This window comes from Prionailurus bengalensis, chromosome E2, assembly GCF_016509475.1.
Source record: "Prionailurus bengalensis isolate Pbe53 chromosome E2, Fcat_Pben_1.1_paternal_pri, whole genome shotgun sequence".
NCBI classification, from domain to species: Eukaryota; Metazoa; Chordata; class Mammalia; order Carnivora; family Felidae; genus Prionailurus; species Prionailurus bengalensis.
In genome coordinates, this window is record NC_057352.1 from 10,325,516 (window position 1) to 10,464,271 (window position 138,756).

Sequence of the window (138,756 nt, forward strand, 5' to 3'; positions counted from 1 at the left end):
CGGTCTCCTGACCCTCAGTGCCCGCCTCTGGGGGAGAGAAGGGGCAGTCAGCGGAGGGAACAGTTTCCCCCACCCTCTACCCGTCTAGTTCCGTCTCTGATCCCAACTGAGCCTAGCTTCAGTCGCCCTGCGCTAAATGGTTTATGGGCCTCGGACTCCCTTTAATCCTCGCAGGGGGCCCCACAAACTGCATGCACCCCGGCAGAACCCTGTTTACAATCGAGGAAGCTATCTGGTACAGCGAGATCACAGTCACTTGGCCAGCAAAGGGCCCAGAGACGAAGACGGGAAACGCCTGGACACCCTGCCCTCGCCGACCGTCCTAAACTCTGTCCTCTCAGACTCCAGCCTCCCCCACTCCCGCCCAGTCCCCCACGGACCTAAACTAGCCCCAAGAGTGCCCGCCCTCTTGCCCCTGCCCCCCTTTGCCCTTGCCCACCTGAGTTCTAACCAGATCTTCCTTCGCTCTGCCCCCCAAACTCTAATGTCACACCTGGGGAGGTCCCTGGTTCCCAACCCGGCTCGCACTGATGGAGGTGGTTGGGCCCAACATTCTAACGGGAAATGCATTTCGATTCTGATTTCCTCTACTCGCTTAGAACCTCCCCCCCCCCATTCTTACTTTCGACCTATTTAAATTCCTCCCATCCAAGTACTAACCAGGCCCGACCCTGCTTAGCTTGCCCGATCAGATGAGATAGGGCGCGCTCAGCTTGGTCTGGCTGAAGACGACCTATTTAAATTCCTAATCCTGCCCTCAGCCCTACCCCTTGGGGCTAGTCCCACCCCATCATATTTAGACTTTATCCCCCAACCCCTGGGGTCAGCCTCTAAATCCTAATCCCACCCTCCCTCCCCTCCCCCACCATTCTTCCAAGCGCTAGGCCCCAGAGGGCCTCCATTTAGCTCCACCCCCTTGACCTGGGCTCCAATCTCACCCAATCCCAAGCGTTGTAGCCTCACCCCTCCCTCCCCCCATCCGCGGCTTCCCCGCACACCCAGCTCCACTCTATCCTCTCCCCAAGCCCTCCCCTCAGCCCCAGGGGGAGAAAAAGAGGAAGAAGGCCATCTTCTGGGGCCCCGTCCACTCCCCCACCTGAAGCTGCCTCAGACCCTTCCTCTTCAGCTTTCTGGGTTCCTGGGAGGCAGGGCCCACTCTCGAGGGAGGCAGGGGCTGGCTGGTCACCTCCTGGGGAAGGGGGGAGGCCCAGTCAAGCCCCTACCCCTCCATATTTCCCCCCACCGTGAGAGAGAAGGCCCTGGGGGAGTGGGAGGGGGTGTTCAAGGACACACCTGGGGAATATCATTCGAGGACGTGAACTCTTTATTGGGGAGGGGCCTCTGTGGCCCACAGCACGGGCAGGATCTGGGGGGGGGGGGGAGGCATTCCAGAGACAGGCATGGACCGTCCTCCCTACCCATTGGGGTGGCGGGTACACGGGGTCCCAGTGAAGGGGGCGGGGGAACCCAGCCCCCCACAGTTCCCCGCCTGCCAGTGCACCCCTCCAGCACACACAAGCAGCCAGCTTCATGCATTTCCAAATGGCCAGGCCTCACCCGGAGAGAGGGAGAGGGCATCAGCGTTGGGGGAAGTATTCAGCTCCGCCTCTTCACCCCAGTCAGACACGGGCTGGTGGCCCCCAAGGGGCGAGAAGGGGCTAGAAGGCGTGGCAGGGGCCGGGGGAAGTGGCAGGGGCTCCTCTGGCCTGGAAGGCTCTTTGTCAGCCTGCTCACCGGTGGGGCTTCCGGTGGGCGCAGCCTCTTGGGGTTGGTGGTCTTGGGCTGGTTCTTCTTCCTCCTCGATGGCCTCTTCCTCCTCCTCCCCCTCCTCCTCCTCCTCCTCCTCCTCGATCTCCTCCTCCTCCTCACTCACATCTTCCCACTCCTCATCCTCCCCCTCGTCCTCCTCCCCGTCATCCTCAGGAGGCCGGTGGGCAGGAGGAGCTGGGGTCTCCAGCGGCTGCGGGGAGCACAGGGCAGGTCGGGGGAGCGGGCGTGGACCCGGAGCACCCCCACCCCCCTACCCGGAGAGGACAGCCTGCCTCACCTGCACGGGCGTCTCCTCGGGTGGAGGGGGCTGTGGGGCCTCAGGGGCTGGGGATGCTGCCTCCTTCGTCTCCCAGCGGTCGTCATGGTCACTGGAGGGGACCAAGGAGAGGGGTGAGGCCCAGGCGGATGGGAAGGGGCTTCCCACCTCCAGATCCTCTCCGGAGAAGAGCTGCAAAATTCAACTCCGGGCGAGAGGGGGTTGTAGGTTTGTGGGTGAGGACCCAGCATGCTGGAGCACTAAGGAGGAAACGGCGGGTCTGTGTCCCCAGGTTATCAGGCACAGATAGATGGGGGGGGGGGGGCAGGTGGCAGAAAAGAAGAGGGGGGACGAGGAGAGGGTGGGGGTAGAGCAGAGACGGAGGCCCCAACTCCCCAGAAGCAAGAGCCTGACCCACAAGAGAGACACACGTACCCGAGAACAGACAGGGACGAGACGGCAAAGACAAAGCCACACATACACATGTCAGGACAGCCAGGTCTAGAGCCACACGGCCCTGCTGCAAGTGGGGGGGGCCTGCACACGCCAGGGGAAGGGGTGCCCCCACCTGTAGGCACGAGGGGCTGCCTTGGTCTGGGATCGGCTACCCTTCTTCCTCCTGCGGCTGACCTCCGCTTTGTGCTGGGACAGGAACTCCCTGAAAGTGGGGGGCTTGGGGGGCCGAGCCCAGGCCTGATCATCTGCAACAGAAGCCGGGAGGGGTCAGGGATGGGGGGGGGCAGGCCACAAACTAACCCCCTCGCCCGGCCCACCCAGCGGCCCCACCCCACCCAAGGACACCCGCTCACCATAGCGATGGGATGGTTCGAGGGCAGCGGCTGGGCCATCCTTGAACCTGGGGAGAAGAGAGAAGAGGGTGAGCAGGCAGCTTAACAGAAAGAAAAAATTCAGTATTTGACCCCCAAAACAAAAACTTCGAAAGCCCATAATCCCCAGCTTCCAGTCAGGCCTCGCTTGCTAGCACTCCTACGACACCGCGCTCCTGCCTCAGGGCCTTTGCACCCACTGCTCCTGGGGACACCTCCCCAGGCCATTCGGCGGCCGGCACCCTCACCTCCTCCAGGCTTCCGCTCAGACCCTCCTAAACCCCGGTCTAAAATAATCACGTATTATTACACGCGCATCACCCAAGTCTAAAAGAAGGGTCTCCATCCTTCTCCACGCTCCGTTGTTCCTCATGAGCTGCCGCTGGGATCTATTCAGTGTCCACCTTTCCAACTAGAATCTAGGTCCCTTGAAGGCAGAAGCGGTTTTGTTCACTGTCGTGTCCCCATCCCCTAGAATCCCCACCAGCCTTCGTGACACAGAGGAGGGACTCAATCCACGTTTGCTGCCGAAATCAACGTACCCACGCGCTAACGAGACGCGCTGCGTGCTGCTTCGGGGGCTCGAGGAAGAACAATTACGTTCTCGTTCCCAACCCGGAGAACATCCCGCTAGAAGCCCGGCTCCCCGCACCTTAGAAGGATCCTCCACAACATCTGTGCAGAGACCTCCTCACGCTTGCACCGGTTGGGCTCACGACCCACAGAGAAATGCTCGGACCACCCAGGCACACAGCCAACACCCTCTTTCTTCAGCCCGTGCCAGAGACAAAAGCGACAGGCGTGGGAACTTGCAAAGCAGCAAAGGGCGCAGGATGGCATGGAAAACTAGAGCTGCGGGGGCGCCAGGGTGGCTCAGTCGGTTAAGCATCCGACTTCAGCCCAGGTCGTGGCCTCGCGATTCGTGGGTTCGAGCTCCGCATCGGGCTCCGTGCTGACAGCTCAGAGCCTGGGGCCTGCTTCGGATTCTGTGTCTCCCTCTCTCTGTTCCTCCCCCGCTCACCCTCACTCTCTCTCTCTCTCTCAAAAATAAAGATTAAATAAATAAATAACATTAAAAACTTAAGTTGTTTTTTTTTTAATTTTTTTTTTCAACGTTTATTTATTTTTGGGACAGAGAGCGACAGAGCATGAACGGGGGAGGGGCAGAGAGAGAGGGAGACACAGAATCGGAAACAGGCTCCAGGCTCTGAGCCATCAGCCCAGAGCCCGACGCGGGGCTCGAACTCACGGACCGCAAGATCGTGACCTGGCTGAAGTCGGACGCTTAACCGACTGCGCCACCCAGGCGCCCCTAAAAACTTAAGTTTTTAATAGCAGTCTTTAGACTGCTATTGGCTAGCTCTCTGGTATGGAAGTTGGTCTTCTGGTCCGGGACACAAGGGTATAGCTTTGCTTTAAGTTGGGCTAACTGGATGTTTCCGGGGCCCTCAAAGAGCACGGAGTCACATAAGGATACCAGTGCCGCCCGGATAAGGGGCTGGGTTGGTGGGGGACAGGCTGGTGAGGGAGGGGGGTGCGAAGGTCGAATCACTGTTAGCAGTTTCTCATGCCCTCCCCGTGCAGCATTTCCATCCGTGCCCTTGGCCGCGAGGCCGTGGCACCATCTACTAGGGCAGCTTAATCTCTGGCCCCAGCGATGCTGGGTCTGCTGCTACCAGAACGGAAGTGCCTGCTCTCCCCTCCTGCTCATCTGCCAATGCCGTGACCAGCACCTCTCTGGAGAGCTGCTCCCTTCAGCTTGAACCCCAGCACGAACCCCCATGGAGCAGAACGGAGTTCCACCCGCATGGAGAAGCCAAGCCCAGCCGGACCCCGCGGCCTACGGGGCCCGGCGTGGATCAGCCGAACCCAGCTGACCCGCAGACACGAGAAAGTGGTTTGACGTGCCGGGGATTTAGTGACGGTGACCTCGAACCCGACACACGGGGCGGGGCGCCAGAAGGCGACGGAGGCGTTAAGCCAGGGGTCAAGGTCGAGGGGCCAGAGAGGACACTCACATCCCATCCGTCTTCTCGGCATCCCACTCCCGCCGCCACTGGCCGGTGGGCTTGCGGTGTCTCTGCAGCCGCTCCTGGTCGATCTTCTCCCTCTCCTGCTTCCAGCGCAGGTACTCCGATCGCTCCCGGCCCGTCATGGACAGCGTCATGTCGCCAGCGCCAGCCAGGCCGGCCCGGCGGCCCTGTCCCGCCCCGCAGACGGGCAGTCAGGGCCCCGAGCCACCGGCCAGCCCGCCCCCGACTCTCCCCCAGGCCTGCTATGCTCAAGGTCACACGAGGAGGTGACAGGGCAGAGATGCGAACGCGGTCTGCTCGTGTGGCGCCTCCTCAGAGGCCATCCCAGCTCTCTCCCCAAGCGGCACCCCGTCTCCACCCTCCACGCCCCCTCCCTGCTGCATTTTACATCGGACGCTGGCTCACGCCTTACTATATGCTCGCTCGCCTTACTATATGCTCGCTCGGTTAAGTAGCTCCCACCAGAATCAACCTCTTTAGGGCGGGGGCTTGGCCTTAAGACTCAGCTCCAGGGCGCCTGAGCGGCTCAGTCCTTAAGCACCTGACTTCAGCTCAGGTCAGGATTTCGCAGGCAGTGAGTTCGAGTCCCACATCGGGTGAGCACGAGCCCCACTTCATGGGAGCCCTGCTTCTCTCTCTCTCTCTCTTTCTGCCACTTGCTCACTTGCTCCCTCTCTCTCCAAAAAAAAAAAAAAAAAGAAAAAAAAAACAAAAACAAAAAACAAAGACTCAGCCCCAGCACCCAAGGCCGTGCCCAGCACCCAGTGGGTCCCGGTAAACGTTCCTGACGATATCGAGAGAGGACGGGGCCGAGCACACCGGAGAGCCAGGAGGGGAGGGCGCTGCGGTGCCCACAAGGCAACGGACCATCGGCTTGGGGCTCAGAGACCGGGCGCGGAGGCTGGCCCTCCCTGCCCTGCTGTCTCGGTCAGGCCCGCGCAAACGTACACCGCAGGAAGGACGGCGGCCAGGCCAGGGCGCCCCAGCACCCGGCACCCACCTGCCGCTCCTGCTCCAGGCCGCAGCGCACCCGCTCGAAGTCGGGTCCCCCCCAGTTGCGCCCGTGCCGGCGGCTGCCCTCCCGGCGGTCCCGCTCAGGCTCCTCCAGGGGCCCGCCGCGTCGCCGGGGGTCGTCCAGGAAGTTCCGCACCGGGTTGGGCTCCAGCACGCCTTCCTGCGGGCCCAGGGAGTGGGGGACGGGGTTGGCGGGCTCACGGGGGGCGGGGGGTGGCAGAGGGCCGCGCCGCGGGGACGCCCGGGGCACTGACCCGCTGGTTGCGCTCATACTCCGCAATCTTCTCCATCTCCTCGTTCATCTTCTCGATGTTCTGCCGGCGCCGCTCCTCCCACTCCTAGGGGGTAAGAACACGGACACGGAAACACCGGGCCGTCAGGGAGACCCGCACAAGCCCACTGCTCGCTGGCACCCGGGCAGGAGGGGAGCCGCCGCCGGCCGGAGACTCCCTCCTTAGACAGGCCTGCTCTCAAAGGCCTGGGCCGGCATCTGGGACTTCGGCTCCCAGCAGGTTCTCCGTCAACGGCTAACTGAGAAAGGGGGCTCAGGGTGCCTCGACTCTCTGTGCAAACGACAGGTGTGCCCGGAACGCCGGCTTTCCTTCCGAGGTCTGGGATTTGGGTAGGCGCAAGGCAGAGGGGCCCCACCCGACCAGAGCCCGGTAAAAACCTTGGGCTCTTGTTCTCTAGGGAGTCCCCGGAAGACAGCCCGTCGTGTGGGTTGTCACGACTCGGCGCTGGAGGACCCCCTCCCGTGTGACTCGGCCGGACGAGAACGCTTGGGGGCCTGCACCTGGCTCCCTCCAGACTCCGTCCCGCGTGCCTTGTCCCTCTGGTTTTGTTCTGTGCCCTTGCACCGTAATAAATCTTACCCGTCAAGCTCCCTGGGGAAACGCTAAACCTGGGGAAGGAGCCGGGGACCCCAACACACCCTGGCTGCCACAGAACTAATGACAGCAGTAACAGCAATTACTTGGCAGATGGCGAGGTGACCCCCCACAATCCCTTCTCCCCTTCTTCCCAACGGCCTGCTGTTCACAGAACGTTCACAGTAACCTTTAAATCTGATTCTAGGACTCCCCCAAGAAGCTCCCACAGGGAAGGGAGCTGCCCAAGGAGAGGGAACTCATCGAACCAAGTCGAGCCCAAGTCCATGGTGCGCTGAGTCACTCTGCCCCGCAGCCCCCCGGCCTGCTAACCTCCGCATCGGAGCGGCAGAGCAGTCTCAGTAAGAACATCACTGCTCCCCACAAACAGATCCAGGGAGCGAGACAGACAGAAAAAGAGAGCCAAGGAGAGGGCGTGCACTGGAGAGAAGGAGCCAGAGAGAGGACAGAGATGGGGCAAGACACGGCGGGTGGCAAGGGTGCACCAGACACAGAGCAAAACAAGGGGAGATAAAAACACAGGGAGAGGACGCGCGACACCGGTCAGGGGTGGGGGAGGGAGGAGAGAGAGAACGAGTCGACGGAGAAGGGGCGGAAGAAGACAGATGCAGAAAGCCGGTCCGTTTGCGGGCAGGACCGAGGCGAACGAGACGGGAAGCGCATCAGCCAGAGGACGCCAGCCCATCCCGGGCCCCCACCTTGGATTTGCGGTCGGCAGTTGAGGCATCTCCGGCCCCAGACAGATGAGGGGACCCCCGGCCCCGGCCCCTCCGGCTGCGGCCCCCAGCTCCTCCTCGAGGCTGCTCCCCAGAACTGTCCTCCCAGTGACGGGCCACCCGGCCCACGCCTGCCCGGCCTCCCTGCTGGGGGAGGGGCCGGCCTCCCTTGCTGGCCCCCGGGGGCCGCGGGGTCCCAGGAGACCTCCGAGAGGGACCCAAGTTCTTCTCCTGTAAGAGGGAAGGGAGAAAAAGTGCAGTCACTCAGATGAGGAGACGGGGACCCCCAAGCCCAGAGGGCAGCTGTGGGAGCAGAGGCCGCCCACAGGGCTGGGGCGGCTGGGGCGGCTGGGGTGGCCGGGGCGGCCGGGGCAGCTGGGGCGGAGAGGGGCGCTCTCCGGCCTCAGGTCTCAACTCTCATCGCCCGTCCCCCAGCCCAATGAGTCGCCCAGCTCGGTGTGGAGCTCACCACCTCAAAGGCCACATTCTCCTTCTCCACCGAGCGGCCCTTCCGGGGCGCTGTCACCGCTACTCCCTCGAGTTCAGCTTTTTTACGGTCCTCCTCGATCTCCTAGGAGCAAACGTCAGCGGGAGGAGGTCGGCGGTCTTGGCACCAGCGGTATTCCCCCAGCCGCCATGAACTTCCCCCAAGACTGGCCCCCACCTAGGCCTCTCTCCTGAGCTCCAGGCAAGGAAGCTGATCGCTTCGGCATCTTCCCCTAATCCGCACGACACTATTCCCGTGCTCAGAACCCCCCTGCAGTACCCAGCTCTGGGCAAGAGCCACAACCTACGGGGCCCTACAGGGTCTGGCCGCGTTACCATCCTGACCTCATCTGCCACCCTCCCTCCCTCCCTCTCCCCCTCGCTCACTCTGCCCTCCTCAACGTTCCTAGAACACACCAGGCTCAACCCTGCCTCAGGGCCTTTGCACCAGCTGTTCCCTCTGCCCCCAGAGAGCCCTCAGCCTCTCGCCTCCTTCAGGTTTCCGCTCCTGAAATGTCCCCTCCTCAGAGAGGCCTTCCCTGACCCACTAACAGAAACCACCTCCCATGCCATTCTCCTGCCCCTTCTCCTGCTCAACTACCTGGCATCATGCGTATCTGGGTTATTGTCTGCTTTCCCCTCTGCAACCGAATCGGCCTGAGGACAGGGGTACCTGTCTGTTTTGTCCACTGATGCACCCCCCCAGCCTAGAACGCTTCGTGACACACAACAGAAATTCAATATGCTTTTGTTTTTTAAGTGAATGAATGCATGAAATATGAATAAATGAAACCCACCCCTCCTCCTAAGTCCCTCCTCAGGAATAACCCCACCACCTACTCTGTCACTTCTGGCAAGGACCTGGACCTCATCCTGGCCCCTCCTTCCACCTCCCCTCCCCTCCCCCCACCACTGCCTGTCACAGAGTCCTCCCCACAGCCCTGTCCCTCCTCTCCCCGCGGAGGTCCCTGCCTCAGCTTCCTCCTGGGCCTCTGGCCTCCGGTATCACCTCCTCCCGCTCAACAGCACACAGCAGCCAAAGAGCTCTTCCTAAAAAGCTATTCTGACCTGACCCCACTCCTGCTCAAAACCCTCCAAGGTTCCCCAGTGCCCTCGAGAAAACGTACAAATTCTCAGCGTGGCGTGACCCCTGCTGACCTCCCTGGGTCGATATCCCTCCACTGACCTTCCCACATGAAGTTTCAGATTTCTTTTTTTTTCCCTAAAGTTTATTTATTTGGGGGGGGGGGGGCGCGTGGGGAAGAAGCGAGCAGGGGGAGGGACAGAGAGAGAGAGAATCCCAAGCAGTCTCCACACTGTCAGCACAGAGCCCCAACAGCGGGGCAGGGGGGCTCAAACCCATGAACCATGAGATCACGACCTGAGCCGAAGCAGGATGTTTAACCAACTGAGCCACCCAGGCGCCCCCTAAGTTTCAAGTTTCTGCACAAACTAATCCCTCCACTTAAAACATGCTCGCTTCTTCTCTTCGGCTAGCTTACTCACCCTTCAGGTATCAGAATCCTTTCCTCTGGGAAGCCCTCCCTAATATCCTCCAGACTGGGTGAAGACCCCACTCTGGGCTCTCACAGACCCGTGAACTACCCAGCCCAGCCCACTCTGGGTCATCACTGCCTAAAGAAAGGTCTGTGCCCCTACTTGATGGTGAACTCCAGAAGGACAGGCCCAGGGCTGTCTCGGTCACAGCTATGTCCCTGACAACATTCAGCTCAGAGCCTGGCAGTAAAGACCTTGGTGGGTGTTCGTGAATGAATGACGGATGGATGGAATGAAGGAAGGAATGGCCGGCTAAGGCCTTTGGCTTTGATCCTGAGAGTGATGGGAAGCCATGAAAAGGTTTTAAGGAAGGGAGAGGTGAGGGAAACTCACTGCGGGGAGGAGAGGGGATGGGGTCTCCCAGGGCGGGGCTAGGGCACCTGGTAGCGCCGTATGAGGGCTTCGTTCTTTCGCCGAAGAGCTTCGATCCTCTTGTCCAACTCGGCATCTTTCTCCTCTTTCGATTTCAGATCCAGTGTGGCTGACTAAGAAGGAGAGACAGCTGAGAGACAGCAAGGGAAACCTACACCCATCCCAGTGCATTCGATCCAGGGTCTGAGTCGTGGGTCCCCTCCTCCCAAGCTCCCTGCCCCAAAGCTCAGATTCCAGAGACTCCCCACTTTCCATCTCACCATTCCACTGGCTAGCTGGGGCCAGGGTCCCGGCAAACTTCCCCTGCAGAATCCGGACACAGCACCAGGGCTTCCTGAGGACAGAGGGAACGGAGCACTAAGGCCAATGACTCCCCAGTCTGCTTCCACCTCTCCTATACTGGGGGCTCCTCTCAAACACACATGCGCATTAACAACACCTGCACCCCGAGGAGATTCTAGCCCTCATTTCCACTCTGTCTTAAAGGGCTAGCCTGCCCCTTACCTGCACAAATTTGGACTCCGCCACCTCCCACGGTTTGTGCCCACCCACTTGCTTCTTAGACACTAGAGTCACACCCACCTTGGGAAAAGTTCTGGCCCCACCCCACCGCTTAAGGAAACAGCCAACAATGCTCCCTTCCAAAGGAAGATTCCAATCCAGCCTCCACACCCCAGTGCTGGGAGTTTTAACCCAGACCTCCATCTCCAGAGAGCTTTAGATACATCCTCTCACCCCCCAAGCAGTACAAGAAAATTCTAGGCCCACCTTCCTGCGTCCATTCTGGTGCTGCTCCATCCCTGTGAACACTCTAAATCCACCTCTCTCCCAGGGACGTGTCAGAATCGTCCCATAACCCCACAGTCAAAACAAGCCCGATCTCCACGCCTATAGGCTGCCCTGACCCTGGGAGAACATTTTAAGCCCACGCCTCCAGCTTCCCGAGAAAGGTGCCGCTGTCTCCCCAACACCCCGCCAGATTCCAAAAACAAGCCTGGTACCCAATGGCGAGGTTTCCCGTACCTGGTTCAACCTCCCCAGTGTATACTTCCCCGCCCGGCGCAGACAGAACTTCCCGGCCCGCGCGCGGCTTTCCGGGGGTGGGGGGGGGGAAGCTCCAGCCTCAAACTGCTCCCGAAGGCCACGGCCACGGCCCCGCCCCCCTCCAGGACTAACTTTCTGGCCCCGCCCCACCCGCTAGGCCTCAGACCCCGCCCGCCCGCGCGTCGTTAATCCGGCCCAGCTTCTGACTTTCCCAGCCAACCCTCTGACCCCACCCCCCCGGATCCCCGGGCAACAACCTGAACCCGCCCCCTGCTTCTCGCGTTATTACATGGGCCCCGCCCACGGCCCTCCAGCCAACACCCTGGCCCCGCCTCCGACTCGCCCGGCCAACCTCCCGGTCACGCCCCCTGCTTCCCAGCCCGGCCTCGTCGCTTCGAAACACGGTCCCGCCCCCTACGCCCTCAGTCAGGGTTCTGGCTCCCGGGCCGGCTCGCGTGCCAACGCTCGGACGGCACCCCTGGGTCCCGCAAAACTTTCCGGTTGCACTCCCATCATTCCCCGCCAGCACCCTGGCCACGGCCCCCGCCACCCACAACTTTTTGGTCCCGCCCCGCCTTCGCGTCAGCCTCTGGATCCGCTCCTGACTTGCGGGCCGATGATCCGGACCCGCGGGAAGCTCAGGCAAAACTTTCTGGCCCCGCCCCCAGCACGTTCGGCCCGCGTCCCGGTCCCGCCCCCTAGCTCTCCCGGCAATATTTTGGCTCCGCCCCCGGCCCGGGCACAACTTTTCAGCCCCACCCTCTTCTACCCACCCACGCCCCGGCCCCGCCCACAGCTCGGCCCGCTCGGGTCCGGCCCACCCGCCGACGTCCCGCCCCGCCAGCGCCCCTCAAGCTTTCCATGTGGGCGTCCAGTCCCCGCCCCCCGCAGAGTACTCTGACCCCGCCTCCGCGGGCGGCTCGCTGCCGCGCCTGCCCCCGCTCCCGTTCCCCCCACGTGGGGCGCCAGGCCCCGCCCTCTCCGGGCGTGCTCCCGGCCCCCTCCTCCGGTCACCTGTCCCGGAGACCCCGCGGCGTCGGCGACTCCGACTCCGTCGGCCTCCGCGTCCGCAGCTCCCGGGCCGCGCGCGTCACTTCCGGTCCGCACCACGTGAAGAGGGGAACGAAAGAGGATCATTTCCGGTCCTGCCGTCCCGTTTCCGGGAGTCTTAAAGGCGCCGCACCCCCCCACCCCCCCACCCCACCCCCCTCCGTGGGTGGAAGCGGGAGTGTGTCTAGGTGGTACGCAAGGGTGTTCTGGAAGCTTTACTCAACTTCGTTGGGCCTAGATGACCTTCTTCCAGGGAAAGGAGACACCGTCCTCTCTCTGGTCTCTACCTGCTGCCTCTTTTCTGGTTCCAGTAAATAGGTACTAGGCTATAATTCCTGGAAGCCTGACCCACCAGGCTTGTGCTGGGTGGGTGGGGAATCCCTCACCCTCCTGCCAAGGAAACCTTAGAGTTTCCATCTTTCTTTCATTCTCTAAATTTGCATTGAGTGCCAGGGCCAGAGGGTGGGGGGAAGGGGGTGTGCTTGGGGAGGGGAGGACTCCGGCGTGAACAAGGCAGACCCCATCCCTTCCCTCATGAGGGAAGGCACCAGTAAATGTGAGATACCACAAACAGAAGCGTGGGAGGTTCCTTGCAGAGGGGCAGGAGGAGAGGGCTTAGGGTGAGGGTGAGGGGGGGGGGGGGTCCAGGCAGAGAACACACAGCCTGTGCAGAGGCCCTGTGGTGAGTGAGCTTAGCGCCTTCCAGGAACTGCAAGACGCTCACTGAGAGATCCGGATGTGGCTGCAGACTCCAGGAGGTTCCATGCCTTAACCAAAACGCCAACGTGATAAACCTATCATTACACGTCATACAAAATTTGACCATTGAAGTGGGCAGACCGGATCCCCTGAGGTCACTGGTAATTTTATTTTGTGATTTAAACTGTGGAAAGTGGAAGTACCTGCGAATCCCTTGCCCCTTATAAGGTTACAGTTAACAGCCCTTCAGAGACCTTCTCTACACATACAACTGAGTTCTCTTACAGCGCCCCAAATACCTGCCAAACCTACCGCACGACTGCTTTGCTTCTTCATTCAGATGTCACCTGCACTTAGGGGCCTGCGTTGAAACCGCCTGTTTGAAAGTTGCAAAACTCCCCATCCCTTTCAATGTTTCCGCTTTATTTTTCCATTTTATTGTTCGCCCTCTAAACTACCAAATGTTGGGGCGCCTGGGTGGCTCAGTCGGTTAAGCGTCTGACTTCGGCTCAGGTCATGATCTCACAGTTCGTGGGTTCAAGCCCCGCATCAGGCTCTGTGCCTGCTTCAGATTCTGTGTCTCCCTCTCTCTCCGCTCCTCCCCTGCTCTCTCTCTCTCTGTCTCTCTCAAAAATGAATAAACATTAAAAAATAATAATAAATAAATAATCAAATGTTTTACTTACTTATCTTGTTCTCTGTCCCCTCCACTGTGTTGTCTGTTGTCATACCTTGCTGTGTCCCCAGTGCCTCCGACAGGCAATGTACTGCCACGGTACAGCCTGACGCGGGGCTTGATCCCAAGACCCTGGGATCGTGACCTGAGCTGAAATCGAGAGTCGGACGCTCAACCAACTGAGCCACCGATTCTGTGGCTGTATATCTTCGTTTCCACAATGGAGAGTTGACAGCCTTTAAAACTGCTGTGTGATATTCCATCCTGGAGATGGACCATAATTTGCCCCACTTGGTCTCATGGACGGTTGAGTTGTTTCCAATTTGGGGAGATCGCCAATAGTGCCGCATTGAACTTCCTGAGGCACACGTCTTTGTGAGTACTTGACCTTGCTCAAAAAGGACTCCTAATGTCATGATTAAGACCACGGACTCTGGGGGCGCCTGGGTGGCTCAGTCATTTAAGCGTCCAACTCTTGATCTTGGCTCCGGTTGTGATCTCACAGTTCGTGAGTTTGAGCCCCACATCGGGCTTTGAGCTGACAGCACGGAGCCTGCTTGGGATTCTCTCTCTCTCTCTCTCTCTCTCTCTCTCTCCCTCTCTGTCTGCCTCAGAATAAATAAGTAACCATGAAAAAATAAGATAAAAGACTACTGACTCTGAAGCCAGAAGGCTTGGGTTTGAATCTTGGCTCTGTCATTTACCAACTGTGTGACCTTGAGCTTGTGCAGAACTTGTCTGGAATGTAGCCTCATCTGCGACGCAGGTATCCTAGCACCTCCCTACTAGGCTTCTGGTGCAGAATTGAACGGATTAATGAATTAATACACCAAGTGCTCGGCACAAGACCTAAAATAGTTAAGTTCTCCATGTATGGAGACCATTATTACAGCTTCTACAAAGACAAATTCCTCGATCGAAAGTTCATTCCCATTATCACGTTGCAGTAAAAGCAACCCAAGGCGGAAGCAGGTTGCTTAGGGCCTGAAGTCCATACAAAGCTGGAAGCCCTTTTACATCAGAGAATGAAAAGTGGGTAAGTCAAAGGCACCTCCCGGGGTGTGGGCCGGAGCCCCCGGCTCCGTTGGCCGAGGCATCGAGAGGCTTGCACGTCATCTCCCTGACAGTAAAACCATCTCTGGAGGTAGCAGCTCAGCAAAGAGGCTGTGCCAACTCCCACTCCCTCAAGCAAGCCCAGGGCGTGCGTTTCCCCGCAGCCTCACTGACGCTGCGTTTTATCACTTCTTGATCTTTGCCACCCCGATGACCAAAGGGTGGTGTCATGGTGCGGGGTGGGGCTGCCTCTCCCTGGCTGAGAAGCGAAGCTTTTTCGTACCCGCATATACGCGCGTATGTATAGACCCATCGCTTGTGGGGGTGGAGAGAAAGAGGGATACTGGAAAAGCGCTATGAGATTCTGTCTTTGCTTGGATCTCTGTAATAACGTTAGAAAAGTGAAACTTGAAAGCGAGCCCTTCTCTGAATGTCTGTCAGAGGTCAGAAGATAAGATTCAGAGGGAGCTGGACCCCGAGAGTCCCTCTTTGGGGCACTGAGCATTTTCACCCGGAACTCTGGGCAACTCAAGGGGGTCGCCATTATCGCTCTGAGCTGTCAGCACAGAGCCCGACATGGGGCTCAAACCCACGAACCGTGAGATCATGACCTGAGCTGAAGTCGGCCGCTTCACCGACTGAGCCACCCAAGTGTCCCCGACAGTTGTGATGTCCCTGCCCCTCCCAGTCAGCCCAGGAAGTGAGCCCATAGCGCTGGCCCTCAGTCACCCAGCTACCCAGAAGCCAACCTGGGATTTGAACTCAGGGCTGCCTGACCACAGGGATGCCAGGTGCAGAGCAGGTAAGATCGTGGCCTCTGGAGCCAGGCCGGCTGACTGCAGATCCCAGATCTGCCGCCTGAGCTGTGGGACCCTGGGGGCGTTACTTAACACCTCTGAGCTTTTGGGTCCCCATCTGTAACATAATAACAGTGCCTGTACCCCACCGGGCTACTGGAAGGTGCGGTAGGCTGAGCACTGGCTCCCAGAGATGTCAGCACCCTGATTCCTGGGACCTGTGAATATTCGTTTATGTGGCACAAGGGACTTGGCAGATGTGATTAAGAATCTTGAGATGGGGCGATGGTCCTGGAATCTTGGGGGGGGGGGCTCACCGCAATCCCAAGGGTCCTTATAAGAGGAAGCAAAGGGAGATTTGACACAGAAGACAGGGTGACATGGGGGCGCCTGGGTGGCTCAGTCAGTTGAGCATCGACTCCAGCTCAGGTCACGATCTTGCGGTTCGTGGGTTTGAGCTCCACATCAGGCTCTGTGCCGACGGCTCGGCGGAGCCCGGAGCCTGCTTCGGATTCTGTGTCTCCCTCTCTCTCTGCCCCTCCCCTGCTCTCTCTCTCTCTCTCTCTCTCTCTCGAAAATAAATAAACATTTTTAAAAAATACAGCTGGGGAAAAAAGCTTCAAAAGGCCAGGGGACTGCTTGTCCCCTGGAACCTCCCCAGGGAATGTGGCCCCCAGCCAACATCCTGATCTGGGCCCAAAGAAATTGATTCTGTGTCTCTGCCCGCCCCCCCCCCCCCCCAGAGGTGCAGGTGAATGAATGCCTGTTGTTTGATCTCAGCCAGAGGCACTTACCCAGCAGGTGCACTTAACCGTGACTCTTACCATCACCTGAGCGCCCCCTCCCTCCGGCCGAATAACACCAGCCCGTGGCCTCTGGAGACACGTCACAGACGTTTGCTCGCTTATTGGTTAAAGGGATGCTCTCCTTCCAATTGTGTCACGGGCCTCAAAGGTCTGGTTCACGCCCATTTCACAGACAGGAAAACGTGCTCCAGCTGGCCACGCGCTGTGCGACCGAAAACAGCAGGAGGGTATTCTCGACCCTTCTGGTAGGCCAGAAGTCTGAAAGCAAGGTGTGGGCAGGGTTCTTCGTTCTGGGGGCTCTGGGGGGAGACTGGAACGCACCAACCACCAGAGATCATGACCCGAGTCGGACGCTTAACTGACGGAACCGCCCAGGCGCCCCGCCCTTGTTGATTTCTGAACACAACATAGCACAATTTTCCCTTGAAAAGAGTGGTGGAGATCCTGGCGATTTTCAGTATCTATTAAGACCACGCAAATAACCCTTTGGGCTTACCGGCAAAAGAACGGCCCAGATGAAAAGGGCCAACAAGGTCACAGGCCTAGTGAGGATGCGCGGCAGCCGGGACTGACGCCCACTGCTGGAGGGGACACAAAACGCCCCAACTGCTATGGATTAAGTTCTACGACGGGCCGAGACACACACACATACCCTGTGAGCCATCAAATGCACTGCGGGACATTTACCCAACAAATGCGTGCACGTGCTCACCAAACGTGTCGTGGGCAAGAACGGCCGTGGCAGCTTCGACACAATCGCCCCGCTTATGCGCTGATTTGTGTCCCCTCCCCAATTCGTGTGTCAGAGTCCCTACCCCCCCAGCACCTCAGAATGTAAGCTAATTTGGACATAAGCCTTTAACAGAGGCAGTTAAGTGAAAAGGAGGTCATTAAGGTGGGCCCTAATCTCCTATGACTGGTGTCCTCATAAGAAGAGCTTAGGGGCGCCTGGATGGCTCAGTCGGTTAGGTATCCGACTTCGGCTCAGGTCACAATCTCGCGGTTCGTGGGTTCGAGCCCCGGGGTCGGGCTCTGTGCTGACAGCTCAGAGCCCGGAGCCTGCTTCGGATTCTGTGTCTCCCTCTCTCTCTGCCCTTCCCCACCTCAAAAATAAATAAATGAACTTAAAGGAAGAGGAGATTAATATCTATGCACAGAGGGAAGAAGCCCACGTATGGACACAGGGAAGGCAGCCATTCCACAAGCCAAGGAGAGAGGCTTCAGAAGAAACCAACCCTGGGACACCTTGAGGTAGGACTTCTCGCCTCCAGAACTAGGAGAAGATAAAATGGGGGGGGGGGTTGTTTTTCATTTTTTTGAATGTTTTCTTTATTTTTGAGAGAGTGCGAGTGGGGGAGGGGCAGTGAGAGGGAGACAGAGGATCCGCAGCGGGGTCTGCGCTGACCTCAGCCAGCCAGACTTGGGCCTCGAACTCACCAACCGTCAGATCATGACCTGAGTCGCAGTCGGACGCGCAACCGACTGAGCCACCCAGGCGCCCCCTAAAGTTTTGTCGTGTAAGGCACCTGGCCTGGGCTACTTTGTGGTGGCCGCCCCGAGCAGACTCAGACACCAGAATGTTCTTCAGCGGTACAATGGGTGCTCTCGCTGGGGTGCCTTTGCACGCGGAAATGCCACACGGCAGTGAACATGAACGTTCTCTTACCGGCGCACCAGCACGTGCGTGCATCCCGCAAACGTTACGCTGAGCGACAAAAGCCAGACAGACGCAAAGGAGCACATACGGTTTGATTCTATTTGCATGAAGTTCTAGAACAGGCACAACTAAATCTCTGTTGGTAGAGTTGAGGATAATGATTGCCCGGGAGAGAGTCAGTAGAAGGGGGTCCCCAGGGGGTCCTGGTAGGAGGCGGGGGACCTGTAATGTTTGGTTTCTCCCCCCAGGGCTTCGGCACTCGGGGTTCGTGGGTTTTACAAAAGGAGGTACGTCGTGCCTTCGTGTCCACAACGTTTCCAAGGATTTTGAGGGGCGCCTGGGTGGCTCGGCGGGTTAAGCGTCAGGTCTCGGCTCGGGTCACGATCTCACGGTTAGGAAGTCCGAGCCCCGCATCCGGGGGTCTCCGCTGTCAGGGCTGAGCCCGCTTTGGATGCTCTGCCCCTCCTCAGCTCGTTCTCTCACTCCCTCTTTCTGAAAATAAACGAATAGACGTAAAAAAAAAAAATTGTGTGTGTGGTTTTTTTTTTTTTGCAAATACAATTTGGAAACTCAAAAAATACCCGTAAAAAATACCTTGTGGTTGTATGTGAAACGGAGTTAAGTTCACGCGTTAGTCCGTCATTATCAGGCTACGAGAAGCTCTGGTGGGAAATTTGGCCGCCGAGCGGGCCCACGTTCGCCCTGGCCACCAGGGGGCGGCCTGGCGCCCTTCTGGCCGCCTGAGATGCGGCTCGAGCATTCATTCGACGAACCCGTCCTTGCCCTGTGCCAATCTACGCTGGGCCTGGCCTCGTTGTCGTCTGCGGATCTGTGAAATGGAGATTGGAACGTACAGCTGTGCCGGAAGGCTGTCCCTGTCGCCATGGAGCTCACTTTCTCCAAGAGGAAACAGACCATAAATAGCTAAACAAAAGGATGTTCAAAGGAGGGCTGCGGTGCAAGATAAGGCTGCTCCCAGGGGACAGAGATGGTCCGGGAGGGCTTCTCTGAGCAGAGCCTAGAGGGAAACGTGGGGGACAAGCCAGATGACTGTGGGGGCGTCCCAGGTGGAGGAAAGAAATATGGGGACCCCACTCACCGGCTGAAAGGTGGAAAGGGAGACTGGGGTAGACAGCCAGACACAATAGGAGGCAAAGAGCCACACATCTTCTAAGGCAAAGCCCTTCGGGGCTGAGCTACAGACCAGATGAACTCGTTTGACCCTGGGGAGACGCAGGGAGGCGATCGGCAGGTCCTGCCTGGAGGAGGTGGCCCGAGACTCAAAGCGTGGAGGGCCCTCCGGACGACTGAATGAATATTTGTTGTCTCATGATCGTTTTAAAGGCCCAACTGGCTTGCCGACTGCTGTATCCCCAACCCAGAAAGAGGATCCGTGCTGACACTGACATTTTTTTTCAGTTTTTATTTTAATGCCAGTGAGTTAACACTCATTGTCTACATGGCGGCCTCCCTTTTGTTCCGTGAATTATCTCCTAAACCCATCCCAAAGCCTCGGCTCCCACAGTACTCTTCGACCCTCCACTTTACAAAGCAGGACACCAAAGCCCGGAGATGCTGTGAGCTGCCCGAGGTCACACGTCCGGCCGGGATTTGAACCCACGGGGATCTTTCTGACTCCCAGAGCTCTCTCCACCACCTCTATCATAAATCTATTATAATTATGAGTATTGCCCTAGGCAAGGTACTTAACGTTTCTGTGCCTCAGTTTCCCACGTGGAAAATGGTGCTTGTGGACAGCATGTTGTAAGGATTCAGCAAGGTAAGTGAGGTGCTGGGGCGCCTGCGCGGCTCAGTCGGTTGAGCGTCCCGCTTTCGATTTCGGCCCAGGCCGTGATCTCACGGTTCACGAGATCGAGCCCCACGTCGGGCTGTGCGCTGACAACGCAGAACCTGCTTGGGGATTCTCTCCCTTCCCCTCTCTCTCTCTCCCCTCCACGGCTCTCTCGCTCGCTCGCTCTCTCAAAATAAATTTAAAAAAAAATTTAGAAATAATAAAGTGCCGAGAACAGCGCTGTACCTTTTTGCCATTATCCGTTGAATCCACCAACAGTATTGAGCAAATTATGTAGGCTCGACTTGCAAACTACGGTACAGAGATCTGACTAAATCCAGAATCCTGCCCCATCTCCTGCCTCTCAGGATTGTCATAAGGATTGAATGAGGTCAGGCACACGGTAGGTACATAGCATGGGGCAACAGCCATTAATTATCGTTATTTCTTTTTTATTATTATTATTTTAATGCTTTTATTTATTTTTGCGACACAGAGAGACAGAGCATGAGCAGGGGAGGGGCAGAGAGAGAGGGAGACACAGAATCTGAAACAGGCTCCGGGCTCAGCATAGAGCCCGATGCGGGGCTCGAACTGACGGACCGCGAGATCATGACCTGAGCCGAAGTCGGACGCTTAACCCACTGAGCCACCCAGGCGCTCCAATTATCGTTATTTCTTTCAGCCCCTTTCTTTATCCTTCCAGCTGCTCAGGCCCAAACCTGGAGTTTCCCCAAACTCCCCTCTCTCCCTCACACCCCCACCCAATGCCTCAGCCCCCTCCCGCGCCTCCCCCTTCAATCTGACCCCACAGCCACCGTCCCACCCAGAGTTTATCACGGGAGCCTCCTCGCCGGGCTCCCCTGCTGTCTGCTCACAGCCTGTTTCCCACTTGACCGCCAGAGGGCGCCTGTTAGAACTAACTCGGCTCGCCTCCCTGGGCTCAGAGCCCTCCGGGGGGCTCCCACCCCATCAGAGGAAAAGCTAAAGTCTTCATCCGGATTCAACCCCCACTCAGACCTCACCTCCCACCCCTCTCCCCTTTTTCGCTCACTCCTAGACCTTCCAGCTTCATAGTACCTTCTCACCATCCAGGATGCGCCCACTCTGGCCTCAGGATCTTTGCACCTGCACTTCCCTCTGTCCCGGCATTCCTTGCGCCCCCCCCCCCCCCACCGCCCCCTTCCTTCGGGCCTTTGCTGAACTGGCTTTCTCAAGAAGACCTTCCTTGGTCACCTTAGTGAATAAAACCATCCTCAACACTCTTGAGCCCTCTTGACTGCTTCCTTTTTTTACTCCAAGACTCACTTTGTATTGTTTATGTTCTTCATTGTCTGTATCCACCCCCCACCCCCCCATCCAGAGTGTCAGCCTCATGAGGACAGGGATTTTTGTCTGTTCTGTTCATTGTTGTATCCCCGGTGCCTACAACCGTGCCTGGCACAGAAGAGGCCCTCGGTAAAGCTTTGCCGAATAAATGAATGAATGAATGAATGACCACAGTCATCGTGGTGGTTACAAGCATTCCCTGCTTTCCCCACGTAAGCCCGCAAAGAGCTCCGTTCACCAGCTATGTGACCTTAAGCGGCCGACCTCAGTTCTCTGGCCTCAGTTTACCCGTTGTCAACGGGATTGAAAATAGCCTCTACCCCTTGGGGTCGTCGTGAAGATTAAATGGGTTCGTAGCTGCAGCGTTCGGAAACCGGTGACACGGTTGGTTAGCAAAGGTGGACGGTGCGGGGCGCCTGCGCTTCCGCATTTTGCCGCTCGGGGGCAGCAGGCGCCCGAAGGATTGGCCCGCTCGGCCCGCGCGCGGGGAAAAGGAGCGGGGGCCACTCCAGCGGAGGAAGCTGATGAAATCCCAGCCAACTCGCAGTGAGCTCATCTCGCCCGGGCGCCTCCGGAAGCCACGGGGCCGCCTGGCCTCCGCCTGGCCCGAGCGATAAAGCCCCGGTGCTGAACCAGGGCGGGAAGTCCTTCCTGAAGTCTGCCCTGAGTGGGGCCTGCTGCCAGAAGCCTGGGCCTGCGGGGACGGGGGCGACGATGAAAGTAGCGAGTAGCCCCCTCGCTGTCTGCGCAGAATGAAAAGTGGGTTTTGAGCACGGCTGTGGGAGTGAGAGAGACAGGGGAGGGGGGGGAGGGAGGGAGAGACAGAGACAAGAGGCGGGAGAGATAGGGGAAGCGGAGACAAAGACGGGGAGACTGAGGCAGAGGAAGGGGACACAGAGACGGAGAGGAGGGACAGCTCGGCCAAGTCAGACGGAGGGACGGAGCCGCAGAGAGACAGAGATAGGAAGGGAGAGATGGGGGAGACAGAGACGGGGAGACAGACACTGGAAGAGACAGAGAGGGGATGTGGGAGACGGAGACGGAGAAAGCGACGGCAGGGACTCAGAGGTAGGGAGAGAGAGACATGGGAAAGCCAGAGGCCTAGCGAGTGGCAGAGATGCGGGCGGCGGAGGCACAGAGACCGAGGGGAGGGAGTTGGCGTCAAGGGGACCGAGCTGCAGACTGCGGTGGGCGAGCCGGCGGGGCGACTCGGGGCCGGGGTCGCCCGCGGGGGCGGGGCCTGCGCGCGCGGGGCGGCGGGGGCGGGCCCCTCCTCCCCACCCCCCCATCCCCGGGGTGGCGGCGGCGGCGGCGGCGGCGGCGGCGCGGCCGAGTTACCGAGTTACCAAGTTACCGCAGGATTCGCGAGCTTCTCACTGGCGAGGCCGCAGCCAATCAGAAAGCAGCGCCGCTGTTCTCGGGCAGGAGGCCCGGAGACGCGCGCACCTTCCCCCGACACCCAGCGAAGCGCGCTGACACACAATCACAGCAGCTCACACACACACACGCGCGCTGTCCCAGGGACGCGCAGCCTCGCCGCCCCCCCCCCCACGCACCATCCCAGTGACACGCACACCGACACACACACGCACCAGGAACGCGCCGAGACGCACGGCATCACACGGGCAGCAGACCCGGCCCCAGGACGCACAGCACTGCCCGGACCCACAATCACAACGACACACAGCATTGGCCTCACACCCACGACCACGTCGCCCAGACACATGCCATCCCCGTGACTGAGTCCCTAGAACACACGATGTCAGTGACACGCGCACACGATCGCAGCGACGCCCTCATGATCCCGCAGCCGATTTATCCCACGGACACACAATCACACAACACTGCCGAGACACAGCCGTGTATACAGTCCCGTGGACGCACAACATCGCTCCGACAACACAACCGCAAGGACACACGTAATCATCGCAGTGACACCCAGAGGTGCACACTCTCAGGGCCAGGTAGGGCCACAGACACACAACATTTCAGGCATAATGACAGTGTCGCACACAGGGTGCCACCCCACGCGGCACTGTCCAGACACACACGGGAACAGTAACGCGCATGCACGCCTTGCCCTCCACACAGAGCAAAGCCCAGTGGCACACGCTGTCCCAGGGGCACAACATGCCCAGCACGCTACCCCAGTGACACCGATGCATCCGCTAACACGCGGGCGCAGTGACACAGCCCTTTCACAAGCATGTCCGCTAACACGCACACAACCCCAATGTCACACGGACACACGCCATCTCAGTCCTGCGCACGAGCACATTGCACCAAACGACACATGGACCGCAACAACGCAGATACACCCGTCACACCCGTACACAGCACGCCAGGACGTCCTGTGGTAGCACACTGACCCACAGCCACAGCACCCAGTGGGACACACGCAGCGCGCTAACCACCAGCATCGTCTGATGGACACCCACAACCGACCGACACGTGACAGCGCGCCCACAGCCACACACACCCACGCGAGGCACCCAGACACAGCCACCATCCTCCTAGGTCAACCCCTTGACCCACAGCCCGCTGACCCCGCGGACCTCCAGAGAACCCTCCAGCACACAGACACGGTCACACAAACACTGCCCCCATCCCTGCCCTTGCCCCAGTGTGATGTGTGCAGTGTGGGATGCTGGAGGGGGCGGGTGTGCTGAGTGGGTTTGTGTGTGTGTGTGTGTGTGTGTGTGTGTGTGTGTGTGTGTGCGTGTGTGCGCGCGCTTATGCCTCCCGCTCCCGGCCTTTCCTGGGGGGGCGGGGCCATGCGGCAGCCGCTGTTACCGGGTAAACTTCCCCGCCCCCCCCCCCCAGCGCGGCCATTAGTCAACCCCCCCCAGGATGATGTCATCGCCTCATTCTGGAGGCTGAGTAATCCTCGACTCCGCCCCCCCCCCCCCTCCAGGTACCGGGGTAGGGGCAGGCCGCACCTGGGCTCACCAGGGTCTGGAGCTAGGTGCTCTGCTCCGTGGGTCTCTCCGGGGTGGGGACTGAGGAATCTCAGCCTCTCTGGAGTGGCCTGGGGACTCACATCAGGGTCCCTTGAAGCCGGAGGCTCCCAGCCCTGGATCCCTGGTGGCCAACTAAAGGCACTGGAAGGCTGGAACTTCCAGACCTGGGGGCCAGGGCACTGGGAAGAGGCCCCCTGCAACGCTGTGAGGTCCTGGGTCACCTGGGCAGGTGTTTGGGAGGAAGGTGTCTGAGACACTTGGGGCTTAGACTCCCGGGTCATTGGCATTGTGAGGCCTGGTACCCTGGTGTGGGGGAGGGGGGCTGGGGGGGGGGTGAGTGCCAGGGAGTACAGAGGGCAGCTGTGGGGTCAGATGTCTGGGTCTTGGGAGATGACCAAGCTGGACCCTGGGGGAAAAGGACTCAGAGGGGAGGGAAACGATTGGTCTGCACCCTGGGTCTGAGCTGGTGGTCATCTGGATGAGTTAGACACCTGAGGGTCTGGTGCCTGTTGGGGGGAGGGGTCTTCCAGTACCACTACGGAAGCCCCGGAGGCCCAGGGGCTCTAAGGCATCTCAGGGCCTGAGGTCCAAAGGCCTGAGTCCCTGTTTGGGAGGGGAGCTGGGATGCTGTGTCCTAACTTTCACAGCATCAGGCAGGCCTGGAGTCCCCTTTCGGGGGCACCCTCAGCCCTTGTTTCCTGGGGCTAGGAAACTAACATCCCCTGGGGTGAAGGGGCTCATATCTTTGATGTCACCGAGGGCATGGGCATGCCTGGGTCCTTTGGAGAGGGCGGAGGTGGTGGTGGTGGGGGGCACTCCTGTCTTTACGGGATCAGGACGCTGGGTCCTTTTCGGAGGAACAGGGAATCCTCAGCTTCAAGATGCCTGACTCCGGTTTGGGGGGTGGGTGGCGGAGGACAAACAGCCCCTGCCTTCGTGGGGTCAGGGCGCCCAGGTCTCCTCTGGGAGGGGAACGCGTGGTCCCTGTTTTCACAAGGCCAACTCCTGCGTACCTTCCCGGCGGGGTGGAGGGACGGGATGCGCGGCCCCTGTTTCCAGCCCATCCCGCGTGCCCATCCTCGCCCGAGAGTGCGGGGCGGGGTGGAGGGGGAGGGGATGGGACGGTGCCCAGCCCGGGCCTCACCCCAGCCCGGCCGCAGGCTTGCAGGCCGTGCGCCCAGCAGCTCCCCGGGGCCCGGCTCCCCGCCCCCCGCGCCGAGGGCTCCCCCGGATCCGGGCGGGCGGGCGCGGCGGCGGCCAATGAGCTCGCTCGCCGTCTCCGGGAGCCGGGCCGGCTCTGCCCGCCTGGCATTGGGCACGCGGTGGGCAGCGGCGGGCGGGGCCTGGGGGGTCCTCGCGCCTGGTTGGGCCAGGCTTGTTGCTGGGTAACGGGGCGGCGAGTTTCCCCTGGCAACGGCGGCGGGTACCGCTCACTGGCTGGCCGGGAAGGAGGGGGGGCGCGGGCGCAGGCAGGCCCCGCAGACCCCAGCAACAGCGCGCGGCCCCCGCCCCGCCGCGGAGCGGTAACCTTCACACGCGCCGGCCGCTCGGACCCTGCGGACACCGGCGCCCCCGCCCAGCCCCCACCCGGCTCCGGTCCAGCCTCCGGGCCTGGGAGGCCGGCTGCACCCGGGAACCCAGGAGGCCCCCCCCTCCTCCCCACCGTGGAAGGCCAGGACTCAGCCCCTGCAGTGAAAAGTTAAGTCCTTCCCAACTCCCTCTCCCCTAGCTGAGAAATCTACTTACCCAGCACGGCATACAAGATCCTGGGGAAGGTAGTGGGTCTGCAGTAAACCAGCGGGGCCATTTATTTTATCTATTTTCTTTAACCAGTATTTCCCACGGAAGCGACCACGGCGGGGGCTGGGGGGGGGGGAGCCCCGTCTAAGTGCGCTACAAACAGAAACCCATGCAATGCCCACATTGCATTTTGGGTCCCATGGTGACCCTCTTTGCACAGAGGAGGAATCAGAGAGAGGAAGCTACTTTCTCAAGGTCATCATTTGAACCCAGGCGGCCCGACTCCAGAGTCTGGGGGCTTTATCACTTCACTGTGCTGAATGTCCCTTCGAGAGGCCTTCTTATGCGCAGCTTTTTTTTTTTTTTAATCGTTTTTATTTTTTAAGTAATCTCTATGCCCAACGGTGAGGCTCGAACTCAGGCCCCCGGGGACCGAGAGTCACCTGCTCTACCCACGGAGCCAGCCAGATGTCCTGAGGCATTCATATTCAAGATGAGAAACCGTGCAGGTCAAGCAAAGCACATCAGTGGCTGGCCTGTGGACCACTGGTCTGAGACCCCTGCCCCAACCTGAGAGTCTTAGCTTGAGATCCTTGTTTGGGATTCTCAGAGTCAATGGACTCCCACACTGGCAGTATTAATGATGGGTCACATGTATCATTCATCACCCACTAGGCCCCAGAGCTTTATTTTTTTTTTTATTTTTATTTTCTTACATTTATTTATTTTTGAGAGAGAGAGAGACAGAGCACAAGTGGGGGGAGGGGCAGAGAGAGAGAAAGAGACACACAGAATCTGAAGCAGGTTCCAGGCTCTGAGCTGACGGCACAGAGCCCGACGCGGGGCTCGAACTCACAGACTGTGAGATCATGTCCTGAGCCGAAGTCGGACGCTTAACCGACTGAGACACCCAGGCGCCACCCCCCCCCTTTTTTTTTTTCTTTTTCTTTTGGCCTTCTTACTCTTCAAAATCCTATGAGGCGGGGGCCTGTGCTGTCCCAACTCAAAGATGAGGAAATTGAGGCTCAGAGACCAGACCACAGGCCCAGGGCCACACTGCTAACAGGTGGGCAGAGCCGGGGATCCTAACTCAGGCCTCCATTCTCTTTGGTGAGCTCTGCAAATAAGCTCGGTGGGGAGGAGCCACAGCTTTGGGGATCCTGACTGATTTCCCTGAGCCAGCGGCTCTCAGACAGGGGTGATTGTGCCTCCCAGGCGATATTTGGCAATATTTGAAAACATCTGGTGATTGTCACAAAGGGTGGGGTGCTCTAGCGTCTAGTGGGTAGGGGTCAGGGAGGTCGCTGAGGGCCCTACAAATCACGTGACAGCCTCCATGATAAGGAATCCTATTTGGCCCCAGAGAGGAGGTGGAGAAACCCTGGTCGTGCCAAGCCTGTCCCCTGTCGACCACCCCACCCCTGAGCCCTCTCATGTTCTCTCCTTCTGATCCCTCCCTCAGTCTCTGACTTTCTCCACTTCCCTGAGCTGAGTCTTCCTGTCTCTCTCTGTCAGTATCTCTCTCCGTCTGTATCTCTGTTTCTCTATCAGAGGTGTGGGTGACTCCTCCCATCTTAAGAGACCCTTGTCCCTCCCCCACACTCCACCCCCCCCCCAAAAAAAAATAGACCCTTGTCTCCTATCCAGGGGAGCAGGGACCAGAGGCAGGATTGGAAGGAGGCCCAGAATGCTCTTCCAGGAATTTAGAAGACAGAGTCCCTTGGTCCCTCAGGAGACCAGGTAGAGGTGGAGGTGGGTGTGGCCTTCTCCTTCCCTGGGCCCCTAGGATAGGGGGCTCTCAAAAAGGCAGCCCTCCGAGCCAGTCACAAACTTTAGTTTTCTTTGCCCACGCAGTTTGTTATGCCTCTAGAAGGAAAACACCTGCTCCACTTAGCCACAGTCCTCACTACTCCCTGTTGCCTTACACTGGAGGCACTTCTCTCACTTATCTAACAATGGCTCTTGAGGTTGAGACCCCTGGTCCGGGGTGATAGGATGCCAGCATTTGGGACAGGATCTGGACTAGACAATGGGAAGGATCTTAACAGGTGACCATGTTGATGGCCTGGTAAACTCTTGGCTCACACCTCTCTCCCCACCAATCGTCACACTCGGTTTTTTTGTTTTGTTTTGTTTTGTTTTCTAACATTCCAACACATCTGGCTTCCTGGTGTCCAGTCTTAGATGAGGCAGCTGGAGGGGACAGATCTGTAAGTAAGGATAGACTGTGAGCTAGCCCAGGGCTGGGTTTGCCAGGCACAGTGCAAACACGGACAATAATTAGTATTACTAGTGATAAGAGCTAACATTTATGAGGTGCTCACTATGTGTCAGACGCTGCACTCACTTGACTCCCATGCATGATCTCATTTCATAAAGGTCTAAAGCAGCGTTTCTCAAACACCTTTAAACTTGGTTTATGGTCAGAAACACACACTCTTTGTGACCTGGTATGTATTCCGGATGTATAAAGAAATTTTTCACAAAGCAACATTTTCCTTTGACTTCACGATAGTTTTATTTATTTATTTATTTTTTTCAACGTTTATTTATTTTTGGGACAGAGAGAGACAGAGCATGAACGGGGGAGGGGCAGAGAGAGAGGGAGACACAGAATCGGAAACAGTCTCCAGGCTCTGAGCCATCAGCCCTGAGCCTGACGCGGGGCTTGAACTCACGGAGCGCGAGATCGTGACCTGGCTGAAGTCGGACGCTTAACCGACTGCGCCACCCAGGCACCCCATTCATGATAGTTTTAAATGATATTCTTTTTCTTTTCTTTCTTTCTTTTTTTTTTTTTTTTTAAGTCTGGTCATGAGCCACTCAAGTCACAAGTCAAGGGATTGGCTATAAAGGGGCACCAGGGGAGTATTTGGGGTGATAGAAATGTTCCGGAACTTGGGGTGCCTGGGCGGCTCAGTGGGTTAAACATCCGACTCTTGGTTTGGTCATGATCTGACAGTTTGTGAGTTCGAACCCCCAGCATTGGGCTCTGCGCTGATGTGTAGAGCCCGCTTGGGATTCTCTCTCTCTTCCTCTCTCTCCGCCCCTCCTCTACTCGTGCTCTCTCTCCTCTCTCAAAATAAATAAACTTTAAAAAATGGAAAAAAAGAAATGTTCTGAATCTTGATTGCGGTGGTGCACGCACATTTACACAGAGCATGCATTAGTCACAACTCACCAAACCTTACACCTAAACGAGTGAAGTTAATTACATATAAATACAGCTCAATAAAGTTCAGTAAAAACAAGACCCACAAAAGTGATTTCACAATCCATGGTTTGCTCATGATCCACAGTTTGAAAAACACTGGAAGGGAGAAAGAAAAGGGAAACGAATGAAGGAAGGAAGGGAAGGAAGGCTGAATTAGTCCCCAGTATTTATTTATTTAGTGAGTAAGCTCTACACCCAATGTGGGGCCTGAATTCATGATCTGGAGCTTAAGAGTTGCTTGCCCTTCGGACTGAGCCAGCCAGGCACCCCCCCCCCCCAACTCCCCAATATCTCAAGTCAGGAGATTTCACAGGAGATGTGCATTTCCTGTTTCTCTTGGGAAATGGAGGGACCTGGCCCCCGGGGGAACCACATTTGAGAACCTGGAGAAGCCCACCTTTGCTCCGGTCTGGCATCCTTCTCAGTCAGCCCAGTGCTGGGCACTCAGAGGCCACTGGCCCTGAGTGGGGGGGACATAGAGGGAACTGAAGGTGTACAGGAGACCGAGCTCCGGAGCCCTTGGCGGGAGGCGGGGGGGGGGGGGGGGGGGCGGGGAAGGATAGAGGGTCACCAAGTCCAAGAGAGGGCAAGAATGACAAAGAGAAACTGAGAAAGGGAAGTGAAAGCCAGAAGGCAGGGGTGTACCTCAGTGCAGGGGCTGCCCGGGCATGTCCCCGTCAGGTGCCTGGGGCTTCCTTCTTCCCTGGGTGCCCCGTCAGATTTGTGGCAAGTGTGGCTAGGTGTGCATGCTCCAGAGTGTGTCCTGTCAGTGGGCCAGTTACCGGGAACCTTTTACAGGTGTGACTTTGTGACCGTATCGGGGGTCAATTTTTGTTGATGTCTAACTCGATCTGTGTCTGTGAAAGTCCATTTCTGACAGTTTTAACGTGCCAGCTGTGAATTGGTGTGGGCGTGTTTGCGTGTGTCCCTGTAGGAGTGGGAGTGTCACCTAGATCGCGCTGTGTGTCCAGGTGTCCCTGTGACAGGTGTGTGTGTGTATGTCCCGCTGCGCCTATCAGGAAGCGTGCGTGTGTCCTGAGAAGCTCTCAGCCTGTGAGTGTGTGTGTGTGTTGTGGGTGCCTGTTCCGTGGGGACGTCTGTGAACACAGTTTGTGGGTCTGGATGCGCTCATCAGTGCGGGTGCTTGTGCAACACACCCCCCGCCATGGTGTCGGTCTGCGTGTGCCTGTGACCCTCTCGTCCAGCCGGACTATGCGTTTGTGCCTGGGTGCGGGAGTGTGTGTGCCCCGGTGTGGGAGTCTGCACATCCACGCCCCCGCCCGGGGTGTGCGTCTGTGCGTGGCCGTGTGCCTGCGAGTCGGCGTGTCCCCGTGGCCCTGTCAGCACGTGACTTTGTGTACCCCGGAGCGCCAGTCGGTCAGCCTGCGTACACGTCTCCGGGCGCGTGTGTCTGTGGGTCTCAGTCAGTGTGTCAGTGTGTCAGCGTGGGTGTCCGGCTGTCCCGCTGTCTGGGCGGGGCCCCCGTCCGCGCGCCTCGGTCCCCCTCTCCCCGGGGCCAGGCACTGCCCCGCCCCCGGCTGCAGGGAAACCCCCGCGCGGAGGTAGGGGGCGCGGCGCGCGCCTGCAAGTCCCGACTTGTCCGCGGCGGGCGGGCGGGCGGGCGGGGCCGTGGCGTCACGCGGGGGCGGGGCGTGGGACCCGCCGGGCGGGGGCGGGGGCGGGGCGGGGCGGGGCGGGGCGGCAGCCGAGCGGGCCGGGGATCCGCCGGGCGGCCTGAGACGCGGCGCGAGCCACATGCGAGCGGGCGCCCGGCGGCGGCGGCGGCAGCAAAATCGGCAGCGGCGGCCACGACGCGGACGCGCCTGCAGCCGGAGCAGGAGCAGCGGCAGCCACAGCCACAGCAGCCGCCACTGCAGTTAGAGCAGCAGTAGCAGCGGCCGCAGCAGCAGCAGCAGCAGCAGCAGCAGCCGTCGCAGCGAGCGGCGCTCGGCGGGCGCGCCCTCTTGAAGGAAGCCGCCCGCCCCCCCATCGCCGCCCCCTCCGGCGTGTTCATGCCCCCGGGGTGAGTGTGCGCACCCCGAGTCCTCGCTGGCCGCGATGGGCCAGGCCGGGTGGGCTCCCTGGAGGAGGTGGCAGGAGTGCGCTGGGAGAGCAGTGGGGGCGCGCTGCATCCCCACAGCGTGCCTCCCTCTCTCCCCGCCCTCCACCCCACCAGCGACCCTGGGCTGGGGTCGCTGGGCGGGAGGCGCTAAGGGTCCGGGAGCGCAGGTGCCTCAGCGGTCTGGCGGGTTTGTTTACAAACAATGGGGTGCGGGCTCGGCAGCGCCCCCTGGCGGCCAGTGCGGGCCCGGGGAAGTGAGTCGACCCCGACTGCCCCGGCCCCCGCAGTCCGGGAGGGGCGGGCGGGGGGGGGGGGGCCCGGCTTGTCGGGGCGGCCACACCCCAGGCGCGCGCCCGCTGGGGGCGGCGACAGGGGGCGGCACGCGGGCCGTGGAGTCTGCGGCTCCTACGGGCGGGGGCTGCGCCCCAGCAACAGCCGGTTATTGGCCCCGCGCTCGCCTGGCGGGCGGGGCGGGCGCACGTGGCGGCGGCGGGGTGGGGGGGGGTGCTGTGACAGCTGAGGGGGGAGTCTGGGCCCGCCGTGGGAGCGCGCGTGTGCGGGGTTGTGGATCTGCAGGTGTCTCGCCTGGGTGTGTGCGTGTGCCTGTCTCCGAGTTTGTGCTGGGGTCTGCTGGGAGTGGCGGTGCCAGTCCAGGGGAGTGTTGGGGCTGTGGCCCGTCGCCGTGGGCGCTGGAGTCCCCGTGTGCATTCATGTATGCGAGGCTCTGTCTGTGTGTGCCCTGCCGGAGGGGTGGGTGTTGTTTATGTGTGCTGTACCTGGGGTGGGGGGGGTCTCGGTGAGAGTTGTGTGTGTGCGCGCGCGCGCTGTGTGGGGGTGACTCCGTGGGTCTGTGTCGCCTGCGCGTGCCACGGCGGGTGGACGGAGTGTTTGTGTGCTGCGAGAGTGAGCTGTGTTTGTGGCTCCGTCTGTGTGTGGCTTGCCCCATGTGCTGGGCTTGCGTCCACGGTGTGGACTGTCTGTGACTGTGTGTGTGTGCATCTCCAGGGCATGTGTCTCAGCTAAGCGTTTGTGACGGTGCGCGTGCTGAATGCGACGTCTGTGTGCTGTCCAGGCGCGTGTGTGAGTTCTCTCGGTGTCTGTGTTCTGTCCAGGTGCGTGTGCGCGCGCGCGCGCGCGCGCGCGCGCGCTGGGTCTGAGGGGCTTCTCTCTGTGATCGGCTGGCTCATGTGTGTCATGTGGGCTGCGTGTGTAGTGTTTATGTCGGTCACGTGAGACCAGTGTTTTCTGTGGGTGCTTTAGGTGTGCGTTGCCAGGGCTGTGTGGGATTAGAGTTAGCCGCGGTGTGTGCGTGTGTGTCCGGGGCTGACAGTTGGCGGAGGAGGGTGAGTTGATGTCTGCTCGCCTGCATCCGTGGGTCGTGGCCGTGGCCCGGCGTGTGTGGTGACGCATCTGGGTCCGGTGACCTGTGCCTGTGGGGGCCCGACGTACATGGGTCCTGGGGGCCGAGAGTTGGTGACAAGGGGGCGTGTTTCGGTCCTGTTGGTCTGCATGTGGCCGTGGATGTGTTTCATGTTGATGGGCGCGTAGGTCTTACCTCTTGGGTGTGCGGGGGGGAGGGGCGTGTGTGTTTGCAAAGTCTGGCAGTGCCTATTCAGTGTGTTTCCGTGTTTGCGATGGCTGCGTTGCGTGTGTGTGTCCACGGGCATATCAACAGTGGGTCAGCATGTGAGATTCTGGCGGTGTGTGTGTGTGTGTGTGTGTGTGTGTACACGGGGATGGAGGGGACGGGTCGCGCCAGCCAGTATGCGTTGTGTGTCTACGCCTTCGGACGGTCTGAGTGTCTGTATGTCCACGTTGTGGCCACCGTGGGCGCGTCCCGCACTGGGTAGCAGTGTCGGAGACTGGAACCATCTCGGTGTTTCTGTGCAAGTGGGAGATGAGGGGGGAGGAGGTCAGGCTGGCCAGTCCTGAGTGAGTCCTTATCTGTGTGCCGTGGGCCTTTCGCACCCATCCGTGGTCTCTTCCATTTGGGTCCTGCATGAGTCCCTGTGTGTGCCCATCACTGTGTTCCGGAAGTTAGCCCCACCAGGCCATGTCCCCCCCCCCCTCCCCCCCGGACTCCCAGGCTGGGTGAGTTTGTGTTGTGAGGCTGTCAGCTCTCATACACACACACACACACACACACACACACACACACCTGACAGACCCCTCCATCTGGGTCCCGCGTGAGCCCTTGGACTTGCTGTGCCTCCATCCTGTACCTCCTTGTCCCTCATGTGTGCCCATCACCATGTGCGGGGGAGGCTGTCCCCACCGGCCAGGTGCCCTGCATCAGATCCTCGGTGGGTGTGTGTCTTGTGGGGCCATCACGCACACTTACAGTCCCCCATCCGGGGCCCTGTGTTCTGTGGGAGCCATCCTTGGGCTTCCCTGCCCCCCCAAGTGTGCTGATGGCCGCGTGCAGGAGAGGGGGTGTCCCGTGTCCCCCAGGTAGGGTGTGTGTATTGTGGGGCCCTGGTGCCCTCTGCACTTCCCCGCTGACCGCACCCCTCTCCCCCTGTCCTGCAGGCCCCAGGGAGCGCCATGGCCCGAGCACGCCAGGAGGGCAGCTCCCCGGAGCCCGTAGAGGGCCTGGCCCGCGACGGCCCGCGCCCTTTTCCCCTCAGCCGCCTGGTGCCCTCGGCCGTGTCCTGCGGCCTCTGCGAGCCCGGCCTGCCCGCCGCCCCCGCCGCCCCCGCCCTGCTGCCCGCCGCCTACCTCTGCGCCCCCACCGCCCCGCCCGCCGTCACCGCCGCCCTGGGGGGCCCCCGCTGGCCTGGGGGTCCCCGCAGCCGGCCCCGAGGTCCGCGCCCCGACGGTGAGTGCCGCCCCACAACTGGCGCCCCGGGATGCTGGGAGCCGGGAAACAGACACTGAGGGACTGGAGAAGTGGGAGCGAGTGGGGGGAGGCGGCGAGCCGGCCGGGCCACAGGGAGGGTGTGGCCAGTGTGGTCTTTGTGTTGCAAGAAGCAGGAAGAAGGAGTGGGAGGCTGGGGGTGGGGGGGGGGGAAGGGGGGAGGCCGAGTGGGAAGTCCCTCCTGGAATCTGACTGCAGTCCCCGAGTTGCAGCCCACGGCCTTTTCCGGGCCTGGGGCAGCAGCTGTTTCCCAGCACCGCCCCCCCCCCCCCCCCCCCCCAGTCTGGGTCTCCTTAACCTCCCAGAGGACCGTGATTGGGGAGAGTGTGGGCAGAGCGAGAGGACTGTCACTTCAGGACTTAGGGGAGGGTGGCCTTTTGCCTTCATCTGCATCTCCGGCCAGGGCCGCCCCTCTCCGCAGTCCGGGTGGAGAGAGGAGAGGGGGAGGGGCCATTGTGCGGGGAAAGTGGGGGTGGGGGAGGCAGGAGTGGGAAAGTGAGTCTTGGGAAAGGAAGGGTTAAAGGTCCCCTGCCGGATGGGCTGTTAACCCTGTGGTGCCCTGCTCGCCCCATCCCGGGGAGCACACTCGGTGGCAGGGAAGACGCTCCTGGCTTCTCTCTCCACCCCAACCCCCGCACCCTGTGCCTGAAGCCCAGGGAGGTCAGGGGAGAGAAAACTTCCCCGGCTGAGTTCCCCGGCAGCGGGGGCAAGAGGGGACCCGGTTTCAAGCCCACAGTCACAGGTGTGGAAACTGAGGCCCCGATCTTAGGCCTTAGAGATCCCTCACACCGGGACCTGGTGTGGCAAGGAGGGAGGAAGAGACTTCGGGGCTGCTCAGAAGGGGGTGAGGCAGGAAGGCATCTCCCGAATCCCAGCCCCCCCCCCCCCAGGCCCGAGCTCGGAGGCAGCCAGTCTGGCCTTCTGGTCTCCATGCCCCTGCCACATCCGGGGGGTGTGGCTTCACTGTGGTTGGACACGAGAGGGCAGGAGACCTGAGGCTTGTGACTGGGTGTAGTCAGTCGCCTTATCCCTATGTGACCTTGGGCCACTTCTTAGGGTGGGCCTTAGTTTCCCCGTCTGGTAAATGGAACAGGCAAAATTTGGTCCCGTTTTGGAAGAGTTAGGTCGGATGAGAGGAAGGACTTCCAGACTAACGTGGGTAGTGGGGGTGGTAGCTGGCTAGACAGGTGGCCCCCAGAGAGGCCTCCTCCGGGCCTCTTCTTGCTTCCTGATACCTGGGGAGTAGAAGCTGAGAAACCTGACTTTAGGAGGGGAAAACAGAATTGCTAGAAATGAGGCGGGGAGTAGAAAGGAAACCAGGAGGCTGGAAAAGGGAGAAGCGGGCCCTGGCTAATTGGTCCCTCGGGAACACCTCAGGGCCTAGAGGGGTGGTGGGTGCTGATCACGCCCCCCCCCCCCCACCCCGGCTTTCCCCAGGTCCTCAGCCCTCACTCTCGCCGGCAGAGCAGCACCTGGAATCGCCGGTGCCCAGCGCCCCGGGGGCCCTGGCGGGCGGCCCCACCCAGGCAGCCCCGGGAGTCCGGGGGGAGGAGGAGCAGTGGGCCCGGGAGATCGGGGCCCAGCTGCGGCGGATGGCGGACGACCTCAACGCGCTGTACGAGCGGCGGGTGAGTGCTGGGGGAGGGGTAGACGGCAGGTGGGACTTCCCGCCCGGGAGGGGGCTGCGGGCCGCCCCGCCAGATGTGCGGCAGCTGCCGCCCGGCGCGGCGGGGTCGCGCCGGGGACAGGCAGGTGGGAGGGGCGGCGGGCCCGCGGACCTGCCGAAGGGCCCGCGCCGCGGCGGGCACAGCCCGGGCAGGGGCCCGGACCGCCTCGAGCGCCGCGGCGCGCCCGTGGCCCGCGGCCGCGGGGACTGAGGGCGGCGCTCGGTGGAGCGGCTCATATATCCCGGGCTATTTATAGCCGGTGAGTCAGCAGCGGCGGCGCGGCCGCGCCCGCCCCTCCCACCCGCCGGCGCGCGGCCGGCAGCGCGTCACCCAGCTTCCCGGGCGGCGGGGGGCGGGCCCTGGAGCCCCGCCCCGCGGGACGCCCCGCCCCCAAGCCCACACCTCGGCCTCTAAAACAAAATCTGTGAAGCCTGCAGCGGAGAACAGAGAATAACAAATATCAGCGCGCCCACCACCCGGCTCTGTCCAATCCGAACATTACACCCGCACGGCTTGCTTATTGAAAGAAAAACAAAACCCGGATGTTGTGAAGCCCCTTGTTCCCTTCCCTTGACCCTCTTCTCCTCCTTTCCGAAGGAAACCTCTCAAGTTGGCTTGTCCCCTGGCCCCCCCGGGTGCTGATTCTTTCACTACATATTTATCAGGCCACAGACAGTGCTTAGGTTGGTAGGATGCTTTTTGGCTTAATGTACACGACATGGTGTGTTCCTCTCCAAACTTTCCCCCTCCCTGTATCGTGCTTTGAGATTGAGCCATGGGGGCAAAGAAGCTTTTAGCTCATACATTTTCGCTGCTGTGTAGCATTCTATCGGATCGTATAGTATCCTTGTTCATTTTCTCACTGGTGGATATTTAGGATTTTAAAAAATGCTTCAAATGTTACTGGCTTTTTTTGTTGCTTGTTTTTTTGGCGGTGCTGGTGGTGCTGGTGGTGTTTTTGGTGTCTTCCAAACGATGCCCATCTCTGGTGCACTTGTGTGTACCCCCAGGGTAGATCCTCGGGTGCTGCGCACCCCCCCCCCCCCCGGCTTTACTAGATGATTGCCAGCTTGCTCACAGAGATGTCTGTGCCAGGTGGCCCTGTAGCAGTGTGCCATTGGTAGGCTTTGTAGCTAATGTCATTCTGACGTGCCCCCTTTGCTACCTCCTGGCTGAAGGAGGGAGTAATGAGGGGGCAGGGGCTGGTACAAGGCATCCCACACCCTGGCACCCACTAGGATCATTAGGATGGCTTATCTGACCTTGTCCTCAGCTGTAAGATGGCTTTCTCCTCTCTTCATGGGGCTGAGACTAGGTGGGCCCTGCTTTTAAGCACAGGGCCCGGCCATGCACTCAGGATAGGAGCGGGAGAGTGCTACAGCTTACGTTTAATTTTTACCGGTGGGGACTCTTTTCTTGTATCTAGTATCTTTTGTTCTCGCTTTGTTAGCAATTTGGAACTGAGAGGGGCCTGGAGGCCACCCTAAGCCTTCATCCTGTCACTGGGGAGGAGGGCAGGGGTTAGCTTTGCCTGGATATGTTTCCACACAGCCTCCACACAGAACGTGAACTGTGGTTCTCAGTTCTTGTCCTTTTACAGATTGTTCTAGAATTGCTGAGACCGGGGCTCCTGGGCGGCTCAGTCAGTTGGGCGGCTGACTTTGGCTCAGGTCATGATCTCACAGCTCGTGAGTTCGAGCGCCACGTAGGGCTCTGTGCTGACAGCTCAGAGCCCGGAGCCTGCTTCGGATTCTGTGTCTCCCTCTCTCTGCCCCTCCTCCATTCACACTCTGTCTCTGTAACTGTCTGTCTCTCAAAAATAAATAAACATTAAAAAGAAAAATAGAATTGCTGAGACCGTGGGTTCCCTGCTCCCTTCTCTCCCACTTGCCAACCTTTGAGGGGAGGGCGGGACAGGCTGCCATCCAGACTCCCCTGCCGCCTCCCCCACCCCCAGCCTTGGCTGACTTTGGTGACTTTCTGGAAACTGGAGACGAGGGGCACCCCTGCTCCAAGCAAGCACTGTGCTGAGAGCATTCTGTCTTGTCTGCATCCTCTCCATCCTGTTCTGCTCTAGACGAGGATGCCATCGTCCCTTGAGGGACGACATGAGCCCAGGTGGTCGAGGAACTGGGACTTGGGCCCAATTAACGACAAGAGTACCTAGGCTCTGAGGGGTTGGTTCAGACTGTAGATCGCTCTTAGGACTGTACCCCCACCCCCGCTCGCTGCCCTTGGGCCTAACCACCCAACGCCCCTGCCACTAGCCCGCTCCAACTTCCTCTTCTCTCTCTCTCCCTAGAGACAAGAGGAGCAGCAGCGACACCGCCCCTCACCCTGGAGGGTCCTGTACAATCTCATCATGGGACTCCTGCCCTTACCCAGGGCCCGCGGGGCCCCGGAGATGGAGCCCAATTAGGTGCCTGCACCCGCCCGGTGGACGTCGGGGACTTGGGGGGCAGGACCCTCCCACCTCCTGATGCCCTGGCCAGCGCGGGGGACTTTTTCTGCACCATGTAGCATACCGGACTACCAGCCCTGCCTGTCCCAGGGGCGGGCCAGGGCAGCCACTCCAGCCCCAGCCCCGGCCTGGCCTGGGTGCACTGACGGAGATGTGGACTCCTGGGTCCCTGGCAGAGAAGCCAGGGGAGAGAGGGCTGACGGACTGAGCGTCTGAAGGCGGCGGTGACGGAGAGGGTGGGGACAGAGCCGCCCGCCTCTGCCGCCCACCACCATCTCAGGAAAGGCTGCTGGTGCTGGCTGCCCGTTCCAGCTGCAGGGGTGACACTGGGGGAGTCTCCCTCCCAGTGCTCCTTCACTTTGGGCCTGGCCTCAGGCCCCTGGTGCTTCCCCCCCTCCTCCTGGGGAGGGGGCCCGTGAAGAGCAAATGAGCCAAACGTGACCACTAGCCTCCTGGAGCCAGAGAACGGGGTGGGTCTGATTGGCTGCCCCAGCCCCAGCGCCCAGCCATCTTCCCTGAGCCAGCCGGCGGGTGGTGGGCATGCCTGCCTCACCTTCATCTGGGGGTGGCCAGGAGGGGCCCAGACTGTGAATCCTGTGCTCTGCCCGTGACCACCCCCCGCCCCCATCAATCCCATTGCATAGGTTTAGAGAGAGCACGTGTGACCACTGGCATTCATTGGGGGGGTGGGATATTTTGGCGGAAACCGCCCCAGCCTTAGTCCCCAGGGCGAAGCGCTGGGGGGAAGACAGGGGAGTCAGGGAGGGGGGGAAATCGCAGAAGAGGGAGGAGTCTGGGAGTGGGGAGGGATGGCCCAGCCTGTAAAATACTGTATATGCGCTGCTGTAGATACTGGAATGAATTTTCTGTACATGTTTGGTTAATTTTTTTTGTACATGATTTTTGTATGTTTCCTTTTCAATAAAATCAGATTGGAACAGTGAATGCTTTCTGCTTTCTTTCTCCCCTGCATGCTCTGGTTCAAGCCTCTGTGACCCCTATGTGGGAGGAGGTGGGAGAGGGGGTCCATGGAGCACATCGGTCTGTCTCGCTGTATCTGAAGCGAGATTAAACAGCACGGGTGCCACAGTATGTACCCAGTCTTCACGCATCCCCATCAAAAGCAAAGCCTCATGGAGGGCAGGGTTGTTTTTTTTCTTTAAAGACTTTATTATTATTTAAAAAATATTTTGGGGAGAGCACAAGTGGAGGAGGGGCAGAGAGAAGGGGAAAGAGGATCCGAAGCCGGCTCTGCGCTGACAGGCTGACAGCAGCGAGCCCCATGCTGGGCTCGAAACCACCAACTATGAGATCGTGACCTGAGCTGAAGTCAGACACTCAACAGACTGAGTCACCCAGGCGCCCCTAAAGATTTTAAAGTAATGTGGACACCCAGCATGGGGCTTGAACTCACAACCCGGAGATCAGGAGTTGCAGGCTCCACCCAGAGAGCCAGCCAGGCATCCTGAAGGCAGGATTGTTTTTTCTTTTTTTGGTGCTTTTTTCTCACTTCTTCCCTGCTGGAGGAAGTATGTCCTGGAAGCTCAAAATATTTACCGAACAAATGAGTGACCTGTAACTTATTCAGAAGCACCACCATGAGGAGTCCCTGGGAAATGTGTTGGTAAGGAGGTGGACCTTGTCCCCACCCTCAAGAAGGCAGGTGACATCTGGGAGAGCACCTCAGGCTAAGATCAAAGTGAAGTTTCACCTACACGTGGCTGCCCTAGAGCCTAAGACGCGGCCTGGCATAAAAAGCCTGTAATTAATTAGCGGGGCTCCTACCGCTATCTTCCTGAAAACGGGCAACTGGCCAAATGCTTTCCCTATGCCCTCTCCTACACGACTGGCCCAGACACAGGTTGTGCTTCGGGGAGTCCTCACCCGTAAAGGGGAAATTCAGGGGAAATGGTCCTTCTCCCGAAAGACCGGGGTAAGGTAACCGGGATTCATCACTTTGGACAGGGATTTGGCAACAGCTCGTCAAGCAAAGGATGCACGTAATCTATGCCAGCAATCGCCTTCCCGGGTGTCCTCCCTTAGCAGTGGACGCGCACAAGTGTCCATGTGTTGGCCAACCATCCGACACAGTGTCCGACAGCAGCTGAAAGGGTCTCAAGCCGTGCAACAGAACAGACAGCACTTAGCCGGAATGAACTAGAACACTGTGAATGACAAATGATGGCGAGGAAAGCAAGTGGCAAAATGGTGGTGGGTACTTGGGTGCGTCTTCTTCTCCAGATTGTCCCTTGTGCTTAAATGCCTGTGCACAGAGCCGGAGGCCCCTGGCCGGGGGGGTGGGGTGAGGGGGGGTGGTGTTCACACCCAGCTGTGTGGCAGCCGATGCTTCCTGCCCCTGCAACCGACTCCTTCCTCTTTCTAGCAAGTTTGTGGAAATATTGATAGGGCCAAATTGGATCTATCGATTTATTTACTTTCCCTTTCCGTTCCTCTTTCCTCTCTCCTGTCTTCTGTTGGATTTATGAATGCTTTTTTGAATGCTTTGAGACTTCTCTCTTGGTACTTCAGCTTTTAGTACTGCTCTAGGGATTAAACACACATCCTTACCTCTTCTCGGTCTATTTAGGGTCAGCATTGAACCACTTCACTTACACGGTAGAGATGGCCACTGCGTAGGCCGCTGGTCCGTTCCACCCTTCCCACCATTTTGTAGCTCCAGGTTACATCTCCACGCATTACAGATTCTGCAAGGCAAGGCCAGAACTTTTGCTTGAACTTGAAGGACTTCCATTAACATTTTGTATAGTGTAGTTTTTGCCGGTGACAAGTTCTCTTTAGTCTCCGTTTATCTGAAAACGGCTGGTCTTCACTGGCTATAGAATCCTGGGGTTGACCGTTTCTTTGCCATACCTTGACGACGTTCCGATCTCTGGCCTCCCATTTCTGATGACAAATCCAGGATCACCTGAATCACAGTTCCCTTGATTGTAGTGTTATTTTGGTAAGGCTGCTTTCAAGACTTTATTTAAAAGGTCTTTTCCTCTTTTTCAGACTGGGTAATTCCTATGAATGTAGTTCCAGTGCATGAAATCGCTCATCCCCTTTCTGCTGTTGGGTCTACCAGTGAATTTTAAAAATTGCTGATATTGTATTTTCAGTGTTAGAACATCCATTTGGTTGTTTCCATTTTCTTTCTCTGTGGGGACTTCCTATTTTGCAACATTATACATGTATGTTTCTTTTACCTCAATGAGCGTAATTGTAGTAATTGGTTTAAAGTCCTTGTCTGTTGATTCCAACTTTTTAAAAATTTCCTTAACATATGCTCCACGCCCAGTGTGGGGCTTGAACTCACAACCATGAGATCAAGAGTCATGTGCTCTGAGCCAGCCAAGCACCACCCCCCCAACACTTGGGTTCTCTTGGTCATCTTGTCTTTTCCCTTGAAATGGAGTCACATTTCCCTCATTCTATGTATATTGGGTAATTCTGCCTTGTGTCCCAGATATTGTTACATTGTAGCCATTCTGGATTCTGTTATATTCCTCCAGAGGACGTGAATGTTCTTGTCTTGGGGAGATCTGGAAATCCCAGATTCACACTGTTGTAGTTGCTGACAGTGTAAATCCAGTTTGTTTCAGTTATGCTGAGTTGGCCCCACACATCCATAGCCCAGTGGTCAGCAAGAGACTTGGGTTGAATTTATACATACAACTTGGGGTTTCCCTTCCCTGGCACCCTCCTTTCCAGTAGCTGTGGTTATTCGGGGTTCTGTCCTCTGCTTCTTCAGGCCAGTAAGATAGACACTTTTCTACCTGAGTTTTAGCTGCCTGGCACAGTGCCAGGGGCCGCGGCCTGCCCTCAGTTAACACCGCAGGCAAACACACACACGCCAGAAAACTACTGTGGTGGGGGCTCTTGCTGCAACTTTCAACTGCCTCCCCCAAATCCACCTGCTTTTTAATCGCTATCCTGAGGTTTCCAGTAGTTTTGTTTTGGTTTTTGGTATTTTGTCTAGAATGTATAGTTATCTGCAGGGAGATGGTTGTTAGAAACCTAATGCATCATACCAGAAGCAGAACTGGTTTTTTTTTTTTTTTTAATGTTTACTTATTTTGAGAGAGAGAGAGAGAGAGAGAGAGAGAGAGAGGAGAAAGAGCAAGCAGGAGAGGGGCAGAGGGAGACAGAGAATCCCAAGCAGGCTGCCACTGTCAATGCAGAGCCTGATTCAGGGCTCGAGCCTACGAACTGCGGGATCATGACCTAAGCCGAAATCGAGAGTCGGATGCTTAACTGACTGAGCCACCCAGGTGCCCTTGTAGTTTCATTTTAATAGACCTTAGTTATCATTTTTTAGGACTGGAAGTCTCCAGGTTAGATGGAGAGTCAGGGGTCCAGGGACAAAGTCAGAGAAGGCCAGACTTTATTAGCAAAGTCCAAAGCTCTCCTAGGAACACAAAAGGCGGCTCACTTGTTCCAGAGGGAATGGAAACACCTAAAGTCACCTCTGTGGCCTTTTCTCTCAGAACCAAGGTGCTGAAGTCCTGCAACTTGGCAGAGTTGAGACTCGGAGCGCCTGGCGAATGAGGTCCAGGACTGAACCTTTGCCACTGGCGAGCTGTGCCCCCTCTAGCAAGCTAATACCCAACTTGAACTGGTGCTCCCCACCCAGCTCCAGTAATCCCACCCTGCAATGGTGGCTTCTGGAAGGGACAGATTTACTTTTCATTGTTTATGTTGTTTTTTTCTTCCTTAAAAAGACTGCATGTCTTTGTAAACCTTTCAAGTTCTGCACTACGGGCCCAAATGATCTCTCCAAACAACAAATGACATGTAAAATGCTACCATGCTAGTCTTTTGGAAGGAATCAACATCCCAAATGCATTTATACACTCCCTGATGTCAGACTTTGGGAAGTCTTTCCCAAGTGTGTCCAAAGGAAACCAGCTCAATGTCACTCAACAGCAGACTGATTAAATAGCTTCTGGTTCAGTGTGGTTTTGGAACTCAGTGCACAATGCACTGACAAGGACCTCCAGGACATAGAGAAAGCAAGATGCAAGCAAAGCTAATTCTACATGTGCGTAACAGTAACTAACACGGAGCAATTTCCATTCAAAGAATGTATTCATTCAATTCCCACATATCAGGGGAATGTACTATTACCCCATTTGACACATGGGGCAACAGAGTCACAAAATGGTCACTCGTCCAAGGTCACATAGCTACATGGTAGGGTCTGCATTTAAACCTACCAGTCTGATTTAAAAGAAAAAAAATTTAAAAAAAAAAGGGGGGGGGGTGCCTGGGTGGCTCAATCGATTACGCGTCCGACTTCAGCTCAGGTCACGATCTTGGAGGTTCGAGGGTTTGAGCCCCTCATCGGGCTCTGTGCTGACAGCTCAGAACCTGGAGCCTGCTTTGGATTCTGTGCCTCCCTCTCTCCCTCCGCCCCGCCCTCACTTGTGTGCGCTCGTTCTCAAAAATAAACATTAAAAAATTTAAACCTGCCAATCTGGAAGGATTCACTCTCCAAGGCTGCCAAGGGTGACCTCTGGGAGGCAGATATGAAAAAATACCCGAGTTTGGCAGTGGGCAAGGGAGCGGGGGCAACAACAACTTTTCACCCCTATGTATGTGTGTTGCTTGAATGTTTTACTACAAGCTTAAACACAAAACCTACCTGTCCTTCTGGATCGAGCTGAAGGCCCTCCCTCAACTCCGGGCATGCCTGACTGGTTTTCAGAGGTGACCACTAGGTCTCAGGACCTCGTGAAGGCAAAACCTGAGTCAGTGACAAGCAGCGGTGCAACGAGATGGTGTCTACTAAGTGTCCTGCGTAGAAGCCTCCCTGTCAGCCCACATTCTGGCCCTTACTTGGGGGAGGCTGTGCCCTCATCTGCAGTATGGGCGTCCACCCCCGCGGGGCTCCTGTGAGGATCACTTTAGCTAAAGTACAAGTGCTGTTAAGGGCAGAAGGCAGTCAGCGTGGGGAGGTTAGCTATCAGTAGGCTCTTCTGACCTGCCAACCGCGACCTAAGCCTCCATTTCTCCATCTGAAAAGGGCAAACTGGACATACCTCAATAGACAGACACGTTTGGATTTACCAAAAAAAAAAAAAAAAAAAAAAAAAAAATTGCCAGAAACTGACAAAGGGGGTCTGCACTGCAAAGGGAAACCACAGAATGTAGGGCTCTGATGGGACCGAGAGCTTTTTTTATTGTTGTACTTTTTTACCTTTGCATGTGTTACTTTTCTGAGTAGCACCTGTTCCACTAGAATGTTCTGAGGCTTCGACACATTAAGCACTTAACAGAGTTTGGCTACTACACATACCACAAACAACAGAAGTGGGGTGTGGAGTGGAGAAACCTGGCAGGCCCGAAGTCAGCCCACTTCCTTTCATTTGGCAACTCTAGCATCCCAAAAGTATTTGTTACCTTTACAGATTAAAAAAAAATTTTTAAGTTGATTTATTTTGAGCGGGGGAGGAGCAGAGAGAGACAGGGAGAGAGAATCCCAAGCAGGCTCTGCGCTGTCAGCGCAAAGCCCGATGCAGGGTTCGAACTCCTGAACCACCGGTGAGATCACGACTGGACTCAAGATCAAGAGTTGGACGCTCAACTGACAGAACCACCAGGGCGCCCCTACCTCTTACGGATTAGATCCTCCTTCCCAAGTAGGCTAGAAATCTCCCGGAGGAATTAGAAACCACAGGATAATCATCGTGCTCTTCCTGGAGACTTGGGGAAATCCATTTTTATGGTAATACTATCATGTAATATGGGAGAATATGAAATGTGAAGATACGAGAATAAAGACGTTTCTCGCCTGAGGCTGGCAGCTTCCAGCACCACCCCTAGATTCCCGAGGGGTCCATTCTGGATGACTCAATTTCTGCCACAAGGGGTACAGAGGTGAAGTTTGAAATGCGTCAGAAAAGATTCTAGGATGACAGTTTTGTGTTTATCCATCCAGACCCACCTGCTCCCCCTTGTGACCAAGGCCCCACATTACCAAGCTCAAAATTTCAAAGAAAGGGGATTTTCACACACTGATAATTGGTGCCCCTGATTTGACACTGACAGGGTGCAGAAAGGGGCCCCTCCAGAAACACAGCCCTAGCCTCCCCTAGGGAAGGGCAGAGGTGACCAGGAGAGTCGGGGAATTGAGTTCCCCCTCCCCGAGGAGACCATTTTTTTGTTCTCTCACTGTAGCAGGACGCAAATACGAAAGGAGCCGCTGATTTGATTTGTTCAAACGGGCCAGACTCACACCTCACACACTTCTACATTAAGGGAGAAACCAAGGAGGGTGACAAGAAGTGGAACATACTCAGGCTGCCGAGTCAAGACAAAGCCGGTGTCTGAACCAACGAAAGCTCTGACCTCTACCAGCTGTGGGACTTGAGGCACATTACTGAAGTGTCACGGAACTTTAAAACAAAGCTGGGGCGCCTGGGTGGCTCAGTAGGTTAAGTATCCAACTCTTGTTCTCAGCTTAGGCCATGAACTCATGGTTTGTGAGTTCAAGCCCCGCATCAAGGCTCTGTGGTGACAGCACAAGGTCTGCTTGGGATTCTCTCTCCTCTCTTTGCTGCTCCCCCCTTGTCTCTCTCAAAATCAACTTTGAAAAATAAAATAAAACGAAGCTATTGTGACTGTGAGTCTGCACAGTGCCTGGTACACAGAGAATCTAAACAGAAGGCAGCGTCAGTATCACCTCTTTTACTTCTTTCTTCTTTTCCCGTTAAATAGAATTCTTGTCACTGAGACCAACCACTATGGACCTGAATTATTCAAGAGACAGGTGGAACCAGAAGCTTCTATGCACTCTAGAATTTGAACAATCTAATTCTTGATGCATTACCCAGTAAAACAGTGGCAGGAATGGCGATGGAGGGGAGGAATCTCTGAGTCACATCGAAGCATCCAGTAAGATTTCTTCAGGTTAAAAAAAGCAATTGGTAGGATCACTTCCTGTCACAGGAAGATGTTTATAATGTGGAAGAAAAACAAATCCTAAAGCAAATAACTTTATTTCTATCATTCCTTTTTAGAGAACCAAGGAAATATAGAAAATATAAAAAAACACACAAACAGCTGCAATTCAGGGGGGAAAGGAAGGACTGACGGGGCCCTCGAAAGCAACAGCCTCCATGATGGTCTGAGCTGCATCGGGGATGGGGGCTCCGAGAAGACGGGCTCTCACATCCTAGCTTGGACCCCAGTAAATGAGAATCCCCAGGGGCTGGGACCCCGGCACCTGCCTTTTTAATACAAGTTTTCCCGTTAATATTCACTTTGCAAGGTCTCGCCCTAATGCCCGAGGGAACTTTGGTAACATTTCCTCTCTTCCAAAATCCAGGCTGAAACCCAACTAATCCTGAACTAAAGCTCCAGAACAGCACACCAGATGGCACCTGTTGTTTTTCGGGATCTCCGACTCTGGAGGAAATACATCCCTCCTGCCACGTCGTTTCCGCTCTAGGGCACCTGTCTGCATTTGGGACTGTGGCTCCACTAGTGTTTCACGGGGCCCGGCCTTACTCCCCACCTGGAGTCATCGTCTTCTTCTCTGTATGACATCAGGCGGGTAGTAAATCCAAGAAGGTGGTGAGAGGATCCTAAGCGATGAGGCGTGCTGGTTCTGGGCGGGCATCTCCCGCGGTGCCCCAGAGGCCTGGCGACACCCAGACAGAGGGACGCATCACAGGGGGCTCTCTGGCGATGCCCAGTGAACAGCCCTGGACGGTGCCGGGACGGGGGCGGCCAGTCCCTACACCCCGCGTGTCGCAGCTGCTGGCGCTTGCAAGTCTCGTGTCTGCACAACCTCACTGCTCCCAGGAGATGGTCTGGACCGGTCCGAAGACTTCAGCTCTTCCCTCGCCTGGAGCCGCCTTCGTGGGGGGAGGGGACGGGAAGGCGCGGGCAGGCTGCAGGCCAGCGTCGCCCGGGCCGCCAGATCTCGGTTCACTTGGGGCCAAGGCACTCCACAATCCCATTCCCCTTCATGCCGTCAAAAAAGAAGAAGTTGTTGTGAGGAGGGTCCCTTTGAGACAGGGCCTGGGGAGAAAAACAAGAAGAGGGCTCAGCTCAGATGCTTTCAAACGGATAACAGGGCGAGAAAAAGAAAAAAACCTCAAGCACTAAGATCTTCTAAAACTACGCAGTTTGGGCACTGGCTCTCAAAGGAGGTGGATTTTGCTTCCCGGGAGCTAACGGGCCATGTCTGAGACATTACTGTGCCTGCCAGGCTTCTGCTTTGTCCCTTACCAGTCGGGGGTCTCTGGACAAATCAGTTAGCCTCGCCGAACCCCGTTTTCCCATGTGAGATGAAAACACTACCTGTACCGTCCTAGGCTTAAAAGAGATGATGTACCTCAACTGCCTGAAAGTACACTCCACGTGCAGGAGCCTGCTGGCCATGGGCAGCAGTAATTATTTATGACTGTCCAACTGAGAAAGGAGGCAGCTTGTCCCGACACGGTGCAGGCGGCAGCCGTCATCACCTGTGGGGCCACACACTGATGCGGAAGCGGCTCTCCTATGAGGAGACACGTTTCCTGCGATCTTCTGCATGGTGGGCCAGGGCTAAGATCCAGAAAGGCTGGGAGGTACTATTTAGCCATGGAAATGGCGATTATTTCGCGAGGCTAACAGAAGTACACAGCACATTAAAAAAAAATTTTTTTTAATGTTTTATTTTTGAGAGCCAGAGCCAAAGCATGAGTAGGGGAGGGGCAGAGAGAGAGAAAGAGAGAGAGAGAGAATCCAAAGCAGGCTCCAGGCTCTGAGCCATCATCACAGAGCCCAACACGGGGCTCGAACCCACAAACCGTGAGATCATGACCTGAGCCAAAGTTGGAGGCTTAACCAACTGAGCCACCCAGGTGCCACACCCCCACAGCACCTTTAATATGTTTTTATTTACTTTTCAGAGAGAGAGAGAGAGAGAGAGAGAGAGAGAGAGCGAGCATGCGAGAGAGTGAGCACGAGCTGGGGACAGACAGAGAGACAGGGAGACACGGAATCCAAAGCAGGCTCCAGGCTCTGAGCTGTCAGTACGGAGCCTGACATGGGGCTCAAACTCGTGAATCGCGAGATCATCACCTGAGCCGAAGTCAGACGCTCAACCGACTGAGCCACCCAGGGGGACCCCACAGCACCTTAAATATGGGGCTAGCCCTCCTGAAATTACATGCTGAATCATGTGTACTAGAGGAAGGACTCATACGTGTCAATGAGTTTTCTCAGAGGTTCTTAATCAAAAAGGACTGCCATTTAAAGACATGGACGTCATCCAAGCAAAAACCTCTATGCAGGAGCACCATGCCTGTCATTCTTAAAGGACCTTTTTTACAAGGTTAGGAAAACGCTCGAAATATCTTGAACTTCTCTCTGAATTGGGCAATAATCCCAATCTGTTCCTTCATCTGTAAAATGGGGTAATTATACCTACTTCAAGTGGTTATTCAACCATCCATCCACGGAAACCACCTAGAGCATCCACCCCTGTGCCAGGTATCGTGCTAGGTACTGAGGATTCTGAAGCATGGTCAAGACAGAGGTCCGCTTCCCTGCGCACACATACAAAATGGCAAATCGACAGCACCTGCCTGGTATAGTTTTTGGTGAACATGAAACACGATCGAGCTTGCAATGCGTCTGGCCCATAATAAATTCTCAAAAAGTGGGAGGTGCTATTATGAACAGGAGCCAGGGGGTCTCTCACCAAACTGTGAGGAGATCCCAGGCACTCAGCCGGGTGGAAGGGCCCAAGAGCCCACAGTTAGAAGTTCTAGACCCTAGAACTCAAGTTACAGGAGGTGATACAACGGGGCCCGATATGGCTGCCGCCGCCATACTGCAGGCAGAGAGGCCTAGCAGGGACGGCAGGAGACAAAGGAAGGACGACTTACACCTAGGGAAGCATGACAGGACAAGGGACGTGGATGGAAGATGTAGTGTTTGGAATGATGGCAGGAAGGAAGGAAAGAAGAGGGTTCCAAGGGAAGAGACTGACGTCTGCCCCCCGCCTCCTAACATTTATTATTATGGGTGGTCAGATGGTCGTCAGGAGAGAAGGGGGGAAGGTCTGCGGCCCTCAGATTGTGGAACCCTGGTGCCAACTGGCTGAAGGCAATACTGTGTTAAGTAAGGGCGGGGTGGCAGGGACAAGACACCAGGCCATGGGGTGAACACGGGGCAAAAGGTAAAGTGCTTCCCGAGCAAGATGGGGGTAGGGGGAGATTCCAAACACACCCAGCAACCAAGAATGCAGAGTACTCTGGCCGTCTGGGATAAACAGAAACAAGATGCGGGCAACAGCTGTCCCCAGCAGGCAGGAAGGAGGGGGCTGCATTAGAGGTTAGGACTGGGACGCAGGGAAGCCACTGCAAACAATGGGGTCAAGCCCAGCTGCCCCGACCCCTAATCTCCATCCCACGTGAAAAACCCAGGGAGCAGCTTCTCGGCGGGGGGTACAAAGTGTGGCCAAAGACACAGAGGCGGTGTCCCGGGTCCATGTGGACAGCACCTGAAGCACAAGGGCCGAGCGGGGAGGGGCACAGGCTCCGAGGCCAGACGGCCCGGGCTCGGATCCTGGTGCCGCCACTCTCTGCGCCTCGGCTCCTCCTCTGTGCCTCGGGGGTCGCACCAGTTCCCACCTCCGAGGGTTGCTGTGAGGAAGAGATGAGCACATCCATGTGAAGAACGTGGTCCGAGTGAGGGTACAGGGTGGGCCTTCGATACGCGCCGGTGCAGTGTTGTCACGGTAACAGGCTACGGAAATGCGTCTGTTCCCTTAGGATTCTTCCATCGCCGCCCTCCTTCCCGCCCAGTCTGTCTATAGGCAGCTTCCCAACCTCAGCGCGGGCTTCTGGGCAGCCCTACCAACCGACCGGGCGCACACACCACGATTCTCACTGCAGTCTGGGCTCACCAGAAGGCACGAGCGAGGCAAACGGCGTGGCCATCACATCCCTCTCTCCTCCCTCTACCTCCCTGGTGCTCGCCCTGCTCCCTAGGACACAAGAGGCAGGGGGGACACAAGAGGGTCTGAGGGAGAGAATTTGGTTCAGAGAGAAGGACCAGGAAAGAGAAACAAGAGCCTTTAGAAGACGGTGGCAGGACCATCAGACTCAGTCAAATGTCTCCAGAGCAGACGTACTGACTTCAAGACAAAGTAGCGAGAGTGGGGTCTCCACACGCCTCTCCCGAGCTCCAAGATGACGTGTGAATGGGCTCGGAAAATCATTTAACGAGGCACGACCCCACTGCAAGAACAAAAAGGACAAATCATCACCGCCAATCTACTGAAGCAGTCAAGGACCTACAAAAGGCAAAGTGAACATCTTTGGGCAAGTATCTAAGCCCCAAAGAAAGCATTTGGGAATATGCTAGAATTCTGACAAACCCAAATGTTCCAGAAGAGACTCAAAACGTTGTGCTAGTTACCAGTTACGGGACCCCCAGTTGACTTCCCTTCTGAGAGGGACGATGCCATCAAACCTAACGTTTTCACAGGTCACCCTCTCCAGAGCTCCATGGGGCTCCCAGCACCGTGCACACGCTCCCCTGGTACCGAATGCCCCCTTCTGAATAAACACCCATGGCGTGTGCATTAACAAGGGGCTCCGATGCCACGATCGAGGACAAAGAAACACCGCTTGAAGGAGAAGTTAAGGGCACAGGTCTTGGAGGCCCATCTCCGGGCCTCGATGTCCTCCCCTTACACGGAGATCATGACAGTACCATTTCACAGAGCTGTGAGAAGCAGAATACGTGACAAGGGTCAGAAGCACCACGCAAGCAATCAGTACAGTCAGGGGACAGTGGCAGGTACACCTGAAGACACTATTCCCAGCTCCGGGCACAGCACAGAGCAGACACTCAAAGATCATTTGCTGAATGCTCATCGGGATGGGCGGGAGAGAACAGGATGAGGTAGAAAAGGGAAGAAAGGAAACAGGGCACGAAACAAGGATGAATGGGGTCAGAGAAACCAGGCAGTCCTCTAAGGCAGTCATGGTTCTTTCGGTCGGCACTCTGACAAGGTCATGGTGGACCAATGATCTGCTCCTCAGGGACTCTTTACCTTCACAATTTCCTGGGCCAGGATCCCTCCAATCACTGCACACACGGGGGCCATCTCAGAGAAGCAGTACCTACAAGAAAACACAAATAAAATGGAGCCCTGAGGAACAGGAAGGCTGGTAGGACATCTGGCAAAGGTCAGGAGTGGGCTTGCGAGAATGAAAACATCTCCTACCAGGAGGAGTCCATCCACAGGGCAACGGTAATGCTGGCACCTAGGCGTGAAAATGAAATCTGGTCCAGGAGGTTAGCTGGGAAAGACCTCTGAACCTTGGCAGGCAGGAATTGTTTCACAACATTTTTTGTTTAAGTTAAAGGAAAGACTATATCTGTGCTTCCTAAAAATAAGGTCAACAAATATCAGATGTTTCGGTGCCCCGGTCACATTCTCGCAATTCTCCTCTTACCCACAACGGGCAGTGGGTCCTAGATGCTATTCCCAGACAAATGTCAGGGAGAAGGCCTGTGTTAACATGCAGGAGGCATGGGAAATCTGGGGCCCGAAACTGAAGCATGGGGACAGAAAGTCTTCACTCCTCCTATAGATACCAACCCTTCTGGACCGGGATGGGGCATCCAGAAGACAAATTTTGGCCCATACTGTCACCTGCCCCTCCAAATCACAGGTCCTAGGCAGTAAAACACTTTTCTACCACCTCCCCAGAGGAAGTGTGCTCTGCCAGTTCTCAGCCCTGAACACAAAGGCATTTTTCCTTTATTTTTACTTTAAAAAAAAAAATTTTTTTTTTCAACATTTATTTATTTTTGGGACAGAGAGAGACAGAGCATGAACGGGGGAGGGGCAGAGAGAGAGGGAGACACAGAATCGGAAACAGGCTCCAGGCTCTGAGCCATCAGCCCAGAGCCCGACGCGGGGCTCGAACTCACGGACCGCGAGATCGTGACCTGGCTGAAGTCGGACGCTTAACCGACTGCGCCACCCAGGCGCCCCTATTTTTACTTTTTAAAAGTTTATTTATTTTGAGAGAGTTTGAGCGCGTGCGTGGGAGAGCCTAAGTGGGGGAGGGGCAGAGAGAGGGAGAAAGAGCATTCCAAGCAGGTTCTGAACTGTCAGCATGGAGCCCAATGCAGGGCTCAATCCCAAAACTGTGACAGCCAACATCAAGAGCCAGATGCTTAATCAACTGAGCCAGCCGGGTGCCCCACAAACGTATTTTTAAAATGAGCGAAGCAGAACACAGAGAAGTTAAGGGGAGAGCTTACCTAAGGACCCCACCACCAGGAGACTACCTCTAAACTTCCCAGTGTGGTACACACTCTTCCTGCTTTTTCAAAGTGCACGTATGAAACACACATAATCAAAAACCCAAGTAATATTATTCACTCTGCTCTGTAATCTACTGACTGATACTTCTGTTCCACACGGCAACACACATCTTGGCACAGGTGTCCAAATAATTCCTTATGGCGAATTCCTAAATGTAGAATTTCTGGGTCCTGACACATTGTGCCAAAATGCCCTCCAGAAAGTCTCTGCCAATTCAACTCGTGCCTACTGTGTGTGAAGGTGCACATCTCCTCACGGCCTGGCCTGGCTTGGGACTGGCATTCCCGTCTGTGCAGCCACAGCGGTAACTTTGACTCCAGATCATCAAGGTCCTTTACAGAACTATAAAACATATAGAGAACGATACCACAGAAAAACTAGTCATCCATAATCCCTCTACTCAAAGACAATCAAATGTGGAAATAGGTTTTCTTTAAAAAAAAAAAAAAATTACACCTATACTCTGTGTGATACTGTACAATTTATTTATTTTTTTAGTGTTTGTTTATTATCGAGACAGAGCGAGACAGAGCATGAGCATGGGAGGGGCAGACAGAAGAGGAGACACAGAATCTGAAGCAGCCTCCAGGCTCTGAGCTGTCAGCACAGAGCCCGACACCGGGCTCGAACCCACCGAATGCGAGATCATGACCTGAGCCGAAGTCGGCCGCCCAACCGACTGAGCCACCCAATACTGTACAATTTAATATTTGCCCTTCTTCTCTTAAAAGTTTATCATCAGCAAAATGCTAGCAAACCTAACCAGCAACATGCAGAAAGGATTACACACCATGATTACATGGGACTCACAACCAGGAAAGCACGGTTGGTGTAACATCTGAAAAGTCAATCAATGTTAGTACTGCGTATTAACCGAATAAAGGGACCATAAACACACGATCATCTCAACTGACAGAGAGAAAAAAAAGCATGTGACAAAATCCAGCACCTCTTCGTGCTAAAAACATGCAACAAACTGGGAACAGAAGGAAGTTTCTTCAATCTGATCAAGGGCTATGAAAAATCCACAGCTAACATCATATTTAATGGTGAAAGACTGAAAGAAAATGTCTTCAGTCTGATCAAGGGCTTCTATGAAAAATCCACAGCTAACATCATACTTAATGGTGAAAGACTGAAAGCTTTCTTCCTAAGAATGTCTGCTCTTACCACTTCTATTTGACACTGTGCTAGAGGTTCCAGCCAAGGCAATTAAGGAAGGAAAAAGAGACACGACAGCCAGATTGGAAAGGAAGAAGTAATACATATTCATAGATAATATGATCTGCTATATAGAGAATACTAAGGTATCCAGAGAAAAACTATTTGAACTATTACATTTATTCAACGAGGTTGCAAGACAGAAGATTAACATACAAAATGTATACTTCTATACATTAGCAATGAACATTCTGAAAATGAAATGAAGACTTTCATTTATAATACACCACCCAACAGTATTTTTTTTCCAAAACAATAGAATATTTAGGAATAACTTAACAGTGGTTGTGTAAAACTTATATTCTGAAGACTATAAAACATTGTTGAAAGACATAAAAGACCTAAATAAATGGAAAGATATCCCACGTTCAAGAATTGATACATTTGGGGCTCCAGGGTGGCTCAGTCGGTTGGACGTTTGACTTTGGCTCAGGTCACGGTTTTTGAGTTCGAGCCCCGTGTCGGGCTCTGTGCTGACAGCTCAAAGCCTGGAGCCTGCTTCAGATTCTGTGTCTCCCTCTCTCTGCCCCTCCCCTCCTCACACTCTCTCTCTCTCTCTCTCTCTCTCAAAAAGAAACAAACATTAAAAAAAAACTCAAAAAAAAAAAATCAGAACACTTAACATCATTAAGGGGCCGATGCTCCCCAAATTAATCTATATATTTGGCACAATCCCAATCTAGCTGCCTTTTCTGTAGAAATGGAAAAATGCATTCTAAAAATTGACATAGGAATGGAAGAGACCCAGAATAGCCAAAACAATCTTGAAAAAAAAATTGAGACATGAACTCACATGTCTCAATTTTGCAACTCACAACTACACAAGTATAGTCATCAAAATACTATGGTACTGGTATCTATATGGACAGACACATAGATCCATGAAGTACACGGGAGGATCCAGAAATAAAGAAATACATATATGGTCAATTGATTTTTGACAAGGGTGGTAAGACCATTCAAAAGAGAAAGAAAAAGTCTTTTTACCAAACAATACTGGACAACTGGGTCTCCACATGCAAAAGAATTAAGCAGGACCCCTACCTCACACCATGCACAAAAGCGGACTCAAAAATGGCTCACAGACCTAAATGTAATAGCTAAAATTACAAAACGTTTTTAATGTTTATTTATTTTGAGAGTGAGAGAGAAAGAGAATCCCAAGCAGTCACCCCTCTGTCAGCAGAGTCACATGCAGGGCTAGACCTCAAGAACCGTAAGATCATGCCCTGAGCCAAAATCAAGAGTTGGATGCTTAACTAATTGAGCCACCCAGGTGCCCCTAAAACTACAAGTGACTCTTAGAAGAAAGCAGAGGAATAAATCTTCACGACCTTGGATCAGGCAATGGTTTCTTAAACGGTATCATACCAAAAGCACACATAAAAAAAGAAAAAACAGAATAATTGTATTTCATAAAAATTAAAAACTTATACTTCAAAGGATACTTTTCACTTCAAAGAGGGTGAAAAGACAATCCACAGATTAGGAGAAAATTTTTGTGAATTATGTATCAGATAAAGGACTTGAATCCAAAGTGTACGGAGAACTATTATGATTAACAATAAAAAGATAAACCAATTAAAAAGTGGTCAAATGATTTGAACAGACATTTTGCTGAAGATCATACACAAATGGCCAGTGAGCCCATGAAGAGATGCTCTACATAATTAGTCACTAAAGAAATGCAAATCAAAACAACAGTGAGATAGGATTTATTGCCCACTAAGGCTAAATAACAGACAATAACACTTGTTGGCAAGGATGTGGAGAAACTGGAACCCGCACAAAGTGCTGGTGGAATGGTAAAATGGTGTGGCTGCCGCGGAAGACAGTCTGGCAGGTCCTCAAAATGTTAAACAGAGAATTACCATATGAATCATCAACTCCACTCTTAGGTACACACACCCAAGAGAGATAAAAACTTATGCTCACACAAAAACACATGAATGTTTATAGTGGCTTTAGTCGTTAATTGCCCCAAACTGGGAACAACCCAAATGTGCTTCATCTGGTGAACAAACTGGTGTATCCATACAGTGGACTACTGCTCAGCAATAAGAAATGAGTTATCGACTTCATATAACATGGATGAATTTCAAGTGCATTAAGTTAAGTCAAAGAGGCCAGACTCAAAAGGCTACATGAACTGAACAGATCCCATTTGTTACAACTATTGGAAAGGCAGAACTGCAGGGATAGAGAACAGATCGCTGGGTGCAGGAAGGAAGGTGCTGCCCTGTTATCAAGACTCTACAAGAGAATTTTTACAGTAATGACACTTTTCTATATCTTGACTGTGGTGGTTACATAACTCTATACCTTTGTAAGAATTCATGGAACTTTTTTTGTTCTTTACGATTTTATTTTTAAATCATCTCTATGCCCAACGTAGGGCTTGAACTTACAACCCTGAGATCAGGAATCGCATGCTCTGGGGCACCTGGGTGGCTCAGCTGGTTAAGCATCCAACTCTTGGTTTCGGCTCAGCTCAAGATTTCATGGTTCTTGAGTGTGAGCCCAGTGTCAGGCTCTGTGCTGACAGTGTGTAGACTGTGTGGGATTCTTTCCCCACCCACTGACCCCTTCCCTCCCCTGCAAAAAAAGGACCACGTGCTCTACTGACAGGGCCAGCCAGGAGCTCTGAATTCCAAATTCACGGAACTTTATTAAAAATTTATTTATTTTGAGAGAGACAGCAACAGCACAAGAAAGGGAGGAGCAGGGAGACGGGGCGGGAGGGGGATGGCGTGGGGAGAGAGAGAGAGAGAGAGAGAGAGAGAGAGAGGAAGAAAGAGAGAATCCCAAGCAGGCTAAGCATCACCAGCGCAGAGCCTGACATGGGGCTCGAACTCACAAAACCGAGATCATCTCTGAGCCAAAATCAAGAGTCGGACTCATAACTGACTGAGCCACCCAGGCATCCTATGAATTCATGGAACTTTAAAACAAAACACACACACACAACTCACATTACTATCTAACAAAAGATAAATTTTACTGTATATAAATTATTTAAAGATTTTTTAAGTTTATTCATTGACATCATCTCTACACCTAACATGGGGCTCACACTCATGATCCTGAGATGAAGTCACATGCTCTTGTAAAAACACCATTGAGGAAACAAGTCTAAATAATAAAAATGAAACAAGAAAATACAAGCATCACGTCAAGAAACAATCAGAAGAACCCAGAATATGGGTGGCCTGGACTCCTTAAAAAAAAAAAGTGTGGGGTGCCTGGTGCTTGGGTGGCTCAGTCAGTCAGGCGGCTGACTCTTGATCTGGAGTCACGTCATGAGCTCACGGTTCCTGAGATCAAGCCCCACCCATGTCCAGCTGCACACTGGCAGTAGGGCCCTGCTTGGGATTCTCTCTCCCCCTCTCTCTCCACGAGAAATAAATAAACTTAAAAAAAAGGGGGGGGGGGATAAACTGTTCTAGATGAGGAATTGGAAAACTTTCTCTGTAATGTACTCGACAGTAAATTGTTTTGGCTTTATGTGCCATATGGTCCCTGTTTAAACTCTTCGAGTCTGCTGTCACAGAGCTGTAAAAAACTACAAAAGCTACCACAGATAATACATAAATGAGGAGGTGTGGAATAAAACTTTATTTACAAAAACAGGTGGCAAGCACAGTTTGCCAACTCCTGAATTAAAAGAGACACAGAATTGAAAGCAACTGATGAACTTGGATGTGTCCTTAAGGATTCAGCTTAAGTATCATGTCATCAGTGTCGCCCCCCTCCCCGCGCCAAAGTAAAAGCAAATTATTAACGACTGAATCCAACTGAGTGGTCCGTTGGCATTCACCACTGGATGATTCTTTCCATTTTTCTGTATGCTTGACACTCTCTATAATAAACATCATTTCAACCTGCACACAGCACTGCATTGATCTGTGTCATTAACTCTTTAATGCCGTTCCAAGTTCTTTTTCTTTTAAATATGATAATGAATACCTTTTGTACATGAATTTTGCTCACATTATTTCTTAAAGGTATATTCTCAAGTAAATCAAGGAGAATTACTGGACCAAAGAGAGAACAGGATTCTTGATGCACATTTCCAAACTGCTTCCTAAAAAGGCTGTACTTTGGGGCACCTGGGTGGCTCAGTCAGTTAAGTGTCAGACTTTGGCTCGGGTCATGATCTCATGGTTCATGGGTTTGAGCCCTGTGTTGGGCTCTGTGCTGACAGGGCAGGGCCAGCTTGACATACATACATACATACATTCATTCATTCATTCATTCATTCATTCATTCTCTCTCTCTCTCTCCCCCTCTCTGCCCCTCCCCAACTCGTGCTTTCTCCCTCAAAATAAATGAACTTAAAAATATATATATATATAAATTAAAAAAAAAAAAAAAAAACTTTTTCGGGGCACCTCAGTGTCGCAGTCAGTTAAGTGTCTGACTTTGGCTCAGGTCATGATGATCTCGCGGCTCATGACTTCGAGACCTGCATGGGACTCTGCTGTCAGCATGGAGCCTGCTTTGGATCCTCTGTCCCTCCCTCCCTCTCTCTGCCCCTCCTGTGTTGGTTCTCTCTCTCAAAATAAATAAACTTAAAAAAACAAAAAAACAAAACCTTTTTAAACAGCGAAAGTTGAATTACATGCACAAATTATGAATGTTCATCATAAATGTTTGTAATACTGAGAAACTATAAACAGCCTGAATACCCACCAATAAACTAATGGTTATATAAACAACCATCTATCTATCAAACAATGAAACATGAAGTACAAGTGAGGCTGCTGATCCGTATTTTTGCCGCAAACAGGTTGAACACATGCTGGAAAAATAAGGCTATCGTAAGGAAAGTGTGATCTCATTTTGCTATTTAAAAAGTGAAAAAAATAGGGGTGTTTCAGTGACTCAGTCGACTTAAGTGTCCAAATTCAGCTCAGGTCATGATCTTGGGGTTCATGAGTTCGAGGCCCACGTTGGGCTCTGTGCTGACAGCTTGGAGCCTGGAGCTGCTTCAGATTCTGTGTCTCCCTCTCTCTCTGCCCCTCCCTCACTCTCTCTCTCTCTCAAAAATAAATAGACATTAAAATTTTTTTGAAGGAAGGAAGGAAGGAAGGAAGGAAGGAAGGAAGGAAGGAAAGAAGGAAAGAAAGAGGAAGGAAGGAAGGAAGGAAGGAAGGAAGGAAGGAAGGAAGGAAGAAAGAAAAAGAAAGAAATATAGGGTGCTTGGCTAGCTCAATCAGAAGAGCATACGACTCTTGATCTTGGGGTCTTGAGTTCGAGTCCCACACTGAGTGTAGAGATAGATCACTTAAATAAAACTTAAACAAAAATTGAAAGGAAAATTAGAATAAATAATACACGGAGAAGTCTGTGAGGTGAAACCCAAAACATTAACAGTGGCCACTTCTCAAGGGTGGGACTATGGGCGATCTTGTTCCTCCTTTCAATACTTCCTGGCAAGGGGCATCTGTTACTTTCATAATCAGAAAAGCAATACAGCTCTCCGAAAGAGAATAAATAACAAAGGACAGTGTTAGAAATTGCAGAGATGAGGGCAATGGAGACTTGTGCACAGCTCTCTCAACTCAAGCGAGTGCACCCTGCTCAGAGCTGGCAGAGGACAATTTGTGAGGGCAGCTCAGCTGCCAGGCGGCGGCTCATTTCCTCGCCAGCGTCTCTAGCCCATGTCAGGCCGTATCTCCATCTACCTGCACACAGACACTCTTCAAGAGGCCACCGGACACCTCTTACTTAAAGGGCAACAGAGTGGGAGCGCCTGAGCACATGAGGAGCTAGACAAGGGAAGGCAGTTTCTGCAAAGAGGGTGGGCAGGGAAAGAAAACACTCTGGAAAGAACACCAGCCAGCAGCCGGTTAGGCTGTGGCTTTTTCCTTCGGGAAGGCAAGGCCTGCAATGCACAGGCAGACTGTTCTTTTTTCAGGCCGTTCTTCACTCAAGACGCCAAATTAGTCACTAAGCTGCATCCTCACAGCCCGGCACTCGGCGTCGGCCTTGCTTGGTGGCCCCGCGTGGCCCAGCCCCTCCTCCTATAACAAGCACAGTGCAGACGCCACTCACTTGCTTCTTACACACTGTTCCTCCTCCAACAGACGCATACCTGGCTGTTAGCAGGACACAGGGACGCCACCCAGCCCGCAGTGTTGTGAGCCCGACCACACAGGGCCACCTTACACAAGTGCCCCGGAGACTGCTGCCTCTTTTTGGTCGACGGCTTGGCAGGTGGTTCAAGGCCCACTGCTGGGCCTAAATTGGTTGGGCTTTGGTAGGGTCTAAATGAGGTTCCCGGCCAAAGTGAAGAAAGTCAGGACCAGGAAAGGGAGGAACCCTGATATACTCTATTGTGGAAAAGAAATCAAGGTAGTACTGTGTTGTTACCAGAAATTAGCAGTGTGGAAGATCGAAGTGAGATTTTGGCTGGCTGCGTACTAAAACCTCGGGCAAGGGGCGCCTAGGTGGCTCAGTCAGTTGAGCATCCAACTTTGGCTCAGGTCATGATCTTAGGGTTTAGGAGTTCGAGTCCCACCTAGGGCTCTGTGCTGTCAGTGCAGAGCCTACTTTGGATCCTCTGTCCCCCTCTGTCTTTCTGCCCCTTTCCCACTCAACGTGCATGCATGCTCTCTCAAAAAACAAACATTAAAAAAAATAAATTAAAAGTATGGGGTGCCTGGGTAGCTCAGTTGGTTAAGCATCCGACTCTTGGTATTGGCTCAGGTCATGATCTTGCAGTTCCCGAGTTTGAGCCCCGCACTGGGTTTTGTGCTGGCATTGCAGAGCCTGCTTGGGATTCTCTCTCTCCCCCTCTCTCTGCTCCTTACCCACTCTCTCACACACAGACTCTCTCTCAAAATAAATAAATAAACTATAAAAAATTAAAGTAAAAAATTAAAAATAACACCATGGGCAAGTGATTGCATCTTTCTGAGCATTAGTTTCTTCATTTAACTAATGGGAAAATAAAAATAATAACGCACACTTCAAGCGATTATTGTGACAATTACATGTAGCTGTACAGGTAGGTAAAACACAGAAAATCTTCAATACGTGGTGCTATTGTCATTAGCTGTTGAGCTTTAATTTAGCTTTTCCTCCCCTAAATAATAGGTCGTTGCGAAGGGAGACCATGTACATAAGACAACTACCACAATGCCCGGTACGTAACAGCCGCTAAATTAAATAAACCCAATACAGCCACCATAGCTAGTGGTATAAGCTGGAGGCATTTTGGGCACCCTGCAGAGACGCTGAAAGCATGACAGTGAGATGATCCCAGAGCTGCCTGGAAAGGGGACCCAGACCCAGTCGCCCTCTGGACCTCTCCAAGCAAATCCTAAACCTGCTGAGTATCAGAGTAAAAGACTGGTCGTCTAGGGCGAAAGCATCCCAGGGCCCAAGGGTGAGGTGCTAGGACTGTAGATGTCTTTGCTGCTGGGGGTATGGACTGATAAGCTACCAGTGGAGAATAATGGGGTACTAGCCACCAAATGATAAATTACAATCTTCTGACCCAGCCACTGCCTTTCCAGTAATAGATCCTGCAGTTACACCTGCACACATACAAAACGCGACTCACAAGGTCATACACTATGGCATTATGTGATAGCAAAAGCCTGGTCACAACTTGAGTCGGTAGGGGATGAGTTCAATAAACTATAGTGCTCCCATGTTGAAATACCATAGAGCTGCAGAAACAAGGGAGGGAACTACGTACTGATCTGGAAACTTCCCCAAAAGATGATATAAAGAGAAAGGTATAGAGTAATGTATACAGATTTTTTTTTCAATGTTTATTTTTGAGAGAGGGAGAGAGAGAGGGAGAGGGAGAGAGAGAGAGACAGAGAAAGAAAAAGAGAGACAGAGAGAGAGAGAGAAATAGACAGAGTATGAGCGGGGAAGGGGCAGAGAGAGAGGAAGACCTAGAATTTGAAGCAGGCTCCAGGCTCTGAGCTGTTGGCAGAGTATATATAGAGAGTATATATATAGTGTATCTAGATTTTCTATTGCCTTGAGTTTTCAGCCACGTGAATATAAAGTGTCTATGACAAAAGACAACCTGCACCTCTCTTACCAGAGGTCAATGGGAGCAGGCAGAATACAGCAAAGGAGGCTCTCCTCAGGGCTTTTGGTCTTAATAAAGGATCTCCCCAAATGAAGCAGGCAGTTCTCGATACAGGCTAACCTGTGGGAGACACGAAGACTAACCTGACGAAATCTTCAGGAAGCAGGTCAGGACTAACACCCAGGGAGTCAAGCACATCGTTTCGTATCTGGAGCAACAACTCAGAATCTTCCCCAAAGGTATCAGAACTAGGATCTCTTCCTTTATCTGTGCGGAACTTCAGGAGCACTGGAAAGACAAAAAAGGCAGGTTAGAGACAGGTCTTTTCATAACAAATGCTTACAGATGCTGAGAACGAAAACACAGAAAATGGTACATTAATTAAAATGTGGGCCAAGTAAGGGGCGCCTGGCTGGCTGAGTCGGAAGAACGTGCAACTTTTGATCTCAGGGTTGTGAGTTCAAGCCCCACGTGGGGTACAGAGATTACTTAAATAAATACAACTTTATTTTGTTAAATTAAAAAACAATTTTTTTAAAATTTGTATTTTTGAGAGAGATAAATACAGAGTACGAGTGGGGGAGGCACACAGAAAGAGGGAGACGCAGAATCCGAAGCAGGCTCCAACTCTGAGCTGTCAGCACAGAGCCCGACGTGGGGGTTGAACTCATGGACTGCAAGTTCATGACCCGAGCTGAAGTCGGACGCTTAACTGACTGAGCCACCCAGGTGCCCCTGTTAATATATTTTAAAAATGTTTTTTATTATTTATTTTGAGAGAGAGTGCAAGTAGGGGAGGGGCACAGAGAGGGAAGAGAGAGAATCCCAAGCAGGTTCTGCATTGTCACCGGAGAGCCTGATGCGGGGCTCGACTTCCCAATCGTGACCTGAGCTGAAATCAAGTCAGATGCTTAACCAACTGAGCCACCCAGGCGCCCCTAAATAAAACTTAGCAAAAAAAAAAAAAAAAAAAAAAAAAAAAAAAAGCGGGCCAAGTGAAAGGTAACATACTTTTAATTTATTCACAAACATAGCCAGAAAGGCAATCGATAATTTTAAAAATGACTAAAATTACTGTGATGGGTGCCACAATAAGGTAACAGGGGATACGACGTCCTCGGTAGGTGGCATCAGTTAAGGCCTCCCTGAGGAAGCAGTTACTGAGTCGAGTGTATGTGAGTCTGGGGGGCGGGGAAGCAGAGAAGCTTCAAGCAGAGGGAAAAGACCCTATTATGCCCCAGAAGACAGGTCAGGGGTGGGAGGCATCATTCTAGGCATCAGTTCAAAGGGCTGCTTCAACCAGAAAGGCCAGCCAAATGCTCAGACTCATCAGACAGCCAGGTCATTACAAACAAAACCTCCCTCGTGTGTCAACCTCCAGAACGAAGGTTTAATTTCGCTTGTGAAGCAGAGGAAAGGTTCAGATGACGGCAGCAAATCAGAGCTCCTGCATAACGAGACCCTAATGAGGTTTGAATTTTTAACCCCAACAAAAAGACACAGGAAGGAGCCTAAGACTGATCAAAGTACCGGCACCCTCTCCTGCCCCCGCACCTCATCCGTGATGTTCACCGCACACAGGGTGGATGGTGTTCTTGTCCCCTGTGTGTTTCCTGAGGCCGTCCTACTGCCAGCCCGGGGCCTCATCCCTGGGGCAACACCCCTCCCGCATCACCCAAGCTGCTTCAGAGTGGGGGTGGAGACATGCGGACCCTGGGGCGCTGGGACAGCAACCCACACCTGGAGGGGGCTTCGCAGTTACCAAGGCGCTTCCCTTGGGGCGCCTGGGGGGGCTCAGTCGGTTGAGCGTTGCATTTCAGCCCAGGTTCCGTTTCAGCCCAGGTCATCATCCTGCGGTTCAGGAGCTGCAGCCCCCCAAGGGGCTCTGCGTTGACAGTGTGAAGGCTGCTTGGGATTCCCTCTCCCTCCTTCTCTGCCCCTCCCCTGCTCGCTCTCCCAAAATAAATTAATAAACTTAAAAAAAAAAAGTGCTTGCAAGTCTCATGGGGATTTGCGGACCGAAAAAGTGAACTCCGTCAACAAATTATACTTTCCGTCAGTACAACAGGCTCTTCCCTAAAAATTAAGGTGGATTGAAAACTGACACAATTACTTCGAAGCTCTGTAAAAATTCAAGTATTTGGAAGCCACCCCAGACTAAGGAATCAGTCCAGCCCTACTTGTTTTCTGAAGACTCAACTCACAAACCGTCTCAGTGATGAGCAGCCTGGCTTGACAACCAGCAAGATAGCCAAGCACAGGCTGTGGCCCGGAGGCTGAGGCCCTGGAGGCTGCACCTATGGAGGGGTGGGAGGGTGGGGGGCGAGGACTCAGGAACCACAACCGATGGCCCCCACGAAGCCCGAGGGAAGTTCCTAAGTGGGTTGTTGTGAAGTGCTCCAAACCATGGAGGCCCAGGTAAAAGAAAGACCCGACCTGCCCTGGGCTGAGTTTTTCTCAGAGACAGGCTCCCGGTCCAAATTTCTCTGGCAACCTTCACACTCTCAGGACGGGGCTCTGCAAGTCGGGAACTTTGAAGAAAGGACTCCAGAGGATCTGTTTTGAATATCGTTCCTTTCCTCTCTTCCAATAGCAGAGCTCCTAGAACCTTCCATTCTACCTGAGCACTTGGCAGCTGACTCCGAGCTGCTGACAACGTGGATGCTGGCTAGCACTGTCCTGCCATCACCTAAGCCTCACTCTGAACTCGGCAGATGTGCTGCTGGAATTCCAATTTGGAGAAAATAAATGCAGTCGCAGAATAAGCATTTGGGGGCAGGGTGGAGAAGATGGCAGGAGCGGCCGTTAAATCCCTGTTTAGTGCAAACCTCTTTTTCAACAATGTCCTGTGAAGATAAAGGAATCTGGAAATTTGCTAGTGTGGCCAAAACAGAGGCTACTCTGAGCGGACTGTATTGAATGTCATCATCATTCCTATCGATCACTCCCGAGAGGACACAAGGACAGACCCAGAATGAGTTACCAGTGTTGCCTGAGCAATGACAGAGGCAATGGCAAGTGTGGGCCGCTCAAACTGCCCAATCCAGGCCCTGTGGCAACCGTGTGGAAACTGAGGGAGGCTGCTTGATTTCCAGCCGTCAGGGCGGTGGGCAGCAGGAGCCCCATGCTGGCCGCCTCCAATGCCCCTCACTTCTGTGTCACTGGGACAGAAGCACCAACTGTCATGAGGGACGGGGAGAAGAGAATTTTTTCACCCCACCGCAAAACTTTTCATCTTCTGGTTAGACAATACAGCTCTTGGAACAAAGTTCACACCATTCTGATAACTATAGCACAAACAGTGCCTACAACGTGCCAAACACTGCTACTCTAAACATTTAAGTGCGTTACCACTCATCCACAATGACCTGGGGAGGTAGGCAGGTCCGATTAAGCTCCCCACTTTATTGATAAAGAAACCCAAGTTCAAAGAGATTAAGTGGCTTGTTCAACACAACTGCCAATAATAAGCAGTGGAGCAGAAATACCAATTAAGGTCTGGCTTCCTAATCTGTGTTTCTTAACCCTAATCGAATCCAGAAGAAATGGCCAGAAAATCAGGAACACAACCCCAAGGGTTCCAAGTGGTCTGGCTCTTTGCCCCAACCTCAGGAGGACTCCCACATTTGACCACTTTTTCGTGAGATGCACTTTCCAGATGGGTCCTGCCCTCTCCTCTCCCAATTGGTCCATTAATTCTAAGTTCTTAATTCAATGGGTGAGAAGCAGAGGCAGAGGCCACAAGTAACCTTGCCCATTAATCTTCAGAGTGTAAGACTAGCTTCATCTCAGGAAGAGGGAAGATGTGGCACAAAGAGAGCAAAGGCAGCCAGCAGCTGGCCCCGCTGTTTCTCTGGGCCCCTTGCCCGGTCCTGGTGCAGGCCGCCTGGCCAAGGGCCGGCAGGCCGGCACCGTCCAGATACCTCACTGACCACATCTGAAGTCCTCTCAGGGCCTCTGGGAAGGGGGCCAGTCCGTCCAGCCACTTACTTGCAGCAAAGCAAACAGAAGCTGTATTTTTCAACTCTTTTTCAAATGTCAGCGCTCCAGTCAGCAGGCGTGGAGGGGGACGGGGAGAAGCCCATGTCCTGGGCAGAGAGCAGCCCCAGAACTGACCCTGTCCCCTAACAAGCTCTTGCTCATTAAATTCTCTCTTTGTTCTGCTTTTGACCCCTCCCAAATAGCCAGCCAGCCAGCCAGCCAACCAGCCAGCCAGCCAGCCAGCCAGCCACACACACACACACACATACACACACACACACATACACACACACACACACACACACACACACACACACACACGTTGACTCTGCATTTCTGAAGAGCACCTCCTCACCAGTTTCCAGATTATAAAACTGTTCCATCAAGATCAAATATTGTCGGGGATGGAGAGCTGCTCTGCCAAAAGATGACTCATCGAATCATATCAAAACACTGCACAAAATTAGAGTTCCAAACTTGATTAACTTCCTCTGAACCTTTTAATTAACTCAGGTTGTTAAAGTCTGGGGGAATGACATTCATTGCTACAGATGATAGGCCAGTGTCTCTGCCCAAGTTTAGGACTTGCCTGTGTAAGGGAAAAAGGCAAACTTCAAAAAGGAGAAACCAAGAACCTTTTCATATGTTAAAAGAAAAATTATGTACATGTGAATATACTGCTCTTCTGTAAAAAGAAATTGACACTCAAACTCACATTTAATCTGAATCAGAATATCAGATTCATGTTACAACAGAAATTTGGAAAGCAGTATTATTAATCACTGTATTTCTTTCTGCAAATTCCTTACTACATTTAAATGGTTGATTATATTTAGCATAATCACTAAGGCCAACGAAAAAAACCAACACTTTTATAGGGGAAAAAAGTGAAGTCAATGTTGCAAATTAGCCCCAACCCAATTGCTGTCCCCCCAAAACAGCTCAACTGAGAAGGGGGAAAAGCCACATCTACACAAAAACCTCATCTGCCTGACACCTAAAGCTTCTCTGTACCAGACGCCCTTGACCCATCTCCCCAACCTCCCACAGACCCGTTCTCAAGCTGGCTCACCCAGTGGAGACTCATTATCTCTAGGAATGGCCTGGAAATCAGCTCGAGTAAGAAAAGGAAAAGTTATCCTCCTAACCTACAGTCTATCTTCTAAGGCAAAACACTAGATCTCTTGTTTGGTCAATTGCTCTTTCAATAAATACATACCAAGGATACTAATAACTAGTATTATTGTGATCATTTCACAGCATATACAAATATCAAATCATTATGTTGTAACGTAAAATAGAATATTACAGGTCAAGTACACCTCCATAAAAATAAACAAATATGTGTCTGGGTGGCTCTGTCAGTAAGCGCCCGACTTTTGATTTTGGCTCAGGTCGTGATCTCACGAACCATGATCTCACATTTCTTGCAATCGAGCCCCGTGTGGGGCTCCAGGCTGACAGTGAAGAGCCTGCTTGGGATTTTCTCTTTCCCTTTCTCTCTGCCCCTCATGTGCTCATGTTCTCTCTCTCTCAAAATAAATAAATAAACATTAAAAACAAAAAAAGAAAAAAAACCCAAAGGTGGAAACCAGAAAAGGTGCCTTGAGAGAGCACTCTTAGATAGAATGAGGTGGTCTCACTGGGCAGAACCATCTCGTCCTGACCGGCCACCAGGCCCAAACACTGACCCTGGGCACGTTCTCACCCTTGGCACATCCACGTGCTGCTCTTCAGAGCCTGAGGAGCTTTGAAATTGGCAGACGGCAGCAGTGACAACCACAGCTCTGGGGCCAGGCTGCCTGGGTTGGATCCCGATTTTTCCACTCACTGTGACCTTGTGCAAGTGACAACACCCCAAGCTGCTCTGTAAAATGGGAATCCTAAGTGCACTTCCCTTACGGGGTTTAAGAAGTGAAGATAATACCCTGAGAGCAGCCAGGACAGCACAGGGAGCAGCGTAAGCACTGGGTAAATGACACTACTCTGGAACGGCAGCTCTTCCGCGGTCTCCGTAAACCCAGCTTGCACGTCCCCAGAGAAACCGACACACTTCACGCTGAAATCTCCCACTTAACTCTTATTACCATCGCTAATTCAGCTGTCAGCTCTGGAGACTAGAGGGACTCGGCTCTGAACAATCCTGATACTCTCCACACCCTACACTCTTTCCTCCGATGCTTGGACCTCAGTATGGCATTTTACAGGCGTCTATAAATTCACTTGTGCAAGGACTCACCTGTCTCCTCTCCTGGATTTTTGTGCTTGTGGGAAGAAACCATATCTGCTTTGTTCACTATTCTCTACTTAATGCCCAGCACAGGGCACGCCCCACAGTAGGCACTGAGAAAATATCTGCTCTGTGGGAAGCCTCAATGTTTGGCCAAGGAAGAAAAAGTCACACAGAGGAGGGCTCACAACAACTGACACAAGGTCCTCACACATCCTAACTAACCAGGCCTGCTTTTCTACTAACAGAATTTAATAGAGTTTTCAAGATAGCCAGGATGGATCTGTTCCTTACCATGTCATTTACAAACACAGTAGATCTGGAAGGTCCAGCAAGAAACAAAAAAAGATACACAGTGCATCACATGTGCCCTCAAGAGGGAAACAAGATGAAGTCTGGCTTTCAAGGCCATAGCTGAGGGTTAAAGGTGCAGAAAAGCCAGCCAACGGGCATGAAGCTCAAAGGAGGGGGACAGAGCTGGATTGGAGAAGGCAGGGACATTTCACTGGGAGTTTGGCCCTCTCAAACTCTTTCCTACCTTTGGAGACACCTGGTCATCTGCTCAGCTCAGTTCCACAATACTTATCCCCCCCCCCCCAACACACATTTTTTAAAGTTTATTTATTTTGAGAGAGGGAAAGAGCAAGTAAGCAGGGAAGGGGCAGAGAGAGGGAGGGAGGAAAGGAGAATTCCAAGTAGACTCTGCACTGTCAGGGCAGAGCCCAAGGCAGGGCTAGAACTCACAAACCACGAGATCACGACTTGAGCCGAAGTCAGACACTTAACTGACTAAGCCACCCAGGCGCCCCCACTTCCCCCTTCTTTTACCCCACTCTTTAACGCAGAAACTTATAAGTAGGTATTTGCATGCATTCATTCATTCATTTTTCATCCACAAACATTTCCTGAGCACCTGCACTCCACGCCCACACCTTGTGCTGAGCTGTGCTGGAGGCTCAGAAGGGACCCAGACAGCCCCAGGCCCTGCAATCCAGAGGGCATGCTCATAAGCCCTGAATGTCACCACGGCCACAGAGTGCTTTGATCTTGCTCTCCAGAGAGGCTCACCGCTGGAGCGGCCTCAGGCTTGCTCTGAAATGCCCCTCCAGAGCTCCAAGTCCTAGCCACCATTCACCAGAGAAACCCGGTGTAGGACCTCATCACATATCAGCTCAAAACAGAAAAGAAAGTTGCCTGTTATTTACGTCTCACTTTCTTCTGAAAAGCATCTGAAGTAGCTGCGTGGAAGTTGTTGGTGGGGGGAAGGAAAGGAGAGTGCTACTTCTCAGAAATGACCTGAAAACAAGATGACATGTTTTGCCTACCAAATTAAAGGCCAAGGTTACTCAACTTAAGCAAGAAGGCAGAGGGCACTGCTCTGTCACTCAGAGCTCTGGTGGGCGTGTACATGCTCAGTAAACCGTGAGAAAATGTGGTTCACAGGATCTTTATGAAGGGTCGTGACCCTTGGCCAGTGACTGAATTATGTATAAATGGTCACTGCTACGTTATTTATACCACTGAAAATCTGGAAATAACCTCACGTTAGGTGACAGGATGGTTACATAAAATATATGTTGAGAGGTTGGAATAGTATTCAACTATTAAAATTATGTTTAAGCAGGTTTTAGTCACATGGGTTTTACAACATTTAGGTTTAAAACAAGTCCTACAGGAGCACTGGTTGGCTTGGTCAGTGGAGTGTGTGACTCCTGACCTCGGGGTCGTGAGTTCGAGCCCCACGTTGGGTGTGGAGATTACTTAAAAATAAAATCTTAAAAAAAAATTGTTTTAATGTTTATTTGTTTTTGAGAGAGACAGAGAGACAGGGTGACAGCAGGGGAGGGGCAGACAGAGAGAGAGGGGGACACAGAACCTGAAGCAGCTGTCAGCACAGAGCCCGACACAGGACTCGAACCCACGAGCCGTGAGGTCATAACCCGAGCTGAAGTCAGACACTTAACTGACTGAGGCACCCAGGCACCCCAAAAACACAATCTTAAAAAAAAAAAAAAAAAAAGAAAAAAGAAAAGAAAAAAAAGTTCTCGGGTGCCTGGGTGGTTCAGTTGGTTAAGCATCCAACTCAGGTCATGATCTCTCAGTTCATGAGTTTGAGCCCCAAGTCAGGCTCTGTGCTGATGGTGTGGAGCCTGCTTGGGATTCTCTCTCTCTCCTTCCCTCTCTGCCCCTCACACACACACTGTCTCTCTCTCAAAATAAAATAAGTCCTATTATATCCTATATTCAACCACGTGGTTGAATATCCACCACGTGGTTTATATCCACCACGTGGAGATAAAATAGAATGAGGCAGGTACAATTGTCACCACTCTGCTCTAGAGGTGGGAAACGGAAGCTTAGAGGCTCAGAGTCACAATGGACTCAAAGGTCACCACCACACGCACTCGGAACCTCAATGTTACACTGCCTTCCTGGGAATAGAGACAAGGTAGGAAAAACGCTAGTCAGCAAGAAAAAAAGCACTTCCAATGGATTTGGCTCCCCACCCGAGCCCACCAGTTTAGAATAATGCAAACCACTCACTCAGTCAAACTCGAGTCCAGCCAAATATTCTATTTCTCCTTTAAAAAACGTCAAGTGATTCCTGAGCTAGAATCTCACCTTTGAAAGTAGAACAGTATGCAAAGACTGTAACTTATAAAAAGAGAAGGACAAAGAAATTCTCAAATGCAGAGGCAAATTATGCGGAGGGCGAGGATAGAGACCCACAGCCCCCCGCTGCAAGGCCCCTTCTCTATCAGCTTTGCCAACCTCACCCTCTACTCACAGAGGGGTTCTGACAGGGCCCTCTGCATTCACACTCACCCTGCCTGGTCACAAGCAGCAGGGAGACAGGGCCTTTTCTCTAGCCCAGCACTTGAGTGGCACATGACCTTGACTCTGGGCATCTGCTGCTCTCTGCCAACCGCTCTTACCGAGGGAAGATGGCACAGGACATTCCCGTGACCGTTGTCTGACAGTCAGAGAAAAGATGGGAGGCGCCAGACAAGAACTGCAGCTGGGCTGGGGGCCCGAGAGGAGCTCAAGCACAGGCTGATGTCGGGGGTGGGGGAGACGCTGGGGCCGCAGAGCAGACAACCAGGCAGGTCTCGCCGACAATGCTGCCCATTATTACAGTCTGCTCTTAGGGGCCTCAGGTTCCCATCTGCCAAGTGGAATAAGGAAATGTCACAGGGCTTTTGAGAAGTTCAGATTTTTAAAACAGACATAATGCCATTATTAGTAATGCTAATATAGTCGACCCTTGAACAACACAGGGGTTTAGGGGCATTTGGCTCTCCAAAAACTTCACTACGAATAGCCTACTGTTGGCTAGAAGCCTTACAAACGATATAAACAATAGTATTTCATGGTATGTGTATTATATACTGTGTTCTTACTATAAAGTAAGCAAGACAAAATAAAATATTAAGAAAATCACGGAGAAGAGAAAACCCATTTTACGCTACCGCCCTGTATTCATCGAGAAAAATTTCACGTGTAAGTGTACCCACACATTTTAAATCTGTGTTGTTCAAGGGTCCCTTGTAATTAAAATCTGACTGTGGGGGGCAATGCTTGAACACTTACTAGGTTTGGTGACCCTGGACAAATGACTTAGCCTATCTAAGACTCAACACCCTCATATGAAAGTGGATGATCATAGTAAGACATGCTCTCACGAGGGCATTATGAAGATTTAACGCGATTTTGACACAGGTGAAACACTTAATCACCAATTACGAATGCACAATATATGCCGGGCCTTCATTTAATCCTTGCGACCCAATGAGGCAGACTTAGGGTTCTACCCATTTGTCAGACTGAAGAGTGCAGCAGGTGCCTCACCAGGGTGGGTTTTCGCGCCAGACTATCTGCTGCCGGCTGGAAGGTGCCAGACCACACTTACGGGTCACCTCTGCCCTTCCCCTCACCTCTCTTCTCTCACATGGCACTGCCTTCCTTTCTGAATGACTGGTCTGTGTTCTCTACCACTGATAAGGCAGTGGCACCAAAAAACCCAAACAACAACAACAAAAAACCCACTGCTTTCCTTCTTTCACCCTTCCTACAAATTATTTTTAAACATCTGCGGTCATGACAGCAGCAAATCAACAAGCACTCAAGTGCTGGCCCCATTATCGGAACTCATTTTCCTGTGGCTGTCTCCTCCTCAGTAGTTCTTGTCATTGATGGACACCAAAACACCCACTGGGGAATGCCAGGCCCAAACAGCGATGGCTGCCTCTGACCCGGTTCGCGAAGGTTGTTAAGTTCTAAAATAAGAAGTTCCTTTTGGGGTGCCTGGGTGGCTCAGTCAGTTGAGCGTTCAACTTTGGCTCAGGTCATGATCACATGGTTCATGAGTTTGAGCCCCGCGTCAGACTCACTGCTGTCAGTGTGGAGCCTGCTTTCAGATCCTCTGTCCCCTTCGCTCTTTGCCCCTCCCCTGCTCACACACACACACTCTTTTTCTCAAAAATTAAAAAAAAAAAAAAAAAAAAAAAAAAAGAGAGAGAGAGAGAGAACTGATCACCAAATCAAGCTGAGGTCTAGAGACCAAGACAATTACATATCATTACATATCATAAAAGCAGACAGATAAGTAAGGAGTGTGGTGGGGGCAGGGAGAACTAAAGAAGGAGGGATCAAAGAAATAAAAGTTTTCTGAAGTCTACAATAGTTGACAAATCATCAAGACACCTTGCAACAGAATCCATACAGAGATGAAGAATGAGGTAGAAGATACTAGAAAGTTTTAGAGGCACCCAGCTAGCTCAGTTGGTGAAGCATGTGCCCCACATTGGGCATAGAGGTTACTGAAAAATAAACTTAAAAAAAAGAAAGAAAAGAAAAAGCTCTAGAAGAATACACAATGAATGGCGGTTTCCTCTGAGGTATCTGAATATTCTACTAATATGTTTCACCTTTACAATTTAAAAAAGGAGAAAAGAGAACTATTTCAAAGGCTCAAGGATACATGATCATCAGGAGTATAAAGTTATCAAACTTTCCTCCATTTCTACAGAGGCCACTAAGTGAAGGAACTGACGTCAAGGCCAGGAAATACCTAGCAGGGCTGGGACCTGAACTTCTTCCTTCAGATCAACGCTGGAGACTTCAATGCTTCAGTGACTGAGAAGATTCTACTGGTGGAGAAAGGAAATGCGAACTCCAAACTTGACTGGCTAGATTCACAAACCAAGATTAGCCACCTTAGAAAAGATCCTAAACTCCCTGAGGGAGGTCCTTAACCTTGCCAGCTCCTAGCAGACACAGGAGCTGCTTGCTCCGTGGACATGGGGAGTCCAAGGAGAGTGCAAACACTTCTCAATCCTTTACGTGCTTAGGGCACAGTCTTGCAGCCAAGTGTGGGGCTTCCAGCTAATTCTGGTCTGGTGGCATAGTGGGGGAAAGGACAAAGACTAGGCAAATTGGCACCATCTAGGTGGCTTTACATGAACCCAAAGAAATTAATGAAGCCACAGATTAAGAATTAGCAAAATTCTTCAAACTTGGGACAGGTGACCTCAGCAATCAATTCACATTTACCAAGGCTCTGCACCTGGCCTGTGCAGGACAGTCAAGAGACAAGGGAGCCCACAAGACAGACGTCAAGTCAGCTACGTTGTCAGGAGGGTGGTATGGGATTACCAAGGAAGGAAACGCAACTCAGATAAGGGGAGTTAGGTTCCTGGAGGTAACGCTGGAGCTGAGCGATGAGAGTAAGAGGGAAGGGCTGAAGCAGGATGTTGCAGGCAGAAGGAATGGAAATGTGTGTAGAAATGAAGGGATGACGACACGGGGTGACAGCAAGTAGTTCAATAAGAATGTAGGGCTCGGGGCACGTGGGTGACTCAGTCGGTTGAGTGTCCGACTCTTGATTTTGGTTCCGGTCATGATCTCTCGGTTTGTGAGTTCAAGCTTCGCATCAGGCTCTGCGCTGACAGTGCAGAACCTGCTTGGGATTCTCTCTCTCCCTCTCTCTCTGCCCTTCCCCCACTCACACTGTCTCTCAAATAAATAACTTTAAAAAAGAAAAAGAGGCCAGCAGGTCCTAGGTCTAGGATGCCAATCCAGGGAGTTTAAATTTTTTTTTTTTTTTCCAACGTTTATTTATTTTTGGGACAGAGAGAGACAGAGCATGAACAGGGGAGGGGCAGAGAGAGAGAGAGACACAGAATCAGAAACAGGCTCCAGGCTCTGAGCCATCAGCCCAGAGCCTGACGCGGGGCTCGAACTCATGGACCGTGAGATCGTGACCTGGCTGAAGTCGGACGCTTAACCGACTGCGCCACCCAGGCGCCCCAAATCCAGGGAGTTTAAATTGCATCCTGATGGGAAAAAAGATGCATGGAAGGATTTCACTTTTTAGACAGATCAGTCTGGTGACTGGAAATGGATTAGGAGGAGGAACTCTGAAGGCAGAGGCTGGTAATAGGACTATGCCACGGATGAAGGCTGCTGGCGAGAGACAATCCTATGGGAAAACTCAAGATCATCTGAATAGGAGGGAGGCATCTGGCTGGACTCTGGCATCAGACAGAGTGCTTGTCTGGGGCTTTAGGTGAAAGGAGCCACCAATCAAGCATTTGAACTTGACAAAAGCTCTGCAGAAGAGAATACAGCAAATAGGTTGGAATAAAACTAACAGCTCAATTTGGAGCACTGGTTTCCAACAGATTCACTCTGTGTATACACAGACGGCATGTTGGGACACCTCATCTTTAATCCACCCACAACCAACAATGAGGGTCGGTAGGGGGAAATGACTTGCAGAGGCCACCATCTAGATCTCTGCCTTTAGCCCCGCCTAGTACTTGCCCTCAGGCTACCATTTGTATTTTTTAATAAGGTCCTGCCCAGCTCCAGACAGAACTTAAAGGCTTGCTTGGAGTGTGAACTGTTTCCATGTAAATACACCCCCTGAAGTCTGCCTACCACTCCTGCTTGACAGAGGAGAAATTCTTTTTTGCAGAGCAAAGGCCCATAAATGGAGGCCATCCCAGCCTCGCACAGCATCTCCTGCCTGATTCATCAAGGCTTTGCTGTTCTCACTGGTGATATGCGGTATTTCTCTCCCAGCAAGGGTCTCTCGGCACCCCTGAAAATCTAGGGAATCTATATGGCTCTTTTCTAGAGGAACTGTACACAGAAAATAACAGATTCAGATCTCGGCACCATTTGAAGAGATGATGAGGATGTACTTACTTAAATTAAACACGCCATTCTATGGACACAGCACAGATCAAAAAGCCCGTTGCAAGGAGTACTCATCAGCTATAAAATATTAACATAATTCCAGGTGCTGAGAATTAGTTCTTTCGGAGATTGTTCTTGCTTTTCATTATTTTTAGCTTTTGAAATACTTTTTTGACATACAGAAAAACTAGACAGAATTCCTGTATAACTTCACTAGATTCCCCAAATGTTAACATTCTTCCATGTTTATCAGTATTTCTTTATATCTATACATACTTCTTTTTTCCTGAATGATCTGGCATTTGTCCCTAAATACTTCAGAGCGTATTTCCTAAAAACAAGAACATTCTCTTACATCACCACAAAACAATTAGGCAAACTAGGAAATTAACCTTGATAGGATATTATCTGATCTACAGATCTTTTTCAAATTTTACCAACTGTCTCACTAATGTCCTTGAGAGCAAAAGGAAAAGAAAACTCTCCCGCTTTCCGATCTAATCCAGAATCCTACATTCCATTTAGTTAACCAGTCTCTCTCTTCCCCTTTAATCTGGAACGAGAATTCTTCGGTCCTTAGTGACACTTGGAAGAGTACAAGCCATTTACTTTGTACAATATTCTTCTATCAGAGTTTGTCTGAGGTTTCCTCATAATCAGACTCACATTACCCACTTTGGACAGGAAGTTCAGACTGCTGGTGTGTCCTTCTCAGTGCATCCTCTCAGGAGGCATGAGCTCTATTTGTCCCATTTCTGGAGCACCAGCTTTGATCTCTTGGTTGAGATACAATCTGCCAGGGCTCTCTAAAGTCTCTCTCTGCAATTAGTTAAAAACTAACTTGGGGGGTGGCAGCACTTGGGTGGCAACTCAGTCAGTTAAGCATCTGACTCTTGATTTCAGCTCAGGTCATGATCTCAGGGTTTATGAGATGGAGCTCGGCACTGGGCTTTGTGCTGACAGCGCAGGGCCTGCTTGAGATTCTCTCTGCCCCTACACCACTTGTGCACTCTCTCTCAAAATAAATAAACAAACATTAAAAAATAAAATAAAATAAAAACTACCTTGGGAAGAGATACCGTTTCTGTTTCACAGCAAACCTTCCCATTAGTTTTAGCATCCATCAAGGATTCTTGACGGAAACAATTTTTACTACTATGGTTATGGTCATATACAGATTTTGCTTTATTCTTCTATGGTGGGGGTGTGGGGGGTGGGGGGAGAACTTTCCCCTCCCCCCATCTATTTACTTATTCACTTAAGTATCAATAAGATTCATGGGCTCTTTTTTATTCTGTGGGTTATAATGTTTCTTTGACCCATATTCTTTTATTTTTATTTTTTAAATTAATTTATTTAAGGATTATAATCTGTTGTTTACTTGATCCTCCAACTTTCCCAGATTTCACCAGGAGGAGCCCCTTCAAGTTGACTCCTGTGTCCTTGACATGACCTGTCATTCTTTGAGCGCTTCCTTACTTTCTGGCATAGAATGTTCCCAGCTCACCTGTAATTTTCCAACCCAAGCCCCAGAAACAGCCATTTCTCTGAGGTTAGATCTTGGGAGATTAACAATCAGGGTCTGGGCACGAGGCGTATTCACGGCTTGCTACCAGAGTGTCTTTGCTTCTCAGCCCTCTCAACAAACAGAACTAGGAAATACATACATATCATGTGAAGACACATACATACACATGTCTATCTGTGTATCTACACAGAAAAACCAGAGTTTACCTGGTGACTCCAATTCCCATCTGATCCCACAGGGCTCTTCCTAGACTCTCCCACCTTCCATACTTCTAGGAACTCCCTTTTCTGGCAATAAAAAAACCTGATTCTCATCATTCACAATGTATTTACCAATTTGCTCCATTCTAGAACAAACTAACTAGTTTCAGAATTGCTAACCCATATACCACTGTGAAAAACAAACCAACTAACTTGAGTCCAATATTTGTTTATAGTTATTTTTTCTTTAGTCTGAGAGTATATATTCAAAAACTACCTGGGTTAGTTCCTTTTTTCCTGCCTCAGTGTAGTAATGGCCCCATTCAAAATAAATACTTAATATGTTGTGAAGTAAGAACACAACGAGTGACTCAAAGCTGTGACACAGGACACGGGATGGCCTTCTCTGTGGCAGTTTCCCTCTAACTGGCTGAGCCTTCAGAAACTGGGGGGCTGCACAAACATGCAGAGATGCCAGCCTCACCTAGTTACTTCCATCCCCTAAATCTGAGCTAGACCCTGGGTATCTGTATTTTTCAAATGTTCCCTAAGGGATTCTGACATCCTACCAGTTGGGGAATGACTTGCTATTAAGAATAAAAGCCTGGGGGCGCCTGACTGGCTCAGTTGAAAGAGCGTGTGGCTCTTGATCTTGGGGTTGTGAGTTCAAGCCCCACATTGGGTGTAAAGATCACTTAAAAATCCAATCTTAACAAAAAGAGAGAGAGAGAGAATTAAAGGCTGAAAAGCAGGGCCCTGATGACCTTCCCTCCAGCCAGCTCCCGGCGAGCTCCAGCCTCACTACACCATGGTCTTGGTGCCAGCGACCTGGTGCAGAGACTGCTCGTCCACCTGCTATATCCTTGCCTCTCTTCAGCCCCTAGCAAACCCCTTCTTTTTAAATTTTTTTTCTAATGCTTATTTATTTTTGAGAGAGAAAGATACAGAGTGTGAGTGGGGGTGGGCAGAGAGAAAGGGAGACAAAGAATCGGAAGCAGGCTCCAGGCTCTGAGCTGTCAGCACCGAGCCGGACGCGGAGCTCGAACTCAGGAACAGTGAGATCATGACCTGAACCAAAGTCGGACATTCAACCAACCTGAGTCATCCAGGTGCCCCGCCCCCCTCGTCTTTAAAAGCCAGCTCAGATGTCTCATCCTCTGTGAAGACTTTCCAGCTCCCCAAAGACGGCCAGACCCCCAGTTCCCTGAGCTCCATGGCAGTTTATTACGGAGTAATTCACACAGGCTGGAGAACAGAATAGCACAACACGACCGCCATCTCCACGGCTCTGGTACAGCTCTCCTCAAGAGGAGGAGAACTGTTTATGTTTCTCTTTTCCACTGGCAAGGATCTGATGAGGATTCCCAGGCACAGGATCTGGCACATAGCAGGTGCTCAAACAATGTTTGGTTAAGATGATTTTCAGCTTTAATTCTATGGCTCAAAAATGGCCTAAGTACTTTTCCACGACTCATCAGAACAGAGACTAAGAAAGTTCAGATTGCCAAGGATTCTCTGCTAAGTAATTCTCATCTTGTGATGAAGGCCATTTCTTCCTGCTCTGGGCTAAACCTGCATGGTATTGGTTCATGCTGGTACGTGAATGCTGTTTCCATACTAGACCTGATATTTTTAGCACTCCTGTTATGATAAACTCACAGTAACCTCAAAAAGAACAAATCAAAGTCAACTTTTTGCCACAGGAAACCAGCTCACGCTTAATGTTTTGCAACATGCCATGGGAGAATAATAAAAAGATGAGACCTTTTGCTCACAGATGGTGAGGCCAACTCTCAAGATAGTGGAAAAATGCAGCAGGAAGCATGCAGTCTGGCCACTGTCTTATGAAGTAAACTGGAAAAACACTCGACACCCAAACGAGGCAAACACACACACATACACACACACTCCAGGGCAGCTGCTTCATCAGAGGCTGTTGTGAATGGGGTGGTAAGAAACTCCTCCGTGTGAGGGGCAGGCCAGGGCGACGTGGGAATCAAGAGTCTGATGGGTGCCTAGAGGAGCAGACTGGCAAGATGGTCCTCCAGGGACATCAGCGGGCAGGCCCTTCTCCCTCTAGAGGGGAGCAAATGACCAGAAGAGCCCGAGTCAGTCACTAGGGCAAAAAAATATTTCTTTATGGAACACCTACTATATGCTCCACAGGGCAATGGGGACACAAAGTCAGGTTCCCTGTGAGGTCTTCTCAGGTGTACACCATAGCCAAGCGAGCACTCCATCCTCATAAGAACTCCTAAGGTTTCATGAGATGTGTAAGACACCATCCTAGAAAGGCTCTCGGGAACAAATTCCAAGGCCTAGGAAAAACTGAAAACAACCTACATGGCCTTTTAAGATGAAACGTCACAAACAATGGTACACCCAAAGGAACACTACACATCATGCAGCCAACAAGACATGTGAGGTCACTCTATATATGCTCCAAGATCTCTCCAGATCGTGTAAGGCCATCTGGTGAAAAAAAGCAAGCTGCCCGACAGCGTTGAAAAGTTTGGTTACATACACACATGCGTGATTGTAATTGTGAATCATTTTGCAAGAAGACAGGCAACAAATTCTTAGTAGTTTCCCTGACAAATTGGAAGAGGTGTGGAAATAGGGAGGGCTTAATGAAGAAAACTTACTTTTTTACATCATTGGGAATTCTCTGAAAATTGCTTACTGTGATATTATTCCCAACAAAAATAAAACTCAAGTGTTTTTTAGGGAAGGAAGAAAACTATCGGGGTCAGAATTCAGAGCACCTCTGTGCCTAATATGTATTTGAACCAGGGTTTTTTGTACTGTAGTGGCCATCCTATTTCCCTAAAAGGCAGAGCTCCTGATCTGAAAGGTAACGAAATCACTTAGAGGTGCATATAACAGATGTGAAGAGCAGAGTCCATGGGTCAAAGAAACCTCATGGTCTCAATCCTGGTTCTGTCTATAAAACCAAGCATATGCCTGAGCAAATCACAGCCATGCTCAACCTTGGTCTCTTTCAACAAAGCGGGACAACAACCACACTTCAAAGGATGTCATGATAATGGAAGACAATATGTCGGATGCTCAGCATGGTGCCAGGCAAGGCAGCAAGTAGTGAAATGCACAATAACCACTCTCACATGCCACATGAAAACCACAGTAGTGTCTAGAAAGTTGACTGTTCACCTGGATATTCCCCAAGGCCATCCCACACCCTGAAGTCAAATGTTAACACTGTTTGACTTTATAAAACAAAAGCAAGGCCATTTTAGAATTACATCAATTTCAGGTATACAAACCTTGACTTAAAAAAAACAAACAGCTGGGGTGCCTGGGTGGCTGGGTCAGTTAAGCGTCCGACTTCAGCTCAAGTCATGATCTCATGGTGAGTTCAAGCCCCACATCAGGCTCTGTGCTGACAGCTCAGAGCCTGGAGCCTGCTTTGGATTCTGTGTCTCTCTCTGCTCGTGCTCTGTCTTTCTCTCTTTCTCTCTCAAAAATAAGTAAACATTAAAAACAAAATTAAAAAAAAAATACAAAAATCTTCTCTGGGAATGCAAGCTGGTGCAGCCACTCTGGGAAAACAGTATGGAGACTTGTCAAAAAACTAAAAATAGAACTATCCTATGACCCACCAATTGCACTACTACGTATGCGGTTTCAAAGGGGCACATGCACCCCAATGTTTATAGCAGCGCTATCAACAATAGCCAAAGTATGGAAAGAGCCCAAACGTCCATCGATGGATGAACGGATAAAGAAGATGTGGTATACATATATATAGTGGAGTGTTACTCGGCAATCAAAGAGAATGAAATCTTGCCATTTGCAACTATGTGGATGGAACTGGAGGGTATCATGCTAAGCGAATAGACAAGACAAAGACAAATATATGATTTCACTCCTATGAGGACTTTAAGATGCAAAACAGATGAACATAGGGGAAGGGAGGCAAAAATAATATAAAAAACAGGGAGGGAGACAGAACATAAAAGACTCTTAAATATAGAGAACAAACTGAGGGTTACTGGAGGGATTGTGGGAGGGGGGATGGGCTAAATGGGGAAGGGGCACTAAGGAATCTACCCCTGAAATCAGTGTTGCACTAGATGCTAACTAATTTGGATGTAAATTTTAAAAAATAAAAAGTAAAACAAGTTAAAATTAAAAAAAAAATCTCAGTCCTCCTCAATATCTGATCAGAAAATATTCTGAAAAAGAGTCAAAAGAGAATATTAAATAGTATAGAAGTTGTGCCCCTGACACTCACCTCTCCCATTTACCATCTCATTACCTTTCTTAGAGCTGAGGAAAGGCAGGGTTATTTATCCCTTAGCTCCCTTAAGCCCAAGTCAGTAACCTAGATTGGAAGCTCACGTACCAAAGGTTAAGCCAGCTGAGCTAGACGCGGAGCTGTGATCTGAGCTCAGCTCTGGTAGTCCCCAAAGTCCGTGCTTTTTCCATGACATGAGACCATCAGCCTCTATTCGGGCTGTGCTTTTATTGCTATGGTTAGCAATCAAAACAGACTGGGCAAAAATAATGATTCTAGTTAAAAGTGAACTTCAGGACTACCTAGAGGATATTCTGCTTGAATTAATGAAATGATTTCTAGAACTCTTAAAAGAAGCACACTTAGAATAAGTAAATATTCTGGTATAAATCATAGGTCAATAAAGTTGTTAATTAAGGGGCTCCTGATTGACTCAGTCTGTTAAGCGGCTGACTTCAGCTCAGGTCATGATCTCGCGGTCCATGAGTCCAGCCCCACATCGGGCTCTGTGCTGACAGCTCAGAGCCTGGAGACTGCTTTGGATTCTGTGTCTCCCTCTCTCTCTGCTCCTCCCCCGCGCTCTCTCTCTCTCTCTCTCTCTCTCTCTCTCTCTCTCTCAAAACTAAACAAAGAAAATTTTTTAAAAAGTAAACAAATGTGACACTATTCCAAAATAAAAAATAAAAAAGTTATTAATCGAAAGTATAAAAATAATAAACAGAAATACAAGCCACAAGAAGTTCGTATTTTATTGGACACACCGATTATTTAGACTGAGAAAAGATTTTAGCGACAGGCTCGCCAACTTAGTCTTATCATCTTATAAGTGAGGGGACAAAGTCCTAGAGAGGCAAGTTATTTGCCCAAGGTTACAAAGACAGTTGATGGCAAGTGTATTTGGCAGAAGGAAACTTCCCACGTAGGAGCTGGTGCGCTCTGCTGCGTGAATCCAGTGAGGTCAAATTACAGGACACTTTCATAGCTACATGAACGGCTGGGCAGAAAAACTGAAAGAAGGGGCACCTGGGTGGCTCAGTCAGTTAAAACGTCTGACTTCAGCTCAGGTCATAGTCTCATGGTTTGTGAGTTCAAGCCCCGCACCGGGTTCTCTGCTGTCAACACAGAGCTCGCTTCGGATCCTGTCCCTCCCTCTCTGCCCCTTCCCTGCTCACGCTCTCTCTCTAAAATAAACACTTTTTAAAAATCCAAAGATTTCTTTGGCTGTAAGATGAAGACGATACACTCATAGAGTCAGGTTCATACCCACAGGCGGAGGGTTCTAAGCTACTGGCGTAACCAGGTCACAAGGGCCATTTCCCTCTACTTCCAGGACTTTAGTCCAGTAGGCAGCGGAGGGCGTTAATCAAGTATGCATTCTCGGAGAAGCTCCCAGAAGCCAAATTGGCCCTCGAGCTCACTGCACCTGGAGCACTCCCTGTAGCTCCAGTTGCAGCCCTTCTGCAAAGATACAGCAGAGCCCGGAGACCAAGTGAACACATCAGCAGGGATGCGTGTAGGACACCACACACGAAAGGTCAGAACCTGTCATCTGCTGCAGAGAGAAAAGCCCAGGCAAGGTTGTGACGGATCTCCAAAACCAGCCAGGAAGGGCACAGGGTGTGGGCTGAAGGCACCAGCCCCCGAAGAGTCAGGAGACGTGGGTGTGAAACCCACACTACAGCACTCATTTGTTCTACAGTGACGGAGACTCCCTTCCCCTCTCGTGTCACTCACTGCAAGGGTTCTGAGGCTTAGGGAAACTGGTCTGACAATCTGGACTCGCTGGCCAACGATGAGGGTCCTTCACAGCCACGTCTGCCACAGGTGAGGCGGGGAGAGGGAAGAGTGGCAAGCCCACACCTGTCATTCCTGGCCTAGAGGCAATGTGGGCCTGCCTCCTTCTAGAATTCTATGACCGTTACAGAACCGTACATGGGAAAAAGATTAAGATAGTACACTGTATGGTATGTTTCTTACTACAGTAAAAAAGTTTCTATGACTGTTAACTAATGGACATCGTTCAAATCCAAAGCCCTGAACCTTGAAACCGAAAACGTAACTAGTACCGCTTAGAAGAGAGAAGTAAACAAACACAGGGGATGTATTACCCAACAAAGTGTCATAGGCAGAAAATTAAAATCCAGTGGGAATAGCGGCTCAAGTATGGAATTAAGGGAAACTGAGTCAATCCCAAAACTTCTCCACAGCTGCAAAGTACTCATGCCAAAAACAAAAAGCCCAAAACAAAACCAAAGCCCCCAACTTCACAGACAACGCAGGTCTCTAGGACTTCCTCACTTTGCGTGGAGCCTTTTGCCCGTATACAAGCCTCACAAAAATCCCATGAGGCAAGTGCTATTAACACCCCCAAGGTCAGAGGTGAACTTGAGTGAGCTTCAGGGAATTTAACTCTGTGGCTATCAGCCACCAAAAACAATGACAAAACCAGGACTGAGAAACCAGATCTGTTCTGAACAACCGTGCACCACTGCCTGCCGTAGAGGTCACAGCACTAAAACGACAGCTTCTTCCTCTCGACGCTCTATTCCCCCCGCCCCTTGTAACTTCTGACGGTGAAGGCCAGCAGCGCCCGGATTAAATACAGACTTTCCCCCCCACACTGTTTCCAGGTTACTAGTTCTGCCTTCCCGCCTCAGTGACGGCCTCCCAAGGGCAGGGATGACTGCAGGTCTGGGCCTTCATCGGTCCGTGCCTTTTACAACAGCTGTACGCGGGGACCGGCAGCTGCTTCACACGAGTGTGGCGAGGGTCCCATAAGCTCCTATCTAGAAGCACTCCGAATGGAGCCGGGCTGCTGCTCTCACGGGTCTCACACGGTACTAGGTGTCAGGGTCCTACCTCCCTTGTCACCGCCAATCGGCATCCTCTTAGATAAAACACTGAGCCTTTCTAGGTCTCTGTTTCCTCACCTCAAGAGACCAAGCTGGGGAGAACTCCCACCCTGTCCACCTCACAAGGGTGCTGTGATGAGGAGATGGGAGGAGAAAATACTCTAGAAGCTGCAAAGGGCTAGATCACGTTCTCACCATGGCGCTACTGACACTAGCGGCTGGATAACCTTGTTCGTCGGGGGCTGTCCTGCACCATGGATATTTAGCAACATGCCTGCCCTCTCCCCACCCCACCTGCCCCCAGCCCGAGCGACCAAAATCGCCTGGACACTGCTAATGCCCCCTGGCGGGCAAAACTGCCCTCAGCTGAGTATCACCCGATTTTGGTAAGCTCAAATACCAGACGACCGCTTTTATGAGCTGCAGCCAGAACCGCTCAGGCTATACCCCAAGGCTCTGCAAACTAATGGCCACTGTTTACTGAGGGCTCTCGAAGTGCCAGGCACTGAGTGATCAGCTTCTCCCGATGGCACAGGCCCCAAGCTCATGCTGAACCCTGGACTGGAGAGGGCACTCCCTCGCTTGCTGCTCTGTCCCAGTCCAGGGAAGGAGGTGTTTTCTGAGTCCTAGCAGACTCACGTGCGTAAGACTCATTCCCACCTAACCCACTGGATGATTTCTACACAAATGGATACTAAGTGCTCTGAACTAGTTCTTCCCAACCCCGATCTGGCGAACATCACTGATAATATGGGAAAAGCTTTCTTCCTAGCTAATGAAGACATAAACCTTAGCCTCCTCCAATCTTCAGTTTATTAAGAAGTTTTATACAGTTTTACGTATTTCCATTTCAATCTATATACACAGCGCCTGGTTTTGTGTAGCTATCACAAACAGCCACATCTGTCCTGATATGGGGTAGGAGGTGTTCCCGGAGTCTGCGCAGACAACTAGAAGGAAGGAGGTGGGGATGTGGCTCCTTACCCAGCCCTGGAGAAAGGAAGGCTGAAGACTGTCCAAATGCACCCAAAATTACATTTCTGCAAACTTTACAAATACAAACGACAGGTCGACCTCAGTCTCCCTGAGAATGGGTCAGGGTTACGCAGAGCTCAGTGAGGGGCCTCATCTCCATCCACCTGGATGTTCTCGGGGGGGGGGGGGGGGCACTGAGAACCAGCTTGTGAGGAGCTCGACTTGGGGCAAACACCAAGAAATCCCTTGGACTGTACAGCCAAACCCGCAGCAATCCGAGCACATGGCGCTCATCTGGAAGCTCTGCTCTAAGCCCTCACCTTGAAGGAGAAAGTAATCCGAAGCTGTGCGCTTCAGAGCGGCCTTCGCTTTCTCACTGCTCCAGTCCACCTCCAGCGCTTCCTTCACGGAGCAGAAGACCACTTTCTGTTGAAAAAAGGCAGAACTGGTTAGGAAGAAAAAATGTCGGCTTTAAATTACAAGGCAGTAGCTCTTCATCTTCTAGGAGAAATGTGATTATTCAAGGTTTACTGTTTGTTAAAGGAAGCTGAGGACCACTCAAATCCAATAAACATTTATTAAGCACTTACCGTGTGGCTCCTCTGGGCACTGGGGACACAGCAATGAGTGACACATACTCCCTGCACTGAAAGAGGTCAGAGCGAAGCTAAAAGACCCAGTTCCACTCTGGCTCTCCTGAATTCTGTGTTCACACCTCAGACATACCTGCATGAGTAAGCAAGTGTGTGTGCCTAAAAATATTCAAGAAAACATTCTAACAGTCAAAAGAAAAATTAAATAGGTCTCAGTAGAAAAATGATTTGATGATAACGATACCAATAAATACAAGCAAAATACAAAGCAGAAAAACAAGGGTTATGGAACGAAAGCGCCAGGCTGTGGGAATGGAAAGGCATTTGCAAAAGCCCTGTGGTAGAAGGAAGCGTGGCTGAAACCTATTATGCTAAATGAAATGATCTTGAAAACTGCCATCACGGGGCGCCTGGGTGGCTTGGTCGGTTAAGCGTCTGACTTCAGCTCAGGTCATGATCTCACAGTCTGTGAGTTCGAGCCCTGCGTCAGGCTCTGAGCTGTCAGCACAGAGCCTGGAGCCTGTTTCCGATTCTGTGTCTCCCTCTCTCTCTGCCCCTCCCCTGTTCATGTTCTGTCTCTCTCTGTCTCAAAAATAAATAAACGTTAAAAAAAATAAAAAAAATATTAAAAAAAAAAACTGCCATCACAGAGTTATATTTTAAAATACATATAAACAATTAAATATGAGTAAGAAAGTGGTTTTCCTTTTACTTTCCTAAATCATTCAGTCCAAAAGCCAAGGGCTGGGACTAAGGAAGGGTAGGGAACAGAGTGTGAGTGGAGGGGCTGAGTGGCCTGATAGGGATAGAGCAGAGCAACGTAGGAGGGGCGGCACTGGGAGACTGACTCCCCCCAAGGACTTATGCAACAAGTGAATATACGAGAAACCCAGGGTTCTCACTGTCAGAGAAGACAGTCCTAATTGTGGAAAGGGAAAAAACGAGAGTGAAGCCTGTGGTGGGCTACTGGTGTGAACTCATTTTCAATATGTATATAGACAAGAAAGTAAACGGAGATGCAAGCGTGTCTGTGTACACACACAAATATAGTAAAACTTTGGATTGCAAATAAGCTGTTCTGCGAATGTTCCACAAGACAAGCAAACATTTCTAATAAATTTTAACTTGATAAACGAGTGATGTCTTGCAACACGAGTAGTCTGTGCCACTGAAAGTCACATCATCACAGCTGAGCCAATGGTTCTTCGAATTTGCTTTGATATACAAGTGCTTTGGATTACAACCATGTTTCTGGAATTAATCATGCTCACAAACCAAAGTTTGACAGAGCTACGTCCATGGACAAGGTATCAAGGTGACGATGCCCTGACAGCAGTGAGAACACGTAACAGCCAGATGGTTTCTAACCCCCACCAGAGAAATAGTTCTCTTTGGAAACATGGCTGATTTTGAAGCTGGGGCAGAGCCCATGTACTACTGTGCCTAGAATAAGGAAGCGCGCAAAGAATGACGGGGAGGTATCGAGAGGAAACAGGAGCCAACATAAATAAACTTAAATAAACTAGAATTCATTAGTCATAAATCTAAAATTAACTATTACTGTGACCCCCACACCCCTGCGAACATGGCACTATGAGCGGCACGGAGCATATGGCCTTCCGCTTTCGCACCCTCGGTGCCCTCCACACACCCTGCCTGCTGTGACCCTGGGGGCTGAGGGTGGGCATGGGCTCTGCTCCACTCTTCCTGCGTAAACTCAGACAAACACAAATGGTATTTGAAAACAAGAGAAAACGGTATTTGAACAGTGGGAATCAGCAATTTTGCACAGAACTGTAGTCTGCCTGAAGTTGGGACAAAATCGAACACATAAGATGAGTTTGGTGCTTTGGAAAATGTGAAAGCTGCTAGTGATGTCTACTCCCCTCTATCAGAAGTAACTGAAATTAATGAAGCTCTTGCAGAAAACCCAGGACTTGTCAACAAACCTTCTTATGAGGATGGTTGGCTGATCAAGATAACATTCAAGAATCCTTCAGAACTGGATGTATTAGCGAGTGAAGAAGCATATGAGAAATACATAAAATCTGAGGAATAAAAATGGAACCCCTAAATTGACTAGCACGAAACAAAAATAAAATAAAAGCAATTAACAAAGTTTGATGAAGAATACGGTACTTACGTATTTTCAAAATACCTCTCAGAAAATTACATATTATTGCACAGGGCAGAGAGGAATTGTTTTCAAAGGAGAAATCGACCTTGAATAATCCTACTCTGAAATCAAAGTTAACACTGCCAGTAAAGGAGCATGTGGAAGCCAGCACCAGACCACAGGATGGGATGAGAGGCACCCACACTCTGGTGTGTCTGCCCAAGGTGTGCAGCTAGAATCTAATCATGAGAGAACATCAGACAAAGCCAAACTAAGGCACATTTTAAATTTTTACAAAATAACTGCCTTGCAATCTTCAAAAGCATCATGAAAATCCAGATAAATGCATGATCCTGAACTGGATCCTTCTGTCATTAAGGACATTATTGGAACAACTGGTAACAGCTGAAATGGGTCTGTGGTAGATGGCAGTGATGTATTCATTTGAATTTTCTGATTTTGAAGTTTGGTTTGATTTCTCTACGGAGAATGCCTTGTTTGAGAAAATACAAACTGAAGTATTTCAGAGTGATGGATGGACCCCTTCCTTATTCTCAAATCGTTCAGAAAAAAATGGTTCTCAGTACTAACTACTATTATAAAGTTTGAGATGGTATGTGCATATACAAGTATTTTCAAACTTCCAGAGATATAGGTCTCTTTTTCTCCTTCCTTTTCTCACTACATATACACACCACACCCCAGATATTTAAAACAGAAAAGAGACACAGCATAATTTAGAAGGCTAAGTGAACCAAGATCTAACTGCTCCCAGGCAGTTGCACGGTCTACTAAGGATCAAAATGGAATTGACAGATGAAAGTTCAAATAGCTAGTGAAGATGAAACAGTCAGGTTTTTAAAAATGTTTTTTTAATGTTTATTTTTGAGAGAGAGAGCTAGAGAGAGCATGTACAAGGTGGGGGGGCGGGGGGAGGATCCAAGGCATCTGTGCTGACAGCAGAGAGCCTGATGCACGGCTCTAACTCATGAATCGCGAGATCATGACCTGATCCAAAGTCAGAGACGAAGTCAAAGGCTCACTGACTGAGCCACCCAGGCACCCCTGAAACAGTCCATTTTTAAGGTGGCTTTCTGCTTCCCCCATAAATACTCCTTTGGGATTTAAACCCACCGTAAAAGTTAGTATACAAATATTTGTCCTGACCTCAAACCTTTTGGTCAGTGGGTCTGTTTGACCTCAAAAGTCAAGTCAAATAATCAGCTGACTGACATTTATTGCCTGATACAGACTGCCAGATCCTTCCTAAGTCTTACAAAACAATAAAGCCAGCCGCAGTCTGGGAACACCATCACAATGATGACATAAACTCTCACTAGGTTTCATAAACTACCTAGATTTTAATTCGGAATTTTTGTAGTTTACTTGGCTAAGAATTCACTAATTTGTTAGGTCACACTATGACAAACGAGGAAAAAAAAAAACTGAGTCTTAGTCCCAGGCAGGCCCACCTCTAAACTTTCAGGGCCCAGGTTTTGTAAAAGTACAAATGGAGGGGCGCCCGGGTGGCTCAGTCGGTTGAGCATCCGACTTCGGCTCAGGTCATGATCTCACAGTTCGTGGGTTCGAGCCCCGCATCAGGCTCTGTGCTGACTGCTTGCTCAGGGCCTGGAGCCTGCTTCAGATTCTGTGTCTCCTTCTTTCTCTGCCCCTCCCCCGCTCACGCTTTGTCTCACTCTGTTTCTCAAAAACAAATGTAAAGGGGCACCTGGGTGGCTCAATCGGTTAAGCGTCCGACTTCGGCTCAGGTCATGATCTCGCAGTCCGTGAGTTCAAGCCCCGCGTCGGGCTCTGCTGACCGCTCAGAGCCTGGAGGCTGTTTCAGATTCTGTGTCTCCCTCTCTCTCTCTGACCCTCCCCCCCCGTTCATGCTCTGTCTCTCTCTATCTCAAAAATAAATAAACGTTAAAAAAAAATTTTTTTTAATAAAAATAAAGTCTCTGAGCTTTAATTTCTATAAAAAAAAATAAATGTAAAAAAATTTTTTAAAAAGTACAAATGGAAACCCGTATCACAACTACATATTTAGGTATACGTCACACTAACAATTAAAAAAATAAAGTATACTGTATTCTCCTGCCTTGACAGATATACGTTCTTCATTACCACCTGGAAGACAGGGTTCAAATGTGGAATCCTCACACTCCTGGGACGTTCTATGTCAGAATGAGATGCACTAGAAAGCTGGTCCTCACCCCCTCCTCCCCCTTTCTTCCCACCTCTGGCTCTGTCCCACAAGGCAAGAGGCTGTGCAACTTGGGTGTGGCCACCCAGGCCACTCTTCTTGACTAAAACACCTGCCCTTCAGGCCTAGGTATGTGGACATTGTTGCAAAGTTTGCACTCCAAAGGCAGATCAGGGAAGAAGCTCACCAAAGCCTGGGAAGTAAGCCTGGGACTGTTTGGCAGGAGATTCCAGGGGTCCCAAGTATCCACAAGGGAGTCCAGGACAGAGGGGTGGGGGGATGGACTCCAGATGGACATATCTCCTTAATCCCATGGAATTCTCACTCTGTGAGGGGAACGGCTGGTAGGAGGCCAGGGTGGGACCTTCTAGAGTACTAGGGCCAGGGACAGAGGCCCTCTTTCCTCCCCAAGTCTAAGGGCAGAACTACTCACAATGTTGCTAGTAACTTGTGAACTCAGACAAATGAATTTACCTCTCAGGCCTGTCTGTGGCAGACAACTTTTAGGGGGGTGTCCTGGTATTTGGGGAGGCGGGCCCTACTAGCCTCATCTGATATGTGTACCAGCCCTCCAGCCACAAGTGACAGGGCCAAAGGTAGGTACACAGCCCAAGTCACACCAACCAGATTCTTTATTCTGGGAATCAAGAATCTGAAAGTTAAAAACAGAGGCATGTGAAGGGCAGGCAGGACTCTTTATAGAAAAGCTAAATTCCTACAGCCTCCAAGTCTCCCCATCTGGCCTGGTCTTTCCCCTTCTCAGGTCACAGTAGTTCTAATGCCTCTTGTGCTACTCCAGGCTGCCTCTAACATAATGTCCCATTTTTTGGTTCAAACTGTTCAAAGTCTACTACCACTGGGGCGCCTGGCTGGCTCAGTCGGCAGAGTGTGCAACTCTTGATCTCAGGGTTGTAAGTACAAGCCCCACGTTGCAGGTAGAGATTACTTAAAAATAAAATCTTAAAACACACACACACACACACACACACACACACACACACACACACACAGAGTCTACCACTGTCATTTGTAACAATTAAAAATAAAAAAAAAAAAGGAGTGCATGGCTGGCTCAGCTAGTACAGCATACGACTCCTGATCTAGAGGTCATGAGTTCGAGCCCCATGTTGGGTATAGAGATTACTTTAGAAAACCAAACCAAACCAAACGTAACCATGTCACCTAATCTATACTACAACAAATGCAAACGGTGGTACCCATCTTATGCACCTGACACTGGATTTACAATGTGAAAAACATGCTTAATGGCACCTACAGAGAAAGAACAGTCTTTCAGATGAAGCACCCAGCAGTGCCTGCCAGGTAGCGGCCAAACTACTTGAATGAACACACTGTAACAGGTAACTTTCACATCTCACTCACCCCTCTCACTTCTCCATGCCCTCAGCTCATGGATCTCTCTGGGTAGAATGCCTGACTCACTTCCCTCCACTATCCATTTCTTTTCCGGACAATTCTGAGTCTTAAAGATCTCAATCTGATAGTCTAGTTAAGGCTAAGCCCTCTTATTCCTCTCCTCAGATGGGTATCAGCTTCCTGAGGCAGGGACCAGTGAAAGGCACAGCCCTGCATAGAATAGACTGTCAATAAAAATCTGCGAGCTGATAGGATCCAACCTGCTTTTCATTTGCCAAAAAGCCCAACAGTAAATATAAAAGATGAACTCTCCCACACGGTTGGACAGACATCAAATTGTAGGGCTGTGCTGAGCCACTCCAAACAGCAGGCAAGTACAAATACATCAACGCAACAGGAGCAGGTTTAACACTCCGAGGCAAGATGAAATCAGCAAACCAATACAGCCTCTTAAAACCACACTCTCCAAAGCAGACTATCCACTCCTGTGCTTACAGAAAATACGTTGAGCAAAAAAACAAAAAAAGCAAAGACAATACACATGTAAATCATGTGTATATAAGATCACTATGTATTTCTCATATGTGTTTATGTGTGTTAATTAGAAATCCAATTGTATCACATACTGGAGTAGAAGGAATACTGAAAGGAATGTGTAATTATTGGGGAGCAAGGTTCATGTTTTCTCAACTTGTTCTGTATCTTCCAATTTTGGGACTGTAAACGTATCTTACTTTAAGAAGCAGCCTGAACATCTATAATAAGGGATACAGCTCTGGCTGTAAAGCTAAATGTAAATCTTTGAAACGACTTTGAAAACTACAGATTTCTAGGCTGGATTTCCACACCTACTCGTGGGAGTCTATAGTTTTCAAAAACATTCTAACAAATGACAACCGCCATCCAAGACAAAGCTGTCACACTCAGCAGAGTGGCAAAAGAGCCTGAAGTTACCAAATGTTACCATTACATACTGCTGATTCTGGAATGTGAATTGATAAAACTACTTGCAAGTAATTTAGCAGGTCTGGTAAAGTTGAAGCTGCACATACCCTAATTTCCCTCCTAAGTATATGCCCCAGAAAAATCACACATTTACCCGAGGAGATTATCTTCTCTCTCTCTCTCTCTCTCCCCTCCTTCCCCTGCCCTCAACTGCGGCACCATTTGTAACAGAAAAAAATTATATACCCACATGCCCATCAATAGAAAAATGGATAAATAAATAGTAATATATTCACACAACAAACGCTCTACAGCAAAAAAATAAACAACACAACAAAATAAGAAAAAATGTCCTGCGTTGCTGTCCAAGATTACTCACTATCATGATGAAAATGTTCTGTATCTGTGCTTTGTGATACAGATGCCAGAGCCACATGTGTTTGGTGAGCATTTGAAATGTGGCTAGGGAGACTGAACTAAATTTTTTAATTTTATTTTAGTCCATTTTAATTTAAATAGCCATACGTAGCTAGTGGCTACCATAATGGAAAGCAAAGTCCTAGAACTGCGTGCAAACACAGATGGCCTCACAAACATAAGGCTGCTCTTAAAAAGCAGGTGGCAGCATGCATACAATATTAAACTGATTGGTAAGAAGTTAGAAAGCATACCAAACAATTGTATACTGCTTGGAAATACATATGTAGCAAGAAGAAATGGGTGGGAATGAGAACCACAATTGAGGACAGTGGTTACTTACGTTGGGGAGGGAGAGCCAGGGGGTCAGGGGGCCCTGACCAAGCTGGTCAAGTTGAGTGCTTGAAATTAGGTGGTAACTACATGGTAGTTAGCTCTATCATTCTTAATTTATACCTGCATCACATTCTAGCGTTAGATTTACAAACATGGGTTAAGATGCCGCATCAAGCAGGGCTATAACCGCCCCTCCCCCTTCTGGGTACTTTCGAAAATCCACACAAACGTACCAGCCCTGGAGAGAAGACAGAGAAGGAACACGCAGACTGGCACAACAGGACAGGAAATGTTTTGATTTTTAAGTTGAACAGTGTTTTATTGTCATGTTCTGTAATCTGTATTGATGTATTATTTTGGGGTATCAAGTATCACAATAAAAAGACTGGATTGTGATGTGATGCTGGAAGAGACCGCCTCCCCTCATCTCTAGACAGACCCCCCCACCCCAAGGCAGCAGCAGCACCCACACCCCACCGCCCACCACACACACAGAACCGTCCTACGTGGGAAACCTATCAGCACTCCACCCAGCCCTGCAATCTGCACCCTGCATCTCCTGCCCCGGGCCCCCAAACCAGGTGATTCTGACAATTAGCACAGTATTGAACACTTCTGGCCTAAAGGTCTTGGTCTAGGCAACCCCATGAACTTACTTCTAAATATTCCTGGCCAAGCCCCCCCTGTTCTCTTTGGAACTGTGTTCTCTCAGCCCAGCTCAGATAACCTAAACCATTATAACCAATGTGTTAGGAAGTTAATACATTCGGTTGATCACAAAGAAAATCGATTCGGAAATTCTTTTTTAAAATCACGATCTTGGGGTGCCTGTGTGGCTCAGTTGGTTGAGCTCCCGACTTTGGCTCAGGTTGTGATCTTGTGGTTTGTGGGTTCGAGCCCCACACTGGGCTGCTGCTGCTGTCAGCGCAGAGCCCACTTCAGATCCTCTGTCCCCCTCTCTCTGTCCCTGCCCTGCTCACACTCTCTCCCCACCCCCCCCCCAAAAAAAGTAATAGTAATAATAAAATAAAATAAAATGACAATGATCTCCTCCAAAGCCAACACACTATGTCACAGGAGCAGCCACATCACACTGAACAAACATTTCCCGGGTAGGACCGTGCCCGGTGCTACACTAGGAACACGGTGGCGAACAGATCCGCCCTGCCCTACAGAGCTTGGACTCTAGTGGGAGAGACCCTAACAAGTCCCTCGTTGTGCCAAACCCAGATGCCACCTAAAAGAGGAAGGCTGAAACCAGTCTGTCCCTGGAATGTTCCCTTCAGGACGGGGGTGAGAGGAGATGAATTGTCCATAAACTGCTCAGAAAGGGGGATCAAAATAACGAATCACTACTCAACTGTGGAATTTCACAACTGATTCATGACAAGAGTATTAACAGGGCCCAAATTAGTCCCCTACTATTTCAGAAACAGAGGTGAAATTAAATCTGTATTTCTTAGCATGTCCCCAACAAATCCTACTTTGTCTTTAATTTTTAAAGAGCTGTTATGGAGAGCAACCACCACCGGGCATCTACTGGTGTCTGGCAGCATCTAACAATAAAGGAGACCTTTCACCCTAAAGGTTTTTCCAGAAAGGTCCCAAGTTTTGCATATTTTATCCCATCATCCCCATAAAACTTCAAATTATCCTAGAAACTCCAAGAGGATTCACCTTTTAAGTCGCAGTGCAAGCCAGTGCCCTCAGCCCCTGTGTCCCCCCTCCAAATCGGTCCCATCGATCTCGGGCAGGTCAAGGAACTTCTCTTAGTGACCGCTGTACGTGGAGACGACAGGACTGGAGGTGCTTCCCTGCACCCAACAGAGGCCCTGCACACAGTAGGCATTTTACAACTCACAGATGCAGAAAGAGCTGGCTGTTTGGGGGTGAGGGAAGCCAGACTCATCCTGTTCCTACATCTGTGCTTTCTGTCGGTCCTATCTCCTGTGACTAAATGCCCGTCCCGGCTTCGGTGCTTGGCAAACTGTCCTTCACGTGCCGCCTCTAACAACTCTTCCTCTGGGAAACCTTTCTGGACAGTTCTCTATCACAAAACTACTGCTCTCTCCTTATCTATTGTGCACTGATGATGTCTCCCCATGAGGCTCGTGCCCAAGACCTGATTCTGATGAAGTCTGTCTCCTACCTTTTCCTGGGCACCAAAGGAAGCAAACCACTGAGCACCTACCTCTGGGCTATGCGTTTTCCCACTGTTGTATTTATCATGATGACACATGTGTTAGAAAGGCCCAATATCCTCCGAAGCGGTGTGAAAACCACAAGCTCTATTTTTCCTCTTTGTTTTTTAAGCGTTTCTAATTTAGGAGCACAATGTGTACCTTGAAGCAAACGTGGCTATACAACATTTGGTTGAACCTAAGGAGGGGGGGGAGGGAACCCTAACCAGAAACCTTTCGCAGGAAACAGGAAGTGGTTGCCTCCCCGCCCCCATCCTGCACTTTGAGCATAACCCAACTACTCATTCTGTACAATTTAGGCAAAAGGGCATGACCTCAATCAAGGAATTTTTGAGTTGGAAGACAACTTCAAGATCACGGAGCGGTCTCTGCCCAAACTGCGGTGGCGAAGCGGCAGCCCCACCGGTCACAGCGGGTCCTTCCACGGCGCTCTCGGGGGCTCGGTGAGGTGGCACAAAGGCAAGGTTCGGAATCCCAGGGACCCAGGGACCGTAGTGAGGAATGCACCGCATGCCTCACAACCTTCAGGGCTCGGGGCTGGAATCCAGGCCTGCATTGTCCAAGTGAAACAGCTGACTAACAATGTCAGCTGGGGAATATTTTGATACCTTCAGATTCGGCCCCTGTGGGAAGAGGCTGCACGAGGAGCCCTGTGACTGAAGAGCCCTAAGAATGGTACGCGAAGGCCACCGGGGGCCTACCAGGGCCGCCCGCATTCTCCTCATAGCTCGCTAAAGTGGCCCCCCGAAGGGGTTTCCAGATCTGCCCCAGTGGGCACCACCAGTACTGACTCAAGGGAAACTTCCAGCTGTGAAGGGCTAACAAAGCTGGCCGCTCTCCCCATTTGAATGTAAAAGACCCGCCTCAATCAGGGAAGGCCTTTAGGCCATAAAACCCTTCACACCAAGGCCAAGTGTCACACTTGTAAGAGGGTGTGATTTATGAATTGACAGCACCCACAAAGCTCCTTTTGTGCTCCTCCGTTAGTTAACAATTTATCTCCCCCCACCGAACTCACGGCGCTATTCAGATAGAGCTCGACTGGGCCTCAGAAAGAAAGAAAAGAGGGAAGAAAGAAAAGGACCCAAGTTTTGGCCAAAACACCAATGTTCACTCTGGATAATTACCGGTCCTGTGAATAGACACCAAAATTAGGGCTTAATAATTCCTCTGTATCACACTCCCAGCAGCAAACTCTTCCAACACAAACATACAGAGCAAGAAGACGAAAATCTCCAGCGCAGCCCTGCGGGAAACTCGACAGAGTTCCACTTCTGTGGTTTCTGCAGTCTCTCTTGTGGTTTCTGCACTCTCAGAATCCCCCCGTTAGAGCAATTTTAACTCGAAGCTCCGACCAGCTGTTTTTCTTTCTCAACATTTCAAACTACAAAGCAAAGAGTAAATATGGGCTCGGTCAAGTCTTTCCTCGGTTCCACAAAACCAATCCTGGCCCCTTCTGTCTGGTCTCCCCCATCGCATGACTCCCTTCTCAGATTCCAACACTAGCTGCCGAGATCATCTCCTTCCAAGTCCCCGCCACTCCTCTCTCTGTAAAACGAATTTAAATTACTGCGCGAACCAGGCTGAAAACAAGAAAATACACACCGGATAGTAACACTTGTCAACACGGAGGCCTTTATTCTTAAAAGGTAATCTGGTGGAAAGACGACCCCAAACATTTCATCGTAAAGAAGCAAAGCACATGCAATTCAAGCTTAAACTGTCTTCCTGCCCGCTTAGGTAGGACCTTCCTAAATTATCTAACTATCCCCCCCAAGATTTATTTTATGCAAAAGGGATGGCCTTTGCTCAAGAACAGTGGTTCTCATACTGCTCCAGATACTAGAAGCCCAAATCGGCCCACACACCACGTCAGTCCTGCAGGCACGTTTTCTTTTGTCTCCATGGGGTGAAGGAACAGCATTCAAACCAAGGTGAACAGACTGGTGGTATTTAAAAGTTTGGGACAGAGCCTATAAAAAACACATCTCCAATTCTGTTAAAAATTCATACCCTGCATCACTGGGTCCCTACTCGTCTTCATGGCAAGAGCTGGCTGCCACTAAGCAGCAGTCATCCCCTTTAAGTGGGACGAGCACTGGCCCGGCTTGTCCAGACCCCACCTCCCTCTTCAAGACTACACGCGTGCTTCCCCTGCTTGCAGATGTAATTGCCCGTCCCCTACAAGGCTCCAAAGTTTCCGATCTTTGACCCCTTCACAGTACACATACCTTTTTGACCATAGTTGTTTCAGATGAATCAAGTTTTGCCCTCTTGGTATCAGGTCCATCTTCTACTCCTTGGCTAACTTTGGCAACTTTGGTTTTCTCCCTAGAGGGTGACAAAGCGAGGGAACGGAGTTTACTCTCGGAATCATGCCATTAGAACAAAAAGAGAATCATCAGCTCACAGAATAGGATGGCAATTAAGAGCAAAAGCTTTGGAGTCAGGCAGATCTGGGTGGATTCAAATCCGAGGGTGGCCAATGATTATCTGATAAGTAAATTACCTACCACGTGGGAATAACAATCCCTGACAGAATTACTGTAAGACGAGAAATAACAGGGGCGCCTGGCTGGCTTGGTCAGTTGAGCGTCCAACTCTCGGTCTTAGCTCAGATCATGACCTCACGGTCCTCGGGATAGAGGCCCGAGTCGGGCTCTGTACTGACAGACAGCATGGAACATGTTTGGGATTCTCTCTTTGCCCCTCCCCTGCTTGTGCACTTTCTCTCTCAAAATAAATAAATAAACTTAAAAAAAGACAATAATAAATTGCTTAGCACACCTGCCTAGCATATAGCAAGCTCTCAATAAGCTTTATAAATTTCACTTGAATCATGAAATAAAAGCCAAACTTAATTCCTCCCCTCTGCCATGGGGAACTCACATTAAGATAACCTGGGCTGTTTTCTCTACTGTGACTTCTCTATTTCTAGTATGCCAAGAGAACTAGAGTTTCTGAAAACCATAAATGCCAAAGTTATGAGAAATCTCGAACATGTCTGCCCTTCCCTCATTTTGATTTTACAGACAAGAAATTTGCAGACCAGGGACACATGGGGGGCTCAATTGGTTGAGCGTCCAGCTCTTGATTTCAGCTCAGGTCATGATCCCAAGGTCATGGGATTGAGCCCTGCACTGGGCTCCACATGGAGCCAGCTTAAGATTCATTTTCTTTCTTTCTTTCTCTCTCTCTCTCTCTCTCTCTCTCTCTCTCTCTCTCTCTCTCCACCCCTCTCTTCGGCTCGTGCTCTCTCTAAAATAAATAAATTTTTTTAAACTGAAAGAAAGAAAGAAAAAAAGAAAGAAAGAAAGAAAGAAAGGAAGGATGAAAGGAAAAAGACTTGCAGACCAGAGAAATTTCAGTGATTTGCCTAAGAAGCTGAACAAAAGAGGGGTGCCTGGGTGGCTCAGTCAGTTAAGCGTCTGACTTCAGCTCAGGTCATGATCTCGCGGCTTATGAGTTCGAGCCCTGCATCGGGCTCTGTGCTGACAGCTCAGAGCCTAGAGCCTGCTTCAGATTCTGTGTCTCCTCCTCTCTCTGCCCCTCCCATGTCATGCTCTGTCTCTGTCTCTGAATAATAAATAAACGTTGAAAAAAGCTTTTTTTAAAAGAAGCTGAACAAAAGAAGGCAATTCTTTTTTTGTTTTTAACGTTTATTTATTTTTGAGACAGAGAGAGACAGAGCATGAACAGGGGAGGAGCAGAGAGAGAGGGAGACACAGAATCCGAAACAGGCTCCAGGCTCCGAGCTGTCAGCACAGAGCCCCACGCGGCGATCGAACTCACAGACCGTGAGATCATGCCCTGAGCCGAAGTCGGACGCTTAACCGACCAAGCCACCCAGGCGCCCCAGAAGCCAATTCTTGATTCTTGGTAGGAAGCTTCACCTACCACACAGGGTGTCTTTTTACCTCTTATTAGCAAGGGACATACAAGAAACAACAGCCAAAAACCCACCACAGAGTTTTACAATACGGGTATCATCTGCCATCTCTCATCTAGAAGCTGCAAGTTCAAACCACTGCAGGTCCCATCATGTGAGAATCCCCACGGTCTGCAACCTTGATATTCAAAATGAGAGGATGAGGTGTGTTTGTTACACCAAAGCAGTGTCTGGACTTTGGAGCTTTTCCCAGGTAGACTGGCTGAGTGTGCCTCCAGAGTTACCCATCTGACTACTCTGTACTCACTTTACTACCAACCTGAAAACACAGAAGCCAAAACTGAGAAAGGCAATCCAAGCAAGCCTCCCCTATACAGGAGGTGTGTGGTTTCGCCAACTGAAGTCCAGGCCCATCAAATACCCACAATGGTGTACTTTGATTCCTAAAGAACTCTGCTTTATTTAGGATTTAGATCAGAACATTATTTTGGAAGACGGGGCTGCATCTCCTACGATTCTGAACACACAACCTATACAATCAGTGAGCTGAAAATGAAATGGTTTCTGAATATTCTAAGAACACTTTCCTTAGATGGGTTGTTCTCCACCAATGAGTAAAACTGTATTTTTCTGAAAATGTTACGTTCTCCCCTCCTCTCCCAAAACTTACTCTACGAATTCATGCTCTCCAAGATTGGCAAATGTGTATCCATGGTAGCCAAAAACATCTCCTGTAAAAAACTTGATGCTATTTTTGTGACAGATCTGGTCAACTTTAACTATGACATCCCTGGAGCAGCAAGTCAGACAAACCTGCAGAAAGAAAAAATTTCGCTGGGTGTGAGTTTTGCAAACTGTGAATCACTGCCCTGATGTCTAAATAAATCTTAATGAACAGTCTCTCTGGGCATGTCTAAAGCCAGTTTTGAACTGGTATAACAGGTTCTTTGGATCCTATGGTTAGAAGACAAAAGACAAGTTGCAGGTTTCAGGAGAAATATAAATTGCAAGACCTCTACTTTCAGCAATCAAAACAAAATGGGTTTGGCTAGAAAGTAAAAGCTATTCAATGAATTTATTTCCTCTATTCTGTAAACATAAACAAACCACATCTCACAGTTTCCGTGAAGTGGAAAAAAACAGTAACAATTTAGCGTAAGTTACTTTTAAATTACTAAATCTATTAAAATCTGAATAAGCTATCACAAGAAGCAAAACCAGTTTTAAGTGACCCAAAGGTCACTTTAAATACGAGGGCATTTTTCCCCCTTCTTCTGATTGATAGGTTAAGATAAAAAAGATAAACAAGTCCCGTTGAGATTAGTTTTCCACAGTTTTCCACAGTTTTCAAAGTGAAACTTTATCTGAATCTGAGGACAAAAGAAAAGGTTACACACCAAGTGACCTTCCATTCAGACGTAGACAATGAACCGGTGATTCACTCAATGGAATTATCAATGTTGCTCTGAGGCCCCTAGGTTGTGTTCCAGTAAGTTGAAGCACTGGAAATAGCTAAATTTTACGGCATAAAACACCTTTTCAGGAGAAACTCTGTGATAAGGGCTATGAAAACAAGTTCCAAATTGCACATGTTTTCTTCTAAACATAGAAAGTTGGAGAAGAAGTTACAAAAGGATATTTTCATTTGACAGAACCTCTTTGCTGCTGTCTGGCAGCCTGAATACCGAAACAGCCCACAGAAATGAGTGCCTCTGGTGTCATTCAAAGGATGCAGCCACCTAAGGGAAAAAAAAATCATATCTAAAAGGCAAGATACCCACAGTTGAACATGCAATCAAGCGACCAAAGGGAACTCTGCAGAGTCAAAAGTGAATGTAAAATCTCCAAGGACCAGTCAAACGTGGCCCAATGAGGCAGTCACCTCACCCAGCACACAGGCTTTATACAAGCAACCGGCCCGGTGCTTTGGTTCTTAGAAACCCTCTCTCTAAGTGCTAGAAATTCAAGGGGCAGCTAGAATTAACTAAATGTGGTTACTATGGATAAAGAAATGAAGAGAAGATGGTCCAAACAGTCCAAAGAGAAAATGTTCCAATACTTGGAAGATACAAGAGAGAATTGAAAAAAAAAAAAACAAAAAAACAGACAAAACGCACAGATGATCCATCATTCCAAGCACATATTTGAACAGATGCACATATGAAATATAACAATGTGGAAAAACAAACTACCCAACCCAAATTCTAACCTCTCGTGTTATGGGCCTTTCATTTAAAAAACAAGTAGATCATCTGTGACTATTTCATGGTTATCCAACATTTGTTTAGCTTTTCCTGGGTCCAGGGAACCATGTCTGAAGGTCACAGACGCTGGAACCGAATTTAACTTATCCTTTCACCTCTCCACAGATCTGGCAGTGAAACCAAATGAGGTTGGATATGCCTCATTTGGCTTATGACTAGTGAATTTGTCTCATTATCCATGGCAACGTGGTCAAAGTGGCTGTGTGAAAGAGACAGACACGGACCAGGATCAGGTGTGCTCTTTTTTTAAGACAAAACACAAGCTGTAGTTTGATATTTCTAACCAAAAAAAAAAAAAAAAAAAAAGCAAGCCTCTACTACAGAAATTAACTACCAACTTGTTTTTAGGAGAAAACATTTGCAATAAAATGTACCAAAGCTATGTGCAAAGATTCTGGAAGGAATACAAAACACCAATGATGAAACCTGGTCTAAAGGAACATATGCCCAAAGAAGAAACCAGCAGACAGCAAGTCACAAACAGCCACAGCAGAACCAACAGACTGGATCTACCTACCGACACATTCAACGTGGAAAAGCAATATGCTAATAAGGCACATACACTAAGGCAATACAAGACTTGAGACTACAAAGGCAATGTACTGAGCCTAAAGATTTTACACTCTTTATGAAACTTACAGCATCGAACTGAGTGAAAAATGACTCAGGTTTCTTTTCTATATTCTCAGTGTCCACCTTCACATCCACCATGGGGTTGAGATTCTGGGCTCGCTCCAAAGAGGCTTCAGCCCTGTTTCGGCCAACAGATCCAGTACGGATTAGAAACTGAGCTCCGGGGTCTTCTGGAGATACCTAGGAATAATTTTTTTTTTTTTTTAATGCGTGAATTTTGGGGAAAAAAAATTTTTCAAAGACAACGAACCCTTCCATTTCAAAGCATAACTAAAATACCTACAATTTAATTGTATTACTGTTCCAGTGGGAATTTGCCTAATGTATCCTCCATACACTCAATCCTTCGAAGGCTTTCAAGTAGAGACATTTTAATTTTTTTTTCACTTCGCGTTGATAGTTAAAGAGCACCCCCTGGTGTTTGTAAAGAAAATTCACTCTAAACAGAAATGTCCACTCTTTCTTCTTCCACGATTAAATCTGTAACTGCTAATAGTGACACAACTATCAGTGCAAAGAATTTACCCCAAATATTTACTCTGTGCCAAACTTTAAGGATACTCCTAGACAAACAACAGTAGTTTAACGGATGTAGTCCCTGCCTACGATTGGTTTAAAATCGGACCAGTGAGGGGGACTTGGGTGGCTTAGTAGGTTAAACATCCCACTCTTGATTTCAGCTCAGGTTATCATCTCACAGTTGTGAGATGGAGCCCTGGGGCTCCACAATGACAGCACAGAGCCTGCTTGGGATTCTCTCTGTCTCTGTCTCTCCATCTCTCTCTGCCCCTCCCCTGCTCATTCTTGCTCTCTCTCAAAATAAACAAATAAACCTTTTTAAAAAATTAAAAAAAAAAAAAAAAAAATCAGACCAGTGAGGGGCAGTACCTGGCTGGCCCAGTCTGAAGAGCACACAGCTCTTGATGTCAGGGTCCTGAGTTCAAGCCCCACGTTTGCGTGCAGAGTTACACACATACGTACATATGTACGTACATACATACATACGTACACAAATATGCTAAAGAAATAAAATCAAACCAGGGCAAAAATCAAACATAATTAAGAATGCTTGAGGGGCGCCTGGGTGGCGCAGTCGGTTAAGCGTCCGACTTCAGCCAGGTCACGATCTCGCGGTTCGTGAGTTCGAGCCCCGCGTCAGGCTCTGGGCTGATGGCTCAGAGCCTGGAGCCTGTTTCTGATTCTGTGTCTCCCTCTCTCTCTGCTCCTGCCCCGTTCATGCTCTGTCTCTCTCTGTCCCAAAAATAAATAAAAACGTTGAAAAAAAAAATTTTTTTTTAATAAAAAAAAAAAAAAAGAATGCTTGAAATGAACTCTTAAATTCAATTAAAATTCAGAAAAGAAAGAAGAGGGGGGCTGGAGCAAAGGGAGGATTTCACCCACGAGGCTGGATGTCAGCAGAGAAGAACCTTAAATCCAGATAATACAATCACCTGACAGCTGCCAGTAGGGTTACAGATTCCCACTGTTCACAGAGCCATTCTTTCCACATCAAACATCTAATTTAACCATTAATCTCCAGTATGACTTTGCTACCTTCACCAAGACTGGATTCAATACAAACAATCTCTCTCCTCTCCTCTGGCCAACTACCCAGAGCACATACTCGCACTTGCTAACTTTTCTCCAAGGAAATGAGCTGGTCCTCCTCCCTTTCAAGGCCAGCCCTTTAACAGTCTCCTTGACCTTTCCTGTCCTGCTTCTTCAGGGATCTCATTTCACACTGAGAAGCTGTACATCATAGAAGTTAAGAGCAAGGCTCTGAAACAATTCAAGTTGGATTCAAATCTTTGGCTCAATCACTTTAACTGTGTGCCCTTGAGCGAGCGAGTACATGGGAATCACGTGCAAAATGAGGAGGTTAAGAAAAACAGTACACTAACTAATCACTCTATCAGTGCCGCTCTGCTCCTGCCCCACCGGACACCCAGTCTCCACGTGGGCCCTCTTGGGTGTGGCGGCCCCAGGATTCCATCTCAGAGTCACTCATCTTTCCACTTGGCATAGCTCCATGCTCATTGCTTCTTTCGTTCTTACAGGTACAGATTGCTTCCTGATCCATCTGAGACCTTTATTAAACTGCCCACCAGATATTTCCTCCTGGGTAAGTCCGCAGGCCCTTCATATTTGACTATTTTTTTTTCTTTTGTCTGTTGATGAGCCTACCAACCACCCATCCAGTCACCTGAGTCAGGAACCCAGTCTTTACATCCCTGATATTTGCCTGAGAGCAGCCACCTGCTGAGATGGCTAAGAGCATGGGCTCTACAAAGAGTCAGACTGTCTGGGTCCTGGTCACAGCAACTACTGTGACCTTTGGTGGGCCCGCAATTCATTTCCTTTTCTGTAAAATAGGGATGATAATCCCTGACTCTCAGAGTTGCTGTGAGGACTACATGAGATACTACAAGTGCTGCTTTTAGAACAGCGTCCAGCACCTTGAGGGAGCTTCACTGCTGCAGTCATTTCTTGCCTTCCCTACATTCCCATATACAATCCTACTGATTCTATCCTCTGGTATTTTCACCTCAAGTGCTTCTTGCCGTTTCTATCACAGTGCTGTTACTCAGACTCTTCTCATCTCTCACCTAAACTATGAATGCAAAATAATAGAAGAAAAAAATAAAACAACAACAACAACAAAAACTACTAATGCAGCCTTCTATCTAAGTGGTCTTCTGCCCCAGACCTTGTGCCAATCATACACAGTAGCTAGTGATCTACGAAGAGCCGGAAGTTGGCTAGGTCACCTGTCTCACATTTGAAACTCTTAAATGAAATCCTCACCACCTAGAGGATTGAGTATGAGCTTCCAGCAAGGCTTACTAACAGGCCCTTCGTGATCTGGCCCTTACCTACAGCCTGCATCCACCCCCACCACTTCGGGCCTCACACTCTAAAAACACCAAACAGCACTGCTTGCTATATTCTATTTCTACCATGCTGTTCTGTGCCACTGCTAATAATGTCTCCTGCCTAAAATACAGCCCCTCAACTTGAGAAACCTCCAGTTGTTCTTTAAGCCTCAACTAAGATCACAGCTCCAGGAAGCCGTTCGTGTCCCCCTACCAAAACCTGAGTCAGGTAGGCTGCTCCGGTTTATGGAATAAACCCCGAGAATGGGAACCAAATCTTGTGCATCTTTGTATCATAAGGATCTAGAATGCTTCAGGGCAGCCAACAGGTACCCTCGGATGTTTGCTGATGTAAACAAAATGAAAACCTCTGTAGGGCAGGAATTAACATCCTTGATGAGCACACTGAGGGGTGCCTGCCTGGCTGAGTTGGTAGAACATGTGACTCTTAATCCTGAGGTTGTGAATTCAAGCCCCACACTGGGTACAGAGATTACTACAATAAATACATAAATAAGAAAAAAAAATTTTTAATAGATGAGCAAACAGAGTCTCTGAGAGGTTAAGAGCCTTAACCCAGCTTGAAGAGGTAGGATTTGAGCCCAAATCTACATAATTCCAGAGCTTTTGCACTAGGTAGCACGGTCTCCCTGAGATGTTCCCAGTCACGGAAAAAAAGTACAAGCAAACTGCAAAAGGCAGAACAACCAAAGTGTGTCCATGAACCACTAAACATATGAGGTAGGAGTCAGGCTAAGTTGACTGGGCCCAGGTTATACAAAGCCAGTAGTTCTCAACTCTCCCTGACTTCTAGACTCACTTGGAGAACTTTCAAACCCCCCCCCTAATACTCAAAGCACAGATGGGATTGAGAACCACTGTGTTGGGCCTTGAAAACCAGTCAGAAGAGTTAGGCTTTGCAGTGCCAGACAGGTGAAAAGTACTGTAAGTCCTCAAAGCAGAGAGGGAAGGGAGGAGAGTCGGCCTGGTCACTGTAACACTGGTGGCACCCATCACTGGACTGAGGCAGTGACAGAACTGCATCACACACCGCTCAGTATTAGATCATGGTTCCCCATTCTCCGGCACTCCCAACCATATGAGGAAGTCACGATCCCCATCCGGTTTCATTTTCCCACACCAAGGGCCTGCCTCCATGTTTAGAAACCATCCTTCCCTGCAAACAAATTCTCCCTCCAGATGCCTCTAGGGGGCACTGTGGTTGGGGAAATGTCAAAAAGGCAAGAGCTCAGACTGTTAATAATCTGGCGGCTTGCCTGCAGGAATTTCTTTCCTTAGAAGGTTTTGAATTCAAGTCAAAAATCAATTTGTGACTGTGATATTAAGTGAGCCAACCCACGTGTCTTCACTGGAGAAGAATTAAAAAAAAAAAAATCCAGGTATGATTTTTCTCCTAAAACCCAAACAAGATGAGCTTTAAAAAATTTCATTTGGGGGGCACCTGGGTTGCTCTGTAGGTTAAGCAGCCGAGTCTTGATTTCGGCTCAGGTCATGATCTCACGGATCATGAGATCAAGCACAGAGTGGCTTGGGATTCTCTCTCCCTCTCTCTCTGCCCCACCCCCATGCACATGCGCGCTCTCTCGCCGTCTCTCTCTCTCTCTCTCAAAATAAATGTTTTAAAATTTTCATTAACATTTACCTTCTTCCACAGAGCCTATACCACACTCTGTGTGTGGTAGTTACCATGTATGAAACAGGACCCTTATTCATTGCCTATAAGGAAAGACACTAATAGTATCATGTGATGACATAATCTTCAGAGGTTTTGGGGTTTGTTTTATTTTTATTTATTTATTTTTTGAGACAGTGAAAGCGCAAGCAGGGGAAAGGCAGCGAGAGAGAGGAACAGAGGATGTGAAGCGGGCTCTGCCCTGACAGCAGAGAGGCCAACGTGGGCCAGGACTCACAAACTATGAGATCACGACCTGAGCTGAAGTCAGACGCTTATCCGACTGAGCCACCAAGGTGCGGCGCCCCTAAAGTTTTATTTTTTAAAAGGGGGTTGCACCTGGGTGGCTCAGTCGGTTAAGCACCCAACTTTGGCTCAGGTCATGATCTCGTGGTTGACAAGTTTGAGCCCCACATCAGGCTCTATGCTGGCAGCTCAGAACCTGGAGCCTGCTTTGGATTCTGTATCTCCCTCTCTCTCTCTGCCCCTCCCCTGCTCATTCTCTCTCTCTCAAAAATGAATAAACATTAAAAAAAATTGGGGGGGCACCTGGGTGGCTCAGTTCATTGAGTGTCCGACTTTAGCTCAGGTCATAATCTCGTGGTTGACGAACTGGAGCCCTGCTTCAGGCTCTGTGCTGACAACTCAGAGCCTGGAGCCTGCTTCGGATTCTCTGTCTGTGTGTCTGTCTCTCTGTCCCTCCCCTGCTCATGCTCTGTCTTTCTCTGTCTCAAAGATAAAATAAACATTAAAAAACATTTTTTTTTTTTTTAATTTTTCTTTCAACGTTTATTTATTTTTGGGACAGAGAGAGACAGAGCATGAACGGGGGAGGGGCAGAAAGAGAGGGAGACACAGAATCGGAAGCAGGCTCCAGGCTCTGAGCCATCAGCCCAGAGCCCGACGCGGGGCTCGAACTCACGGATGGCAAGATCGTGACCTGGCTGAAGTCGGACGCTCAACCGACTGCGCCACCCAGGCGCCCCAAAAAACATTTTTTTTTAATAAAATAAAAATACTGTCCAAAAATACAGGCGAGAAAATACCGATAAAAAAATATAAAAACTGATCTCTATAGAAGCCAGGTAGATGGGGTGTCAAATGCTATTCTACTTCTGTATATACTTAAGTTTTTGTATAAAAGACAATTAAAATGTTTTTTTGAAAATTAAAATGTTATAGCATGAGAATGTAGAGAAAGAAGTTATTTTCACCTTGGAGAAACTGGTCAGAAAAAGCTACACAGGAGCTGGGAACGACTATTATAGCAACAATTAAATGGTCTATGATGTAATTAATTATCAGATGCTTACTACATGCAAGCACTATGCTAAGCAGTCTGCATAGATCCTCTCTGATCCAACATTTTTCAAAGAAGCTCTCCTGAGACAGCTTTCAAACGTACAGATTCCTCCTGAGCATCATCTCAAACCTTCTAAAGCCGAATCACTCAGGGTAAAGGCTAACCTGTGACAAAGCCCCAAGGCAATTCTGCACTTTTAATTAGTCATGCAGGTGGTGTACAGGTACAAGGAAGAAAACCACCCCCTCTCCTCCCCACAGTAACCCTCCAAGCGAGAGATTAACTACACTTTACAGACTGGCAAGCTCAAGGAGAGTGGTCGACCACCTAGGATGTGCCAGTGCCATTGGGCCAAAGGCCACAGCTCCACTAATGCCAGCCCTCCTTGCACAGCTTGGCGGGGGCATGTAGGAATTCAGAGTATCTCCAAGTGTTTATATTTATACTAAAGAGGGCAGACTGTGAAGAAAGAGTGTTGAGGTGGCCAAACATCTCACCTGTTCAGGATCCAACATGGTCAGTCCTTTCACTCCCGCCAGAATGAGATTCTTGGCAATTTCAGCCCCGAGTCCTTTCATGCCGACAAGAAGCACCCGCGAGGCCCGCAGCCTATAAGGCAGACAACTGTTAACCGGATGCCACAGAACAGTGGAAGCTTCACCGAGTCGTTAAGAACAAGCCAAAGCAACAGCGAAGTAACTTTGGTTTTCATTAAATGCACGGAAGCACCAAGGCCTCAAATCTAGGAAAGAGGCTCTAATCCATCCTACAAAGAATTCATTCAATAAACATTTACTGGGGCACCTGGGTGGCTCTGTCGGTTAAGCGTCCGACTTCGGCTCAGGTCATGATCTCACGGTCTGTGAGTTTGAGCCCCGCGTCAGGCTCTGTGCTGACGGCTTGGAGCCTGCTTCAGATTCTGTGTCTCCCTCTCTCTCTGCCCCTCCCCCGTTCATGCTCTGTCTCGCTCTGTCTCAAAAATAAATAAACATTTAAAAAAATAAAATTAGGGGCGCCTGGGTGGCGTAGTCGGTTAAGCGTCCGACTTCAGCCAGGTCACGATCTCGCGGTCCGTGAGTTCGAGCCCCGCGTCGGGCTCTGGGCTGATGGCTCGGAGCCTGGAGCCTGTTTCCGATTCTGTGTCTCCCTCTCTTTCTGCCCCTCCCCCGTTCATGCTCTGTCTCTCTCTGTCCCAAAAATAAATAAACGTTGAGGGGCGCCTGGGTGGCGCAGTCGGTTGAGCGTCCGACTTCAGCCAGGTCACGATCTCGCGGTCCGTGAGTTCGAGCCCCGCGTCGGGCTCTGGGCGGATGGCTCGGAGCCTGGAGCCTATTTCCGATTCTGTGTCTCCCTCTTTCTGCCCCTCCCCCGTTCATGCTCTGTCTCTCTCTGTCCCAAAAATAAATAAACGTTGAAAAAAAAAATTTTTTTTAAATAAAATTAAAAAAAAATAAAAATAAAAATAAACATTTACTAAGCACCTACTGTGCCAGGCACTCTTCTCAGGTATAGAAATATATCAGTAAACAAAATAGACATAATCCCTGTCCTCCTTGAGCTTACATTTTATGATAGAGGTAGACAAATATATGATATACCAAAAAGTGATGAAAATCAGGGGCGCCTGGCTGGCTCAGTCGGTAGAGCATGTGGCTCCATCTCAGGGTCGTGAATTCAAGCCCCACGTTGGGCGTAAAAAAGTGATGAAAATTGGGGCGCCTGGGTGGCGCAGTCGGTTAAGCGTCCGACTTCAGCCAGGTCATGATCTCGCGGTCCATGAGTTCGAGCCCCGCGTCAGGCTCTGGGCTGATGGCTCAGAGCCTGGAGCCTGCTTCCGATTCTGTGTCTCCCTCTCTCTCTGCCCCTCCCCCGTTCATGCTGTCTCTCTCTGTCTTAAAAAAAATAAATAAATGTTGAAAAAAAAAAATTAAAAAAAAAAAAGTGATGAAAATCAAGCAGGATATGGATCGAGAATGATGGAGGATGCTATTGCATGCAGACTGAAGGCCTTTCTGAAAAGGTGCTGAGCAAAAATCAAAATGAAATGGACAAATATACAGATATTTGGGAGAAGAGCATTCCAGGAAAGAAAACAACAAGTGCAAAAGCCCTGAAAGCAGACGGGTGCACAGCATGTTTCAGGGACAGGAAGGACAGAGCGGCTAAATAACAGCGAGGAAAGGGAAGAACAGTAGGAGACGGGTCACAGACGGAACCGGGGCCACGTCATGAAGGCTCTTACAGGTATTGTAAGGGCTGGATCTTACTCTGAGCACCATAGAAAGCCATGGGATGGGGGACCCTTGGGGGAAGGGTGTCCCAGTTGAGAGAGGGGACGATGGCCCAGACTGGTATGATAGCAGGAAGAGGAGGTGAGAAAAGTTACTATCTAGGCTGTCACACACAAGCAAAACCGTAGCAGCATGAAAGAGGGTGTATTTGGAAAGTGTTCGGATCATCCTAGTCTGTAAAGTGACAAAAGATGAGACTAAATGAAGGTAGTCAGAGGTTGGGCTGTCTCAAGAAGTCCAGAGTTAGGGGTGCCTGGGTGGCTCAGTTGGTAGAGCGTCCAACTTCGAGTCAGGTCACGAGCTCACGGTTCCTGAGTTCAAGTCCCATGTCGGACTCGCTGCTGTCAGCCTGTCAGCGCAGAGCCAGAGCCCACTTCAGATCCTCTGTCCCCTTCTTTCTGCCCCTCCCCCACCTGCGCTCTCCCAAAACTAAATAAATATTTAAAAAAAAAGAAAAAGTCTGGACTTAAATCTGAGGTCAGTGGAAAGCAGTATAGCTCCACGAAATCTTAGCTGAAAGAAACCCCTTGACCCAGAAGTGTTTCACAATCAGAATTTTTCAGAATTGGTTTACATCACGTACTATGAAACAACCCCATCAGGGTCTTGGGCCGCACTCTGTAATCAAACCCATTAATATTTTTGCAGCAAATGTATGACTATTCACACTGAAAAGGGATAGTTAGAACTAAGAACGATCTCCCATAAATTCAAGTTTGGCTGGCTGAAGAGTTTGCTCTTAATTTATGAAATGAGCCCATTTTCAACTTGTACTAGTATTAGGGAGAACATGCAGAAAAGAAACTCTTTCAAAAGTAGTCCTAAAAATTAGGAGCACTTGCATGTAATTAGAGGCCTTTAATGAGGATGGTGGCTGATAAGAGGTCCTGCACTGATTCTTGATACTAGAGATACTGAATTTCCTTCACTAATACAATCAAAGGGTAAAATGTGGGGAGGGAGAGAATAGGGACAGAATTTCCTTCAAAGGCCTATGTCTGGGTCTCAGCTTCTCTGTTATCGCTTTTATTCTATGGGGACCTTCCACCATCAACCACAGGCTAGCGGACACGAGCCTTTCAAGTGACAATGTCACTTCGTTAGAATAGGAGGGAATTGGAAAGAGGGCCTACAAGATACAAGCAAGGTAAATAACATGCTAGCAAAGCGTACATTGCTTACCAAAGATTTATACCAGTGGGTGGAGAAAGAAAGGCCATGTGGCTTTCCAGAGGAGCTCCAATCCCTCCAGAATCAGCATATACTGACAGGCAATGTTTCCAAAAAGAACCTTTGATATCAGAAAGGCTGAACACTCTTGCATTTGGCTGTACCTTCCAGGGCTCTGGAGTCACTGTCGGTCTACAAGTCTTCCCTGACACTGCCCCTCCCGCACCCACCCCAGAATTCCAGAATGCCAAGTTCCCTTTCAGTCCAAGAATGGCCCAGATTGGTCCAGCTCTCTTCTGGGAAGCCGTATCTTCAAACAATACCAACAGCCTCCTCATCCCTAGACCCCCCCTGAATTCTTCTCAGGCTCTGTTCTCTCTGGCGTTCCTTCCTCAAAGGGCACTGCTAATCACTAAATGCCCTCTAGGTCTGGAGACAGGTTTGAATTCTGGTTCTGCCACTTCCCAGCTGGGTGACATGGACAAGCTGCACAAGCTGTCTGAACTTCAGGTTTTTCATCTGTAAAATGGGGATACCAGAGCTGACATCTTGTCAATGAATCCCCTTGACAACCTGGTAAAATTGTGTGCAAAAGCATCTAGCATAATACCAGGCACGTAACAGATGCTCGATATGTTACTTCAACTTACTGAACTCCTCTATCCCACTCCTAATTACCAAAAGGGCTTAGTGGTAGGTGTGACTCTGATTTTCAAAAAAAAAAAACAAAAAAATCTCACAAAAAAATTCTAAAGCTGCATTTAAATTCCTTCAGTACTGGCTCCCTTCCACCTGCCCAGCCTTCTCCCCTACCACCACCAGATTACCGCCACCCAGACCTGCCTTCCATTTATTACCCCCCCACACCTGTCAACTTTACATCCCAGCATTCCACACACCTGAAATGCTCTCTCTTCCTCTCTAGGCCAAGTCAAGCTTGTCCCCAGGCTTCAAACCCCAATTCAAATGCCATTTCCTCAAAAAGTCCCCCTCTCTATGGCTGACTGAAGTACGCGCTCCCTCCTCTGAGCTCTTAGAGCACTGCAACATATAAATGTCTCTGACATAAATCACATTTAGCCACGTGGCCTCTCCAAGATCCCTACATCCTACACAGCTCTAGACTCTGACTGCTTGGGAGGTTTTTTTTTTTTTTCAACTGCCATCAACACTGAAGATCACATTTGTATTTTTAATCCTTAACCATGCTAAAGACCCTGAGCCGACAGCTTACTTATGGCTCAATTACACGAAAAATACTTAAAATAGTACCTGACACATAGTCAACACTTAATGAATGGCAGCTATTAGTATTCATATCTGATGTATGAATACTTCTAGGAATTAATCCTACAGAAATACTCTGGTGTGCACAAAGATCACATCCGTCCACTTCCTTTCACCTCCACAGACACCATCGCTTCTCACCTTCGAAACTACAACAGCTTTACACCTGGTTTCCCTGCTTCCATTCTTGTCCCCTACAATCTGCTGTCCCTGCTCAGGAAGAGAGATCTTTTAAACCAGTTTATGCTGCTCTCCTGCTCAAATCTTTCAGTGGTTCCCTATGCAAGTTCCTTAACCCAAAGCCCTGCATACCGCTCCCATCTTGGATCGTCCTATTCTCCCCACTGCTAATTTGCCCACAGCCAGGCTCCAGCCTTTGGACTTCAGCATTAGCTGTTCTCTGCTTCTTCCCCCATTTTTTGCACGAGCAATTCTTTAGGTCAACTCAACTGTCACCACCTTAGAAGCCCACACTGGCCACTTAATCCGAAATTATGTCCACACCCTCTTCTATCTGGAATTTGTTCATATGTTCACTGTCCACTTCTCCATTTGAATGTAAGGTCCAGAAACCACCGTATCCCTAACACCTATGACTATGCTTGGCACTTAGTTTACTGTTACTCAAACAGCTGCTGAATTAATAGAATACATTAAAAGAAACCCAGCTGTCCATCCGCAGAATTACATAAATCTACTACATAATAAAATAGTAACAGTTAACATTTACTGAAACCTCACTATGTGCTGGGGCCCTTGTCTGACTCAATCAGTAGAGCATACGACACTTGATCTTGGGGTTAAGTTGGAGCCCCGTGTTGGGTGTAGAGATTACTTAAAAATAAAGTCTTAGGGGAATCTGGGTGGTTCAGCTGGTTAAGCATCTGACACTTTGATTTCAGCTCAGATCAAGACCTCACCGTTCTTGGAATTGAGCCCTGCATCGGGCTCTGTGCTGACAGCGAGGAGCCTGTTTGGGATTCTTTCTCTTTCTCTCTCAAATTAAATAAATAAATAAATAAATAAATAAATAAATAAATAAATAAATAAATAAATAAATAAAAATATTTTTTAAAAACCTCACTCCGTGCTAAGCACTCTTCACACGTATTATGTTATTTAATCCTCAGGGCAATCTTATGAGCTGGTAACTTCTTATCTCTATTTTGCAGCTGAGAAAACAGGCACAAAGAGGTCAACTAGCTTACCCCAGATTACATAGCTGGGAATTGGCTGATAATCAGCTACTTGGTAAGGGCAACAGTAAGAGAGAGCAATTAAGATCCGGGGCTCTGAGGCCACACTGCCCTGATATGTATATACCATGGAAAACTAGGTAGCCATCAAAAAAAAAAAAAAAAAAATAGGTAACACTTACTAAATACTTACTGTATGCCCAGCATCATTCTAAGCAATTTATGTATTCAACTCTTCAAGAAAAGGCACTATTACTCTCATTTTGCAGAGAAGAAAACTGTAGTTTGTAATAGGCAAAATAATGCACCCCCACGAGCCAAATGCAGGTAACTTCTAGATGCTAGAAAAGTCAGACAGATTCTCCTCTAGAGCCTCCGCATGGAACATGGCCCTGTCAACATCTTGATTTTAGCCCAGTGGAACTGATTTCAGACTTCTGACCTTTAGAATTGTAAGAGAATAAATTTGTGTTGTTTTAAGCCACTAAATGTGTGGTAATTGTTATAGCAGCAACAGGAAACTAATACACTGAAAAGAGAGTTATAGAACTTACCAAATATTGGGGTGCCTCGGTGCTGGGTGGCCCAGTCAGCAAAATGTCTGACTCTTGATTTTGGCTCAGGTCATGATCTCACGGTTTGTGGGTTCAAGCCCCACATCCGGGCTCTGTGCTGACAGCACAAAGCCTGCTTGGGATTCTCTCTCTCTGCCGTTCCCCCACTCACTCTATCTCTCTCTCTCAAAATAAATAAGAACTTAATAAATAAAATGCATCAAAACAACAAACAAACAAACTTGCCGAAAATCACACAACTGCCAAATGGCAAAGCAGGTATCAACTTAAGCAATATTGCTCCAAAGTCTGTGGTCTTCAAGTTATATTGCCTCTCGGGGCACCTGGGTGGTTCAGTCAGTTAAGTGTCTGACTTCAGCTCAGGTCATGATCTCACAGTCCATGAGTTCAAGCCCTGTGTCAGGCTCTATGCTGACAGCTCAGAGCCTGGAACCTGCTTCAGATTCTGTGTGTGTGTGTGTGTGTGTGTGTGTGTGTGTGTGTGTGTGTGTGTCTGTGTCTCTCTCTCTCTCTCTCTCTCTCTCTCTCTCTCTCTGTCCCCCCCCCACTCATGCTGTCTCTCTCTCAGCAATAAACATTAAAAAAATATTTTTAAGTCATATTGCCTCTCAATACCACAAATAATGTAAAATTACATTGATATATTCTGTATATAGTCCACTGATAACAACAATGGTAGTAGTTACCCTCTACAGAGGGCTCACTAGGTTCGAGGCATAAAATTATACATAGCACCTCACTGAAACCTTAATTGTGGTTCTTTGCCATTTTTCTTTTGGAAAAAAAGCATACACATCCTAAGTATTGCATAAGATGTCTCTTTAGAAGTCCAAGGGGCTCCACAGACCCCAGAGTACACTATCACGCTTCCACAGGAAAGGATTCATGTCTGCCTAGAGTATAAAGAAAACAGAGGCTCAGAAAAGGTGCCCAAGCTCTCCCAGGTAGTTAAGTGGCCAGAACTGGGATGAGAATACAGTTCTGACCACAATCTATGAGTTTTCCTCTTTCAATGTCTCTTCCACGTTGCCTTGCACACAAGTAGGTTCTAAATAAATATTTGCCAACTTTGCTCTCTCCTCTTTGACCTCTGCCACAGGAATACCTCTTAAATTTCTGGGAAGGAATGAACAGAGCCTTTATATCACAATCTCTGAATTCACAATACACACTACAAGTTAAGTCAAGCCAAGTGAATTCCACTCATGGTTAAAAATTCCTAAGACTACCAAATTCACATTCATTTTATTGAGTCTAATTGTGTGACGACAGTGAGTCATAAAAAAATCTGGTATAAGACTATTTTAAGTAGGGTAAGCACAAAGACCTCAGGCCAGAGAGAGGTTTAGCATATTTGAGGAACAGAAAGATTCAAGAGCTCAAATGAAGTGAGCCAGAGAGATATAGGCAAGATCAGACAGGGCACGGCATGGAAGGTAATGAATTTTAAAAGCTTTGGATTTTATTCTGAATATAAGAAGAAATCACTGGAAGGCTTTATGCAGAGAACTGTGTGATCTGATTTTTTTTGTTTGTTTGTTTGTTTAATCAATCTGGCTGCTGTGGGGAGACTGGATTATAAAGAATCACAAGTGAAACAGGAGAGCAGTTGAGAAGACTACTGAGGTGACCAATCAGAGATAATGAGGGTAGCTTGGAATAAGAAATAAAGAAAGGTGGCTGAGATCCTTTGAGTCAGAGTACACAGGACTTGACAAGGGACTGGACATGGGCCCAAGGGACAGAGATGAATAAAGAACTCTTAAGTTTCTGGTCTGTGCAACCAGATAAATGGTAAAGCCAACAGCATTTGGCAGATTGGACCACTTTCTCCTTCAGAGATAATCTCACCTTCACTTAACAGCAAAGTACTTTTCATTCAAATCTACCATCTTGTTCCATCCAACTGCCCATTCATTAAATTTACTTCAATGTCTTGTCAAAATCCAAAACAGAACTTAAGGCTGCTCCCCACCACAATCTGCTCAGGCAAATCTACTCCCCTTACAATCTTCCTCACCCTTCTGGAGTCTCCACTCACCCCACTGACTTTTACTTTACATTGGCCTTATTTATCTCAACCTCTTTCCTATGTAGCTTCCCTTCTCCTGTTGCTAGTGACTTATACTTGTCAAATAACTGTAACTATAATTTACTCAATGCTTTCTGTGCATAAGCACTATTTATGCATTATCTATTATTTTTATTTTTTAAGTTTTTATTTATCCATCTAAGTAATCTCTACACCTAACGTGAGGCTCAAACCCACAACCCTGAGATCAAGAGTCACACACTTTTCTGACTGAGCCAGCCAGCCAGGCATCCCTTGCATTATCTCCTTTAATTCTCAACTATCTTATAATGTAAATTCTATTATCTCCACTTGACAAATGAGCAAACTGAAGCAGAGAAGTTAAGAAATGTATCCAAGGTTAAATAACTAAGAATTTTTGCCGCTGAGATTCAAACTGAACTATTAATCACTATCGACACTACAATAAATTGGTCCTTAAGTGAAACAATCAGGATTGGTCCCTAAGACACAGTACGTACTCAGTCACTATTATGGCAAATGTGTGCCTACGGAATCAACTGAAGTTCTTTTGAAGAGTGGCAGTGTTGGATAATGAGGCTTTGAAATCAGGAAAGTTTTTGTAGTACCTTTTTTGTAAAGTCAAAATTTCAGAGTTGAAAGAGTCCTTAAAAATTTAGTCACACTCACTCCTCCTTTTTGCAGATGTGGAACTTAAGGCCAACAAACTTTGTGACTGACCCAAGGTCAAGAGAGCTGGTTAGCAGAACTGGATTGAACCCAGGTTTCTTGAATTCCTAGATCTTTGCAACGTACAATCATTTCATCATTCGACAAATACATGTGAATGTCTACAAATTTGCAAGCACTACAAATTGAATAAGACCAGTCAAACCCCTATTTTAATTGTCAAACATTTATAAAATGCTTGCCCTCATAGAGCTTATCATCTACTTTGCTCTTTTGGGTCACCCTCCGTCCTTCCTCACTCTTAGATACGGGATCAACTGCTACTGAGTGCAAGAAACATCAGACATGCCTTGGTTGTGAAAGGCAGTGCAAAAACTGCTGAAGCATGCATTCTGAAAACACACACAGCTGCCAGCCTCAACATCTTCCTTTATGATTATTTGACTGAAAGAATGAGCCCCGATTGTGGAAAATGAGCTGAGGGAGGGGAAAGGGAGTCACTTAGATTCAACTCCTGTTTACTTGGTGCATAACCTTGGGAGCCAGCTCTCATTCCTTGAGCCCCATCCATAAAGTGGGCTACGTCCTACAGCAAAAAATGGAAAGTCGCACCTGTAGGGCCAGGCAAATCAGATCAATGAGGGAAGTTGAACTGATGGAGACAAGGCTAGAGAACCACGTGCCATGTCAGAGGTGGCCTCTGCTTGGCTCCAACCAATGTGGAATATCCGATCTTTCCATTCTTCAGGAGATGACAGAATTCAGAAATTACCAGATTGCAGAAGAGGGGTGCTTGGGTGGCTCAATCAGTTAAGCATCGACTCTTCATTTCGGCTCAGGTCAAGATCTCATGGTTCGTGGGTTTGAGCCCCACGTTGGGTTCTGCACTGACAGTGCAGAATCTGCTTGGGATTCTCTCTCTCTACCCCTCTCCCACTTGTGCACTCTCTCAAAATAAATAAGCTTTAAAAAATTATAGAAATTTCCAGATTGGGGAATGGGGCAGGGGGAGGGACAGAGAGAAACACATTTCTTTTCCACCTTTTCATTATAAAAATTTGAAACACAGAAAAGTAAAAAGAATAGTTAGCATTTTGCCTTTTACCCATACACTTTCACCACAGCATGTCACAACTTTAACATGCACCTCCAAAAATGGGACACTCTCCTTCATAACCATGTTATTATTACCACATCTAGAAAATAATTCTCAAATATCTAATGGGGGGGGCACCTAGGTGGCTCAGTCTGTTAAGCGTCTGACTCTTCATGTGGGCTCAGGTCATGATCTCATGGTTTGTGAGTTCGAGCCTGACTTTGGGCTCTGCGCTGACACTGTGGCGGAGCCTGCTTGGGATTCCGTCTTTCCCTCTCTCTGCCCCTCCTCCATGAGTTCTCTGTCTCTCTCTCTCTGTCTCTCAAAATAAATAAACCTTAAAAACATAGAGGAGCATCTGGGTGGCTCAGTCAGTTAAGCGTCCAACTCTTTATTTCGGCTCAGGTCATGAGCTCAAGGTTCGTGAGATCGAGCCCTGTGTGGGGCCTGCTTGGGATTACCTCTCACTCTGTTCCTCCCCTGTGTACGCACGTGCTCTCTCTCTCTCTCCCAAAATAAGTAAACTTTAAAAAAAATTTAAAAATATATATATATCACCTAATAGGACTGAATATTCAAATCTCCACTACTATCTAAAAGACGTTTTTATAGGAGTTTTCTTTTTGAACCAAGATCCAGTGAAGGTTCACATTTTGCATCTGGCTTCACCTCTTTATGGTTTTTAAGCCTAGAACACTCCCTTCCTTTGTTGTTTCCATGACATTGACTTCTGGAACAGAACCAGTACAGTTGTCTTATAAAATGCCCCACATCCTGGACATCTTATCATTACCTCAATGTTCTTTAATCTGTTCCTCTGTTCTCTGAAAGCATGATTAGGCTAAAAGATATTCAGCAGGAAAACTTCACAGATGACACACTGAAGTTCTTATTTCACCACATTAGAGGGTGCACTGTTAATAATCACTTCCAAAGGCAATAAATTTGTTTTTAATTTTTTTGTTTGAATATTTCCTTGGCCTTAGGGATTCTAAGTCATTAAGTATTTTTAAATGAAGTCAATTTCTTGCTTTTTTAAAGGTTTTATTTTTAAGTAATCTCTACCCCAACTGTGGGGCTTGAACTCACAATCCCAACATCAAGAACCATATGCTCCACTGACTGAGCCAGCCAAGCACCCCAATTTTTGTCTCAAATTCAGCCAATTCTCTGGATTTTCAAATGTTGGCAACTCATTTCAAAAAATTTTAAACACTGTGTGAAAGATACAGCCCAATTTTTAACTGCTAGACCCTATGAATTCCCTGGAGGGCCCTTTTGGTTATTACTCTCCTTTTCAGTTTTCTGATAAACTTGGTCCAAACATCACGCAGAATCAGCAACAAAACGGTTGCCAGAATGTAGTCGGCCATTTCCTAGGCCACCTTCCATTTCACATTTCCAGGTCTTCAGAATTCTATTCCACCTGGAATTTCCTTAGAGGCAAGTCAATTTGCTTTGTGCAGCCTCTTTCTTGTCTGTACAGGGGGAAATCACTGCTCTTCCTACTGCAGACAGCTGCTATGAGACTCAGTTGAAAAATGTACATGGGGGGGGGGGGCACTTGGGGGGGCTCAATCAGTTAAGCATCCGACTTCTGCTCAGGTCATGATCTCGAAGCTTGTGAGTTGAAGCCCCGCGTTAGGCTCTGTGCTGACAAGCTCAGGGCCTGGAGCCTGCTTCGGATTCTGTGTCTTCCTCTCTCTGCCCCTCCCCCCACTTCAAAAATAAATAAACGTTAAAAAATTTTTTTAATCAAAAACTAAAATAAGTAAAATAAAATGCACATCTGCTCCAGTGACTCCTATGCTCAAAACTTTCCCATGGGTTTCTCGGAATAAAAAAGCTACACACCTCGGGGCACCTGGTTGGCTCAGTCGGTTGAGCCACCAACTTCGGCTCAGGTCATGACCTCACAGTTTGTGAGTTCGAGCCCCGCGGCGGGCTCTGTGCTGACAGCTCAGAGCCTGGAGCCTGCTTCGGATTCTGTGTCTTCCTCTCTCTCTGCCTCTCCCCCACTCATGCTCGCTCGCGCGCTCTCTGTGTCTCAGAAATAAACATTTAAAAAAAAAAATTTTTTTTTTTAAAGCTACACCTTATTTGCTTCCAACCACCTTGCTTCTTTGCTTGTCTCTCTCATTTGCCAAGCATGCTCTGGCCTCCAGAATTTTACACTGTTTTCTCTCTCCTAGCGAGCTTCTTCCATATGGTTCTTTTCCTTCATACAGGTCTGTGGCTCAATGAAGGCCTCTCCAGAGGCCTTCCCTGGCCTCCCTATCAAAATAGCTCTCCCACCTCAGCATCCTTTAAAGATCCTCTTACCCTGCTTTATTTCTCTCTCAGCACTTGCACTGCCTAATATGTTATTTATGTTAATTGCTTCCCCCACCAGAAATGCACGCTCCATGTGGGCAAAGGATGCAGCTCGCTAACATTCGCTAAGCGCCAAGAAAAAGCGATCGTGGCAGGTACTTAATATTTGATAAAACCAATCAACCCTTTCGAAGACCTCCTTCCCCCCCCATACCCGAGGTATGCCCAACCTTAGCGCCCAGTCCTCTCGAGACACACCCTCATACCTAGGCATAAGCAACCTCTTCGTGCACCTCCAACCCCTGGCCTCCCCGAGCTCCTTAAGATTCCCACTTGAAATATGTTGCTGCAAAACTCCTCAAAAACCCTCCTCCTTTCATAGCGGCCCACCCTTTCGAAGCCACAAGAACGTAAATTCGCGCGCGTTCGGTTCGCCAGTTCCCCCCAGCGTCCAAGAGATTCCCACAATCCACGAATGAATGAACGACGCCCCCCTTCATCCTCCCCCTGCACGGCCGGCCCCTCCTCCTCCCTAAGCAACCCCCCCCCCCGCATCATTCCCTTTGGGCGCCTGAGTCCCTGAGTTTGAATCGTCAAGCAGGACTCCCCCGCCGCCCCTTCCAGAGGCCCTCCCTCGGAGCGACCCTCCCACCACCCTGGGAGGTCCCCGCTTCCCTCAGCTTCCAGAAACACCGCTAACCGACCCCTCCAGTCCTCTCAGGAAGGCTACCAACCCCGGGCACGTAATTCCCGCCTCCGCGCTTCAAATCCGACCCTCCGGCTCCGCGAGGGCGGCGAACGCCTCAGGCCAGACGCCCCCAACAGCCCCTCAGCCCCGCGAGCCGCGCCGGCCCTGACCGTTTCTGGGCCTCCAATCCCCACAGACGGATCTGCCGGTCATACTGCGCCGCCTCCTCCTCGCTGATGCCGCCGCCGGCCTCTTCCTTCTCCACCATGGCGCCGGCTCCAGCTGCCTGCACTCGGGTCCTGCCCACGGCAACCGCCCGCCGGCCCCACGCGCCGCCAACCGCCGCCGGCCGCGCGCCCGGGCCGCGTCTGCGCCTGCGCCAGGGAACGCGCCTGCGCAGGACCTCCTCCACGGCCCGGCCCGCCCCTAGAGCCTGGGACCACGCGAAGCTCGCCCGCCTGAAAGGCGGGCAGGCAGGACTGTCGGCCACGTGACCGGGGCTCCAGCCAATCCTGGCCCAAGAATGGCGCGATTCCCCGCCCCCCTTTCTTCCCCCCCCCCCCACCCCGTCGGTAAATATCCAAGTGCTCACCTAATGGGGCTTTTTAGTTTTTATTTATTTATTTTTTTACTTATGGGGCTTTTTAAATCAGCAGATTTTTATCTAGCACCTGCTGAAATCCCGGTAGTGGAGGCGTTGGGCAATAGAGCAGCGAATAAAATAGAGCCCTGCCCTCAGGGGGCTAACGTTCTTTCGAGGAGAGCCCAAAGACAAATAGAAATCAGACCGTGAGAAATGCTGTGGAGAAAAGTAAGCCCGGATGGGACCACAGGGTTCCAGGAATGGCCAGAAAGAAGCTTCTCGCAGAAAGGGGATATTGAACCGAGATCTGGAGGGACTGAAGAAAACAAACGGCAATGGAGCATTTCTGGTCAGGGCAGACAGCAGGTGCAAAGGCCCTGAACCTGGAATGTGCTAGCATAGCTGAGGAACTTTGGAGAGGGCAAGGTAGCTGGAGCAGAGTGAGAGGATGGGCAGTGGTAAGAGGTGAAATCATAGATGAAGCAAGTGGGGCATCCTGAGGGACCTTGTAGGCCTGGTGCTAACTAAAGTGTATTTTAAGCAAGGTGCCTTTTTATTATTCATTCAACAAATACTTATTGAGCATCTGTTATGTGTTAGCCATTGATCTCAGTGCTGGGATAGAGCACTGACAAAAAAATAGCTGTCTTTTCATGGAGTTTAAATGGGTTTTCAGTGAATTCTTTCTCTTCTTTTTCGGGTTTGTTTGTTTGAAAGAGAGAGAGAGAGAAAGACGGTGGGGGGGGGGGGGGCGCTTGGGTGGCTCAGTCAGTTAAGCATCTGACTTTGGCTCAGGTCGTGATTCTCACTGTTTGTGAGTTCAAGCCCCGAGTTGGGCTCCACGCTAACTGTGCAGAGCTTGCTTGGGATTCTCTCTCTCTCTCACTCTCTCTGTCTCTCTCTCTCCCCGTCTCTCTCTCTCTCTGTCCCTCCCCCACTTGCACACACACACACTCTCTCTCTCTCAAAATAATAAATAAACTTTAAATTTTTTTTGGGGGGGGGGACAGAGAGAGACAGAGCATGAACGGGGGAGGGGCAGAGAGAGAGGGAGACACAGAATCGGAAACTGGCTCCAGGCTCCGAGCCATTCGCCCAGAGCCCGACGCGGGGCTCGAACTCACGGACCGCGAGATCGTGACCTGGCTGAAGTCGGACGCTTAACCGACTGCGCCACCCAGGCGCCCCTAAAAATTTTTTTTTAAAAAGAGAGTGCGCAAACTGGCAAGTGGGGGAGGGACAGAGAGAGGAGAGAGAGAGAGAATCCCAAGCAGGCTGTGTGCTACCAGCGGGGAGCCCAGTGCAGGGCTCGGTCTCAAGAACCATGAGATTCATGACCTGAGCCGAAATCGAGAGCTGGACGTTGAACCCACTGAGTCATCTGGGCTCGCCTATGGGAATTATCTTTCTAATTTTTTTTTAATTTTTTTTTAACATTTATTTATTTTTGAGACAGGGAGAGACAGAGCATGTACGGGGGAGGGTCACAGAGAGAGGGAGACACAGAATGTGAAACAGGCTCCAGGCTCTGAGCTGTCAGCCCACAGCCCGACGCGGGGCTCGAACCCACGGACCGTGAGATCATGACCTGAGCCGAAGTCGGATGTTCAACCGACTGAGCCACCCAGGCGCCCCTATCTTTCTAATTTTTATGAGATTAGTTAGCTTCTTTAATAGAACTATTTCACACGTAATGAGTCTGAGGGCCAGCAAAGTTATCAGTAGCCCGAACGAAGTCTTGTATCTTAGAAGGAGTGAAGAATAGGATTCAAACCCGGGCTATGTGGCCCACATGCTTCATCAGGAGATGATACTGCCGATGGCATATTCAGCTTCTACTCTGTGCTCTGATCTTGCCCCTGAGGCACGTACATACTCTGCGAACCTCAAAGATCGATATTTCATCCCCTTTTACAGATTGCAACTCTGGGACTCGGGGAGGGGTAGGAATTCATCCAAGATCACAACACCACTCCAGAAAAGTTTGGCCGATGCTTACCCTCGGTTATTGATGTGAAACAAATCACGGAAAAGATGAGGGACTTAACGATGCATATTTATTATCTCTTGTAGTTTTGTGAAGCTGGACTTCAGGAGCAGCTGGGCCGGGCTGTTCTGGCACAAGGTCTATTGTGAGAACGCAGTCAGAGGTCAGCTGACGCTACAGTCATCTGACGGCTTTTGATGGGAGTTCCTCTTCCGTCGATGAGGGGAGGAGGAGATGACCCACTCCCGTGGCCGGAAGTCCTGGGGATACAATAATGATAAAAATAAACATACGCCAGGGGCGCCTGGGGGGCTCAGTTGGTTGGGCGGCCAACTCTTGATTTCAGCTCGGGTCATGATCTCACAGTTTGGGAGTTTGAGCCCCGCCTTGGGCTCTGCGCTGACAGTGCGGAACCTGCTTGGGGTTCCGTCTCTCCCTCTCTCTCAAAATAAGTAAGTGAGCTTTTTTTAAAAATGGACATACCCCTGCTTTATGTAGGAACAGTCACAAGACAATGGGAGAGAGAGAAAACAGTCCCATAAATATAAATAGAAACTTCATGAAGTGCTGTGAAGGAAAAGAAGAGAGAGCTATAAAAGTATTTTTTTTTTCAACGTTTATTTATTTTTGGGACAGAGAGAGACAGAGCATGAACGGGGGAGGGGCAGAGAGAGAGGGAGACACAGAATCGGAAACAGGCTCCAGGCTCTGAGCCATCAGCCCAGAGCCCGACGCGGGGCTCGAACTCACGAACCGCGAGATCGTGACCTGGCTGAAGTCGGACGCTTAACCGACTGCGCCACCCAGGCGCCCCTATAAAAGTATTTTTGACTCAGTGTTGGAGTCAGAAAAGTATGCTCTGAGGGGCGCTTGGGTCACTCAGTCGGTTGAGCTTCCAACTTTGGCTCTGGTCATGATTTCACAGGTCATGAGTTCGAGCCCGTGTCAGGCTGTGTGCTGACAGCTCAAGCCCGCTTTGGATGCTGTGTCTCCCTTTCTCTGCCCCTCCCCACTCACACTTTGTGTGTGTGTCTCTCTCTTTCTCTCTTAAAAGTAAATAAACGTTGGGGCGCCTGGGTGGCTCAGTTGGTTGGGCGTCCGACTTCAGCTCAGGTCATGATCTCGAGGTCTGTGAGTTCGAGCCCCGCATCAGGCTCTGTGCTGACAGCTCAGAGCCTGGAGCCTGTTTCAGATTCTGTGTCTCCCTCTCTCTCTCTGACCCTCCCCTGTTCATGCTCTGTCTCTCTGTCTCAAAAATAAATAAACGTTTAAAAAAGTTTTTTAAATAAATAAATAAACGTTTTGAGAGACAGAGAGTGAGTGGGAGAGGAGCAGAGAGACAGAGGGAGACACAGAATCCTAAGCAGGCTCCAGGCTCCGTGCCGTTAGCACAGAGCCAGATGTGGGGCTTGAACCAGTAAACCTGAGCCCTAGTTGGATGCTTAACCCACCGAGCCACCCAGGTGCTGCCCCCTCTTTATTTATTTATTTATTTATTTATTTATTTATTATTTTTTAAGTTTAGATTTTTTTAACGTTTATTTATTTTTGAGAGAGAGCACATGAGCAAGGAACGGGCAGAGAGAGAGGGGGACACAGAATCTGAAGCAGGCTCCAGGCCCTGAGCTGTCAGCACAGAGCCGGATGGGGGGCTCGAACTCACCAACCAGGAGATCGTGACCCGAGCCGAAGTCGGACACCGACTGAGCCACCCAGGCGCCCCCACTGAATTCTGTGTTACGTGAATATCTCAGTAAAGCTTTGAGTAAAGAAGGACAAGAAATGGAAGCTTCCACTTTCCCTCCCTTGGGACACTTGATTTTAAGCTCAGCCTCCTTGCTAGGAAAAGCCAAAACAGCCCAGAGAGAAGCCTTCGTGGAGAAGAGCCACAAAGTGCCTGACCCTCAGGCAGGCGATAGTGCCAGGCGCCGGCCAGCACCAACTCGCTGGCCATGTGAGTGAGCCATCTTGGAAGTATACGCTCTGGCGGCTGGTCAAGCCACCCCGGAGGGAGCAGATACGAGCCATTCCTTCCAAGCCCTGCCCAAAGTTCTGATCCGTAAGCAAAATCAAGGACCGCTGTCAAATTATACCACAAAGTTTTGTGATCACTTGTTACACAGCAGTAGATTACCTGGACACTGCCCTCTACCAGCTCTCTTCACACTTTCTTTTTTCTCCATAATGTTTCCTTCTCTCCCCCCCCCCCCCCGGCGTGCACCCTCTCACGGGGTCAAACAGGCGCTCTATCTTCCTCTTTCCTTCACCCCATTCTCTTTCTCTAACTCTCCCTTTCTCTGCCAACACTCTCCGTCTTTCTGATTTTAGTCTCTCTGATGAGCTCATTCTTTCTGTATTCCCTGAAGACGTCCTCTGGGCCCAGCCCTGTGCGAGGTGACACATAAACCCTGGGGGGGATATGTTGTCCTGTGGCATCACAGAAGATCTCTCAGAGGAAGTAATGACCGAGTGGAGATGTGGAGAATGATGACAAGTCAGGTGACCGAGCCATGGTGACTGAGGGGGATAAAGGCGTCAATTAAGAAATCGGATGGTGGGGGCACCCAGCTGGCTCAGTCAGTAGAACATGTGACTCTTTATCTCTGGGTTGTGAGTTTGAGTCCCACGCTGGATGTAGAGATAACTTAAAATATTTTTATTTTATTTTTTTTAATGTTTATTTTTGAGAGAAAGAGACAGCATGAGCAGGGGAGGGGCAGAGAGAGAGGGAGACACAGAATCCGAAGCAGGCTCCAGGCTCTGAGCTGTCGGCACAGAGCCCGACATGGGGCTTGAACTCACCAGTCTTCCAGCTGTGAGATCATGGCCTGAGCCGAAGTCAGCTGCTTAACCGACTGAGCCACACAGGCACCCCAAAAATAAAATCTTAAGCAAGAAAAAGAAGCCATATCATGAGTTGCCTTTTTTTTTTTTTAATGTTTATTTAGTTTTGAGAAAGAAAGACACAGAGTGAACTGGGGAGGGAGACACAGAATCCGAAGCAGGCTCCAGGCTCCCAGCTGTCAGCACAGAGCCCGATGCGGGGCTTGAACTCACAAATGGTGAGATCATGACCTGAGCCGAAGCGGGTTGTTCAACCAAGTGAGCCACCCAGGTGACCCTTGTCCTTTTTTTTAAGCCCTGAAAATCTATTTGTTAATTACAATATGTGACCGTTGCACTTTGAGGCAAATAGAGAACATAAAACATCAGTATCCTGAACGCTAAAGAAACAAGTCCAGAGTGAACATCACTTTGCTTAGAATGATTTGAGGCCGGAGTGTCTGGGTGGTCCAGTCGGTTAAGCATCTGACTCCGGCTCAGGTCATGATCTTATGGTTTGTGGGTTCAAGCCCCTCGTTAGGTTCTGTGCTGACAACTCAGAGCCTAGAGCCTGCTTCAGATTCTGTGTCTCCCTCTCTCTCTGCCCCTCTCCTTCTCACCCTCTGTCTCTCAAAAATAAATAGATGTTAAAAGAAGAAAGAAAGAAAGAAAGAAAGAAAGAAAGAAAGAAAGAAAAGAAATGAGAGTTTGGGAAGTACACGTCTCTTCAAATCTGTATTGTTTCTTCCAAATACCGCTTGGCCCCCTAGGAAAGTCCGTTTTCTAAACATGACCTTACCCCTTATCCTTTTTTTTTTTTTTAATTTATTTATTTTTGGGACAGAGAGAGACAGAGCATGAACGGGGGAGGGGCAGAGAGAGAGGGAGACACAGAATCGGAAACAGGCTCCAGGCTCCGAGCCATCAGCCCAGAGCCTGACGCGGGGCTCGAACTCCCGGACCGCGAGATCGTGACCTGGCTGAAGTCGGACGCTTAACCGACTGCGCCACCCAGGCGCCCCCTTACCCCTTATCCTAATCCAGAGGATGAGACAAGGATCTAGATGGCTTGAAGTTCAGAAACAGAATGAGAATAGTGGACACTATTTGGTAACTTTTATTTTATCACAATCTTAAAAAACGTTTAATTTTTATTTATTTTTGAGAGAGACAGAGTAGGGAAGGGACAGAGAAAGAGGGAGACACAGAATCCAAAGCAGGCTCCAAGCTCTGAACTGAAGGCACAGGGCCTGATGCAGGGCTTGAACTCACAAACCGTGAGATCATGACCTGAGCCGAAGTCGGACGCCTAATCGACTGAGCCACCCAGGTGCCCCACAAATTTTTTTAAGTACACCCAACGTGGGGCTCAAACTCACAACCCCGAGGTCAAGAGTCACATGCTCTACAGAGTGAGCTAGCCAGGCACCCTACAAATTTTTATTTTGGAGATTTTCAAGCTTACAGAAAAAAATAGTCCAATGAATATTCATATATCCTTTGAATAGATTCATTAATTTGAAATTTTGGCACATTCTCTCTCTCTCTCTCTGTCTCTCATACACACACACGCTTACCCATATACTTTTTTTTTTTTTTTAATTTTTTCAACGTTTTTTTTTTATTTATTTTGGGGCAGAGAGAGACAGAGCATGAACCGGGGAGGGGCAGAGAGAGAGGGAGACACAGAATCGGAAACAGGCTCCAGGCTCCGAGCCATCAGCCCAGAGCCTGACGCGGGGCTCGAACTCACGGACCGCGAGATCGTGACCTGGCTGAAGTCGGACGCTTAACCGACTGCGCCACCCAGGCGCCCCCCCCATATACTTTTTAGCTAAACCACTTTACAGTTCGTCCTTCCAGGTCTTTAAGTCAATGCAGGGAAAAATTTTGAGAACCAGTCGGCCAGATTCCCTTACACACTTCCTGCATATGAAATGCCAAATATGCACAAATCCCTTCAACCGAAAGATTAATTCCAGAGGTCTGAGCCACTTGAAAATGTCTATATTTAACTCCAAATATTCGCTGGGTTAAACGACACCAGTGAAGGAAACGATTATCGCAACAAGGGCATGCAGTACGTTCTCTTGATTAGCGCTGAGGCCGATTGCATTTTGCACAGATGGCTACAGCCGTGTCGATCTTCTATTCCCCGTGCTCGATCTTCAGCAACCCCTCGACGCTACTCCCACCGAGAGGGTGCGGTGTGAATGCATCTTCATTTAGTTCATTATATCTTCAATGACCCTGTTTCCGAATAAGGTCACATTCTGAGGTTTCTGGAAGAACACGAATTGGGGGGTAGGCAAAAAACTACTTAACCCAGTACAGGTATCAGTGCATATTCTTTTTTTTTTTAATTTTTTTTTCAACATTTATTAATTTTTTTGGGGGGGGACAGAGAGAGACAGAGCATGAACGGGGGAGGGGCAGAGAGAGAGGGAGACACAGAATCGGAAGCAGGTTCCAGGCTCTGAGCCATCAGCCCAGAGCCCGACGCGGGGCTCGAACTCACAGACCGCGAGATCGTGACCTGGCTGAAGTCGGAGGCTTAACCGACTGCGCCACCCAGGCGCCCCGACATATTCTTAAACATATAACAACATACGAAGAAATAACTGTACACGTGTGGAGCTAGCTCATTAGCTAGCTAGATAAAATAAATCTGGCGTTTGATTGAAAATAATTTGGCAGAGTTGGGGATGGTCAGTGGGTGGAAATAGGGCTTGGCTATGAGTTTATAATTCTTCTTTTTTTGACGTTTATTTTGAGAGAGAGAGAGAGAGAGTGCACGAGTGGGGTAGGGGCAGAGAGAGAAGGGAGAGAGAAGCCCAAGCAGGCTCTGCATTGACCGTGCAGTGCCCAATGTGGGCCTGGAACTCACTAACCGTGAGATCATGACCTGAGCCCAAACCAAGAGTCACACGCGTGATCGACTGAGCCACCCAAGCGCCCCTGTATTTTTTTTTTAAGATTTTATTTTTATTTATTTTTAATGTTTATTTATTTTTGAGAGAGAGAGCACAAGCAGGGGAGCTTCTGAGAGACAGCGGGACAGAGAATCCGAAGCAGGGCTCCGCACTGACAACAGAGTCCGATCTGGGGTTCCGACCCACGAACTGTGAGATCGTGCCTCGAGCCGAAGTCAGACGCTTAACTGACTGAGCCACCCAGGCACGCCAAGGTTTATTTTTATTTTTATTTTTTATAATATACATCCAAATTAGTTAACACATAGTGCAACAATGATTTCAGGAATAGATTCCGTAAGCCCCTTCCCCATTTAGCCCATGCCCCCCTCCCCCAACCCCTCCAGCAACGCTCTGTTTGTTCTCTGTATTTAAGAGTCTCATGTTCTGTCTCCCTCCCTGTTTTTATATTATTTTTGCTTCCCTTCCCCTATGTTCATCTGTTTCGCATCTTAAAGTCCTCATAGGAGTGAAATCATATATTTGTCTTTCTCTTGTCTATTCGCTTAGCATAGCACCCTCCAGTTCCATCCACGTAGTTGCAAATGGCAAGATTTCATTCTTTTTGATTGCCGAGTAATGCTCCATTGTATCTATATACCACATCTTCTTTTTTTATTTTTATTATTTAAAACAAAATTTTTTTAACGTTTATTTATTTTTGAGACAGAGAGAGACAGAGCATGAACGGGAGAGGGGCAGAGAGAGAGGGAGGCAGAATCAGAAGCAGGCTTCCAGGCTCTGAGCCATCAGCCCAGAGCCCGACGCGGGGCTCGAACTCGTGGACCGTGAGATCGTGACCTGAGCTGGAGTCGGACGCTTAACCGACTGAGCCACCCAGGCGCCCCATATACCACATCTTCTTTTTCCGTTCATCCATCGGTGGACACTTGGGCTCTTTCCATACTTTGGCAATTGTCGATAGCGCTGCTATGAACATGGGGGTGCATGTGCCCCTTTGAAACAGCATACCTAGCAGTGCAATTGCTGGGTCGTAGGGTAGTTCTAATTTTAGTTTTTTGAGGAGCCTCCGTACTGTTTTCCAGAGTGGCTGCACCACTTTGTGTTCCCAGCCAAGATTTTATTTTTAAGTAATTTCTGCACCCAATGCGGGGCTCAAACTTCCAACCCCAGAAGCAAGAGTTGCGTGCTCCACCTTCCGAGCCAGCCAGGCGCCCCTCCCATCTTCTTTCTCACGGCTGAATATGAATATGTTCTATTGTAAACTATAAACCACATTTTGATTATCCATCCATCCGTTCAGCAGACATTTGGGTTGCTTTTTAGCCTTCGACTAGTGTGAATAATGTGGCCATGCACATGGTGTCCAAATATCTCTCTGAGACCCTGGTGAGACCATGGGATATATACCCGGGGCGGGGGGGGGGGTAGTTTTGTTTTTTTCAGCCACAGCTAATCGGAACAGCTGCCAAAACTGAGACTTGGTCACTGAAAGGGGGTGGAGAGCAGTTAGTCAATAGATCAGGCCCCTGGGTTTAGGGATTACATAATTACCTCCACCCAGGTGGCAGCTCCACATTAACCACCTCGGTGGTTCTCAGCCCCACCTGCACATTAGGATTATCTGGGGACCGTTTCAGCAACTCTAGTGCCCGGGCCCCACCTTCCGAGACTGATTAATTGGTCTGGGGTGGAGCTGAGACACTGGGATTTTTACAAAATGCTCCCCAGATGATTCTAAACACAGTCAGGATGGAGCACTCTGTAACAAAGGCACGTGTGGTGTCTTATTCCAGTCTCAATTCTTTTCCCGCCCTTCCTGTTCGAACCGCCTAATTCTTAGGATTCTTTAAACGACATCGGATTAGGGGCACTGGCTGGCTCAGTCAATGGGGCACGGCACGTGATCTCAGGGTTGTGACTCTGAGCCCTACATTGGGGGTAGAGATTGCTTAAAAATAAAAATGTTTAGGGGCGCCTCGGTGGCCGGGCGCCCGAATTCAGCTCAGGTCATGATCTCGCAGTCTGTGAGTTCAAGCCCTGCATCGGGCTCTGTGCTGACAGCTCGGAGCCTGGAGCCTTCTTCGGATTCTGCGTCTCCCTCTTTCTGCCTCTCTCCTGCTCACACCTCTGTCTCTCTCTCTCAAAAAGTAAATAAACGATAAAAAAAATTTTTTTTAAGTAAAAGTATTTAAGGGGCACCTGGGTGGCTCAGTCGGTTAAGCATCTGACTCTTGATTTCGGCTCAGGTCATGATCTCATGGTTCGTGGGACTGAGCCCCATGTCGGGCTCTGCACTGACAGTATGGAGCCTGCTTGGGATTCTCTCCCTCCCTCTCCCTCCACACCCCCCCCCCTCCACAGCTCTCCCCTGCTCTCCCCCTCACACATGCTCCCTCTCTCTCTCTCTCTCTCAAAATAAATAAACATAAAAAATTTTAAAAAATTAAAATCTTTGAAATAAATAAAATTACATTTTAAAAAAATTAGGCAGCACCTGGCCAGTTCAGCCAGTGGAGCATGTGATTCTTGATTTCGAGGTTGTGCGATTGAGCTCGAGCCCCACACTGGGTCTAGAGATTGCTTTAAATAAATAAGTAAACTTGAAAAAATAGAAAATAAATGAATAAACAAAAACTAGCATGTTTTAATAGAAGTAAAGATAACCTTTATTACCTGTAATAAAATACATACATTTAATTATACAGATGGTGGATTTTTTTAATTTTTTTTTCAACGTTTATTTATTTTTGGGACAGAGAGACAGAGCATGAACGGGAGAGGGGCAGAGAGAGAGGGAGACACAGAATCGGAAACAGGTTCCGAGCCATCAGCCCAGAGCCCAACGCGGGGCTCGAGCTCATGGACCGCAAGATCGTGACCTGGCTGAAGCCGGACGCTTAACCGACTGCGCCACCCAGGCGCCCCTACAGATGGTGGATTTTTACGTACATGAGATGTTATGGATCAAATTGTGTCCCTGCAAAAGATATGTTCAAGTACTTATCCTTGGGACCTATGAATCCGATCCTATTTGGAAATGGGGGTCTTTGTAGATGTAATCAAATTAAGATGACATCATTAGGGTGAGCTGTAGTCCAATATGACTGGTGTCTTTATAAGGGGAGGGAAATTTGAATACAGAAACCACAGGGAGAAGGGCCATTTGAAGATGAAGGTAGAAGGGAGCCAAGAGGCTTAATTGGTAGAGTACGTGACTCTTGATCTCAGGGTGGTAAGTTCTGGCCCCACATTGGGTGTAAAACTTACTTAATAAAATAAAATAAAATAAAGTAAAGTAAAATAAAATAAAATAAAATAAAGTGGAATAGAATAGAATAAAAGCTCCTGGCTGGCTCATTTGGTGGAGCATGGGACTCCCAATCTCAGAGTTGTGAGTTTGCGCCCCATGTTGGGTATAGAGATTACTTTAAAAAAGAAAATAAAATATTTACATTTTTAAAAGTTTATTTATTTTTTCAACGTTTATTTATTTTGGGGACAGAGAGAGACAGAGTATGAACGGGGGAGGGGCAGAGAGAGAGGGAGACACAGAATCGGAAACAGGCTCCAGGCTCTGAGCCATCAGCCTAGAGCCCGATGCGGGGCTCGAACTCATGGACCGCGAGATCGTTACCTGGCTGAAGCCGGACGCTTAACCGACTGCGCCACCCAGGCGCCCCTATTTATTTATTTTTGAGAGAGAGAGCGCACAAGTGGGGAAGGGGTAGAGACGGAGAGACAGAATCCACAGCAGGCTCCAGGCTCTGAGCTGTCAGCACAGAGCCCGATACAGGCTCAAACTTACAAACCATGAGATCATGACCTGAGCTGAAGTTGGATGCTTGACTGACTGAGCCACCCAGGTGCCCCCGATGTTTATTTATTCTTGAGAGAGAGAGACAGAGACAGAGCGCAAGCCAGGGAGGGGCAGAGAGAGAGAGAGGGAGACACAGAATGCAAAGCAGGCTCCAGGCTCTGAGCCATCAGCACAGAGCCCGACGCAGGGCTCAAACTCACAAACCGTGAGATCATGACCTGAGCCAAAGTTGGATGCTTAACTGACGGAGCCACCCAGATGCCCCTTAATCTCTATGCCCAATGTGGGGCTCAAACTTATAACCATGAGATCAAGAGTTGCAGAGGCACCTGGGTGGCTCAGTAGGTTAAACATCCGATTCTTTTTTAAACATTTTTTTTTATATATTTTTTTCAACGTTTATTTATTTTGGGGACAGAGAGAGACAGAGCATGAACGGGGGAGGGGCAGAGAGAGAGGGAGACACAGAATCGGAAACAGGCTCCAGGCTCTGAGCCATCAGCCCAGAGCCTGACGCGAGGCTCGAACTCCCGGACTGCGAGATCGTGACCTGGCTGAAGTCGGACGTTTAACCGACTGTGCCACCCAGGCGCCCCTAAACATCCGATTCTTGATTTCAGCTCAAGTCATGATCTCAGGGTCGGTGAGTTTGAGCCCCACATGGAGCTCCAGGCTGACAGTGTGGAGCTTGCTTGGGAATCTCCCTCTCCCTCTCTGTCTGCCCCTCCTCTGCTCACTCTCTCTCTCTCTCTCTCTCTCTCTCTCTCTCTCTCTCTCTCAAAATAAACGTTAAAAAAAAAAAAAAAGAGTTGAATGTCTACTGACTGAGCCAGCAGGGTGGCCCTGGAGGGTAGAAGTTTGAAATGAAGGTCTGAGCTCCTCTGAAGGCCCTAGGGAAGCAATCCTTGCTTCCTCCAGCTTCTGGTGGTTGGCCAACAATGCTTGGCTCGTAGATTACTCCAATCTCTGTTTCTTCTGTCACATGTTGTCTCCCTGTGTGTATCTTTGTGTCTCTTCTCTTCTTGGAAGGATACCAATCATATCGGGGTAAGGGCCCACCCTACTCCAGTGTGACCTCATCTTATTTTTATCAATCATATCTTTAGTGACCCTGTTTCCAAATAAGGTCACGTTCTGAGGTTTCAGGAAGAATGTGAATTTGAGGGGAGGGAAGCACTATTTAACCCATTACAGGTACAAGTATATATTCTTTTTTTTTAAACATATATTTTTTAATTTGAGAGAGAGAGAGAGAGCAGGGTAGAGGGGCAGAGGGAGAGACAGAATCTCCAGCAGGCTCTGCACTCAACTTGGAGTGTGACGCGGAACTTGATCCCACGACCCTGGGATCATGACCCGAGCTGAAATCAAGAGTCAGACAGATGCTCAACCTACTTTACACCCAGGTTCCCCCCCTTTTTTAAGATATATACTTTAAAGTTTATTTATTTTGACAGAGAGAGAGAGAGGGAGAGAGAAAGAGAGGAAGTGTAGGAGGGGCAGAGAGAGAGAGAGAGAGAGAGAGAGAGAGAGAGAGAATCCCAAGCAGGCTCCACACTGTCAGTGAGGAGCCCGATTTGGGGCTCAATCCCATGAACCTTGAGATCATGACCTGAGCTGAAATCAAGAGTCTGACACGTAACCGACTGAGCCACCCAGGCATCCCACAAGTGTATATTCTTAAATGTGTAACGACATATATAGTAATAACTATGTATGTATATGTGTGGAGCTAGGTAGTTAACTAGCTAGATGAAACAAATGTGGTATTTGATTAAAAATAAACTAAAATGGGTGCCTGGTGGCTCATTCGGGCATCCGACTTTTTTTTTTAATTCTTTTTATTTTTAGAGACAGAGAGAGAGAGGAAAGGAAAGCATGAGAGCACTAGCAGGGGGGAAAGAGAGAGAGAGAGAGAGAGAGAGAGAGAGAGAGAGAGAGAGAGAGAGAGAGAGAGAAGGAGGGGGAGAGTGATTGAGAGGGAATCCTGAGCAGGCTCCACACTAAGTATGGATCCCATAACCCTGGGATCATGACCTGAGCTGAAATCAAGAGTTGGACACTCAGGGCGCCTGGGTGGCTCAGTCGGTTGAGTTTCCAACTCTTGATTTCAGCTCAGATCATGATCCCAGGGTGGTGGAATCCAGCCCAGCATCAGGCTCTGTGCTAAGCAGGGAGCCTGCTTAGGATTCTCTCTCTCTCTCTCTCTCTCTCTCTCTCTCTCTCTGTCTCTCTCTCTCTTCTCTCTCCTCTCTCTCTCTCTCTCTCTCTCTCTCTCTCTCTCTGTCTCTCTCTCTCCCTCTACCCCCTCCCCCCTCCCTGGCTCTTGCCAGTGCGGGTTTATGCACTCTCTTAAAAAAAAAAGGCATTGGTGTGGGCGCCTGGGTGGCTCAGTCAGTTAAGTGTTGAACTCTTGATCTCGGCTCAGGTCATGATCTCACAGTTTGTGAGTTGCAGTCCCATATAGGGACTGCTAGGGATTCTGTCTCTCCTTCTCTTTGCCCCGCCCCCACTTGTGCTCTATCAAAAATATAAATAAATAAACTTAAAAAAATTGATAAGCTATCAGAGTTGGGGGATGGTCAGTGGGTAGGTGTAAGGAACTGAATTTCCCTGACTTTATAATTCTTTTCTTTTTTACGTTTATTTATTTATTTTCAGAGAGAGAGTGCGAGAGAGAGCAGGGGAGGGGCAGAGAGAGAGAGAATCCCAAGCAGGCCCCAGCTGTCAATGCAGAGCTGGATAGGGGCAGGAACTCATGAACCAGGAGATCCCATGACCTGAGCCCAAATCAAGAGTCAAACACTTAACCCACTAAGCCACCCAGGCACCCCAAGTTTATAATTCTTGAAGCTGGGTGATAGGTATATGAAGGTTCATTTTACACTTTCCCCTGTTTTTGTGTATGTTTGAATTTTTCCATAATAAAAAGTTTTTTAAAACCCTTATTTTAATGTTCCGAATCTAAAACTCTTAAACTATGCCGTGCTACTTTCCAATCCTAGGGGAAAATGCCAGTGACAGGATCAAACAACCTCTTTGTGCACAAAAGATGTTTCGAAGTCTGGAATGACCATGCAGCAGAGGGCTGTATCAAACATCTGTTGGATAAGACTTTGGAGAGAAACCCTTTTGCTGAGTTGTCTTGTATTGTTAAAGTGAAATGTGCATGGGTCATAGAAAAAAAAAAATAAAGGGAGCCAAGCTATTTTGAAGAACTAAAACTGATTCTTAGCATTAAATGATTTACTAGTTATTATATTGACCTTGAAATGACCCTGAAGACCCTTGGCATGTGGTCATTTATAACTGGTTAGCGAATGACCTGAGCTATTTCCTGTGAGTGTGCAGTAACTCTTGTGAACAGTAACTTTGTGGAAAAGGACTGAAAATAAACCAACCTGGTCTATAAATTATCTTCTCCTGGGCCTCTAGACTCATTAAACATCTAAAAGGGTTCCTTTTCCCACTCCCCTGATAGTTTTATGAAGCTTACAAAGAACATTTAATGTAATGGTAGGTTCTCAAATTTGGGGTATATATGTTCTTAAACTTTTTTTTTTAAGGTGAAATTCACATTAAAAAAAGAAATTTACATAACTTAAAATTAGCCATTTTATCTTATTTTTTTAAGCTTATTTTTTATTTTGAGACAGAGAGAGGGAAAGAGGTAGAGAGTGAGCAAGAGAGAGAGAGAGAGAGAAGACAGAGAGAGAGAGAGAGAGAGAGAGAGAGAGAGAGAATCCCAAGCAGGCTCTGCACTGACAGCTCAGAGCCTGATGTGAGGTTCGAACTCGTGAACCTTTCAATCAGACCTGAGCCAAAATCAAGAGCCAGACACAACTGACTGAGCACAACTGGCTATAATTTTGTTCATTAGGTGAGCATTTATTACCCATAGGTTGGTCCCTGTGCTGTCATCCTATCAACCCTGGTCCCTGTCCTCTAGTGTCAGTAACAACTCCTTTATTATTGTGATGTCCCAAAAGGTCCCTGCAAACTTCCAAAATGTCCTCAAGGGTGCAATACTCTCCCCTTGAGAATAAAAAAAACAAAAAACAAAAAACAAAAACCAACCCAACAGGAATTTCCCACAATAAGTCCCAAAATGTCCTCTAGGGGGCAACATCATCTCCTTGAGAACTAGGTGGAACCATGATCTAGCCTGGAGTTCATTACCCTCCATTTCCCAATAAAAACAGGGTTGGATTAGCAAGGAAGGTAGAGAAAATAGCTATTGGTTGGCAGTCAGCAAGATACCATAATGCCTCCCTTTGGCCAATGGTCTCCTCCTTTCTTCCCTAGTTATTTCCACGGGCTGGAGCCAGCTTCTGGCATTTCTTCCACACCGTGTAGTGACTTCTCTGTAGAGCCATCCCCGTGACTAGAAAAACAAAATCTTTTGCCAGAATAATGATGTTCCCAGAGCAGAAAGAAATAGGTACCAGGGAAGCATTGGTCACGTATGGGCATCACAGAAGTTTCCATCTCAGAAAAACACAAGGATCTGCCAAGCTTGGAGACATTTTGGAGGTCCAGATGAAGAATTTTGGAAACGATGGGCAAGTTGGTAAAACACGCAACCTTCCTCCACAACCTCCCCACACCGCACCCCCCACACACCTGGCACACATGGACACGTGCGTGGGCACACACACAGATACACACACGTGCACACACACAAAGCCACGTTTGGTAGCTCTGTGGCAATCTTAGTGGCAATTTGTATCATGACTGGGAGACTTGCTCTCACTGATCAGCAAAGAAAAGCTCTAAGGTATACAAAAGAAGGTTCTTTAGATATATCGCCCAAGATGTATTGCAAAGACTCCCATCTGGGTCTTCCAACCCAGCCATCCAGGGGGTCCTCAAAAGTGGCAAATATACTACAATTTACTTGTCTGTTCTCCAATCGATGGGTATTTAAGTTGTTCCCAGTTAGGGACTATTTTGACTAGTGCTGCTGTGAACATTCTTTTCATGCCTTTTGGTACACATTTGTTGGATATACACATTCGGGTGGAATTGTTGAATCATAGAGTAAGCTTCCTTTCAGCTGGAGTTGATATCGCCAAGCCATTTTCCAAAGGGGTTCTAAGGGAGATCCTGTATTTCTCCTCTACTCTAGCATTCTATACTTCTCTACTCTGGTCACCAAATGCTTAGAGGCTTTCCCACACCAAGCAGTTCGGCAACTGGGGGATACCAGCTGAAGTTCAATTCCGTTCTGATACGATCTACCCGGAGTTAGCATGAGATCCTGTTGGTTAAGAGCTCATTCCCACAAGATTGCCCACCCCCAGCTTCAGCCTCAAATTGGAAGCACTTCTGATTGACTGGGTATAAATCAGATGTTGCCACAACCCCTTTCTCTGTTTCCATTAATTTGCTACAGTGGCTCACAGAAGTCAGGAAAATAGTCTACCTACTAGACTACTTGTTTGTTACAAAGGATATTAAAGAATATGAATGAACAAGGGGCGCCTGGGTCGCTCTGTCCATTGAGCATCCGACTTCAGCTCAGGTCACGATCTCATGGTTTGTGAGTTCAAGCCTCGTATCAACTCACTGCTGTCAGCATGGAGCCCACTTCCTATCCTCTCCCTCTCTCTGCCCTCCCCCATTCAAGCGCACATGCGTGCACTCCCTCTCAAAACTAAAACATAAAAAAAAAAAAAAAAAAAAAGAACAGGAATGAATTTAACTCATTAATGAGCGAACCAGCAGAAAAATTAAGCTGGTTCAAGTTGGAGATGAGAAACGTGTATGTATCAAAACAAATGCAGGAATTAG

The 138,756-nt window shown here is 49.9% G+C and overlaps 3 protein-coding genes and 1 long non-coding RNA gene across 9 annotated transcripts in view; 2 read left to right on the forward strand and 2 right to left on the reverse strand.

Moving 5' to 3' along the window:
- The window catches only part of LOC122493877, a 4,171-nt gene extending 596 nt beyond the window's left edge, over positions 1 to 3,575 (forward strand). Inside the window, exon 2 of the long non-coding RNA XR_006300053.1 lies at positions 3,329 to 3,575. This is a non-coding gene — a long non-coding RNA (uncharacterized LOC122493877). The remainder of the gene's footprint in view (positions 1 to 3,328) is intronic.
- Positions 1,302 to 12,093, reverse strand: CCDC9 (coiled-coil domain containing 9). Of its 3 annotated transcripts, none has more exons than XM_043598575.1 (12): positions 11,977 to 12,093; positions 10,179 to 10,252; positions 9,927 to 10,031; positions 7,973 to 8,074; positions 7,486 to 7,734; positions 6,155 to 6,238; positions 5,887 to 6,060; positions 4,872 to 5,053; positions 2,836 to 2,882; positions 2,595 to 2,727; positions 2,048 to 2,138; positions 1,302 to 1,960 (listed from the first exon to the last, which is right to left on the reverse strand). In XM_043598575.1, the coding sequence occupies exons 2-12, from the start codon at positions 10,179 to 10,181 to the stop codon at positions 1,529 to 1,531; spliced, it is 1,602 nt and encodes a 533-aa protein (XP_043454510.1). In that variant the 5' UTR covers positions 10,182 to 10,252; positions 11,977 to 12,093; the 3' UTR covers positions 1,302 to 1,528. The 3 variants fall into 3 exon arrangements, with proteins under 3 accessions (XP_043454510.1, XP_043454511.1, XP_043454509.1); XM_043598576.1 differs by lacking the exon at positions 11,977 to 12,093 and adding an exon at positions 10,920 to 11,094; XM_043598574.1 differs by lacking the exon at positions 11,977 to 12,093 and adding an exon at positions 10,687 to 10,913 and having other exon boundaries at positions 9,880 to 10,031.
- An 18,378-nt stretch (positions 12,094 to 30,471) lies between these two features.
- On the forward strand, positions 30,472 to 38,727 carry BBC3 (BCL2 binding component 3). The gene is made up of 4 exons (XM_043598578.1): positions 30,472 to 30,758; positions 33,327 to 33,615; positions 35,092 to 35,282; positions 37,624 to 38,727. The coding sequence occupies exons 2-4, from the start codon at positions 33,342 to 33,344 to the stop codon at positions 37,738 to 37,740; spliced, it is 582 nt and encodes a 193-aa protein (XP_043454513.1). The 5' UTR covers positions 30,472 to 30,758; positions 33,327 to 33,341; the 3' UTR covers positions 37,741 to 38,727.
- Positions 38,728 to 45,763: 7,036 nt separating this feature from the next.
- On the reverse strand, positions 45,764 to 121,277 carry SAE1 (SUMO1 activating enzyme subunit 1). Of its 4 annotated transcripts, XM_043598579.1 has the most exons (9): positions 120,988 to 121,277; positions 107,977 to 108,088; positions 101,617 to 101,790; positions 99,384 to 99,526; positions 97,056 to 97,155; positions 84,954 to 85,059; positions 61,550 to 61,694; positions 50,843 to 50,912; positions 45,764 to 46,809 (listed from the first exon to the last, which is right to left on the reverse strand). In XM_043598579.1, the coding sequence occupies exons 1-9, from the start codon at positions 121,083 to 121,085 to the stop codon at positions 46,717 to 46,719; spliced, it is 1,041 nt and encodes a 346-aa protein (XP_043454514.1). In that variant the 5' UTR covers positions 121,086 to 121,277; the 3' UTR covers positions 45,764 to 46,716. The 4 variants fall into 4 exon arrangements, with proteins under 4 accessions (XP_043454514.1, XP_043454515.1, XP_043454516.1 ...); XM_043598580.1 differs by lacking the exon at positions 50,843 to 50,912 and having other exon boundaries at positions 120,988 to 121,184; XM_043598581.1 differs by lacking the exon at positions 101,617 to 101,790 and having other exon boundaries at positions 120,988 to 121,182.
- Between the last annotated feature and the right edge of the window lie 17,479 nt (positions 121,278 to 138,756).

What these genes read in the sequence shown, in the direction of transcription:
- SAE1 (XM_043598579.1), bottom strand. Translation starts at nt 121,085, where the DNA reads ATGGTGGAGAAGGAAGAGGCCGGCGGCGGCATCAGCGAGGAGGAGGCG. An exon ending in TTTTCACTCAGTTCGATGCT is followed by an intron (nt 99,527 to 101,616) that starts GTAAGTTTCATA and finishes TTCTTTCTGCAG; the next exon opens with GTTTGTCTGACTTGCTGCTC. An exon ending in CTTCCTGAAGATTTCGTCAG is followed by an intron (nt 50,913 to 61,549) that starts GTTAGTCTTCGT and finishes GTTTTCTTGTAG; the next exon opens with GTACTGCTTCTCTGAGATGG.
- CCDC9 (XM_043598574.1), bottom strand. An exon ending in CCCAGCTAGCCAGTGGAATG is followed by an intron (nt 10,032 to 10,178) that starts GTGAGATGGAAA and finishes TCTCCTTCTTAG; the next exon opens with TCAGCCACACTGGATCTGAA. An exon ending in GCAGCCCCTCGTGCCTACAG is followed by an intron (nt 2,139 to 2,594) that starts GTGGGGGCACCC and finishes GGTCCCCTCCAG; the next exon opens with TGACCATGACGACCGCTGGG.
- BBC3 (XM_043598578.1), top strand. Translation starts at nt 33,342, where the DNA reads ATGGCCCGAGCACGCCAGGAGGGCAGCTCCCCGGAGCCCGTAGAGGGC. An exon ending in CCGAGGTCCGCGCCCCGACG is followed by an intron (nt 33,616 to 35,091) that starts GTGAGTGCCGCC and finishes GGCTTTCCCCAG; the next exon opens with GTCCTCAGCCCTCACTCTCG. An exon ending in ACGCGCTGTACGAGCGGCGG is followed by an intron (nt 35,283 to 37,623) that starts GTGAGTGCTGGG and finishes CTCTCTCCCTAG; the next exon opens with AGACAAGAGGAGCAGCAGCG.